The 107,683-nt window shown below is 45.0% G+C and overlaps 1 protein-coding gene and 2 long non-coding RNA genes across 3 annotated transcripts; 2 read left to right on the top strand and 1 right to left on the bottom strand.

Moving 5' to 3' along the window:
- The first annotated feature begins 15,296 nt into the window (after positions 1–15,296).
- On the top strand, positions 15,297–23,694 carry LOC143272182 (uncharacterized). Its single transcript, XR_013049623.1, has 3 exons — positions 15,297–15,576; positions 23,154–23,201; positions 23,648–23,694. It is a non-coding gene; the product is annotated as an uncharacterized LOC143272182 (long non-coding RNA).
- A 17,680-nt stretch (positions 23,695–41,374) lies between these two features.
- On the bottom strand, positions 41,375–106,857 carry Lmcd1 (LIM and cysteine rich domains 1). The gene is made up of 6 exons (XM_006996776.3): positions 106,689–106,857; positions 73,308–73,393; positions 67,847–68,102; positions 59,467–59,802; positions 42,856–43,071; positions 41,375–41,979 (listed from the first exon to the last, which is right to left on the bottom strand). The coding sequence occupies exons 1-6, from the start codon at positions 106,728–106,730 to the stop codon at positions 41,821–41,823; spliced, it is 1,095 nt and encodes a 364-aa protein (XP_006996838.3). The 5' UTR covers positions 106,731–106,857; the 3' UTR covers positions 41,375–41,820.
- Positions 88,082–91,719, top strand: LOC143272463 (uncharacterized). Its single transcript, XR_013050060.1, has 2 exons — positions 88,082–88,262; positions 90,235–91,719. It is a non-coding gene; the product is annotated as an uncharacterized LOC143272463 (long non-coding RNA).
- Positions 106,858–107,683: the final 826 nt, after the last annotated feature.

The following is a 107,683-nucleotide window of genomic DNA, read 5'->3' as shown; positions in this document are numbered from 1 at the left end:
TGTGGAATATTTGTTTAATGATGCAAAGATGTGTTGCATTCTTTTATGTTGCATTTGTTTAACTCTGTGAAGCTGTGTTACTTTGCCTGTCTAAAACACCTGATTGGTTTAGTAAAGAGCTGAACAGCCAATAGCAAGGTAGAAGAGAGAATAGACAGGGCTGGGGGGCAGAGAGAATAAATAGAGGGAGAGAAAGGGAAGAGGGAATAAGGAAAGAGAAGAGGAGAAGGAGAGGAGGACACAAGGGGCCAGCCACCTAGCTACACAGTAAGCCATGAGTAAGAAGTAAAGAAAAGGCCAGGCAGTGGTGGCACATGCTTTTAATCCCAGCACTCGGGAGGCAGAGCCAGGTGAAGCTCTGTGAGTTCAAGGCCAGCCTGGTTTACAAAGTGAGTTCCAGGACAGGCTCCAAAGCTACACAGAGAAACTCTGTCTTGAAAAAACAAACAAACAAACAACAACAAAAATATATAGAATAGAGAAATCTAGAGGCCCAGAGGTAAAAGGTAGATGGGATAACTTAAGAAAAGCTAAGGCTGGGCATTCATAAGAAAGAATAAGACTCCGTGTAGTTTATTTGGGAGTGGGGTGGTGGGCCCCCCAAAGAACAAAGGGTAAAACAACCAACTGCAAACCTGTTCTGCCTCTGCCTCTGAAGCATATCCTAACAGCTTGCAGCACCACAGCTGGCTTTGTTGGATATTAAAACAACAATTCTCAGTTTGTCATGGCTTTGTGTAACTGTAACAAAATACTGGGGGCAACTAAGTTCTGAAAGAGATAAGGTTTATTAATTTTTTTTGTTTGGAGATTCAAGGTTCAAGACTGGGTAGGAGGTCAGTGGTGCATTTGTTTGGTGTATAGGGAGGGTGGTAGATTTAAGGCTTCAAAATGAGCAGAAGGAGGGAGAAAGCAAACTCCCACAATCAACTTCAAGGACATATTTCTAATGACTTGAGAACCTCTCACTAGGGCCTACCTCCTAAAGGTCCTACAGCCTCCTTGTAGTGTCACCTTGTGGGCTAAACTTTTGGGCTGGTTTTGTGCGACAATAGCACAACATTAAGCCTCAGTGCTGGCTCCCATGGCCAGGCCTCTCTAAGCCTCGGTTTTTCCTTTCTCTATCCTTTGTTCCTCTACAGTTTTGTACATGCCTACAATGAATGCTAACTGTTTTCACTCCAACTCCCAGCCCTCCCTCTCCCACAGAAGCCTCTTCCCCTTTCTACTTTCATCTCTGTTTTGTGTGTGACCCAGTGAGTTTAGCTGGAGTTTCTTGCCTGAGCTTGGATGGAACCCTGCCTATTGACTGGCAACTTACAAGTGGCTACACCACGGAGACAAATGAGTCCTCTTTCTCCAGCAATGGTCAACTATTAATAGTCTTTTAGGGTCTCATGAGCTCCCTTCCTAGCCATGATCACATGTCCAGTTGTACGCAGGTCTCGTGTGGATGACCACAGAAATAGTGAGTTCATGGCCGTGTTATGGCCAGAAGACAGCTTTTTGTAGCATGCCTCCCATTTTCCTACTCTTCCATTTTTTTCCTGCTCCATCTTCTGTGATATTCCCTGAGGTGGAGAAGATGATACAGATGTTGCTGTTTAAGGAGGAGCTCGTCACTATCTCTTATCCTTGGTACTTTGACCAGTTCTGAGTTGTGGTCTGAAGCACTGCCCACAGTAAGAAGTTCCTCTGGAGCAGGCTGACAGCAGCATGCCTCTATAGGGTCAAGAGGAATGTTCGGAAGGCAGCTGGGCAACATGCCCATTTAGCAAAAACAATAGTATGAGGCTCTTTTCTATGACTTATGACCTCCCCACCCATGAGCTCTTAACCAGATTTTATGTACCAGGGATGGGTTTCTTCATTTGGAATGGGCCTCAAATCCAGTTAGAAAGTAGTTGGTTACCCCCATCGTAACCATGCCACTCTTCCCCAGTGGGGACAGCTTGCCTGGTGGGTCAGGATTGTTCCCTGCAGGGTTGAGTAGGGCTGCTGTTAGCCTTCCCCCCTTCAGCAGCGTGCAAGGCACCTCCGGCACTGTGAACATTAGCCAGTGGGGAGGGAGCTCCTGGCTTAGGGCTGGCTTGATGTCTCCGTGTTCTGCATTCAAAGCGTGTGGCTAGTGTACTCAGAAAAAGAATCTTATCATCAAGTACTGGTGGGCTACTGAAATCAATTTTAATAGCCTGCATTGTTTTGGGGGAACACTGGGGCCCTCCCGACCAACAGAACTTAGGGAGGTATTTTCATTTAATACCCTGTGGCTTCTTAGAGAAGTATTGTCTTCTCTAAGGGTGCCCATAATCAAATTATTATCTTTATTTTTAAAATTACATTTTAAATAAACATGTAAAATAGTGTGTTTCCAATTGGCCGTGGACCCTTAGTTGTGGTTATCTCGTCTCCCCTCCCTCCCCCATACTTGAACCTCTTCACCTTGAGTCTTCCAACCTTCTTCTTTCATATTATATATGTTCTCCTATGAATCCTCAGTTTATTTGTTTGTGGACTATGAAATGGCTTTACTCTAGATGCCTATCAGGGTTTTTTTTTTTTTTTTTTTTTTTTTTGGGAGGGAGGAAGGTGGCCCATACAAGACCCCAAGATTGGGACTGCAGGAAACATATGCAGACCCAAGCAACGAGGCCACAGCTTTTGCCCACCAGGGGGCAGCAGATGCACACACATGAACCCTGACCAGGGCTTGTCTTGTTTTCTGATCCCAGTGGTTAAACATGGCAAGTTTACTGTACCCACAGTTTCCCCAGCTGCCAAGTGCCACTGGGACCATTTTGTAAAGGTGACACCTCATGCTTTACCATGCCACCTGGCTTCAGGGACTGTGTTATCCTCATTTCACAGAACATCAGGAGGTTGAAGCCTAGAGAGTTTGGAAATCTTAACTCCAGGTCCCAGCTTCAACCCAAGGCTTGATGGATGAAGCTTGGGCAGGAGACCGTTGTGCTTGCTCTGGGGTCATAGGGAGCAGTAGTGATTGTTAGGAGACCTTGGCTGGCAGCTACTGGCTAGAAGTAGACTGGTCTTAATGGAAGGAAGTTTTGGATTTGCCATACCTCCATTGTCAAAGCTGACTTTGCCTCTTGGCAACATAGACTGGGTCCAGTTCACCTCCTGAGCCACTTCCCAGCATAGAATTCTAACTTTGACTTTCTGTTTCTGTCATTGCCTAGACAAAATAAGGGGACTAATGATGTCCTGTATGGAGGTTCTTGCTGTCTGCCATTCACGGAACATACTCACAATACCATATAGAATGTAGAATGCTCACATACAACATGCATGGTCCCCAGCTGGTGAATCTGTTCTGGAAGGCTATGGAAACTTTGAAAAGTATGACCTTGTTAGCAAAAGTCGGTGGCTGGGGGTAGGTCTTCAAATGTTACACTGGGCTCCCTGTTCCCATTTCCCATCACACTGTTTCCTGGTCTGCAGTGATAGGAACAACCTCTGCCACATGCTCCCATCACCATGAACTGAAATGCTTGGCCATGTTTTCCTCAACATGACAGATTGACACCCTCTACAACAGTGAGCTTAAATTTCTTCTTTCAGGTGTCATATGTCACAATAATGCAAAACTAACTAGCATAGTGAGTTCTCCTGGGAAAATATAGGTGCTATGTCATGCACAGGAGAGGGGACACAGCCAGCAAAACAACCAAATGACCAGGCCAGCATTTGTGTACACGCTGGACTTTGGGTATACTTTCTTTCACTGGAAGACAGTAAGTCTGCATTGGTTCAAGGTCACACATGAACTTGGTAAGGCACCACCAGGCTGGGCAAGTTCCTCTGAGGATACATAGAGTGGACCAAAGACTTTCTGTCTACATTGGCTGGAATCCTGTCTAAAGCTGGTCAGGGTCTCAGCTTCTCTTCTGACAGTGATCACCTTGTCCCTAGAGGGAGGATGCTGAGGAAGACAGACATTGATGTTTCTATGGGACTGAGTGTTCTCTTCCTTGGTGCAGAGCATAGTGTGTGTGTGTGTGTGTGTGTGTGTGTGTGTGTGTGTGTGTGTGTGTGTGTGTGTGTGTATGCACATGGATGCCAAAGGTCAATATTGTGTGTCTTCTTTGATCTTATTTTTTGAGACAGAGTCTCTCACTGTGCTCATAATTCACTGGTTGGTTGGACAGGCTGCCTAGGGAGCTTGGGGATCTGCCTGTCCCTGCTGCCCCTAGTGTTGGTTTTATAGATTCTCAGCCATGCTGGACTTCTTATATGGATATTAGAGACGAGACTCAAATCCTCATGCTTGTGTGGCAAGTATTTTAACGACCAAGCCACTTCTCCAGCTCCAGAATGCACTCGAGGCCAGCCAGGCTGCAGAAGCCAGTGTGACCTCCCCTCAGGCGGTTGGTATATAGATATGGGCAGGTGGCTTTGAGTCTGCGGCTGCTTGTGGGCATGAGGAAATCCAAACTCTCACTGGGAAACAGATCCGATCTGATTATAGAAACATGAAAATCCTCCTGGCTCCAAGCATCTGCTTATTTTTCTCATTCCTCCAGCTAGGCTCAGAGAGCATTCTTTCAAAGAAAGATCTGCCCGGTGGCCGCTCCTCACAGTGACAGCAAAGCCACCTTGGCTCTGCCCTGGAGAGCTCGTCTCTATAAACAGTGACCCATGAAGGGATGGGATTTGTGATGACAGACCCATGTTTATCCAGATCAATTAGGGAAAATTATTATTGCAACCTCCCCAAGCAGGGGTTTGCAGAGAATAGGGGTTTTGAGCAGTGCAATGTGAAGGAGCAAACACGTAAAACGAGACGAGAAAGCTGCCTCCCAGACGGCCTCCCGGGAGGGCACTGCACAGTCAGGAGAGATGTTGGGCTGACCCCTTGGAACAAAGGGCAGGATGCTTTCTAAGTGGATCTGTGTAATTAGGGAAGGAGAAGTTCAAAGTGAGAAGGGAGCTGACTCAAGAAAAGGGGAATGCTGTAAGGAAGGAGACTGAGGAATCAGGTGGTGACCTTGAGGGGAACTCAGTGTGCTGGGTGCTGGGAACTTGCATGTTGTCAGCAGAAATTATCCAGGAACTCCCATATGCATGGGAGACTGGATCTTTTCTATCTGTACCCCCATCAGCTCTTTAGCCTGTTTTAAAAACATTTTTTTCTGTGTACTCTGAAGGTACCCTACTTGGACTTCCCTTTTTTCTGACTTCCTTTAGGTTTGGCCAATGAAAAGCTTCCTTTGGGTTTGACCAATGGGAAGTTTCCTTTGTGTTTGATCAATGAGAAACTTCCTTTGCATTTGACCAATGAGATGCTTTCTTTGCCTTTGATTCAAATGCTTCCTTTGAGTTTGGTTGGCAAGCCACTTTGTCTGGCAAGCAGGATGGCTGTACATTGAAATTTTGTATCTCTTTCCCCAAATTCATAGCTGACACCCTAACCCCGAATATGGTGAATTAAGGTATCAGGAGGTGACAGCTTTGGGAAGTAACTAAGGTGGATGAGGCTGGGTACCCTGTGTGGAATTTGTTAGTGGCTCTCTTTAAGGTCTTGGCTCTACTCCAGATCCTGGCTCCACCTCTAGCTCCTGCTCCCACCCCAAAGCCTTTCTTCCATTGATCTCCAAAGCAAGACCAAAGTTTGTTAGTGATCACGTACAGTGTGGGAGAGGTTCTCTGGCTCCAAATGTAGTGTTTGTTTGCTTTCTGCTTTCCAGATGTTTTCCCCCTGTGAGGCCCATTTCACCACTCTTGAGAAAGTGATATGATGACCTTGGACTTGAGGCCCAATGTGTGCAGGAGAGTTTTGGCAGCTTGATGGTGTGTTGGTGCCAAGCACTTAGCAAAGCCACTGTGCCTTGAGTTCACACATCTGTCCCACAGCTTCCTCTGAGTGATGTCTGGGAAGCCAGCTCCCCTTGAAGGAGAATGTACAGAAGATTTAGAGAGGATTTTTGGGATGTGTAGATGGAAGGAGAGGTGGGCACACACGAGATGTGAAGACCAGAAGCCCCGAGGCTGTGCGGGCCATTCATATAAAACTATGGGTAGTCAAAAAACAAGACACTCAACCTTTCTGAGTCTCAGTGGTCTCCTGTGTGTTGGTTAATTTTGGGAAAGTTTCTAGGGCCTTTCCTATTGAGCATACTTTGAGTGAATACTCTGTGTTACAGTGTACACAAATATACCCCAATTTATGTCCACTGCACTGTCTACTTGCTGGATGGTGAATTCTAGTTCTTACCTGCTTTATTTTCAACTTCCTTCTACTTATATAAATGCTCAGAATATAGTTAATAAATTGTCAGTGGTAGCTGCTGAAACCCAGGGCTTCTTGCTCGGGGCATGGCTCAGTGGCAGAGGGCCTGCCTTGCAATGCTCACATTTCTCTCTCTGTCACTGTCCTGTCATCTCATCACTTATTATAGTTAGGTGCGGCTCATTTTGATATTAAACAAAGCATGTGATTATGATATGCAGGAATTTAATGTGGTATTATCCAGTGCTTGTGGAATGTGATTCTTTTTCTTCAATACAGGACAGTTCCGGATGCTGAACGGGACTGTCCTATGGGAACAGCCTGAGGGAAGAGGGCTGCTGTCTCTTGCACTTGGTGATTGTGGAACCAGAAGTAGAAGAGACTTGGGCCCCACGTGGTTTATTCCTGATTTGATATATGGTTTGAAAGCAGTGAAAGCCTTTGGAAAATGAATGACCTTTCTGGGAATCCTCCCCATTCACAAGCAGAGGAAGTAGAGGGGTGGAGTGTGTGTGATCTAGAGCCTCATGCTCTTGGAGCATCTGAAGCAATGGCTGGGATGTGGACAGTGTTGCCTAGAACCACTGATATATTCATTCCCTCGCTCTCCCATTTATTTATCATTATTCTGCCCAGCAAATTAGTCAGGAGTACTTGCTATATGATTGTATCATTGTGCCCCACACTGCAGCCCAAGGGTGATCCACAGGGTCCTTCTGTTGAACTGTCTGTTCTTGGAGCTTGTCCTTTATTAGTTCACTCAGAATTGTCTCTGCTGGTGCCTATAGATGAATCCCAACAGGTGCAAGGAGTTTATATAAATCTTGTGGATGGTGGAGTCCCTTTAACAGACTTCGGTAGACAAGTGCCAGGACATATTCAACCCTGTGCCGGCAATGCTGGTGGTTTAGAGATGATAGCTTAGTTTCCATGGGAGTAAAGGGAGACAAGAGGCAAGCAGATTGGTTAGGGAGCATCAAGGCCCAGGGAAGAAACAGGAAAAAGCTAAGCTGGGTCATTGGCTGAACCAATAACCGGGAGTGCAATGGTGAAGAGCTTGAGATCCAACCATAGACTTGGCTCCACTGCTCATTTCACATGGGCAAATGACTGGGTCTTTCCAAGGCTGTTTTATCATCTGTGGCTGAATGACAGAACTGTGTGGTGTCCACTGACACAACTGGAGAGATGCTAAGCACAGCATCTGACTCATGATATTGGGTAAATATGGTTAACTATTGGTGGTAACAGCCATGAGAATAATAATAGAATGTTGGTGGTGATGGTGCTGATAGTTATGATCATGATAATAGTGAGTATGATAATGATGACAATTATTATGTTAGTGATGGTAAGAATGGTGATAGTGGATTATGATGATGATGAAAAGTTGATGGCAAGAATGATGTAATGATAACTGATAATGTTGTTGGTTATGATGATAGTGATAATGATAAGGCAACAGTGAACATGCTATAGGGAGGGTGGTGATGATGGCTACTGTAGGATGGCGATGGTATTGATGACAGTGAGGATGATGCTACTGATAGTTATGGTGGTAGTGATGGTGAGGATGGTGACGGAGGTGGTGGAAGTATGTTAGTGACGGTGGTATAGTAAGGATGGAGATGATGCTGATAATGATGATGGTGGGTTGAATAGGAATGGCCCCCATAGGCTCATATATTTGAATGCTTGGTCACCACGGAGTGGCACTATTAGGAGGTGTGGCCTTGTTGCAGAAGGTGTGGCCTTTATGGGGAAAGTACGCCACTGGGGTGGGCTTTGAGGTTTTTAGAAGCTCAAGCCAGGCACAGTGGCTTTCTCTCTTCCTTCTGTCTATGGATCAGGTTGTAGAATTTTTTTTTTTTTTTTTTTGGTTTTTCGAGACAGGGTTTCTCTGTGTAGCTTTGTGCCTTTCCTGGAACTCACTTGGTAGCCCAGGCTGGCCTCGAACTCACAGAGATCCGCCTGCCTCTGCCTCCCGAGTGCTGGGATTAAAGGCGTGCGCCACCACCGCCCGGCCTCAGGTTGTAGAATTTTAAAGTTCCCTCTCCAGCACCACCATGTCTTCCTGCATAACAACAGACTAAACTTCTGAAGGTATAAGCAAGCCCCGATGAAATGTTTTCCCTTGTGTCTTCACAGCGATAGAAAGCCTGACTAAGACAGTGGTAACAGTGCTGATCGTGCCGATCATGGGCATGGTGAGGACAGTGGGTGTGGCAGTGATAGTGAGAACACAGATGCTACCAAATTTGGTTACCACCTGTGCTCCAAGTCAGATACAGCTACCAATTTTCTCCTTTTTCCCAACATAATATTTTACTGATTATTTGTTAGTTTCACATACTGTACCCCAATCACCCTTACTTTTCAGTCCTTCCAGGTCTACCCCCACCCTTGTGACATCCCCCCCAAAAAGATGAAGAAGAAAAGAAGAAAAAGGAAAAGGAGGAGGAAGAGGGGGAGGAGGGGGAGGGGAGGAGGGGAGGGGGAGAAGGAGGAGGAGGAGAAGAGGAAGAAGAAGAAGAAGAAGAAGAGGAGGAGGAGGAGGAGGAGGAGGAGGAGGAGGAGGAGGAGGAGGAAGAAGAGTCCAATTTGTGTTGTCCATATATTCACTGGAGCATGATCAAACTCCCAGGTGCCAGCCCCTTAAGGAAAAGTGAGTCCTTCCCCACCCTAACCCCTGCCAGAAGCCAGCAGTTGTGGAGAGCTACATTACAGCATCCTTATCATATTTTAAAGGTTCTCTTTGATGGCTTCCTGTCAAAGCTGTTACTTTTTTTTGGTGGGGGGTAGGGTGGAATAGAGCTTGTCACAGAAGCCTTCTATGTTTCTTTCTCAATTTGTGAGTCTGCTGTCATCAATAGCACTGCAAAAGAAGCTTCCTTGTTCTTTATAGTCAGTGGGAGCATGGGTCATGGACTTCAACATGGTTTCTGGTTGGTGACTGAGGAAGGCCTTTAAACAACTACACATTATGTTCATGTGGTTTTAGCTTCCTAGCAGAGCTGAGGAAGCTGGACAGACTACCCCCCCCCCATGGGTTCTTTCCACCAGGAATGCCCCTGTGTGCTGTCTCTGTGTTGAGTAGTGCTAAGCAGCTTCATGCAGGATTTACAGCAGCATCAATAGCTCTTCCTTCACTTGTCTCTGTTTCTTCAAGATTTGCACAACACAGAAGTTGTTATTAGGTGACATTTCTTTCCATTGTCTTATCATATATGTGAGAAATCCCATCAATAGGAGGTAGCAGCAGAACCAGAAATGTTGATGGTCAAACTAAATTATTTCATATTAGCTGAGCCTGTTGTCTGTAGATTCACTGAGGCCATGACTGCCTCACTTTTTGTTAACTGGTGCTAGATAGGTATTAAAAACAGGCTGTATCAAAGTGAGACCCTGACGCAGCCATCAGGATCTGAAGAGAAGAGAGGGTGCAATGTGGTAGATTTGTCTAATCCTCAAATTTTAGACCTTTCAAACTCATTTCCCAGTGGCCAATGATTCTTACCACATTCACTGGACAGTGTGCCCCAGAGACTGGCTATGGTATCACACGCCATGTCTCTGTACTACTCAAAACACATGGAAACTGACATTGACAGGTGGGCCCAGGTAAAAATTAGCTTGTAACTCATCAGCTTGGACTCTTCTGCCTGACTTCTGCAGGCAACTGAAGGGCAGACACTGTCAGATGAGGCTTCTATTTAGAGAAGGCATGTGAGCGGCTGGGTGTAGGCTGGGCCAGGCTCTCTTCAGGGCTGTTCAAGTCCTCAATGCAGGCTTGCTGTAGCCTGCGCATAGTAACACAGCACGGGGATCATCAAGGGATGAGAAATCTCTTCCATCTCTAGAGGCTTCCAGAGAATCTTCTTCCTACCAAGGAGGCCAATGAGGCACCCGGTCTCCAGGAAGAGATGACAAGGATCAATACTCTGTGGTGTGTGTATGTGCTTTTGTGTGTGTGTGTGTGTGTGTGTGTGTGTGTGTGTGTGTGTGTGCCTGCGCATATGTGTATGTGCATGTGTGCATGCATACCTGCATGTGTGTGTGCATGTACACATACATGTGTGTGTGTGTGTATTCATATATGTATGTATACTTATATAGGGAGGCCAGACAACAACCTTGGGTGTCCTTACTCAGGACACTGTCCACCTTGATTTTGAGCTAGGGTCTCTCTCACGGGACTGGAACTTATTGGTTTGGCTCAGCTGCCTGGCCAGTGAGCCCTAGGGATCTGCCTGTCTTTGCCTCCCCAGTATTGGGATTACAAGCATGCTTCACTTTTTTTTTTTTTGTTTTTAAGGAACAACATTTTTGCCACATCTATTAATGAGCAATTTCCCCACTTCCTGTCCTGCTCAGTAGCAATTTTCCCAGATGCTTTCCAGGAAGACTCATAGGCATGGGTAATTGTGGATGCCAACACTGACCTTTACTTTTTAAAACACTTATTCTGTCCACTTAAAATTCTCCTTTTAGGCTGTGACACTAGTGGTGATGCTCAGAATACCCACAACATGTCCATCTTTTAATACTGAGCTACAGACAGTTCCAGAAACATGCCACTGAGGGGCATTGGCACAATGCACCCCTTAGCCTGTGCCACACTTCCAACAGTCGTTATTAGGTTGTCCCAGCTCTTGCAATACCCCTGTGGGCACCTTGCTTACTTACTTGTGGCACTGTATCATTTAATTGCTAGGACTTCCGAATGGTTGAGGTTGAAGCCTAGTGTTCTGGTCTATTAATCCACCTCAAGTTGGTTTATTTACTTGGGGATCTGGATATAGTCCACTCATCTTATTTCTCCCCCATGTTTCCATCTTTTTGTTCTCATCTCCCCCCTGTGTACATCTTCCCCAGAAGGGGACGTTTGGGAAGGAGGCAAAAGTGTGCTTCCTACTTGCCTCCTTTAAGCACACACATTGTGTGTTTCTTTTCCCACAGGAATTTTTGTTCTCAGCACATTGTAGCCTGTGTAAAAGAGGTCACAGAGATGAGGGAGGCAGACAGCAGAGGGTTCAGGGATGATTTGGTGCTTCTGGGCCCCTAGGGTGACATTTCTGAGAATGTTGACTGTGGAAGGAAACTTGGTTCTCAACTTTAGCTTTGCTGTGACACTTTTCTGTGGTGGGGGGACATAAATAAATGTAAGTTTACCCCAGAGAGGGAACTGAAGACCAAGCAAAGTAATGCTATCACCAAAGTCCAGCTTGGTGAACCAGTCAGCTTACTGAGATTCATTTTAGGAGTATGGATGAGACGTTACCCGCAAGGAGAGCATAGAGCTGAAAGGCAATCACATTACCAAAAACCCATGTCAGCATGGGAGACGCTCATAGAAGCTGGAAGCCTGGAGCACATTGCAGAACTTGCAGACAGTTAGGCAGGGTGAGGAGTCTCTTTTTCATATTATTTATATAACCTTGAAAGAGAGGCCTGGTGAATTTCAGGGACTTCCTGAGATTTGTGAGTTGTTTGCTTTGAGTCTTAAGGAGCTAGCTTTCCTTTAGAACTTTCTTATCAAGCTTCTGTTCAGGATGGAAGGTTTCGATTCAGAGGAAATTGCCATTCAACACTGTTGCCTCGTGACCCCAGTCTGGTCACACAACCTCTGTGGGCTCTGATGTCCTCAGATACCCAGAGAGGACGTTGCTTTGCTATTCTCTTTATTCTGCCTGTCACAATGGAGACCACTGCCTCTCAGGTGTCCGTGACTTGCTAAGTGAGGGGAGCAGGTAGGTACCTTCTGGACACACTTGTGCTCTGAGGCCCTCTCTGCTGTTCAACCTTGTGCAAGACTCAGGCACAGACCTGCCTGCATCTGTGGTGTGTCCCAGTTCTTAATTAGGTTTGGGTTTGGATGTCATCCCCAACTTCACATGGCTTATTGAAAAGACAGTGCCCTACAGCTTTCAGTGGAGAGAAGAGGGACCAGGGATAGTGGAGGCCACTGACATGTGTCTTTGGCTAAGTGTCCACTTTCTAGGTCCTGGTGCTCAGTTCTATTTTGGTCATAATTTGGCATAGATTACCTTGCTGGAGTACAAGCCTGTGGAGTCCATAATCTGCCCTAAGAATGATAATTTGAAGAAGCATGGCCCTGCCTGGAGGTTTCCATGTAGATGGCATGGACTTAATTACCTTGAGGACTGCCTCAAGCTCTTGTTCCTGGGCTCCAGCTGATGTGAGGCCCTGAGGACTGAGTGGAGAAGGAGCCTGTAGACAGCAGGGCTTGAAAGTGTGTGGCCTCCCTTCTTTAGCCAGAGAATTGAGACAAGGATGCTTTCAGTCAGTTGCTCCAGAGGCTCCAAGGAACAGGCTCAATTACTAGAGGTCAAAAGTGCGGTGAGCTCCTCGACCAGTGAGGAAGAACGACCACCACAGGAGGATTCTTCTCAGATCACACTTTATTGGAGCGCCTCTTGGTTAAGGGAGAGCGGGAGGTGAGGGGCCCTGAGGACTAAAATGCAGCTGCTTATATAGGGAATCAGGCAAACATGCCGTACTGTGATTGGGTCCCGCAAGAATGCAAGCACAGGGAGCCACGGGATAGGCTGAGGACATAAGGCCAATTACCATACTTGTGCCACAGGACACGTAGTCCTAGGAGCATAGCCAAATATGGAGTTGTTTACAGCTAGGCTACCAGGAGGCCAGCGCCATCTTTGAATGGCGGCTCCCTACACAAAAGCCCTGGGAAGGTGGTCTTTGCTAGCTCGGGCTTACCTGAGGAGGACTCGTTAGAGGTGGTTACCTGCCTGTCCTTGATTCCCAGAGGTGACGGGGAGCTCAGTCTCTCTGAGGAAAACCTGTGTCATCAGTAAATAGTGACTCCCTGTTGGCATCAGTCTCTCTTCCCCAGAGACCAGATCTGCCTCGATGTCACCGGCACTGCTCTGGCTTCGCCCTATGGCACTGGGCAGAATGGGTTTCAATCCCTCTTCTTTTCTGACAGCGCTTCACATGGCTGAAGGTAGCTCTGCTGCCCTGCTGAGCTGCTTCCCCAGGTTAAACATAACTCTTTCCCCTGTCACTCATGTGGCACGGCTCCAGTTCCCCTTCTCCCACTGTGCTCAGAGTTTTCCAATCCTTAAAGTTCAAAGGTTCCCGCTCCAAACATAGAGCAGGGTGGCCATACCATTCTGACCCTCCCTCCCCAGCCCTGCCTGCCAGGCATCCCATATCCTGCACATGTCCCCGACCCTCCCTCTCCCCATCTTTTCTCACATGTGTTGTTGTCAAGCTGTGTTACCCACCCTCACCGGACAGGCAGCAATGTTTCAGGACCCAGGCACAGAGATTGCCCCATCTGTCCCATTGGTCATCTTGTTTCAGGCTGTCCAGATGTTTGGGGGCAGGGTCCTAATTCTCTCATTCAGTGTTTAGAAGCCCCTCTCAACAGCCATCTTCCATCCACATCCAATGTCACCCTGTGTCATTGATGGCCCGCTGTGTGGTGCTGGGTCTGTGTACCTCTTTCACATGGAGCCATCCTCGAGCATCCATGGGGACAGTTGTCATCCAGCATGTGACAATTTGAAAAGTCACTCAGCTCCCATTTCATCATCCTGTCACTGGTAGCCATTGCAGTCCTCTCCATCTGTACAGGAATCCTGAGTGAGGTACCCTGTGGTGTTGTTACCAAGTCTGTGTGCATCTCTAACTCCTGCCACCTCCTAGTCATCTTGTTCAGGAGACCTCCGGCTCTTTCCAGAGGCAGAAAAAAAATAAGCTCCAGTAATCAATTCTGTCCAGGAGACTCAACGACAGGTGTTAAAGACTCCTGGCTGAGGTCCCCTGAAGGTGGAGTTCTGGGTGGCTGGTGTAGGGAAAGAGAAGGGTCATTCCTCACCTTGTAGAGACTGAGCTCATGGTTTTACAGCTAGAGGGAGGACAGGACCCATTTCGTGCCCTCCTTTCCTCTGCTTTCCTTTCTTTCTCCTGCTCTTCCTGACAGTTATTTCTTCTCTGTCTCTGTGCTCACCATGGCTCTGGTGCTCAGGGTACCAAAATAACTCAGACCTTGTCCCTGTCCTTGGCTCACCAGTTATCAGACGAAGCCAATGTTAATCAGCATCCTCTGTGCCCATGTTAAGAGCTGGGTCCAAAGTGCACTCAGAATCACATGGGAGTGCCATCTTTCTAGTGCTCTGAGCATTAACCCATAATGTCCAAGACCCACTGGCCTGTGCCTAGAATGGATACATGTTGGTAGCCAAATAGCAATTTCTCAGCTTGACGTTCACACTTGAAAAAGAGTGAAATTCCTCTGGGAAGACTCAGTTTCTTTTACTGTTCTGGAAATATAACTCCATGATAGGTGACCTTGGAGTCAGCCAGGTCAGTTTGAGGATCAAGTTGGTGTTGAATTGAAGAACAAAGCCTCCGGGGACTCTACCAAGCATAGCTCGGTAGAACACAGAGGAGCCAGGGCAAGCTGAAGACTGAGTCTAGAAAAACCCACAGGTTGTGGCTCTTACTGACCAGAGTGTAGACTAAGATGTCACATCATGTGGTCTTCCCTGGCTCTGTTTGTCTCCTTCATTTGCCATCTTGTTTTGAGAGAATGTCTGTGCAGAGGGAGACTGTGGCTGTATTTCTCAAGTCAAACTGTCAGACCTTCCCTTTGTGGGAGTGCTGGGCCCTGCAAAGTGAAGGTCTAGAGATGCATTTTGTTGGGTGGGTAGGGGTAGGTAGATGCACCTTGTTCTGTACACTGTGGTAGTGGATATATCAGGAAGCTATGGGAGTTCAGTGGATTTTCCTCAGTGTGGCTTGCACAAGAGGACAGATCAAGACTATAGAGTGACCTTTGGGAGGGACATGTGACCTTGCCACTGACTTCTGTTGGCTACTGGTCAGGGTCCTAGGCAGAGGAACTCCCAAACAGGGAAGAAACAAAGTCCTTCCTACTCCTCTGACCCCACTTTCCTTTCCTTATTTTCAAGGCCAAGTCCTGAGCTCCACCATCTCCACCTGGCCACTGTCCCTGCTGACCTTCTGGTAGGACTCAGGGCAACCTTGCTTGCTTGCTGAAGGTCAACCTGCTCCTCTGCTGATGATCCCTTCTTTCTTGGACAGGTCCCCCTTCCCGTTGCTTGCTCCTGACCCCCAGCATTGTGGTTTCATTGGGATTTCCCAACTCTGGATTCCTGTGACACAGCCAGCCCATGCCATTCCACACCAAGGTGAGCCAGCAGATTCCATCCTATTTATAGTCTCATGTGTCCCTCAGACCTGGTGTCACATCTGCTGGCCTGGCAGCCTCAATAGACTTTGCTTCCTCTTGTCCTTTATTCTCTACATGCTTAAAGGTAATTATTCTCATCAACAGCATGAAGATACAGTGTCATTAGCAAATAACAGAGAAATGCAGAAAGGGTGCATGTATTCTACTTCATTCAATGCTGACTGCTAAGAATTTAGTTTGATTTATTCCATTTTTATTGTAGATTTAATTTTCAAAACTTTTATTATATTTATTTATTATATACTTGTGTATTCACATGTGTGGGTGTGGGTATGGGCATGTTGGCTGAAGGAAACCTTTCAGGAATTGTTTCTACCATATGGGTCCTGGGAATCGAATTCAAGTCATTAGGCTTAGTGGAAAACTCCTTTACCAACTGAGCAATATCACTGACCTCTTATCTGTGAATTTACATACAGTGTATATTACCTGTATGAACACAAATACAGTTAATATATGTGTAAGATGAATTGCTAGATGGTTTTATTAATAAAAAACCTGGAATCAGATATTGGGGCGAAAACTGAAAGACCAGAGGAATAGGAGAAGCCACAGCCAACCTCACCTTACTAACAGCCTCCAGAGAGAGCTACTTCCTGTATACTTACGCCTATTTCCTTTCTGTGCCCTGCCATCTTGCTTCCTCTTTCTGCTCAGCTGCATCACTCTCCTCTTTCTGCACAGCTCTATCACTTCCTATCTGTCTGTATAGACCTCCAGACCTCTATGGTTAACTAGTGCTGGGAATTAAAGGCGTGTGTCACCACACCTGGCTCTGTTCCCAGTGTGGCCTTGAACTCACAGAGATCTGGATGAATCTCTGCCTCCCAAATGCTAGGATTAAAGGTGTGTGCTACCACTGCCTGACCTCTATGTTTAGTATAGCAGCTGCTTTTCTCTCCGATCCTCAGATAAGCTTTATTGGGATGAACAATAAAACATCACCACATATATGTATGCAGTAAAGGGTTTAGCTTTGCTCTAAAGAAGTCTGGCTTTTATCCTTGATTGTTGGAAGATAATTTTTTTTTTTGCTTGGTTCTTTGGTCTATTCAGAGAGTAACAATGCAGTTTTGGTTGATGCTGTGGAACAATTCTTTTCTAACTATGAATATGTATTACTCTCATTGGCCAAAAAAGGCTGTTAGGCCAGTAGCTGGGCAGGAAGTTAGGCAAGAAAGCCAAACTAAGAATGATGGGAAGAAGGAGAGCAGAGTCAGGGAGAAACTAGCCAGCCACCCTGGGAGCAAGACATGCTAAAGGACAGTTAAAGCCACAAGCCATGTGGTAATACATAGATTAATAGAAATGAGTTAATTTAAATGTAAGAGTTAGCTAGTAATAAGTCTGAGCTATTGGCTGAGCATTTGTAATTTATATTTAGCCTCTGAGTATGTTATTTATGACTAGGTGGTCAGGACAGGAAACATCTGTTGTGCAATGAACACACAAGAAGAACCAGTTGTGGGCTTTAGAGTATAGCTTTGGACTTGAGGTCCCAGATGATTTGTAAGCTAGATCATTAACTTAGAATTATACCATCTATCCATCTACCCACCCATCCTCCAACTCATTCATCTATCCATTCATCCATCCATCCATCCACCCACCTATTCACCCATCTGTTCATATACATACATATGTACATTTACTCACTTATCCACCCACTTAAAGACTCATCTATCAACATATATTCATTCATCTTCCACTCATCTACCCATCCCTTACTCATTCACTCATGAACCCATCCACCCTCACATCCATCCATCCATCCATCCATCTACCCACCCACCCATCCATTCATCCATTCATCCTGCTTACCTAATGCCTATGTAAATACTCTGAACTCTGAGGCTCTGGTAAGCTTCACTGTTTGATGATGCTTTATGCAATTTGTCACAAATGGATGTCAAGTGAAGAAAATGCCCATGAGTCTATGGGGGAAAAGATAGTAGGGAATCTTATTTGAGTCTTCCCTGGACTCTATCCTGTCCACTTCTGACTGATTTTCTTCTTTATTCATTCTCCTTAATGAACTGGGTGTTGAATATGAATTTTAGAATGGCATTCATTAATTTTCTTTGTAGCTAAGTAAATGGTGGCTCCTAGAAGGATTTCTTCAATTGTTCCAGACAGGATTCCCCAGGGCAGCCTGATCTCTGTTGAGCATCATACGAGAAGCCAAGTTGAACATCAAGATGACCATATAGCAGTCAGAGAGTGACTTTGAGTGCTCTTCTTTATCCCCTGAATAAAGACACCAACAGAGGGGCTATGCTCTGACCTGGCACCAATGATGATATAGACATGTATTCTCTGTGTGAACTTGAAGTCATGAGACAGTCAATAGATTTGTCCTGGGGAAAGGTTTTTTTTGGGCATTCCAAGGCTCAATGACAACCTCCTTTACAATGATAGCCATCTAGCAACCCAATGACTCCAGTCCCTTCTGGAATCTGGGATCTGTTTTTACTATTGGAGTCAAAGAAAAACAGGGGATTAGTGACAACCACCTTCTCAAGTCCTTGTCCTGAGGATTGCAAGAGTTTGGAGGCTATTTAAGAAACCATTTGCTGTGAGAAACTTCTGCTCAGTAGAAGCAATAATTCACTTGCCTACTCTAAATCCACCTAGAAGCAATGATAATTCACTTGCCTACACTAAATCCAGCTGGAAGCAATGATAATTCACTTGCCTACCCTAAATCCACCTAGAAGCAATGATAATTCACTTGCCTACCTTACATCCACCTCTATTAATTGGGTACTTACTGTGTTCTAGTCAAACAACCAGGACCAAAGAGCACTGTGATGAATAAAACAGACATGCACTAACCAACCCTCAGGACATTGCTGGATTTAAAGACTATAATCATAATCAAGTGTTTCTACAACCAACTTTTATCTGACTCATAGCAAATTGTATACAAGGAAGAGAGTATCTGCATCTTCTGGATGAGGAAAGAGGCAGAGGGAAACACAGAGTAGGTTTGACAGTCATAAGTGGTGCTGGAACTGGATCTCTAAGATCACATCTTCCCCTCAAAGCCTAGACTTCAAAACAATAAACTGGTTATTGGTGCAATTACGGTACTTTGGTGAATTTACTTAATGTTTAGTTCCTCAGCTTCCCCTTTTGTGAATATCTCTCTATAGATAGAGAGATGAAGTAGGTGTTAGTATGCTTAAGCATTTGGTAAAACTCTGAAAGATATGAGGAAAAACCCCACCACTACGAAACATTAGCTTCTATTTATTGAGTGATTCACTGAATGCATACTTTGTTCCTTATCATGTCTGCTATCATCCTCATCCCACAACTGAGAAAAGATAGGCATAAGATGGTGAGATTATTATTGATTAAAGCAATGGAAAAGACATTTCAAACTTGTACCATAGGTGTGGATTATATATAGCCACGTCACAGAATCTCCTCTTTGGCTGGAGAGATTGCTCAGTGGTTAAAAGCACTTGTTGCTATCCAAAGGACCTGAATTTGGTTCCTAGAAGCTACATCAGATGGCTCACAGCCACCAGTAACTCCAGCTCTGAGAGATCTGACACCCTCTTTTAGCCATGGGCACCCATGCACACAAGTGCATATTATACACACAAATACCCACCCACCCACATAAGTAAAAATAAATATAAATCTTAAAATAACTCCTTCTGTCTCACCACTAGGCAGTGAAGGCTGGTTTTGAACTGGCAGAGGAAAGGATAAAGTCCTTTGTCAGATAAGTTACACTAGCACCCGGCCTTCTGGATAATGAACTACATGGCTTCTTGAAGGAAGTTGGGGCCCCTGTGTTCTGGTCTGTTCAGTGTGGACTCTAGGAAGTCTGTCAAACTCAGTGTGAATGCTAAACAAAGATTTATTAAAGTCTTTTCAAATCTCCTTTTCCCCTTTTCTTTTCTTTTTTGTTTTTACATCTTAGCCAAAGTTTCCCCTCCTTCTCCTCTTCCTAGTTTCTTGCTCCTCCCCTCAGCCTCCTCCACTCCTCCTCCACTGTTTCTCTTCAGATACAGGTGGGCCTCCTATGGCTATCAGCCAGTCGTGGTATATCAAGTTGCAGTGAGACTAGGCACCTTCTTTTCTATTAAGGCTGGATGAGGCAATCTTGTAGGAGGAATGGGTCCCAAAAGAAGGCAACAGAGTCAGAGACAGCCCTTGCTCACACTTTTAGGAGTCTCACATGGAGACCAAGTTACACACCTGTAACATATATACCGAATTCTTAGGTCAGTCAGATGCAGGCTCTCATCACAGTTCAGTCTCTGTGAGCCCCCATGAGCCCAGGTTGGTTGGTTCTGTGGGTTTCCATGTGATATCCTTGACACCACTGGGTCATACAATCCTTTATGCCCCTCTTTCCCAGGATTCCTAGAGTTCTGCCTAATGGTTGGCTGTGGGTCTCTGCATCTGTTTCCATCAGTTGTTGGGTGAAGCCTCTCTGATGACAGTTGGGATAAGCACCAATCTATGAGTATAGTAGAATATCATTAGGAATCATTCCATTGACTTTTCCCCTTTTCGTGTTTGGTTCTGTCCTAGGTCTCTGGGGTATCCCGCTTCTGGGTCCTGGCCCTCAGGGGTGAGCGCCCTCTCAGGGTATGGATCTCCAGCTGTGCCAGTCATTAGTTGGTTACTCCAATACTTTCTGTGCCATCTTTTTACCAGCACATCTTGTAGACAAAACAAATTGTAGGTCAGAAGGTTTATGGCTGGGTTGGTGTCCAAGTCCCTCACCTACAAGTCTTGCCCGATTACAGGAGATGGCTGGTTCAGGCTCCATATCCCCTGTTGCTAGGAATCTTAGCTAGGGTCACCATCATAGATTCTTGGGAATTTCCATTGTTTTAGGTTTCTAGCTCATCCCAAATATTCCCCCAGATTCCAGTTTTCTCTCCCAGTACTCTCTCCTTCCATCCTCTCTCCATTTGATCTCTCCTCTTCTCATTCTCATTCCCCCTTCCAGGTCCTTCTCCCCATCCACTGGCAATGTCCATTCTATTTCCCCCTCACAGTGAGATTCATGTATCACCCTCACTCCCCTTGATCCCTCCTTGTTATTTAGCTTCTCTGGGTCTGTGGGTTGTAGCATGGTTCTCCTTTACTTTACAGCTAATATGCATTTATGAGTGAGTACATACCATGTTTGTCTTTCTGGGTCTGTATTACCTCACTCAGGATGATCTTTTCTAGTTCCATCCATTTGCCTGCAAATTTCCTGGTGTCATTGTTTTTAATAGCTGAGTAATACTCCATCATGTAAATGTACCACATTTTCTTTACCCATTCTTTGGTTGGGCATCTAGGTTGTTTCCAGTTCCTGGCTATTATGACCTATGACCAAACTGTGCAAGTGTCCTTGTGGTATGGTGGAATGTCCTTTGGGTATATGCTCAGGAATGGTATAGCTGGGTCTTGAGGTAGATAGCTTTCCAATTTCCTGAGAAACTGTCACATTGATTTTCAAAGTGGCTGTACAAATGTGCACACCCACCAGCAATGGAGGAGTGTTCCCCTTGCTCCACATTTTCTCCAGCATGAGCTGTCACTTACATTTTTGCTTTTAGCCATTCTGACAGGTATCAGATGGAATCTCAGAGTCATTTTGATTTGCATTTCCCTGACATCTAAGGATGTTGAACATTTCTTTAAGTACTTCTTAGCAATTTGAGATTCCTCTGCTGAGAATTCTGTTTAGATCTGTACTCTAATTTTTAATCTTAAAAAAAACCTTATCTTTATTTTATGCTCACTCATGCATGTATGTCTGTTGTGAGGGTGTCAGATCTCCTGGAACTAGAGTTACAGATAGGTGTGAGCTATCATGTGGGTGCTGAGATCTGAACCCAGGTCCTCTGGAAGAGCAGCCAGTGTTCTTAACTGCTGAGCCATCTATCTTAGTCCCTGTATTCCACCTTTTAATTTAATTATTTGGTTTTTTGATGTCTAATTTCTTGAGTTCTTTGTGTATTTAGGAAATTAATCCTCGGTCAGATGTGGGGTTGGTGAAGATCTTTTCCCATTCTGTAGGCTGCCATTTGTCCTATTGACAGTGTTCTTTGCCTTACAGAAACTTTTCAGTTTCATGAGGTCCCATTTATTAAGTTTTGATCTTAGTGTCTGTGCTATAAACGGTTCTGTTCAGGAAATTGTCTCCTGTGCCAATGTGTTCAAGGCTATTCCCCACTTTCTCTTCTATCAGGTTCAGTGTATCTGGTTTTATGTTGAGGTCTATGGTCCACTTGGACTTGAGTTTTGTGCAGGATGATAAATATTAATCTATTTTCATTCTTCTACATACCGACATCCAGTTAGACCATCATGATTTGTTGAAGATGCTTTTCTTTTCCATTGTATGATTTTGGCTTCTTTGTCAAAAATCAGGTATCCATAGGTGTGTGGATTTATGTCTGGGTCTTCAATTCAGTTCTATTGATCCACCTGTTTATTTTTATACTAATACCATGTGGTTTTTATTACTATAGCTTTGTAGTAGGGCTTGAAATTAGGGATTGTGATACCTCTGGAAAATTTTTCATTGTACAGGATAGTTTTTAGCTATCTTGGGTTTTTTATTTTTCAATATGAAGTTGAGTATTGTTCTTTCAAGGTCTGTAAAGAATTGTGACAGTATTTTGATGGGAATTGCATTTAATCTGTAGACTGCTTTTGGTAAGATTACCATTTTTTACTATGTTAATCCTGTCAAACCATGAGCATGGGAGATCTTTCTATCTTCTTATATCATCTCCAATTTCTTTATTCAAAGACTTGAAGTTCTTGACATACAGGTCTTTCACTTGCTTGGTTATGTTCCTTGTATCCCTAATCTTTCCAAGACTTTTTATCATGAAGAGGTGTTGAATTTTGTCAGTCTTTTTCAGCATCTAGTGAGATGATCATGTGTTTTTTTTTTCCAGTTTGTTTATATGGTCGACTACATTAACAGATTTTTGTATGTTTGAATCATCCCTGCATCTGTGTAATGGAGCCCACTTGATCATGGTGGATGATCTTTTTGATGTGTTTTTGGATTCAGTTTCCGAGTATTTTATTGAGTATTTTTACATCTATGTCCATGAGTGAAATTGGCCTGTAATTCTCTTTCTTTGATGAGCCTTTGTGTGGTTTGTGTATCAGGGTGACTGTGGTCTCATAATATGAATTTGGCAATGTTCCTTCTGTTTCTATTTTGTGGAATAATTTGAGGAGCATTGGTATTAGTTCTTCTTTGAAGGTCTGGTAAAATTCTGTGCTAAAACTGTCTGGCCCTGACCTTTTTTTCATTGGGAGACTTTCAATGACTGATTCTATTTCTTTGGGGGTTATGGGTCTATTTAAATTGATTTAACTTTGTTAAGTGGTATCTATCAAGAAAATTGTCCATTTCTTTTAGATTTTCCAGTTTTGTGAAGTACAGGTTTTTAAAGCATGACTTGATGATTCTTTGGATTTCCTCAGTGTCTGCTGTTATATCTCCCTTTTCATTTCTAATTTTGTTAATTTGGATGTTCTCTCTCTGCCTTTTGGTTAGTTTGAATAAAGGTTTGTCTATCTTGTTGATTTTCTCAAAGAACCAACTCTTTGTTTCATTGATTCTTTGTATTGTTCTCTTTGTTTCTATTTTAGTGATTTCAACCCTCAATTTGATTATTTCCTGGTGTCTACTCCTCCTGGGTGAGTTTGCTTCTTTTTCTTCTAGAGCTTTCAGGTGTGCTGTTAAGTCATAGTGTGAGATTTCTCCAGCTTCATTATGTAGGCATTTAGAGCTATGAACTTTCCTGTTAGTACTGCTTTCATAGTGTCTATTTAAATTGTTTGTCTGATCTTAATTTAATTTGGGTATGTGATACCTATCCAGAAAATTGTCCATTTCTTTTAGATTTTCCAATCTTGTGGAGTACAGGTTTTTGAAGTATGACCTGATAATTCTCTGTGTTTCCTCATTGTCAGTTGTTATATTTCCCTTTTGTTTCTGATTTTATTAATTTGGGTATTCTCTGTCTGAATTTTAGTTAGTTTGGATAAGGGTTTGTCTATTTTGTTGATTTTCTCAAAGAACCACCTCTTTGTTTCATTGATTCTTTGTATTGTTCTCTTTGTTTCTAATTTATTGATTTCAGGCCCGAGTTTGATTATTTCCTGCCATCTACTCCTCTTGGGTGAGTTTGCTTCTTTTTGTTCTAGAGCTTTCAGGAGCACTGGTAGGCTCTAGTATGAGAATTCTCTTTAAATTCAATACTGTTTTGTCAAAATTAAATTAAACATTGTCTATTTAAGCTACAAAAGCTAACTTTAATACCATATTTAAAAACAATTTGTTTATCAGTCATCTTATTTTGCTTTTAGTGGACCTGCCTCTTATCTTAAACTAAAGGCTGGTGTCATTGTACAGTGGCACACAATCCAGGGGAACAAATTAAGAGAAAATAGAAATCTCTTGTCTTAGGAAGTGAGAAAAATAGAAATAATTTTTTTTTTTTGCTGTGGCAAGAATTTTCAGATATGAGAGACTAAATTGCAAATAATTTCTTTTTGAGTATTATTTCTTGCTGTGAAGGAACATACACAATGTAGAATTTCCCACTCTGACCACTGTTAAGTGTATGGTTTAATGGCACCACACATCCACAGTACTGTTCTACAGTCACTGGCATCATTTTCTGAATTTTTAATCACCTTAAACTGGAACCTTGTCTCTATTCAGAAATACCTTCCCATTACATCTGCCCCCAAACCATGGTTACATCTGTCCTACATTCTAACTCCATAGATTGATCATTTTAGTGATTTGGAAGTTATCTGTACTTTACTGTCTGACTTGTTCTCCTAGCCCAAGCCTTCAAATATCTGCCATGTTGTAGCAGTGCTGGACTGGATTGTATCCTCACCTCCCAACAATTCATGTTGAATTCCCAAGCCACAGTACCTGTACTGTACTCACATGTGGAGGTGATGTCTCATGGTGGCCTTGGATTAGAATGAGTGGTGTGGGTTGAATGTAAAATATTCTCTGCAGGCTTCTGTGTTTGACACTTGGTCCACAGCTGACAGTGCTGTTCTGGAAGGCTGTGGAACCTTTAGGAAGAAGAGCCTCCCTGGAGGAAGTACATCACTGTAGGCAGGTCTTGGGGTTTTATAGCCTGGCCCCACTTCCTGTCTGTTCTTGCTTTCTACTTTCTGTTCATCTAGATGTGAGAAGTAAGGGGTCTCAGCTGTACACTACCTTCTATGGTGAACTGTATCCCCTCAAACCATGAGCATTAATAAACCATTCCTCCTTAAATTGCTTCTTGTCAGGTGTTTGGTCACAGAAATAAGAAAAATCAAGGATCCATAAGGTCATTAGGGTATGCTCTAATCTAATCTGACCAATGTCTTTCTAAGAAGGGGGGACTTGGCACAGACGTGTACAGAAGGGCATAACATGGAGATGGGGGAGAAGGAAGCCATCTATAAGCCATGGACTGAGGTTTGGGGCAGGTCTTGTTTCCATAGTCATGAGAAAAAACCATCCCCAGTCACATCCTGATGTAAGATTTCTTCTGACCACCTGAGCTTAAGAGAATGCATTTCTATTCCTTATGTCACCCAGTCTCAGGTATTTACTCAGAAGTGGACTTGCTCCACCATGTGCTAATTCTATGCTTAACATTTTTAGGAAGTACATGACTCTTTTCCATGGTGGCTGAACAATTTTCCTTAGGGCAAAGCACAAGGGGCCCAATTTCTACAGGTCTTGCCAACACTTAATCACTTCCTTCTTTTCCTCTTCTTATTTCTCTTTTTGAGATAGATTCTCACTTAGCCCAGACTGGATTGAATGTAGTCAAGGATGACTTTGAATTTGTGATCTTCTTGCCTCTGCCTCTTCCTGAGGGATTATAGGTGTTCACTACAATGCCCAGTTTATGTGTGCTGGGGACTGAACCCAGAGCTTTGTGTATGCTAGTCAAGCTGTCTACCAACTGAGGTGCTTCTCTGATTCTCCTTTTTTTGTGTGTGTTTGATTTTAATAATTGTTTAATCAGAGACATCAAAATCAAACAAGAGAGTTTCATTTTTGGAATGACAGAGTAGGATCCTAAGAGGCTAATGATTTTTCAGAGAACAACTAGTGACAGACTCTAGATATTATAAACAAATAAATAATATTTGAAGTTTCTGAAAATAAATATACTCAAGCTAGAAGGGTTGGTGAAGGTCAGACTTGAAAGAAAGGATTGTGCCATTTAAGAGGCTTCGTTTGGTGTTTTTACTTGAAGGTAGGATGCAGTCATGGTGAGAGGAGGAGCAGATATAAAAACTTCAGCAGAAAACCTGTCTCCCAGGGGCTTCTACAGTCACTAAAGAGTCAGGGTAGAACTCTGAATGACAGTGAGCTAGAGATGATGAGCCCCACACCCAGCCTTAGCAGAACACATGAGAAGTACAGAAAGGCAGCAACCATTTAAGGACCAAAAAACAAAACAAAATAAAACAAAACAACCCCCCCAATAAAAAACCAAAAACCAAACCAAAACAAACAAACAAAAAACCAATTGTATTTGTACATATTGGTTGCAGACAATTAGAAAATGAAATAAAAAAATATCATTAATAAATAAGGAATACATGTAACCAGAGATGTCTAAGACCTTTACAATGAGCTAAGTAAAGCAAAAGAAATTATAAATAAATGGAGCAATATACTACGTTAATGGTTAATGGATTAGAAAATATAATACTTGGGCCGGGCGGCGGCGGCGCACGCCTTTAATCCCAGCACTCGGGAGGCAGAGCCAGGAGGATCTCTGTGAGTTCGAGGCCAGCCTGGGCTACCAAGTGAGTTCCAGGAAAGGCGCAAAGCTACACAGAGAAACCCTGTCTCGAAAAACCAAAAAAAAAAAAAGAAAAGAAAAGAAAATATAATACTGCTGAGATTTCAATTCTTGCCAAATTCGTCTATTGTTTTTGTCTAGTTCCAGTGTGTCCTAGCTTCCCCTTTACTGCTGTAATAAAACACCCAGATGAGAACAACCTAGGAGAGAAAAGGGTTATTTTGGTTTACAATTTCAGGTTGCAGTCCATTGCTGCAGGAAAGCCAAGGCAAGAGCTCAAGGCAGTACGCTATTAGATGTAAGAGATCGGTGAGTAAATGCATTCATGTCTACTTCACAGTTAGCTTTCTCTACTCTTGTTCAGTCCATGGCCCAAACCTTGACACTGCCCACTGTCAGGTTGGGTCTTTCCACATTAGTTAAGACAACCAAGGCAATCTCCTCTAGACATGATTACAGGCCAACTTGCTCTAGATAAGTCAGCAAAGCTGTAGAGCACTGGTCATGGTAAAGGGCGATGTGAGGAACTAAACACATTGTAGAACTTCCCACCACAAGCAACCACAATGCACCCCGAGAAGGGGTCAGTGCTCATCAGATACTTCTTATTCACCAATTTCAGCTCAGAGGCTGCCTCCTCCAAGCAGCCTTACTAGATCCCTGAAGCTCAGGGAGACCTGTGATCACCTCTTGTCATATTGTCTATCACGCTCCTTCTTAGCTCTTCTACATTCTTATTCTTATGTTCTTTCTTTTGCTTATTTTGTCTCTCTCACTAGAATATGGTTGTAGTTAAAGATGGTTTTGCAAGGAGTAAAAAGAATTGGGGCTGAAATAGTAGCCAGAGAGTAGACAGACAAGGGTTGGAATGCCTCAATATGAAGGTTGGACATTATGTTGTAGAAAAATAAAAAAAAATCGGCAGTTTAGAGTCAGAGTCTGACTTGCATGATGACATCAATAGTTAAGAGACCCCAGTGCAAGATCAGGGAGTAGGATTCCTTGGGCTTCTCTGTAGTGAGAGGGAGTATTGTGGTAGAGTAGACTTCTGTATGGGCTGCTGTTACAGCCTGAGAGAGAATGAATGACGTGGCTACAGTGGCAGTAGGATTGGAGAAACAGGTCCCTGAAGATTGGTGTGGCTGGACCTTATGAATTTTCAACACAATAGAGACATTTAGATGCTCTGCCTAGATTTAAATAATTTTTTTTTGCACTGGTGGTGGCTAACAAAAAAGTTGAAGCTGTATTGTGGGGACAGCTGTGGCCTAACCCACTCAGCAGCTTTGTAATGCTAGCCAAGAATAATACCACTAAGATTTCATAGGCATTAATTGTAACTTCACTTGAATGCCTGGAATCCAGGCATCGCTCTGAATGCTTTATGTGTTCAGCAAAAGATACAACACCCCAGAGACAAGACCAGGACGTATGGAGGCCAAGGAGATAGGAGAAATCGTGAGCCCCATGGGGATACAAAGCCCTGTTCTTCTGCCCTTACTTGGGAGAACCTTGGATCCGGATACATGACTAACAATGGTCAAGACATGGCTTTGCCAAACTCCGTGTGTGTGAGCTTGGCCAAACTGCTTCTTGCCTTCTTGGAACCTGTTTCCTCCTCTGCATATCGAGAATAATAGTCCCTACTTTTCAGAGCTCCTAGGTGGAGAACACAATAAAATACAATGGATCATACAGGATGACTGTGGACCATATTCTGTGTGCTTGGCTTGAGGGATTCGATCCATATTTACGGCTGCTCTGTGCGATTGCTGTTGCATTTTCCTTTCTCCTAGGGATAAGGTGATCAGTCATTTGGTGTGGTTGAAAAATGCCTAGGAGATCTGGGTGTGGCTGGGAGAACATCTCTAGAAGTCATTCACTAGGACTCAATGGGTGGTTAATTATTTATTAATATTCTTATATTCATTAATATAGTCAACATTGGAATAGGCTGTTGGAAAACAGTAGCAACTGGAAGGTGTGGCCTTGGAGGAAGTGAGTCACTGTGGATGTGTCATTGGAGGGTGCATCATGTTCTGGCTCCTTCCTGCTTCTGCTTCTCTTCCTAGCTTCCATGGTGTATATTCCTATTTGGCCATGCCCTCTCCCCCGTGATCAACTAAAGTCTCTAAAACCTAAGGTAAAAACCAGCCCTCCCTCTCTAGTTATTCTTCCAGGCTCATGACCCCAAGAAAAGTAACTGATACATGAGGAAACAGAAGCCCAGAGAAATTAAATAACTTATCTGAGTCTACATATCCAGGTAGTGTGAAATCCAGATTTCCAGCCTAGAATTTCCAGTAGTGGTTCACATCCACTGGGCTGCATGGTTGGTATGAAGATTCTAGCATGCAGTAGGTTTTCTGGAATGTCATTTATTTACTCAGCTTATGCTTATTGTGGACCTACTGTGTGCCAGCCTGCTGGGCTCTGGGTGTAGAGCAGTGGGCAATGCAGGTGTCCCCTGCCTTCCTTTCATCTGTAGAATGTGTTAACTGAGTACGGACTTGGTATCAGGGTAGGAGCTGATTTTCAGTGTTGGTTTTATTATTGTTTAGGTTTGGCGAGTCCAACAGATCAGGAGACAACTAACATGGAAATATAATTTGTTATTTACAGTTCCCAAGAAGAAGAGACATGTCATGTGTGTGGGGAGGGTATGGCATTTATGTGTGTGGGGTAAGGCATATGTGTGTGGGATGAGGTGTGTGTGTGTGTGTGTGTGTGTGTGTGTGTGTGTGTGTGTGTGTGTGTGGCAGGGGTCCAGGGTTGGTCAGGAGGCAGAGCAAGTGTGGAGGAAGCACAGACTGGGCCTTTGAGAGGTATGAGCATGGTAGGGTAAGCAGACTGAGCAGGCTCAGAGTTGTACACTTAGAATAATTGATAGGAGAAGACCCTTGTCTCTTGGTACCTGGCCCAAGGGTGATTTAGGGCAGGCTGACTAGCAGGTAGTTGTACCAAGATTTCCTTGGGCCACCAACCAGCTTCCAAATCATGACATGGAAACATTATTAGTTATGAATGCTTGGCCTAGCTTAGGCTCATTTCTGGCTAGCTCTTTTAACTTAAATTAACCTGTTTCTCTTTATCTACCTTTTGTCTTGTGGCTTTTTACCTTTCTTTCTGTATGTCCTACTCTGTGTTTGCTGGCTGGTGGCCTGGCTGCTTGGCCCTGGGGCCATCTCCCTCTCTTTTTCCCTTATTCTCTCTTCCTTCTTCTCTCATTCTCCTATTTGTTCTCTCTCCCTGCCAGCCCCACCTATTCCTCTTCTGCCTAGTTATTGGTCTATGCCTGTTGGGGCTGGCTGGGCCTAGAAGAGGTTGTTTCTTTTTGTCAGCAAAGCCCTGGATACCAGGGTATCAAGAAGACAGAAAACACAAAGGTACAGCCCATTCACAAATGTATTTCCTGACTTTGAGAAGACATGGTCCTTCCCTTGGGAAATTTCAAGGCTAGTTGACATGGCAGCCTTATGGGAAATAAGTAGTAGTAGAATTGATTACGAAGATTCTTCTCTCTCCAACTTCTTAATTAAACATTTATTTGCCCATTCATTAATTTGCTCATCCATCCATCCATTCATTCATTAATTCGATCATTTATCCATTCATTCCTTCACTTGGCACTTATTTGATGATTGCCTCTGTGCCAGGCTTTGCTCACTGCTAGCGGGGAAAGCATAGAAAAGCTTCCCTGTAATAGTCATGGATTGGCATCTGGAAGGAACCCACTGGGATTTCCAGGTTCCTGTGTCCTGGAATAAGAACTGGACCAGGAACACATGGGATATCAGTAGAACAAGAGGCAGCTTATGAGGGAGAAAAGCCTTCCCAAGATCAGATGTGAGCTAGAGGGCAGGAACAGTTAGGAGCTCAGAGGTCCCCAGCCACAAGCCTCACAGCCCTCTGTGGGTCATTTACACAGCATGCACTTTCTCCCAAGTTTGTTCAGCACTCACTTTTCCTGGTCACGTTCTGTCTCTGACTCAGATCTTTAGGTTTTTTTTTTTTCTCCATCAGTATTTTCTTTCCAGTGTTAATATGGATGGCCCCTTTTCTCTAGATCTTACTTGTGTGTCATAGTCTGTTCCTTGAAGCTTGTGTTCTTGTTGGGGAGACAATGAGAAAACAGATGCACAGAGAAGATGGGTTGCTACAGGGAGCTAAGCTACAGCTAAGGCAATGCAGGGAGACACAGTGTAGTTCAGGAAGTGGTCATGAATGGCTTCTCAGAGTGGGTCACATCCAAGTTGATCCTGGGTGGCAACATGGAGCCAATGAGGTAAGGACCTGGAGAAAGAAGGAGCATCTCGACACAGGCGCGGCAAGTGCAGAGGTCCTGAGGTTGGGCCAGGAGTTACCCATCTCAGACACAGTGGAAAGTGCCTTATGCTGGAACAAAGTGAGCCAGGAAGGTAAAATAGATGAAGTTGGAGAGGTGCACACATGACAGATCCTCCAGGCTAGGCTAAGAAGACAGGGTTTTATTCTGTGTGATGTCACTGAGCTGTCAGGGGTAACCTGAGCTGATGGTTGTTAGTCATGTGCTAATATGGGATGGATCCCATATTAGGGCAGGAGGGTAGGGACCAGTTGGAAATTGGATTGGCTAGGGGACAAGGCTAAGTGGCATGCCACTTCTGAATGCATAGTGGGCTGCCAGGTAGTGAAGGTACTGTGGTCCTGGGCCTCATGGAGTTACAGTAGACAGAGATGACTTCAGGGCTTCAGGCCACACAAGTAGCACATCCTCCCCTGTGCCAGCTTGAGAGCCTCTTCTTCCAAATGAGACCCCTGGGTCCTCCAGGAGCGCAGTCAACTTTCCAGAAGAGCACAGCAAATCCTTGTGAAGTGGCTCTTCAGAGCCTCCTGAGTTCTTACAAGATCCTCTCTGTCTTCACATGCCAGGGCCACTCCTCACTTTGGCTGCACACAGGGCAGAAGGTTCTGGGCCTTGTACACTGCTCTTCACTGCCGTCTGTGTTCAGTATGAACAAGAGTCCAGGGCACTCAGCAAGTTACTCTCCACAGGCAAGATGGCTGCCTGCAGAGCCGTTTGTACGTTCTTCTACACAGGGGCCTCCTGGACCACCTGGATCTCACTGCTTCTTGGCAATCTAAGCCACGTAAAAACCAAACCTATAGGCCTAGCCAGAAGGCACTGTGACGTTGACTATATATATATATATAAAAAAAATGACGTCAAAAGAGAAGCAGGCATCCAGAAGGCCACAGGAGCTGCCACTGAGTGTCACACCTCCAAGATTTGACTTCTCATAGTTAATAAGCAGCCTCTCTGGAGTTGTTAACTGAGCGCTGTGGTCATTCCAAAAATAAGGTGTTTTCATTTTAAGGCATGGGCATTCCTTCTGGAATTTTGGTGTTTTCCTCTAGTCCCCCCATTTTAATGGGGTGGTGCGCGCGCGCGCATACACACACACACACACACACACACTCACACACTTTTACAAATGTGAATGTGTAGGTATAATCAATAGCTTCTCCTCTCAGCCTATCCTGTCACTTTGAACTTGACTGTTCAGCCTCTCTGGAGTTGATTGAATAACATAGGCCACAGATACTGCTTAGCTTCTGAAAGGAAACAGCACCTCTCTCCCCAACTTCCCCAAACCCAGGCGGCTCAGCAAAGCATGCTGGGATGCTTCTTCCAAATGGAAAGGTGTTGGTGGATGGGACTTTGAAATTCCACCTGTTACACTGTGAACAACACCCTGTCCCAGCCAGCCCTCTTAGGGGACAATTTCTTTTTCCTTGAAAATTTTTTTTTAAGATTTCAGTTTACTTTTTATTTATGTATAAATAAATGAAATAAAATTTATGTATTATTGTTTGTTTATCTATTATCATGTGTGATTGGTGTGGTGGTGGTGGTATGTAGGTCAGAGGACAGCTTTCAGGTATCAGTTCTTTCTTCCCACTGTAGGTTTTAGGGGTTGAACTTGGGCCATCAGACTTGGGTGGCAAGTGTTTTTTCCAGCTAACCCATCTCACCAGCCTTTGGAAGATGAGTTTTGCACAAAGTGGTTTCCAGGTGGCCAGAGGTCACTTTATTTGCTGATTTCCATCAGCACTGACACACCACTCACTTAAGCAAAGACTGGGCAGGGTGTGGTGAGAAAACTACTTGTCAACATGCAAAGAGGCTCTGAGGGATAGCATTCTTACTTCATCCCCTTTGGAACCAAGGAGACACGATGGTTAACTTCTGTCTTCCCTTTATGACGATGTACAGGAAGCAACATTGAATGATCCCGAAAGATCTGAGTTGTGTACTGGTACACAACCGTGTCCATTGTGTGTGTCGTCTGTGTCTCCTTTCACACTAGAGCGTCAGAATTAGTAGTTGGGACACAGACCTTGTGACCTAAAGTCTAGAGTATTTCACTAGCTGGGTCTCTGTAGAAAGGCCTGTTGACCCTGCTCTGGGGAAGTAGGGGAGGCAAGGACTAGCATCCAGGAATGCCTCGTTGGAATCTGAAAAAGGGGGGTAACAACAGTCATATAGGCATTGTGGCCCCAGATGTTGGCACCAGACCTTCCAGTGTTTACAAAACTGCCCAGCTCCTGGGGCATACAGATCCCATCTCTGGCTTAGTAGATTCAAAATGGCTCTGGATTTTGAAGTGACAACACCCAGGTTGTAGCCTTGGCTTAGTCTTAAGCTTGATGTGTGATGTTGACAGAGTTACTTTGGTTCTCGGGACCCCAATCAACCACCATAAGGACATAAAAACCTGTGTTGCTCACCATGTTAGATCTACATTGCCTGCCACACCATGGCTGTGTTGCCTGTCACATTTGATCTGTGTTGTCTACCATGCTGGATCTGTGCTGCCTACCATGTTGTATATACAGTGCTTAGCATGTTGAATTTGTGCCTGCTGCTGGTCACACTAGACCTGTGCCTCTCCCCATGTTGGATCTGTACTACCCACAGTGTTGGGTCTGTGCTACCTGCCATATTCGATGTATACTGGTGAGTGCAGAAGGCCAGGTCTATGCTCTTCTCCTGGGATACACTGCTCTGCTCAGTTTCCTTTGCATTTACAAGCCCTGGCACCTCCTGTGCATTTATAAGGCTCGGCGGCGGCATCATGTTTAAGTCAAAGGAGGTGTTGAGTAAGTGCTTGGCAAGTGGGTGAATAAAAGAACCACCCAACTAGTGAATGAATTGCCCACTGTTCTGGAGACAAACCACATGAGTAGTGAGTACTGCCCAGTTAATGGCCATATTAATCATGTGGTTGGTTGAGTCTAAAAAACTGACAGAGTATCTAAAAAAAATCACCAAAGCCTTCCTGGAGGAGGCAGTGCCTTCCAGGGCTGAGACTTAAAGGCAGGTGCAATAGCTGAGGTATGTTTCAGGTGGAAGCAAACAAAATGCTCTGTGTTTGCGTGCTGTGGTCCAAGATGTCACAGTCACCTCCTTTGAGGACAGGACCACACTGGAAATACACTGAGACTACATATGTTTTCTTCCCTGGCCTGAGGAGCATGTCTCTCATCCAGCCTTGGTACCCAGAGGTCCCCAGGATGCTTGCCCATCCACTCCTCCCCCCTTCCTGTTATCAGCTGAAGATGAAGTCCACACAGCTCTCTGTCAGCTGCAGCCCAAACCATTCCCTTGTAGGGCAAAGGCTCGCTCTGCTTTTGAGCAATATTTCATAATTTATATATTTGATGAAGCTCTGGAGCCTGTGCCAGCAGCCTGCACAATCTAACATCCTGAGATCATTAGTTATGCATGTCACTTCTCTATTTTAAAACTCTCCATATTTGAACTTAGGGAAGTCTGTCTTTCCTGTCTATTAGAGTTTTCCCACAAAACAGCTTAGTAAGTATCCATCATGTCTCATAGCCGAAAAAGAAGGGCCAGGGACACTGTGAAATCCTTTTAGATATTTACTTCAGGGATTACCATTTTATTTAGGCCTTTAAAAACATTTGTCTTATCTTGCCAGTAATTAAAATATCAAGACAAATGAGATTTTTAGTAGTATTCTAATTACTTCAAGATGAGCACTGGGACTTGGCTTCCAGCCTGGGTGCATGCTGCAGCTTCCCCAGGCCTCCTGTGAGCCTCATTCCTTGATCCTGGGACTCACCCTCTGTCTCTTGGCTCCCTTGAGGTGCTCTTCTCCCAGGGTTGTTTGCTCTGACTTCAATGTGCCGTGTTCCTATTGTTTTATTTATGTGCACTGCCTTCTGGTACTTTGGCAAGTGGAGTCGGCTCTAATTCACCGGGGTGGGGGTTCTTTCTCATCATTGCCTCTAGCAGGGCCCCTGTCTTCAAAAGGAACCCAGTTTCATGTCACTTGGATGGCAGATGGTTTTCTTTCTTTCTCCTCCCTCCTCCCCGCCAGGCCTTTCTTCTTGGAGATATCTGTTCCTCTCTGTCTTTACTGACCAAAGCTCTCAGGATGCTGGACCAGCCTCAGACTACCTTCTGCCACCACCTCTGAATGCTAGGGTTACCGGCATGTGCCATCACATCTGTTTTGGGAGGTGCCGAGAACTGTTTAACAGGCCTTTGTGCATGCTAGGCCTGCTCTCTACCAACTCAGCTTCATCCCAGCTGCTGTAGCTGTCTTTACTGATCTTCCCCTCCCCTTCCCCATTAGAGACTGGCCTCCTGGTGATGATGAGACACTGTTAGTCAGAGTACCATAGGGCTCTGCTCACAGGAATTGGTTGAGGGGTAAACATATAAGCTGCAATAGTGGGTGACCAAAGCCATTCCTAGAAAGCCCTAGAAAGAGACAGACTCCTACACATATAGACTCATTGTGATTATGTTTACCCTCTATTACCTTCCATTTGCACTGGGCATTGGTTCCAAGGAGGACCATGAGTCTGTATGGTACTGGCAGCCATGTTTGCTACACTCTGGGTGAACCTGATGGAGAAGAGCGGAGGCAATGCGGAGGAAAACCATGATAAACAAAAGGGAGAGGTGCAGGAAAGAAGCTGAACTAAGCTTGAAACCTGAGCTCCTGAGTCCAGTTGTTCCTAAAGCTGGACTTTCTCTTGAAGCCTGACTAGAAAATCAATTCTAGAATGTACATCCTTTCTCACCTTCTTTGTCTGTTTGTTATATTGACTTGAACTGGACCATCTTCTCTAATACCAGGAGAGCTATAAATAATATTTCTCTTGTCCATAAATCCAAATCCTCTTTGTCTATGAAGAGCCAACATCATCTAAAACAGAACAAAGAAACATAATGCCAGTGTCTGCAGTTCCTATTTCAGCAAAGCTAAGAGTTTGAGCACAGGATCACTTTCCATCTGGCTAGCAGAATAGGACCCATTGTATACATTGGCTGAAACAAAACAAAACCAACCAACCAGCCAACCCACCTACCAACCAACAAACCAACCAACCTACCTGCCTACCTACCTACCAAACAAACAAACAAACAAACAAACAAACAAACAAACAAACAAAAGCCCCAGGGACTCCCCAGTACCCGGCAGCACCTGCAGTCTTGGCTTGTGAGAAGAAGATGGCTGTGACTGCCCATCCCCATGGCACTAGATGACCTTGATATTCTCAGAACCTTCTCATGCTGGAAGCCAAGGTTTTGGAGAACAAGTGAGATGGCCCAGGGAGTGTCTCTCTCAGTCTCACTCTTGCTTGTGTACCCATGGGGCAGATTTGGTGAGAAATTGGGAGGACCCTCAGGACAGTGGATTTTAGATAACCCTCCTACAAGGAAGGATGTGAGGTCACAGAATGTGAGGTCACAGAGGCACTGACTAACTTTCAGGAGCTATTTACACTGTATGCATGCATACAGTGCCATGAGGTTTCAGGTGACAATAGGCAGCCTAGGGTGCTGTTCTCTTCAGATCATTTCACTCTTACAATTGCTGTTTTAGCCTTTGTGTCTGCCTTATTTATTTGTACAAGGTCTCACTCTGGTGGTCCATTTGTTGTTGCACCTTCCTGTCTTCTTGTTTCAAACCTCCAAGTGTTCAGGTGTCAGGCATGTGCTCCCACTCCCAGCAGCCTTTGCGCTTTGTTCTCTTCATGTTTTGACAGACTCCTACATATATAGATGCACTGTGGTTATGTTCATCCTCTATTACCTTCTCATATCTGCCTTTCCTGCCTGTTCTGTGACCTATGTTTTTTTTTTTTTTACCTGGTCCCTCTGTGGCTATGCCATTAGAAAAAAGGACACCTCCTCTTCCAACCATGATTAATAGTCATTAGATGCTTCAGAAGGTCTTGGGCTTCATGGGTACTTCCTTCATTCATGGCAGGAAGTTGGAGGGCACAATCCATAGCTGCTATCTATAGGTATACATATCTGCTATGTGTTCTTGGCCTCAGGAGTTGGAATAGTCATCTTCCCTAGGGACACCTTAGTAGCACAAAGTATCAAGCATTCCTGGTGAAATTGGTGTCAAAATCATATGTAAACTCATTGTTTCCTACCCTGAAAGATTAATTAAGAAATCTCTACTGGGGACTGGAGAGATAATTCAGTAGTTAAAAGTACTTTCTGGCCTTGTAGAAGGCCAGTATTTGGATCCCAGTACCCACATTGGGCAGCTCACAACTGTCTATAACTAAATCTCCAAGAGTTCTGATGCTCCCTTCTGGCCTCCATGAGTACCTGTACCAATGTGCACATACTCATGCATAGACCCACACATACACACTATCAAGTACCCAATTCTAATACTAGGTAATGATAATAAACCACTGGTCTGTAAGTTTAGTGCACTGGACTTAACGATCATTAGTGTGCATTCCTTATACAAGTTCATCATGAAATGACAGCCACATGCACCTGCAGCAGCCTCAACATCTGCTTTTCTGACTCTTGTTTGCAATGGGAAGCCACACTCAGTGTGTGAAGAGCACCATCTAGGTCTGGTGCATCCTCTCCATGATGTTCCAGGACTGATGCATTTCAGAGAAAGTTTCCTGGTAACCAAATGACTCATGCCTGTATCAAAACCTCATGTTGAGCATCATCAACATTTTAAAATCTATCAATCAAACAATTCAAATGAACTGGAAGAAATAATGGCTTGAGAAATGTACAGTCAGGTAAGTAAATTGATGTGTGACCCTGGACTGCACTTTTGTTTTAGAAGTCATTATTGTGAGCATTGGTGATACTGAGTTAGGTCTGAGGAGTCTAAGGTAGCACTGCTTGTGCATTCCTTTCCTGATTTTGATGGCTGTGCAGTGGCTTGTGGATAAGAACATCCTTGTCAGATGCCATATGCTAACATTTCATGGGAGGCTGGGGATGTAATACAGTGGTACACTTGCTTAACCTGTGGAGGCCCTGGCTCTATCTCTGGAATGGTGAAGAAGGTTCAGGGGTGGTGAGGCCTGATGTCTGAAAAGCTCTTCAGCAATTCTTCATTCTCTTCTTGGCACTTTTCAAGTAAGTTTGAAGTTCTATCATCAGAAAAAGAAAGCAAAAGCTGAATTCCCCCAAAGAGGTTCTCTATTTATCAGGGAAGTCAATAAGCACCTTGGTAGAGACACCACAGCTGGCACCAAGCCCTTTCTCTCCCTGGAACAAGGCTGTGAGAGCCAGTTTTTTTTTTTTTTTTGTCACAGGAAGTCCCCGCCCCCCCCCCCCCAAAGTAGGAAGTGGTGCAGCCTGGGAATGGTACATAGCCAACAATGTCTGCTTCAGTCTGAAATCTGTATCTGTGATCTTGATCAGCAGGAACACGATGCCATTAGCGAAGGGAACCACACCAGACACTGGGCTATTTGTGCTTTCTGTTCCGTGCCAGGCCTTGTACAGAGGGTGAGGGGAACCTTGATGGTGAGATTATTGTAAGGAAGACCATGGCTCATTCCCCACTGCAAACATCTATCAAAATGTCACATTTTGTTCCCCATAAAAATGCACAATGATTATTTGTTCATTAAGAATAAAAGAAGAAAGAAAGAAGTTTGTAAATGGAGCTTTTCACCAACAAATAATTGCAGTGTGATAAGAGTGCTAGAATGCTGTTAGCCTGGGGCTTACTGAGTGCACAGATCAAGGAGCCTAGAGAATGTAGTGATGAAGTTGGCATCCACAGTCTGTGCTGATTCAGGGATAATAGCATGCAACAAATGACATTGAGCATTGCAAGCGTGTGTCCTTCTGATGCTGGTACAGTGCCCCTCAGCTCCAGGTCCTCTTGGAAAACACAGCAGTTAAGCATAACTAAGAAACCTGATCACAAAACAAAGAAATGTCAACTTCTATGTGAGAATCAGAGAGCTCCTGATTGTTCTTGAAGGAGAGAGGGCACAGGGGAAGGGTGTGTGTGTGTGTGTGTGTGTGTGTGTGTGTGTGTGTGTGTGTGTGTAGCTTGTCTGGAAGCAGTGTAGAGATACTAAGGTCCTGCCAGGGAGAACATGGAAAAGCATTGTATGTCTGCTAGAATATGTGCCAGGCAGGATATGACATCAGAGATGATGGGGAAGGATGATGGAGTGATAATGGACTGAGTGGCCCACTGGAAAGAGAGGGCGATCTCCAAGAGAGGACTCAGGCACAGGGTTATTGATGGACAGGGGTATGCTCCAAGAAGGTCTACTTGGTGGTCACCTGGTATGCAGAGGCAATCTGATCACGTTGAGGTTTCAACAGGACAGATCATGCATCTCGTCGTCTCCCTGTCCAGCTGTCACCAACTCCCGCTTGAGTCTGTTTGAATGCGCCCACAGTGCCCGTGCCAGGGTCTCAGCTTTTGTGTTGTCCACAAGGGAGGAGCAGGCTGGCCTTGTCCACTTTTGTGCCTCAAGGCCACCCTCCTCACTCTGTTCTGGGCTCCTGTCACACAATGTATAACAGTCCTGTCTGTCTATGCTTCATATTCATCCCTGTATCTCCAACACTAAAAACTGGGCATTGACTAGATGGACAGGCTTCTTCCACAGGGGCTTTGTAATGGGTATCCACACATATACCTTTAACCCTTGATCCGCTTGTCAGATCAGGGTCCACTCATGCCAGATCAGCTGTCAGTGTCTCAGGGGCACTTTTTTCATTCTTGACTAGTCTCTTTTTGGTGAATCTTCCTTTTATAGCACCAACAGTAATTGTAGTTTCACATTGACCTATAGATGTGTTTTCCTGAAGCTGGTCTCTATAATCTGTAAAATTCATGGAAGAAGTGGTCATTGTTTTGGTGGGGAGAAGTATCCCCTGTACACAGCACAAGGACTGAACACTGTAGTGTATATTGGACATTTCTAGGTTGGGTGGCTGGCTAGCTGGCTGACTGGTTGGCTAGATGGATGGCTGAGTAGATGGCTGGCTGGCTAGGCAGATGGATGGGTGGATTGGTAGATGGATATATGACTACTCCACTGGTACTTCAGGGAAGTACCTGAGAAATGGATAATGTTCCAGGAGCATCTTGTAGGGCATGTGAACTTGCAATTGATAATAGACTTGACCTTCAGGTAACCAAGAAAGAGCAGAAGCATGGGGTAGTGGGTGGAGTTTGTACCTATGTGAGAGAAAGAGGGAAGTACTGAGTTCTGAGACTGGAGACAGATGGACCATGCTTTGGAAGGTTTCAAATGCTAGAGTTGAAGTCTGGTTCCTAAGTTGACAGGCACTGAGGAGCTGTGGGAATTGATTGAGGGCAAAGAGGTGCTTAGAACTTGTCTTTGAGACAGCCCAATAATGGTCAAACCAAGGGGGGTGGGGTGGGAGAGATGCACCAGAGGCTGATACCCACCACTGGAGGAGAAATCACAATGTTTCATCAGGCTTGTAAAGCACATAAATGGAGCTGAGGCAGATAAGAGAGTCAGAGCAACAGATGGGAAATTTTAAGAAGAGCAGTGATGACTGCAATATGCGCTCCTGGGACCAGTGTCTTTTTCATCCTTGTCTATCTGGTAGAGAAGGAAGTGGTACTTAGAAATTGTGGGAAGGAAATAAATTTGAGGACTGAAAATACTCAGACCATAAAAGGGAGATAAAATCATGCCCCCCCCCCTCCACTTTGTATTTGGCTCACCAAATGTTCAGTTGGCAACATATGACAATTGAGAGATTCCTCATAAAAAATGCCATAGTTTTAAAGATTTATGTTGATTGGGCACCACATCCCATCCACTGGGTGAGCCTAGGTACCTTGGGCAGCTCCCAGCACTCTGCCAGGTCTTGCTCCCAGGCAGGCTCACTCGTGACCTGCCTAGATGCTAAGGACAGCTGAGTTGGGCCCTTAGTTCCAAAGAACATCATCAGCTCCAGTAACTTGCATGCCTGAAAGGAATGAGAATGTTCTACAAGCAATTCTTGTCTCTCTCTCTGTATATCAGACTATTAAACAAGGCACCCCAGGAGATTGGAATTTCCTCCCAGGAATCTTATCCTGGGAGAAGGAAAAGGCTGAATGAAGCCTGATGTCAGTTAGGGAGGGATTCTGTCACCTGGAAAGGTTTCCTATAGTTCAGACAAGCTGGCTTGACCTATGGCAGAGTCATTGAAGATGCAACAATGGATGGGGCCATATCTTGGCCAGGGCTGCTTAGTCATGCACACTTCTTGTGTCCTATTTAAGCCCAAGCCTCTTGTAAGTACCCCAAATATGGATTTTTTTTTTGTGTGTGTATGGCGGCGGCGGGTTGCCAGATCTCTTTGTCCCTTTTCCATGTGTGGCCAAGTTAAGCAAATTTCCTTTTTATGTATTTCACTATTAATTTGGCTCTTTTAATTGGCTTATTGAGGATGAATGATTGAACCTGGCTTGTTAGGGCTGCCAAAGGCACAGGCCTCAGTTCTTAATTCTAGTAAAATTTCTACTCTTAGGGTCCTGTGAAATATGGATAGGTGTTGCTATCAGGTATCTGGGAGCATGGGGGAAAGCAATGGAGGAGAGGAATTGGGCCTGATAAGCATGTCTATAGAAGTAACTTATTAGCATTTACTCATCTCCTGGCAGTACCAGCTCAGGGTCTGGGGGATAACCACCTCTTACAGATCAGCGTCATGGTGTAAATAATTAGACAAAGGTGTATGAGTGAGAAATTCATAAACCTTTTATTGATATGTTTATCATGCCAACAATATTGTTTATTGAAGATTCAGATTCCACTTGAAAAAGAGGCAAACAAAGGAGAGTTGAGATTCCATCCTGCCCCCTGGAGGGATCCCATGTCCAAGGAAAAGAAGCACAGCCTACAGCTACTTGGTTGGATCCCTCAGAAATGCATTCTGGGAAATTTCTCCCAGGGCTCCCTTGCAGGATACCAGTGTGTCTTTAGTTGGTTGCAGTTGGGAAACAATAAACTCATTCTAAGACTTCTTAGAATACCCCTGCTGTTCAAACTACTGACGGTCAAGGATCTGCCACCACTCAATCTAGACTATGCACTGTTTGCTGACTGTTGCTTCTGCCCCAGAGGATGCCTTCGGTCTTCTGGGGGGATCCAACAGATCCTGGCTGTGGGTGGGCAGCCCTTCAGGAACGTTTGGACTTGCTACAAGTGGGGCACAGGAGCTGACCCTTGGTGACGATGTACGCACGGCCGCTCAGCAGCTGCTCACAGCCCTCACAGATGAAGTGCTTCCGGTGCCAAGCCAGGTCTTCCACACGCTGGTAGTCTTCTGAGAAGATGATCTGGGAAGAGAGACAGAGGAAGGCATGGCTGAGGTTCTGCCCATCAGCAGAGGCAGCATGTAGAGGATAAATTATGGGACAGTAGCTTATCCCCTCTCATTTGTGTTGTGACCTTTAAATGCCTCCACAAAGCAATCTGACATAATCTGAGGGTCATGGCTGGCTGTGTCTCAACTTTTCAGGCATGAGAAAGAAAATACTCTGTTACAGGCAGGTTTTTAATTTATGTTTGTGAAACTTTTTGGGTGAGTTCAGAGGCCAGTTATTTTCTGAGTTTGGATTACATAACTTGAGTGACCCTGGCCGACAATTAACAATGGAGAAGCAGACAGTGGGCATTTGCTAAGAACAAAAAACCACAGGGTGGTCTCTTGGACCCAGAATAAAGTGACACCCTAGAACGACTCCAGCAGCTGAGAAAAGGCAGAATGGAAACCTGGTTTAATGGGCCTTCTGACTTTGGAGCACAATAGGACACGAGCATGAGTTGTCATTTAAACATTTGCCAGCCTCGTGACTTGGCAAATTATACCACCTCTCTGTTCCTCCACTTACATGTAACCTGGCTTTTTAAAAAATGCTGTTGTCTAAGGATTCAAACTTAACTCTTCATATTTACAGGGCAAGCATTCTTGCTAGGTGAGCTATCAGGACAGTCCTCCTACATCCAACCTCCGAAGTTCTGGGATTGTAAGCATGTGTCATCATTCTTAGCTCAGATTCATTTTGTAGATGAGAAAAGAGAGGCTGGGGGTACCCAGTTTTCTCAAACGAAAGGAAGAATACACCATCAGCAAAGCCACACCTATTGGTCTTAGGGTTGCATTGTCTAACATGGCCACGCCCACCTGCTCCCATCAGCCTACTGACTCTCACCTCGTCGCAGCCTGAGCATCGGGGTCGCAAACTCTCACAGTAGTGGCGGCCACACCAGGGGGCACCATCCTTCCAGAAGTAGATGAGGTCCACCAGCGGCTCTGAGCACTTGATACACACAAAGCATGTGGGGTGCCACTGTTTGCTGTAGCCAGCCCTATCAGCATAGACCACAGGGCTGTCAGCAGGGGCAGCTCCCTTGCAGAGCTCACAGACCTGGAAAGGATATGAGAAAGAGGGGCATGTGATGTAGGTTTGAATCCCAGCTCCACACTTTCTGCTTCCTGTGTGACTGTGAACAAGTTAAAAGACTTCTCTGTTCCTTGGTTTTGCCACTTGCAAAGTGGGTTAAATGCATTGTCAATCTTTGAGGACTAAATAAAGTGACTTATCATCTTTGTGATTCTCAAGTTGATTAACCTCACCACTCTTTGTGTCCCAGTAGCTATGAAGATTTCCACAAAGTTTTTGTTGATGGGGGAAACAGTGATTGATAATCATCTTAAGAGAAATTATAACTGAGAACATTTGAATCACTCCCTCACAATGATAGGAATAAGCTTATATGGCGTGTTAGCACATGTGTTTTATGCCTGAAAACAACTGTATTTTCTAAGACAAACAAACAAAACCCTTAGTGAGAAGAGCAATTAAATATCTTTTTTAAAAACTCACTTAAGATGGCTGGATTCTCTTAACTACTCATCTGTCTGTATTTTGCCTTGTGCCATTTTGGTTGAAATCTGTAGAGGAACTCTGGCCTTACTTTGATAAGTTGGACTAGGAAGGGAGGAGTATTAAAATAGCCGTCCAAGAAAACAGGATATGCGTCTTTGACTCTACATCAAAATTCAACAAGTGGCCATTTCTCAGAAGTTAGTCCCGGGCCTGAGCTGGCGCAGGGAGTAAGGTGCTTGCTGCCAAGCCTGATGACCTGAGTTTGACCCCTGTGACCCACACAGTGGAAGGGAAGAACTGACTCTAGCAAACTGTCATCTGCCCTCTACATGGGTGCTGTGGCACGTGTGTGTCCCCCTCAAAAAATATCAACAAAAAAATGTCACCACATATAATATCAGGTCACAGGAGCCCTTCTTTTTGCTCAGCTTTAAATAGATTTCTTGCCCTGCGTTGCCTTCTGATCACCTTTTAATTCTTGAATAGTTTGAGATTTACAGAAGAAAAAAAAAAGCAGAGAATTCTCACACACCACATTCTGTTTTCTCTGTTCTTAATTGGCTTGTATTAGCCAGGTACCCTTGTCAGCGAGCTAGCAGTAACACATGATTGAGGGACTTCATTCAGGTACCTTTAGATTTCATGTGACCTCCCTCCTCTATTCTGGTACACACCCAGGACCCCACACTTAGTCTTCTGTTTTGTGGGCTCTCCTTTGGGGCAAGGGGTGACAGTTTCTTAACATGTCTCTGTTTGTGGGACCTTGACAGTTTGGGGGAGTCATGGTAAGATATTTGGTAAAATGTATGCCAGTTGGAATCTGTCTGATGTCACTATCACAGGGTAACACTGAGATGAGGCCCCAGAGGCCAACCCTGCTCTCTTCACCTGCTATCAGGGGCATGTGCTGTCACTATGACTCCTAAGGAGGAGTGTGGATCGTGGTTGAACAACGATGTTGACCGTGACCCCATGGCTGAGATTTGATAGTCAAGTTTCTCCACAGAGATTTCCTCTTCTTTCCATATTGTCTTCTTTGCAAGAAACTTACTTCATATTCCTCATGTAAAGAGCTCTCCACTTTCTCATGGTTCAAGTAACTACATGCACTATGTGGAATCATACAAACCCTTGACCTTACAGGTTTCCCTAAAGGTACTTTGAGAACCATTGATTGATATATCTCCTGTTTTTATAAGTGTTGGACAGCATTCTTCTTACATACCTATCCATCTATCCACCCACCTATCCATCCATCCATCCATCCATCCATCCATCCATCCATCCATCCATCCATCCACCCACCCACCCATCCATCCATCCATCCATCCATCCATCCATCCATCCATCCATCCATCCATCCATTCATCCATCCATCCATCCATCCATCAATCCATCCATCCACCCATCCCTCCTTCTCTTCCTTTCATATTTATAAACTTGTCTTTTTCATCCTCTCAGGAATGGGAATTTGACAGTCTTACAACATAAACTCTCTTGAGCCATTTGAAAGCCTCTTCTGCTCCTCAAAGCCCCAGGATGATGATGCCTTTCATGTCCTTAGGGCACACAACCCTACCCTGCAATGTGCTTGGATGTTGTGCCCATTATGAATAACCTCACACACAGCTGGCAGTCATTTCTGTGTGAGGAAAACTGCTGTTTTCCCTTCTAGAGACACCCATGCCTCCAAGAGTCTCGGTGACTTGCTTAGCGATACACAGTTTTCAGAAGGCAAAAGCCCAAGCTACCTCCAAAGCCCAGGTCTCTAGACCACGTGCTGAGGCTTTTACAGCTGGTATCAGCAAACAACTGCCTGAGGCTGCTCCTGTATAACAAATACTTTATCCTCAAAAATAACTCCATTTTCCTTATTGTCAAACCTAGATTTTTTAAAAAGAACTGTGTTTAAGGGCTACATTTTCAATTGCATCAATAAAAATGCCACAGAAATTTCTTTTCTCTCTCGTTATGTAAAACACTCACAGGGTGCCATCAATTTTGGCTATTGGCTCAGGATACGGAAATGTTTACTGTCTGAACCTGCAATGTTTGCTGTCTTTGGTCTTTTCTTTGGATGCTAATTTTAATTGACTAAGTCCTGTATTTTAATTTACTAAGTCCAGGCCTAATTCCAAATATTTACATTTTGCCATATTTGGATGGAGAGGTATATATTAAAAGTCTATTACAGGGACTGAAGTAAAAATGCTTACCGCTCTTTCAGAGGACACACATGTGGTTCCCAGCAGCCAGGTCAGTTGGTTCACAACTGCCAGTAACTCCAGCTCCAGGAGACCTGGTGCCCTTTTCTGGCCTCTGCAGGCACATGCACATATGCATATATGTAAATTTAAAAAACAAAAATTAAAAGTCTACTGTAATTTGGAATCACAATATTCCCTACAGGCCCTATGTTAATGGCTTGGTTCTTAGCCTGTGGGCGTTATTGATGGGGGGTGGAGACTGATAAGAGATCACAAGGATGTGGCCTTGAAGGGGATGGTGGGATGCTCATCTCCTTATCTCTTTGCTTTCTGGACACCATGTGGACACCATGAGCAGTTTTGTTCCACTACACACTGGCCATGGTTTCATCACCTTATCATATGCCCAAGGTGACAAGGGCAACTTACTGTAGGAAAAAACCCTGGCAATTGTGATCTCAATGAATCTTCTTCCCTTATTGATTCTCCCAAGTATTTATTTGCTACAGTAACAGAAAGCTGCATAGTGTGAACACTATACCTATCTTACCTCTTCTTTTTTTGTTGTTTGTTTTTGTTTTTCGAGACAGGGTTTCTCTGTGTAGCTTTGCACCTTTCTTGGAACTCGCTTTGGAGACCAGGCTGGCCTCAAACTCACAGAGATCCGCCTGCCTCTGCCTCCCGAGTGCTGGGATTAAAGGTATGCGCCACCACCACCTGGCATCTATTTTGCCTCTTTTAGTGATCTACTTAATATACTCTTGCACACTGAAGAGTAAGTAAGTACAATGATGACGATTAGGAGAAGGAAGCTAAGTGAGTCTCTACTCCATGTAACCTAGCTTCCTGGAGCACAGGAAGTGCTGAGTTAATGTCTAGGCATGGAAGGCATTTTTATCTGGATGGATCTGACCTGGATGCTCACTGCCTGATAATGGACTTTAGAACATTCTAGTTTTCCAGATTCACCTCTCCCCTTTGAACGAAAAGGGGGAGCCCCTCAGTTAACTGAAAACGCTGTACCTTTTCTCATGAGTGAGTACCACCACCCTGGGACTCATCAGAGGGTCAAAAGCATAAATGAGAGTCAGGTCTCTTCCTGCACACTGCCTGCTGTGCCCACATGGGCATTGTAAGGCACGAGGACAGGGCGGCTGGAGCCTACAGTACGTCTTCTGTCTGGTTTCTAAGTTTTGTAGAATGAAATTTCCAGTCCTTTCCTCCCACACATAAGGGACTGAAGGGACTTACTGTTGACTAACCACACCCCAGATTCCCAGATGTTTTTGATCATGGAAGGAGAGGACAGGGGAAAAGAAATGGCCTGGGGATGCTGGCCGGCCCCTCGGTGACACGTGACAGGGAGTGGGCGATATGAGCTTTTAAAAAAGGCAGTCCGAGTGGGTGCTCAGGGGTGACTCTGAAGTCACATGGTGGATGGAGACTTTATCTGGGAGGCAATAGGGACCACTGCAGGTTCTTGAGGCCAGGAGTGCGGAGGTGTGGTCTGAACTGTAGGGTAATAACCAGGGCAGTGAGGAGGAAAGAAACAATCAGTTTCCCAGAAACTGCCCACCTTTTTAACAGTGCTCTGTCAGGTCTCTGCCTTAGGAATATGCTTTTCCCCACGACTCTTTGGGTGACAGTTACTACCCTTCACCAGCTCTTTGTAGCAAACAATGTCATTGTCAGTTTGTAAAAACACATAGTATAACCAGCCCCTTCAACATGTCTGCTTTCTCTTTCTTCCTTTGGGTGACCTCTTCCTTTCCTCCCTTCTTCTCCTACTTCTTCTGTCTTCCTGGTCATCTCAAAGGCTGAGGACTCTGAGGACCCTGGGCCTGTCAGCCTCATGGGCTCTCAGCCACCAGGAACAGGTTGGCCATGAATGATCAGACCCTACGCCTACTTGGGTGCTGTGATCCTGGCCTCCCCGACCATCACCCTTGGTGAAGCTCCCAGCTTCTTAACTGTACAGAGTGGCAGGGAGTCAAGCTCTGGAGTCAGGTTGCCTGTATGATTGCTGTGTGACCTCAGGCAAGCTGACTTCTTTGTCTGTCATCTGTCAAACAGGGACACTGTTAGCAATAGCAGCATTTTGGGGTTACTGTAAGAGTTCAGTGGATTTACTGGGGAGTGTGAAGGGTTCATTTCACCTCTTCTCTCATAGGATAGAAAGCTGAGGCTCAGAGGGGTTAAATTACCCCTGCACATTGACCATGCTATGCTGAGATCAAGGTTGGAGCTGGCTCTTCATTTCCATGATGCTATACCATGTGGACTCTCCCTGGGTGCTCCCCCCACACTTTGCATTTCCTGTGCCCCTTCTCTCCAGCTGAGCAAGGTCAGAACATCAGTTGACTCCCACAGTCTGAGCAGCTTGTGCCACAGCCGCATGCCCAGGGACTCTGAGCCCCGAGCCTGTGGCCACTGCTCTTTTCTCTAACCCTGCCTCCTTGGAGACCCCTGTTCTCAGGACTATCCTGTCTCGGGTCCCCTAGAGGGCTCGCAGCAACACACTCTTTCACTCCCGTTCCCTTGAGCATTTGATTCAACAGGCCAGGAGTTTGCAAGGTCCAAGGAGATATGGGTACTGCTGGGGGCTGCACTTTGAGAAACCACCATGGAGTGCTAAAACCGGAGTGAGTTTTGTGTGAAGTCTGCCCTGGGGCTTGGGGGCTACAGGCTAATTTAAATTCCTAGAGAGTTTATATTTTAACACTTTCCAAGGAAGCCCACATGGTCACTCTTGGACTTTTTGGTAAAGGAGGTGGTGCAGGCAGGCAGACTTTCCTTGGGACTAGGGTAAAAGGCTTTTAGGAAGTCATTTATCTCGAGCACGTCAGCTGTATTTTGCTCCTGTTCCCAAGTGCCCAAACTCAGCTTGCTCATGAGAGCGTTCCCAATAGCTGCCAGAGAACCTTGTCTGCGTGACACTTTCCCCTGGGACAGGGGATGTGGGACAGAACTTTTCAGAGGTAGAACCAGTAGGAGGCTTTTGTCCATGCCCACGACTTTCTACGACTCACTCGCATACATAGTACAAGGAACTTAGTCAAATAGTCAAAAGTAGTGGTTCATGTTTATAATCCAGCACCCAGGAAACTGAGGCAGGGGGGATCTCCACAACCAGCTAGAGACCAACCAGGGAAACAGAACAAGTAAATGAATAGAAAAAAGAGTCAAAATGAGCAATTTTGAGTATTTTGTGCTTGGATCTAGACAGTGTTTAAACATCTGACTTGAGAAAGACAAGGGTGACCCAACAAAGCTGAGGTAGCTGAGCTTCTGTAGGGCTGTGGGTTCCCTGCTTTGGGATGTGTTCAGATCTAATCGGCAGCGTCTTGGATACTCTTCCAATCAGCATGGCATTGAATTCCCTTTCCCTGAGGAATCATGTCCCAGTTTAGTGGAACAGAATGCGCAGAGTGCCACCATATGACACAAAGCAGGAGGGTGGTCCTCTGCTTATAACAAGGTTGGGTCATCAGAAGTGGAAACTCTAAGTTCCCATACGCCCAGCACTGCGAACTGTCAGCCCCCTGACTTAGCAACACAGTTCAGCCGAGTCTTGGTGTTCACTCTTACAACAGAGTGGCTGACCAGCAGCTGTGCCCTACTGCACTGCCCAGTGCCATGAAAGAGAACAGTACCCATGGTTAATCCAGGAAAACACCAAACTTCAAGACTCAACGTCTCCCAAATTCCTATCCCTATTTTACAACAGTCTACATTTGTACAACCTCAAGCAGAGTTCGTTAAGTTAGGGATCATGTATGCAGCTTTTCCTGGACTCCGTTTCTAAAGACACACCCCTGAGGACTCCTGAGAAGAAGGAAGTTACAGCATCCAGAATCTTCCATACTAAGGTGGTCATCACATGGAGAAGTAGAGGAAGAGTCCCCAAGAGACCCTGCCTGACCAACCCAGCTGTGTGATTTCCCCAGTCTGGTCCAAATGTGAATGTAGACCCCTGCCCAAGCAAAGCTGAGTGGATAGAGACACGATGTCTCTATGGAGCTCTGCTCAATGGCTGATCTGAGAACAAAAGGGACCTCATTGACATAAGCCGCTTGGCTCCACAGCATAATGAATGAACCACACTGAACAGGGATACATGGAGTCATGTGGTTGTAGCATGACACAAAGCATTTCAGGCTGTAGCAGCTTCAGGACAGTGGCCAAGGGCCATGCAGCTATAGAACTGTATCTAAGGACCAAGGTTCAGAGAGACCCATGGGCCCAGAAAGACCTCTGTAGCTACAGTAATCCCTGCCTTGGGCTTGCCAGAAGCGCATCCCAATCACTCTGTTTTTCTCCTGGAAGGCTCTTATCCAAAGGCCTACCCAGTCTAAATCCAGAGTGCCTCGTGAAAATCTCACCACTGCACTCCAGTAAATATTAACACAAGGACTTGAACTCAGGCACTGGCTTCGCTCCCATGCAAACACTCAACAACTTATTTATAAACAGCATCTCCCATGTCCTCTTATGGTGCTTAGTCCTCGGCTGTGCCTCTCAGCCTTGTGGCCCACAGAAGGTTCCCCCCAACTCCCATTTTCTGGCTTGGCATCATTTCTGCAGGCTTAACTGTCTTGAGTTCTGTTTACTTACACACCAGTCTTCCTGAGGCCCCAGAGGGCATAGAAGGAGCACACTGTGTGCACAGTGGTTAGGGTCCCAGGCCTGGAATGTGGTCAGTACAATGGCGTCATCCCTAGGGAAGCACAGGAGAAACTGGGACTTCTTCAAGCCTCAGTAATGGTGGTCCCTGGCTTATAGGAAACTTGTTACTCATGGTGGCCACTACTGCTAACAGCCTTTAAAAAAATTTTTTTTATTAAGACTTTTTTTTTTTTCATTTTACATACCAACTACAAATCTGCCTCTCATCCCTCATTAACAGCCTTTTTTACCAAGGATGTTTTCTTGGAGCAGGTTACAACTATGAGGCCTTTGCCCAGGGAAGCTAAATGTCAGGTACTTTTAATTGGATCCTCCTTGCTTGTTCAGGCCTGAGATGGGCATGAAGCACATAAGCTACTTTCATGAGAGAAAACAGTAGCCTGCATTTATTCTCACCGTGAGCTCAAGGACCAGCTTGGTACAGAAGGTAAGGTGTCTGCTTCACAGCTGAGCAGGGTAAAGTTTTCAGCGTATTCTCTGTCACAGGGGCCATGTACAATGTTAGACCCGGGGACAGGGGATACCTGCAACATTGTATGTGCTATGCAGTCTATGAAGATGCAGAGAAAGAAAGAGGCTGGAGAGACAGATCAGCAGTTAGAAGCACTGGCTGCTTTTGTAGAGTTTAATTCCCAGCACCCACGTGGTGGCTCACAGCCATATGTAACTCTAGTTACAAGTGAACTGATGTCTTCTTCTGGCTTTGACAGGCACGAGACACACACATGGTGCACATATATATGTGTAGGTATGCATAAAAGTTTAAAAATAAAGTGTTTCTAAAATTGGAAAAAATACATGTACATACACAATATGATTTATAGGGTAATTTTTAGGATTGGATGAAATGACATGGAAATTTCCTGGCATGGAACCTGACATAACTTAGGTAAAGGGTGGTACAACATTGTCACCTGTTAATCATCACCAACATCATCATCACCATTTCATCATCACCACTAGGACCATCACTGACACCAGGATCAATATCATCATCACTAGGACCATTCCCATCATCCCTATCACCATTCCTGGCACTATTATCATCACCATTACTATGATAATCACCATTGTTATTATCTGCACCATCATCATCACCGTTACTATGACCATCTCCACCATCATCACCACCACCACCACAATCAACATCATTGATTAACGTACAAAAGCAAAAAGCAAGAGAAAAAAAAGGAAACAAAACCCAAATAATTAGGAAAAAGCTGAAGATGGCTTTTCTTGCTCAGGGGTCAGCAAATTACATTTCTCCATGGATTAACTCCAGACCACCACCTGTTTTTTGTAAGTAAAGTTTTATTGGCTCAGAGCCAGTCACTTGTTTAGATAGAGCCTGTCACAGTATGCTCCAGGGGCTGAGTTGAGTAGAGGTGACAGGGACTGTAGGCCTGCCAACTTTGATATATTCACCCTCTGTCCTTTATTGAAAATAGCTCTCCAATGGCTGTTTCAGTCAATGGAATAGTATGCAGCCCACTCAAAAGAAGGAAGAAAAATGACTGTAAAAGTCACACGGCCACATGGGAAAGTATTTATAGTATAAAAAGTGGAATAAAGGGATTTTTTTCTTCGGAAAAATGATCTTTTTGAATGTCATTAAAATATCCCCACTGAGAAGGAAGAAGGCCGAGGCTGAGGAGCCTGGTACCATGGTGATTTTGAGGGCTGCTCCCAAGTTCCCCGCTATGGGGGTCCCTGGTCCCACACTGGTCTTCACACCTTTACTCCAGCTCAGAAAGAAATGGCCCACAGAGGGGCTGAGGTGGCTTCAAGTCCCCAAGTAGGGCTGGCAGGAAAGGCAGCCAGGCTGTACCGCCCACAAGCCAAACATCTGCTCCGACAAAAACTTGGAAGTCCCTTGCCCACAAATATGTCCCTTCTGGGATGGGCCTGGGCCTAAGCAGCCAGCTGCTGTAAGTTTCCATCTGAGAGGCCGTCCTATGGAGGAGGGTGGGGTCCAAAGCCTTCTGTGCCTCCCTTTGCATTTTTGTGGGAAGGTGGGGGAAAAAGAATTGGCCTACTTCTGGCATCCCACTGGGTATCTTGGGATCTTAGGAATCCATTCTCAGGACTGTGGGGAGCCTGCTCCTCTTCACTGACTCTCTGTTGCTTGCTGTTCAGGGATAATCACCTGACCTGAGGAAGGGGCAAGGTAATGGGAGTGGTGGGGGCATGTGGTAAGAATGATCAGCAACAGAGTGGAGAGTACATTTCATGCTCTGTTCTGGCATTCTGTTCCCTTTCTTGGGTTTCAAGTGTGGGGTGGTGGAAAGGCGGAAATGCCTGGGCACAGTGACCATGCCTGGGAACCCTGTATATTCAATTTCCTAGGGAACATCCACCAGGCTTTCCAAATGCAGCGAAACTGCCTTTGGAACTGTCAGCAGTCAGAGCATGCAGGCTGTGGCCCACATAGCACAGGCATCCATCAATTCTATCCAGGAGGGAGATGTGGGGGGTGGGAGCTTAGAAAGTGGATGAGGGGCTTTGAGCAGACTGGTGGGGTACAGCAAATTGCTAGAGTTCACAGCTCTCTGGTCAGAGCCTCTATATGCCCCTGAGACCCATGAGGAGAGACATGGGCTGGGGTAGTACCGTATCCTGCCCTGGTGTTCCCAGCATACAGAGAAAAGAGTCTCATTCTCCAGCAGGCTTGGCTCTGAGGGATGTCAGGTGCTGTGGCTCACTCCAGACATTAGCACTCAAATATATTCTCCTTTCTAGGGGATCCTCTCAGGACTGCTCACACCACATTGTTATGTTGACAAGACCTGGGTTCGGATTAGCCTACCGCTCCTTAGCAAACAACCATGGCTATGTCCTAGGTTTCTCATCTGGGAAATTTGTCTGACAACCTCAAGCTGTCTCATAGTCATCACAAAGATTTAAAGACATTTAATTGGCCTTGTAGATTTGAACGGCCAGTGTCCCTCCCCTAGCCCCCCCCCCCCCCCCCCCCGCCAGGGTGACAGCCAATGAATTGGTGTCTGGGACTGGGGTGTTTCTACCTTGAGATTTTCTTATGCAGAGGCCTTATGCTCTGTGGCTGACAGTGTTTCCACCGTGCTTTTTGTCTCCCACTGTCAGTGTGAGGATGGTGATTTTTCATTTGCTCTGAGGCTGTCTGTAGACAGCCATGCCTCTTAGTTCATTGCCCAATAGACAGATGTGCTTCTTCTGATTCAAGTCAACATGCCCCGTTTGTGGGTCTACCTGACATACTGGGCTTTGAAAGCTAGGCCTGGGGTCTGGATCTATGAACTGAACTGAGACTCATTAGAGGACAACTGTGGCCATTAGATAGGTGGATTCAGGCAGAGCTGCATCCTGCATCCTGGCTGATGTCCAGTATTGGGATTCCCATGAATCATAGCCTCTTGGTGAGAGTTCCCCACAGGGGGTTTAGAAAGGGCTCTGGCATGACACTCCTCTGTGAGACGCTATAATGAGGTTTTAGAGGAAGGACATGGCCTAGCTTAAGAAGCCTTTGGGGCAGTGAAGGGTGTGTAGCAGCATGCAATATTGCATGGTGGGAGATCTTGGGTGGCAGAGGATCATGATTCAGTGTCAAGGGCAGAAGTAGGTTGTAGAGCGATCAAAAACAATGTTAGTTTCTATGCTTGTGTTTCTAGAACACAATGCAAAGGACCCTAAGAGTACTGGGTAGTAATTTTTAAAGCAGGGCTCCTTTAAGGTCATCCACCCACCCACCCACCCACCCATCCATCCATCCATCCATCCATCCATCCATCCACCCATCCATGTATGCATCCATCCATCCATCCATCCATCCATCCATCCATCCATCCATCCATCCATCCATCCATTCATCCATCCACCCACCCACCCACCCATGCTGTGGGATGTTCTGTAGGTCCTGTGGGAGCCCATTCTCAGGTTCTTTGTGGCGTTACCCAGCAGGTCCGTATAGAGGATGATTAGGACCATGGGCCTGAGTGCAGGTGTTTGAGATGGTCTGCACTTGGCTGTGCTGGGGGATGGTCTGTATGTCAAGTTGCTCTGATTGGTTAATAAATAAAACCTGATCGGCCGTGGCTAGGCAGAAAAGATAGGCGGGACTAACAGAGAGGAGAATTAAAAGGACAGAAAGGCAGAAGGAGACGCTGCAGCTGCTGCCATGACCAGAGACGCTGCAGCCGCACCCATGACCAGAGACGCTGCAGTCGCCGCCATGACCAGCAGCATGTGAAGACGCCAGTAAGCCACCAGCCACATGGCAAGGTATAGATGTATGGAAATGGATCAATTTAAGATAAAAGCACAGTTAGCAAGATAAGGACAGTTAGCAGGAAGCCTGCCACGGCCATGCAGTTTGTAAGCAAAATAAGTCTCTGTGTTTACTTGGTTGGGTCTGATAGGCTGTGGGACTGGCGGGTGACAGAGATTTGTCCTGACTGTGGGCAAGGCGGAAAAATCAAGCTACACACCCACCCACCCACCCACCCATCCATCCATCCATCCATCCATCCATCCATCCATCCATCCATCCACCCATCCATGTATGCATCCATCCATCCATCCATCCATCCATCCATCCATCCATCCATCCATCCATCCATCCACCCACCCACCCACCCACCCACCCACCCACCCATCCACCCACCCATCCATCCACCCACCCATCCATCCATCCATCCATCCATCCATCCATCCATCCATCCATCCATCCACCCACCCACCCACCCACCCACCCATCCACCCATCCATCCATCCAACCCAAGTTGCCTTCTTTGGGACTCTTTCTCCTGCTTTGAGGAGACAGATAGAGAACCCAGCTGTTTTATTCTGGAACAAGTAGCAGTACTATTGAACAAATACTGCATACTATTATGGAAATGGGATCTTGGACAATCTGCTTATTGTTTGTGCACCTGAGAGAGTCTACACCTCACCTGACTCTCATGAAATCACTCTACCAGGCAACTGTGAGAATTTAAAGAGATCCTGAAAGTCTGAGTGAAGCTTTGTGCTTACACAGTTTGAAAAGGGAATGTCTCTAACTTCTTTGGCAAACTGCTATCCAAATTGTTCCCATCTTCCAGAGCCCACTGTAGTTTGAACATTGATTTACTTGTGGATCTACATCAAAGATACCCACTGTAGATGCAGAGACGAACAAGATCTCAGAATCTACAGATAGTGACAGATGTGACCCCACCAATGACACAGTGAGTTACAAGTTAAAATTGTGGTTGGGATAGGATGGAGAACTCCATCTTTCATAGTCATCAGACAAATTCATCCTAACAGTTTCCTCCTCATTCCCTGCTCATTTCTGACTATGGAATATGCCATTTAATGGCCAGTGTTGTTACTTAAATGCTTCCAAAATATCACAAATATTCCCCAGAGTTAAGTACAGGCAAGGCCCCAGAATCTCAGAGCATCTTTGCTCTAGTTTCATGATGAACAAATATGTGGGGTTTAGTCAAGGACAAGATATGCTCTCAGAACAGCATCTCTCCCTCGGGAATGGCAATTCAGAGAAGTCACAATGACATCAAGAGATTCTCTTCCAAGTTGGAATTCTTTAAAACTTACTCTTTAAGTACAGACAACTATTAAAGGGTGGATAGTGGGCAGGATTGGTGTGGTGTGGGGGGAGAACAGTTTATAAAACTAGTAACTACTATGGTAACTAGATTTAGTTTCTTTCAAAAATCTTTCACACATATTTCCATCCTAAGAAATGAGTCTTTTAAGTATTACTGACAGGGCTTGGAGAGATGGCTCAGTGCCTGAGTTTGGTTCCCAGCACCCACATCTGTCAGCTCACAACTACCTGTATTTCTATGTCCAGGGAATCCAACCTTTTTTTTCTTGCTTCACAGGCACCTACATTCCCACATGTACATACCTACACAGAGACATACACATATACACATAACTGAAAAACAAGCTTCACTGTTAAATAATAAAGAAAAAAAAGTCTTAGAAATCTCAGCTAAAAGAATATGAGGCTGTGGCTCCTTGGATGGCAATCCCAAGTTGGGTGAAGGTTGGAGTGGAATTGGGGGGTACTTAAGGAACCTAGAGCCAGGAAGGACAGGGTAACCAGGCTCATGGGTTGCCTGGCTTACTAGAGACTGCCAGCCTCTTCCCTGCAAGACATACTTCAGGGCCTATTAAGAGCTGCTGGTAGCAAAGGACCATGGGAGTATACAGCAGGTGACAACTAGTGCTCAGAAGGTCAATCTATCAGACCCAAGGATTCTATTGGAGGAAACCATCATGCAAGGTGTTATGGAATTACTGCCTTTTGAATGAACTGGCTGTTTTTTTTGTTGTTGTTGTAAACTTCTTGTGCAATAACAGCTATGATATTTCCCATTTACTGTGCATTTCCATGTTATGTGTACATGTAATCTCATGATTGCATCTCAGTCTTATGGGCACACATGATTGTGAATAGTCGAGAAGATAGTTTCTTATTTAGTCATGAAAATGATTTCTTATTTAACTGTACATTTTTTTATGATTAGAAACATACTAAAATAGGCTTCATAATAGGTCTATTGTTCCATGTGGACTGTAGACACTTGGAGGTCTTGTTCTCCATCCTTAGCTACTGACAAGGCAAAATTGGCCAGACAAAGTGTCCTTGTAGGACTCTCACAGAGTAGAATTGCAGAAGCCTGGCCTTGTTGGATCAAAACCCTTCAGGAGAATTACAGTGAACTAGAAGTGATAGTGCAGGTGTCTGGCCTTGGTATATCTTAGTCCTTCAAGTGATCAATATCACCTATGTTGCCCTAAACTTCCTCCACTGGCACCTTTCCACTCTGATTCAAAAACAATTAACAATTTGTATTGATTTCTATACCAGTTTTTAATGCAAGATTTTAGTCTCAGTAGACTAATTACATATAGGTCTTGAGATTCAGGTGATTAACAGAAAAAGGCTGTTAACTGACTAGCCATGTCTGGATATTATTAATCATATAAAATAGTACATATATTCTTTGCCTTTTCATTAAATCTCTCCTTGGTTTAATTTCTTTCCTTGTAACCCTTGTAGCTATCCCTTTAAGAGATAGCCAGAACTTTTCACAACCTACAGCTGTTGTCAATCACCAACTAAGCTGACCAAGTCTTTGCCAAGTGTGACTCTTATCAGAATACTTGTCCCTGAGAGTTTACTTTGTAGTTTTTACTAACAAGTTGTTAACGAATGGATATATATATATATATATCTGGTGGAACAAAGAAGGGAAGGAAGATGGAAAGAACTAGATAGAATAATGAGAGAACAGAGACGAGACAGAGAGGAGCTAAGTATGAGAACAGAAAAGATGTGTAGATAGAATTGACTTGTAAGAATGAAGTGAATGGACTAAAGAGCTTGGTGTGCTTAGATTCATTTGATATCCCTCAGATTAGTATCCTAGCCACTTGTATTTTCTGTTCTGTATCTTGGTAGAAATCTCTTCAGAGCAGGCACCTGTGGAGAATTTGTTAAGGGTCATGATGGCTAATCTTGGTTGTCCATTTGACTGGGTTGAGAATTGTCTAGGGGATTAATAAAGTGGTCCTCTGGGGGTGTTTGCAAGGGCATTTCTAAAGACCATCACCTCATGAAGGCCTTGACCTAATAAATATGATGACATTGTTGGGAGGTGACAGAAGGTAGGAGATAAGGCCTAGCTAGATCTTGTAAGTAAGTCACTGGGGACCTGTCCCTTGCCTTGGCCACTTCTTCGGCTTCCTCTCTCCACTTTCTGTCTACTGGGTGCTTCCCACCCACCTATGTGATCCCTACCCTGTGATGCTCTGCTCAAGCATATGGTGCCAAGAGACCATTGACTAAACCCTCAGAAACCACAAGGCAAAATAGAACCTTCCTTTCTTCAGTTGCTTCTGTCAGGAAATCTGACCACAAAAATGATGACTTGGCAAACAAAGGGATCCCTGTGCTGGGACGTTTTATAGTCAAATGTTAAGTAGGGGCAAAAAAAGGCCACCTGGCTGAAGGGCAGGGATAAGGCCCTCGGGGTAGAAACATAGTGGCCATCAGCCCCATGGTCCCACTCTTGGCCTGTGGAACAGCTTAAAGCAAATCTATCCAGGGGAATTTCACCTCTGAAACATTGGCTTCTCTTTTGTGTTTTTTCAACATGCCCTTCCTCCCACCCAGGGATGTGCATCTTCCATACTGTTGCTAGGGAAAATTGGCATGCACACAGCTGGAACTATGTCCTATATCTGACCCGCAGCTTGCTCCTTTAGATCAAGTCCTCAGCCCAAAGTTCCCATCCATATGGGAGCAGTGACCTCTCCTTGCTTGACTTCCTGGGATCCAACAGATGATGCCATGATGGATGCATGAACAGTATGAAACTCCCCTCTTCTGGCTCCCCTAGCTTGCTGTGTCAGCATGCACATGGAACTGCTATTAATATGTTGATTGTACTTTGCTTTCTTGAACAGGCTCACTCTTTAAGGGGGTGCAAGGCTCCTGCTCAAAGTCTATGGCTTGGGTGTTTCTGAGTTATTTCACACATGTCAAGCTGAACCTTATCACATTCTCAAAGCCTATCCCTACCCCAAGGGAGGCCCCAAGATGCCTTTTCCCTAAGCTGTGGCCATTTATTAATTTGTGGCATTATCCTACAGCAGTGATTCTCAACCTTCCTACTGAGGCAACTCTTTAACACAGTTCCTCATGTTGTGGTGACCCCCAACCATGAAATTATTTTCACTGCTACTTCCCAACTGTAATTTTACTACTGTTATGAATCATAATGTAAATATTTTTGGAGACAGAGGTTTGCCAAGAGGGTTGCGACCGACAAGTGGAGAACCACTGTCCTAGACTGTCCTTTACATGGCAGTAACCTGATGTTATTTTCCATGAGTGATGTCTGACAAAGAGTAACAAGTACCCGCCTCCTTCACTGAACATGAATAAACACACGAATGAGAGGAAAATACGGCAAGATAGGACCCTGACAGCATAGCCCTGGCCCGGGCAGCTTCAGCCAGACCAACGACAAGGGACACTCACGTATTCCACTTCCTTGGATGGGTCTCCCAGGCTGCCATTGGTGGTTGGGGCAGTGGTCTCTGTGCCCTCTGGCTTTTCCTGTGTCTTGCCTTCCTCCTTGGGCAAGCCTCCCTGCCCTGGGAGGGCCACTTCACCCACCCCAAGGGCCTCGCTCTTGTACTGCTTGATGAACTCTTCCATTGCTTTCAGCTCACTCTCCACAAGTCCACGGCAGCGAGAGGGGTCCTGGTCATAGATAGGGAGCTGATGCATGAGCTGGCGTCGGCGGTAGAGGGCGCCCTCGGTACCTGTCACAGGCTGCTTCTCCTTGGGGATGAGTTCCATGTACTGTAGGCCCTAGGGTGATGGAGTGGAAGAGACAGTGTCATACGGCTGTAGTTCATGGTCATGGAAGCTAAGACCCAAGCTACTTAAAACAAAAATCATGATCTTCCACCGCTACCAGTGATTGAAATACAAGTACTCCTTCCCTGTCCGCCTCCCTCCCTTCCTGTGTGTGTTGTGTGTGTGTATGTGTTCACATGTGTGTACATGCATGCAGAGGCCAGAGGCCAACTTTGGCTGCTATTGTTCTTCAAGTGCCATTGTCCTGGTTAGCATTAGCTGTCAACTTGACCCAGCCTAGAAGTACCCCAAAAGACTCAGTTGAGTAACTGTCTTTATTGGTTCGTCTGTGGGCATTGAGGGATTGTCTTGACTGTTAATTGATGTAGGAGGGCCCAGCCCACTGAGGGAAGTACCATTCTTTGGGCAGGTACCTGTGCAAGCTAGCAAGCAATGTTCCTCCACAGGTTCTGCTTTGAAATCCTACTCAAGTTCCTGTCTTAACTTCCCTTAATTATGAACTCTGACCTGGAAGTATGATAATGTAATATAAATAAATGCTTTGCTCCCCTAAGTTGCTTTTGATTAGTGTGGAGCAGCAGAAAGCACACAAGGACATCCATCCACCTTTTGTTTGAGACAAGGTCTCTCATTGGCTGTGGACTCACCACATAGACTAGATTGGCCGGCCATCAAACCCCCGGGATCCACTTGTCTCTGCTTTTCTAGAACTGAGGTTCCACGTGCCATTGTGCCTGCTTTTTTTTTAAAAAAATGGGTGCTGGAGGATTGAACTCAGGTTCTATGCTTGCAATGCATTCATTTTAGTTAGGGAACTGTCACCTCAGCCTCATCATGTTTATATTCTACTTTAGTTCTTCTTTTACAAGTCACAAAGCAATCCCTTATCTCAGACAGGAATCCATAGGTTAAAGAAAGAATGCAAAAGGGAAATGCACACCCTGTAGCTTGCATGTGCTGAGATGCTTCTGTATCTTTCGCTTGGTGCTAGAGGCATGGATGCGTACCTATGTCTGAATTCATCAAGCTGTAGGCCCTGGGGGGATCCCTGCTCTATATGATGCTGTCCACTGACAGACAAAGCATTTTAAATCTCTAGGGAGATTTGACTAGGCCAGCACACATGCTAGGCAGGTGCTCTACCAATGTGCTACCGGTTTGACAGGTGAGAAAGAAGCACTGACTTAATCCGGCAGCTGGCTCTCCATTTGCTCACTGACTAGGCATGGCTGTGCCGGCTGATGACTGCATTGTCTCGTTGTTCATTCCCCAGGCACTACTGGGATTTTCACTTTGGGATGGCATTAGGAAGAGAAAGGGTATCTATCTACTCATTTCAGTTTCTGTCAGAATGGAAACGAAGATCAGTTTGCTTTGTTGTCTGACGTGAAACGATTATGACGACAAGTGAGATGGTTAATGTGCATTTTCAGCTTGACTGACTTTAGAATCACCAAAGAAACACAATTTGGGGTGTGTTTATGAGAATGTTTCTAGGAAGGTTTAACCGAGGAAAGAAGATCCACCCGGAATGTGGGCAGCACCATCCCATGGGCTGTGGGTCTCAGAGAGAATAAAAAGCTAGCGAACACTGGCATCAGCCCCCCCCCCTCTCTGCTGCTCGACTGTAGATGCAATGTGACCAGCCACCTAGCATTCCTGTTGCTATCACTTTCTCGCGGTGATGGGCTGTACCCTAAAACCACAGACATAAGAAACCCTTTCCTCCGCTCAGCTGTGCTTGGTCGGTATTTTGTTTCAACAACAAGAAAAATAAGGCACGTAAGTTTGCTTGTACCACCAAAGCAAAGTCACTACTTTAAACCTTTTCTCTGTTGTTACTTTCTGGGCAGTAACCAGATGAAAAAAACCATTGCAGAATCATGGCAACAGGAATGCAGAGGCTGACCTTACTTGACCTAGGCCTACAAGGTGCTGTCTTCTCTCTGGTCCTATAGTGGATGTGCTTTATGGCTACTTCTGCTGATGGAAATGCTCACAAAGGAAATATCCTGCTCATCTCTTCTGTGCTTAGAAGCTTTGGCCAGCGTGTGTGTGTGTGTGTGTGTGTGTGTGTGTGTGTGTGTGTGTGTGTTTACCTTCTAGTGCAACCATCCACTCCCCAAGGGCAGAAGTCCCTTAGAGTTTAGTAGCGAGAATGAAGGTTCTGGATTTAGCCCATCTTAGATTGAAATTCCGGTCCTAAGCCTGCTGGCTGTGTGACTTCAGCCACCTCCACACCCTCTCTCTGCACATGTTTCCCGGTTGCAAAAGTGAGCACCATGCAAGTCCAGCAGGCTCTGAGATTTGGTGACAGGCCTACACCACCTACAGCATGCTGCTCGCTGCTCTTCCTTTCCTGTCTGTGACTTTCCTCCTTTTGAAGTGCACTTATACTTCACTGCCGTGTTCGCTAACTGACACAGCACGGTGCAAGAAGCCTTTGGAAAACTCGCTAGCGGAGATTCTCAAGCACAGTCCCCAGTTCTCCATGGGGTAACTGTGGCACCCAAGAGTCTGCATGCTGGCTGTGAGTCGTCTCAGTCACCGAGGTGCAAAGTTGCTTCAAGACCTTTCACTACTATCAGAGTTTGAATGTGGAATGTCTCCCATGGCTCATGTGTCCAAAAACCGGGTTCCCTGTGGTGGTGTTATTTTGGGGGAGTTGTGAAACCTTTGGGAGGTGGGTCATTTAGAGGGGATGCCTTGGGATTTTATAGCCTACTTCTAGCTCCAGCGTTCTCTCTCTGCTTCCTCCTCTGCTGTGAATAATCATTGGCTGTAAGCTCCCACTGTCACAGCCAGGAGCCCCTCCAGCCACCAGGCTTTCCCCACCTTGATGGCTACACACTTTCAAAATGTGAGTCATGATAAATCCTCCTTCTCAAGCTGTTTCTGCCCTTTGTTCTGCCACAGCAACAAGGGAAAATAATGAATGTAACGACTTTCAATGAAACACTAGCAAGAAACAAATCTATGAGGCAAATCAACCAGGACCCCAAGCACCTAGCAGGGGAACTGAGGCAAGGCAAGTTCCTCACGCTTTGGGATTTTGAAAACTCACGAATTCCCCAAGAAGAAGTGCTGGGACTATTGGTGACACCTCAGAGGGGCTTGCGTGAGCTTTTACTTGCCCAAGGCTTCACCACAGAGTCTCACTTTTGGTGAAAACAATGCTCATTTTACATTCACTGGCTTTGTAGTGTGGGTTATGTTCCCTTCCAAAATGGACATTTTTATTTCATTTACCTCATGGGCAATACCCCTGATTAAAAGGAAAATCAATCTAGTTTAAAATTGCTTTCCTTGGAAAAGTATAATTAGATCATTATGGGAATATGGTATTTCATGGTTTATTAATTTTAAAATATGTGTCAGCACCTCCAAGAGTGGAATTGACAGGGTCTCACGTCAATAGCACTCCCCCATCTATGTGACTGGTAATCGTCTAAATATTATTGTGTTTAAAATAACTATTGTTTCCTTCACAGCCAGAGATCTTCTGCTGAGTGGGTCTTAGGGATGGGGAGGTCAGAGGGATGATAAAGGTCAAGGCCACAGCATGAGAAACTGAGAGGCCTGGCTCCCACTGTCCATTCTCTGCGGACCCAGCTGGCCTGAGTCTCGCCACTCAGAGCTGAACTCACTGGGAATTATGGGGATTAACATGTAAACTTCCACTGAAAATCGCACTGAGCAGCCAAAGCTACTGTCGGATACTAGTAAGCAGAGGGTCCACAATGTGAATGGTCACTGTTCCCCAAGATTCATGAGTTAATGATTTGGTTTCCCACTTGGTGCTATTGGGATGTGGTGGACACTTAAAAGAGGTGGAGTGTAAAGGGGCTTTTAGGTCACGTTGGGACAAGCCTTTTAAGAGGGTAGCGAGGGACCCTGGTCCCTTCTTTCTTGCTTCCTTGCTGTGAAGTGAGAGGCTTTCCTCATGTTCCTACTGCAGTGTCACATGGACCCACTTGATCACAGACCCAAGCCTCCAGAACCAGGAGCCCAAACAACCTTTTCCTCTTTATAAGTCATTTATCCTATGCATTTGTCATAGCAACAGGAAGCTGAATAATGTGGGAGAAGAACTTGGGGTGGGTATATCCCAGGCCTGGTAGTCACTGGATTTTTTTTAATAACTAAATTCTGGAGAAGATAAGAGTCATGTGGCCAGCTTCTACTGAAGTCAGATTGCCATCTCACTGTGGATACCTTTCTGTTGACTGTGTCCAAGATCCCAGGAACCCTCATCTGAGTCTTTGCTGACACAAAATTCTCATGGTGCACTTGGTCAATGCCAGGTCCATCCACACATGCCCGGTTGCTTTTCAAGTGCTTTCCCAGAAACAGGAGCTGGCTAGAATCCTGGGATGGTGGGCCAGAGGCTCAGCAACTAACTCATCTCCCCAGGTGTCTAACCCTGTGCACTCTAATTTTGTCATCTGCTAAGTTCAGGGCAGGCTTCATGAGTACCAGGAGAGGACTGGGGCAACCCTGCCCAACCCTCCTCACAACACAGTGAGAAGTAGTTTACTCCAGCTTGAAGAGGGACAAAGGGACAAAGGACTCTTCCTGGCCAAGGAGGCTGAGATCCTCTAGCTAATGCAAGGATAAATGGATTCCTTGAGACACCACACAGCTGCTGCCCCATCTGAAGGGATTCTTCTCTACCCTGTATTAAGAGGCAATGGGTGTGTAGTGGCTTTTTCTTAGTTATTGGGAAATAACAGGTGACTGTGTTGCCTAGGTGGCTCTCAAGAATCGAGGCTCCATCCTTTGGGTGTGTAGGAATCATTTAGAAGCAGTGAAGAGATTTCCATGCATTACCAGATTGCAATAAGAGGGCCATTAAGTGTGTGCAGAAGGGAACCCTCAGACAGGTTCTTTTGTGTACATAGTGGAAGCGGACATCTAGGGTCAGTCTCTCTGGGGACATTGAAGGGTGGCAGGGAAGGGGCTGTGGCCATCAAATGACAGTGAGAAATGATAGCTGAATATGCCAATGTCTAGGTCAAGGTATAGGGCCCTGGGGATGGATTAGGACACACTTTGGGTGGCCAAGTCACCCACACGGCCCCTTTTTAGGGGCTGCCCAGGGACTGTCTTTGCCCCATTATCCAAAGAACGAGTTTGGGAAGGTGGAGGCAAGAGCTTTGCTAGTCAGGTAACACCTCACTATTCTAGTTGTTGAAGAAGCCCACTTGCAGGATTCATCTCTTGGGGGGAGTAATTGCTTTTATTGCTAGTGGGCTGGATTCCCCCAAGGTCAGTGGTTTAACAGTGGTGGGAATAGACCACAATACAGTGGGTGGATCTTACCATGTTCCAGGGATTTTTATAATGTAAAGCTCTTAGAGATCTGCTGATCCCTTTAATTCTCATGGAGACCTAAGAGGAAGGTACTGATATAATGTGGGAAACAGACACAGAAGGGTTGAGTAGGCCCTTGACTCACACAGATAATATGCAGTAGCAACAGCTTTGGACCCAGTAGCTGGGGTCTCAAGTTCTTTTCTTCCCTGTCATCTGGTATCAGGATCCCCTGTCCCTGGGCTGTGTCTGTTTCTCTGGCCTTCAGTACCTTCCCTATCCTTTGCCAGGAATCCCATAGCATTGGTACTCATTGTCTTTGCACCTGCAGTGTCCCTTAACAACTCTGCATGGCCCATGGGTATGTGTGGCTGCAAGTGGATTCTTGACTGGGCCTTGGGGAACGGGAGGTTTCTTTCCTCAGGATTCAGCAGTCCTGCTGCAACTATGTGGCTGGCTGCATCTTTGCACTGTCCAGAACCCTGCATGTCCACTTGCCATTAGTGCATGCTGTGAGGCTGTGAGGTCTAGCCTTGCCTGTTTGTCCTCACCTCTCTGTCCATGCTCATGACAGACATTGCTAGTTGATCCCTGATGAAAGGCTTGTGATCCTGTTCAGCCCAGACCTCAAGGCACTCACTATGGATTCTATTCCCAGTGTAGAATAAGATGGCAGAGTTCGAAGTCTGGGCCCCAGTGATGTCTGGCTTTTGTAAGACAATCTTCCAGATGTCTCTCTAGGAAGGTAGTTAAAGTCTCATGACCCAAACCTTTAGGGAGAGGCAGCCCAGCTGGAAAGACTCATCTCGTATTTGTGAATTTCCTGGGGGCCAGAGTAATGTTCTGCTCTGCGTCTGACGGGGACATCTCAGGTGGAGAGCCTTTAGAGTCCACAAGCATCGGGAGAAAAGTCAGCTGTGCTGAGAGTTAAGGCTCAGGCAAAGGGCTGTTTCCTGGGTTTTGCAGGAGAATACACCTGGGCTCTGGAGTCAGGACATGCAGCCCAAGGCGTCTCTTCCTGAGTTTTCTCTGGCTGTTAGCTAAGGACAGTAAATGAGTTACATCTCACATGTCAGCCCCAGGTGACTGCACCCAGAGTCTGTATTAAGTAGGATGCTGAGGTACGATGGGCTCGGAGGGAGGCAGATCACTGCTGATTGTCAGTGGTCACCTTGGATGTGACTGCAGATCATGAGGCATGAGACTCACAAGCCTGGGTTGTGTGCCCGCTTCAAATGGGCTGTGACACACTCACCACGGAGTGGCTGTGACTTAAGGAGTGGCAGACATTCAGAAGACATACATGCAGACTGCTAAGTAGATGCTGGCTCCCTCCACCTTCTTTTTCTTTCCCCTCCTTTCCTGTCTGGCAGCCAAAGACCACTCAAGCTTCTCTCCCTTCTTGGAAGCCTGCTTTCAAATAAGCTGACTCTTCCGCTTGCCTTCTCTCCCGCATGGCCTAGGTTGGGGTTGAAGGAATATAGGCTTTGATGGGGGTGGGCATGGAAGCCTGAAATCAAGGCTTGGCTCCACCAAAATCAGCTGGGCATTTGGCTAGTTGAAGGTTCCCTCTGAGGCTCAGTTTCCCTCTAGGTACCTGATTGCAACAACAGTATATGTGTAATACATTAGGAAATCACATAAAGCTATGGGTGAAATAATCTTTGTTTGATGACCAATACACAGCAGTGCTTGATACAGAGGCACGGGCAGGCTGATGGGCACCAGCTTGGAAGGCTGATAGAGTCCTCTAGCTTTTATTCTGGTAGGGAAGGAGGATGGACAGCCAGATTCTGTCCCACTTCCAACATTCAATCAGGCTCGACCACTTGGTAATGAAAACAGAGACGGGAGGGTGAACGAAAAGAGAGTGTTGGCCAGTGCCAGAACTGAGACCAGCCAGCTGTGAGGCAGACAGGAGGGCTTTGTAGTGTCAGGCGGTTTTACAAGGCAGCATTCACCATGGCCCTCTGATGGCTGCCCCTGATTCAATGGGGAGCATATCTGGGCTTTCACCAGCTGCTTCCTGATACCCTCAGCCAGATCTTTATGACTTGATGGCTTGTGTCCCACTGACTTTGTGAGCACCAACTGATGGTTTGCAAACTCTGGGAGCTGAGAGAGGACCAGATTTCTGGGTCCCTTGGCATGTTCTGGCTCTGCCACTGCTCTGATGCCACCCTCTGTGGCCAGCCTTCAGTCCCTTGCTTTACTTGGACAACTTGCAAAGTCACTCTTTGTTTCTTGTGTGAGGGAATCTCTCTGTCTTTCAGGGTGATGGAGTTCATGAAAGCTTAAGAGCCATTCATGCATTCATTCATTCATTCATTCATTCATTCATTCATCTAAGATCAAGAGGGTTCCATGTCTGAGGAGGGAGGACTGCTCTTCTGTTTTCCCACAGATTTGTTGAGGGTTCCAGATCATTTCATATGGAAATGAACATCTCACAGAGAAAAATGAGCATTCAGAGAACTGTTCAGAAGTGAGGAGCCCCAAAGACATATTGAATGCCCCTGTATAGAACTGGGAAGCCCTCAAGAATTCATATAACCACCTCTCTCCATTTTGTGAATGAGAAAAACTGAGGCCCAGCCTGTCTTTGTGTCATTACCTGAAGCAGGAGCAGAGCTGAAACTATGGCCATTTCTACCTCATCATTGAGTTTCAGCAATCCATGACCCAGCTCATACTTAACAGGGTAGGAAGAGGCCATTCTTACCAGTTTCTGGGTGACTCCTGGAGGAGCCCACTCATAGGTTATGGTGTCAAAGGTGGGGTCTTTGCCAGTGGCGATGGGGTTGGTCATGATCATGCGGTTCCTCTTATAGATGCGGATGCCGTCTCCACCTTTCACCCGGGCAGTGAGGGTGGCATACTTGGAGTCCATCAGCAGGCGCCCGATTTTCCGATCGTCCTCCAGGTCGGAGCTCAGACAGTGCTCCTCCTGGCTGCATTTACAAGACTTGCATATTTTCCTGGGGGACAATGGAAAGAAGTGCGGTCATCCTACAGAGAAGACATGCTTTGGATGTAGCAGCAACATCTACTGTTTTGTACCCAAGCACAGAGTTTCATGTTATTAACCTGGAAAGAGTGGCAACAGACAGACAAGGTCTTTGGGGCAGTACACCTGTCTCTTTTCTATCTGGCTTTGGGGAATTCAGAATGCAAATATCATCTGAGAAGGTTGTGTTCCATGATGGTTGTCAACAAGAGCTGCAGTTTCCTCTTGGTGGTTACCACAACAAAAGCAAATTTATTCAAAATGTGTGTGGACTGTGGTCTGAACCTGGCCCCTGACTTTCTTTCTACAAATAAAGTTTTATTGAAACACGGCATGCTCATCTATTTGTATGCCTACTCTTGGTTGCTTTGGGGCTAGAATGGCACAGTTGAATAGTTACAACAGAGGCCCTCTGACCATCAAAGCCTAAAATATTATTTGGCTCTTTACAAAAAAAAAAGTGTGCTAAGTTCTCTGCTCTTAAAAATCATTAAAATTGTCCACTATGATTCATGAGCTGCATAAGTTCTGGTTGAAATTCTTCAGCATGCCCACTGAAGTGAGATCTGGTGGGAATTTTCTTCAGATTTGTGGACAGAAGCCAGGAAGAAGGGAGTGTACTGAGTAAAACCTTCCAGCTGGGGAGATTGATGTCCCTGGAGGGTGGCTCTGTCAGGGGCCCAGGAGGAGGAAATACATTCTGGGGAAGTTTCAAGTTCACTTGAAAGCTCTGGTGCCTTTCCCTCTGACAATTAATAAAAGAAAGTGTTTGACTGTTTTGTGTCATGCTGTAAAGGTTTAGAGCTCCAGAGAGTTGCATGGTGTGAGAAGGAAAGTGTTCTCCCCTCCCTTCACAGGCCTGTCACCATAGGCTTGCTGTGCAGTGTCCCAGACGCCCCAGTGCATGCAATTTAAGAGATTGTTAAAAAAAAAAAAAGTGAGCGATGTTAAGACCCACCGCAGGGATGGGGGCAAGGCATGGGGGCTCAGCTGCAGATGTGTGGTGGAGTCAAAGCAACCTGAAACAGCCCTGTTTGCATTTACATCCGGCTGTCATGGGTATCACTGGATAGTCTTACAGCCATGGCCATTCAACTCAAATCACGTCCCTCAGTGGTTAGTTAGCAACGTTGGCAGTTGGCAGTTTCATTGTCATGGTTAGGAGGCAGGGTGCCCCTGTCATCTAGTGGCTAAAAGCTTGGGATGTGGACAAAAAACATCCTCTGCTTCAGGCTCCATCATTGAAGCATCAGCAGCCCCAGCACTTCAATCGTGTGGGCTGGGGGTCGGGGGGAGACGTGCATCTCAGTTGAAGAGGAGGTGTAACTGGAACCTCCAAGGAGCTCACGACTGGCATGGCAGAAGGAGAGGGAAGTGTAACATGGAGCAGGAGAAGGCTGAACTACAATGGAATTGGGGGCATGGGGGTACTTCTGCTACCCTTGACTCACTCCCAAATGTGCGTAGGTGGGACACCGATGAGAGTTTGGTGCTCTGTGCTCTGGAGTCTGGAAACAGTTGAGTTAAGGAAGCCTAAAAACAACTAATTTCTGTTTCGTGTCAGGATGCATCTTGTGTGGCTTGATGGACAGAATGTTCACATCTGGTGTATTGTCATGTAGAAGAGTTAAATCTATGACCTGAAGGATTTGTCCCAGCCCCAAAGGAGACCACAGACCTTAAGGGCACTGCAGGTTGCATGTGAGAAGTCTTTTCTTTTTGGTCCCACAGAAAGGAGTTCCCTGTTATGTGTAAGTGGGCATCTCATTCACAGTCCATTGGAGTCTCTTGCCCCTCCTTTTAAGAGGCAGGCTGGAAGACCAGTGATGGACAGTAATAGTCATTTTCACTTGAGAGGTGACAACAGCAGACATGGAAAGAAAAGCACAGTGCCATCGCTTCTCAGCCTTTTGGCTAAGATCAAGTGAAAAGCACAGTGTGTTGGCACACAGGATGGCCCCAACTGTAAATCTTTTGTGTTCCACTTGACCCTATGTGTGGAACCTGACGTGGAGGCTGCTCGGGGCTGTTTTTGTTAATGTGGCATCCCGGGATGCTACCTGAGCCACTGGGAATGCAACTCATTTGAGATGGGGAAAACGTTAGCAAACATGGGGATGTTCTCTGAGGTTGTGTCCATGATAGTCCTGCTCTTTTTAGTGTTGGGCACACTGCTGCACTGTGACAGTTGAGGAAGACACCTTCCAACTCTGCCCTAGCTCTTGTTAGGGACCCATATGTGAGGGAGACATGCACATTCCCCAAAGAACCTAAGTGGCATTAATGTGGCCAATTCTCCTCTTCTTGGGCAGGCAGATAGTCACTGGCTTTCCTTTTAAACCAGGTTGACAATGTTCAGTCATTTAACTATCTCTTGTGATTTGAATATGAAATATCCTCCATAGGCTCACATTTGGATAATTGGCCCCCAACTGATAGTGATGTTTATGAGGTTATAAAACTTTTGGAAGTAGAGCTTTGCTGAAGGCACAGTATCACTGGGGGAGGGCTTTGAAATCTGATGGACTGATACCACTTCCTGTTTTCTCTCTCTTCTGGGCTGCCAATGCAAGGTGATGGGCCAGCCTCATCTTCCTGCTGTCATGCTTTCTCCGCCAAGATGGACTATATAAACCTTCTAGAACTGGGAGCCAAAAGGAATTATTTTCCTTAAAGTTGCTTTACTTGGGGGTATTTATCACTGCCACAGAAATTAAACATCAACTAATACAGCATCTTAATCAACTGACTGTGAAAACTGGGACATGAAGATGTGTGGAAGTGTGTCCCCTCTGAGATGCTGTGACATCTCTGTATCAAAGTGGGTTGAATATAAACTCCTCATATGGTCATTCCAATGCAAGGTGACATGCTTTATGTAGGACCTCCAAATTCAGTCTGTGCTTCTCGAGAAATTCACTTGATACTCAACCCATGGGCAGGATGGCAAGGAAACACAAGGATTAAAACAATGCAAGGGGACGTCTGTTCCTAGGAAGCATGGTGGATAGGACCAGATTGCTTTGCCTCCGTAAACAACTAGACGACCAAACCACATACACTACAGGACCGTTTTAGGATGCTAGGTAGCAGCAGCCCAGGACTGTGCATCGAGTGAGCATTTACTCCCTGTCTCAAGAAGTTTACAGAGATCATCTAGCTGTCCACAAAGAGCTGAAGAAATTCCTCAATATTGTCTGAGACCTGGTGGAAGGAAGATTTAGGACTAATAGGATTCACAATGGATAAGGTAACTTCCCTCCAGGCTACAATCTGGTCAAATGGCTAAAGCAGGAATGAATGGATCCTTGCTGCTGGGGTCAAGTCAGCTGAAGGAGGAAGTTATGTAGGGATAGAGGCCTGGGTTATATGACTTCCAGGGTCCCTTCAATGGAAGACCATGTGAGCTCCTCTGAGACTGAAGCCAGTCAGGAAATGGAGTCAATGAATGGGGCAGTGCTTCCAAAGCTTACAATCTGCCATAGTGCAGACATTTCAGAGCATGAAACTGTGTCTCATTCAGGCCTAAATTCAAATCATGTCAGTTAGTAAATTCTTCCCAATCACCCACCTTCCCTGTACATACTTGCAAAAAGGAGAAACACTATCTAATATATAATGTTGATTAACATTCCAACATAGAAGAGTTTGCTTATTAATAAGTAGGCTGTTTTCTTTTGAGATAGGGTGGTCTCGTGCATGGCAGATACTTTTCAACTGTAATCTCACCGTGGATACCAGCATCTTAGGAAACACCTGGGGAATTTTTGATCCCCATTGAATGCCCAAGCTGTAATAAGACGCTGAGAACAAAAGCCCTTGGTTTGCTATGGTGTTCTATGGAGTGTGGCCCCTTTCTCTGTGGTGGCAGGGACAGTCCCCCAGTTTGTGTCCTGCACAGTCTAGAGCTACCGTCACACAGATGCTGACATGAAGATTGCTGGGCCCTTGTGTTCACTGGCAGCCTCAACATTGTTTCAGAGCCCTCAGAGATAAAAGAAGAAAGACAAACTCCAGAACTCTGGCTGGACCTGACACTCCTCATGTACAGATAGGAATCACAGGATCTGGTTTCCCGGCACAGTGGACAGAATGCCTTTGACTACGTGCGTGTGTGTGCATGCTGTGTGTGTGTGCATGCTGTGCGGTGTGTGTGCATGTGCGTGCCTCTGTGTGTGAAGTCAGAGGACACTTTTGGCGTCATTCCTCAGGTGCTGCCTTTCCTGTTATTTGAGACAAGGTCTCCCATGGCTTTAGAGGTTGCAAGGAAGTTATCCTGGACTTTACCAAGAAAGCTAGCCTGGGTGGTCAGGAAGCACCAAGGATTCTCCTGCGTTTGCCTCCTCACAGACAGTTTTGGAAAGGGAGATCAAGTCCACGTGCTGGCAAGGCAAGCACTTCACTGATGGAGCTATTTCCCCAGCTCGACCTTTGACCTCTGTTTCAGGAGCCACACCTAGGCTAAAATCCACCCCAGGGATACTGCTTCAGTGAGGTGAGAGCAAGCCCATCTTCAGACCCGAGAGGGGACAGTCCTTCCCCAAAGGCATCCCCAGCCCGTTTTCCCATAGTCCTCTGTTGTGGCTTGTATGTAAACTCTCTCCAATAGGCTCATATGGTTGAATACTTGGTCCCCGCTGGTAGCTGTTTTATACGGTTATAGAAACGAGGTGGAGCCTGGCTGGATTGGAGGAAGTGGGTCCAGGGGAGTTGGCCTTGGGGTTTTCATAGCCCAGCTCTACTTCTTGTCTGGCCTTTGCTTCCTGTTCCACTAAGGTGTGCTAACTGCACACTCCTGCCCCCATGCCTTCCTTTCCATGGCAGATGGTGTCCCCTCCAACTGTGAGCCAGAAGAAACCCTTCCTCCCGTAGATTGCTCCTTGTCAGATGTTTGGTCACAGCAAGGAAAAAAAAAATCCTTGCTGGACCAGCTTGATGGCATCTACCTTGAGATGGTTTATGAAATGCAAAGCAATTTTCCCTTAGTTTCGCTCCCCAAGATCTTTACAACATTCACTCATTCTCTGAGTTAGGACAGAAAGGAGGGCCCCCATTCCCCAGCTGCCCTTCCCAGCATGTACCCACCTACCCCGGGCCAGCAGAGAGAACCACCCACATTTTTGGAAAGGACAGTCAGGAAACAAAAGCAGACAGTCCCCTTGACCAAATGCGTTACCTCCACGAATGGGGCTCGAAGCCGGAGCACATTCCCTTGCACCTCAGGCAAGCCACTCTGGCGGACGGCGGCTGGCCCAGGGACATCTGGAAAAGGAGACACAGAGAGGGTGTTTTCCTTCACATTGACCTCTGGGAGACTTGGCATAACAGCAAAGGGACTGCGCGGGGTTCAAAGGGCCCCTGATCAATATGCTGCCACTCACTGTTTACTGGGAACAGGGAAGAACATCCGGGAATGGGGCCATGGACAGCAAGTGTTGAAGGGCGGGGCCCTTCCTGGTAAAAGCTCTGCTGGGGCTTGCTGCCAGGCTCCAGGGCTGTCTCCGAATGCCTGGGCTGTCTGGAAAGACTCCTGTGGGGGCCATCTGCTTCTTTCCCCACCTTTACTCATTCCTGGATTTATCTATCACTGGAACGGAGTCTTCCAGAGTGTCTCCTTCACCGCCTTCTGATTTACTGATAGGATGTGACTGAACCAACACCACAACCACAAAGGAACCTGTTCCTAGCTGTTTATGGCTCGGAGTAGGACTTCAGTATTTTGCTAACGTACCAAAAACAATCTCATGAGCATTTGAAATGGAGGAAGGGCAACCCAAGGCAGGTTTTGTTTTTCATCACATGCCCTAGGAAACAGGAGTGCATTTGGCAGCCATTGCTGCCGTGGTTAGATCCAGTGGCTCTGGTGGGGTCCTGGAACCAGCAGCTGTACCCACAAGCTCACCAGAAATGCACAATTCCCGTGGCCCCCTTTCATCACACTGCCCTTGAACAGAATTCCCAGAAATGTATTACGTTAAAACTGGAGAGGCGATGGGTTAGTGACGAATCTGCAGGCTGAGGAACTTAACCTAGTTTTCCCTTGGGGTGGGGATGAGGGTGGGGGTGGGGAAGACTTTGTAGAGGTGTGTGTGCCATCCTGTTCTTTTCAGAAGCAGGCAGGGCTCCACCCATTAGAAATGTAAAGGAATAAGCTCCTCATTTTAACAGACGCATAGATGGCATAACATTTACTCAGTGGCTACTCTGTGCCCCGCGTGGGGGCTTTAACATTAGGTGCTGTATGCCCTGAAGGCATGCACAAGCCAGGGGCTATAGAGAGGAAAGCTCAAACTTCTCCCTTGCAAACGGCTGCTGAGTAACAGCAAGGGCTAGGCTGTGGTCTAGCTATGGTCATTGCCATGATTTGGACATAAACGTCAGATGTATGGAAGAAGGCAACTGTGAAGAAACCCAGACGGGAGGGCCAGGGAGGCTTCTTCAACCAGGTCACTTGGGGATTTAGACTGCGCAGGCTGAATCGATAGAAAATGGAGAGAAGGGAAGCCTGGTTGTGGGAAGAGACTGTGAAGAGAACAAATGGTAGAATGTGTCTTGTGGTGTGGCAATCGGAGTGTGCTTCTGGGGACATTTCTGGTTCACTGTGTTGTGTTGTGTCGTGTTGTGTGTGTGTGTGTGTGTGAAGGCCAGAGGACCATGATGGGTATTGTTTCTCCTCAGGCACAACCCACACTGCTTATGCAAGAGAGTCTTACTCTGTCCTGAGCTCACAACGCAGGCGCAGGCTAGACTGTCTGTCTAGTGAGCCACCCTATCTACTTGTTTCTGCCTCTCCAGCCCTGGTATTGCCAGCATGTATCACCACACTGGCTTTTGTTTATGTGGGGTCTGGGGGTAAAACTCAGGTCCTCATGCTTGTAAGGTTAGAATTTTAGTGACTTTTCTATAGCCTTCTGTTTGGTTTTAAAAGGTGTGTGTGGAGGTGGGGGTCAGGGGGGGACCTGGTGAAGTTTGTTTGCCAGTGTTAGGATTCAGCACAGTGGTCCTTTACAGTCTTTCTCTCCTGCACCCAGATCTCCCAACAACTAGACCAGCAGTCTAGTCGTAGGTATTCAGAGGACTGTGTGTTTATATTGGTGTCTGATTAGTACTAAAATCATGTTATACTTTTTTCCACCCTGAAATGGGTCCTACTACGTGTTCCTCTCTGGCCTCAAACATGAAATCCTCCTGTCTTAGCCCTTTGGGGCTTAAGATTACAGATCTGTGCTAAGTATGAGCATTGAGATGGCTCAGATCACTATCTCCCTAAGTCGGGGGCCCTGTTATATAGACAGAACTTTGTTAAAGCTATTGGCCTGCATGTGTGCTCACATCCACCTCCTCTCCTCCTCCCCTACACCTTGAACTATACTAGCTGAAATATAGCAATCTTTCCACACTTAATATTTGAATGGTTCCAAGTTGACTTAATTCACGAATAAGGCTTCACTGTTGGAGTGTTTCAGATATGCCCAGAGGCCTGGAAAGAAGACATTCACGGAAGCATTTCCTAAGTGGCACAGCAGGCCTGAGCAGAGCTGATCTTCTAATGAGGGACTATTTAACAGTCCTCCCCCAGGAGAGGATTAGTTTTGACGACTGATCTGGAGTTGAGCCTCAGTGTGGCTGCTAGCTCCTGTTCGGCTGAGAAACAGTGATGTAAGACAGTGCTGTTCCTAAGCGTGACAGCCTGTGATGTGGGGACCAGCCTCCCTGGGTTAGGTCTGGCATTTATCAGCTATGTGTGTGACTGGATGCAAGCCATTGTTCTGCCAGATTAGGTTTCTGCTTTGTAAAACTGGAAAACCACCTGGGTGGGGCTGCCTGGCTCGTGTTCCTGACAGTTGTCACTTGTGAGATGTTACAGAGCGGTTCACAGCAGCAGGGTGGAAGTGAGGATCACGTGATCAAATACAAGTGGTGGCCGCAGGATGTGCAAAGGCTTCTAACCTTTAAGATGCCAGCCTGTGCTAAATGCAACAAGAGAGTCGGGGAGTGAGCCCCTATTTCAGGGAGAAGAGCCCTGGTGAGGGGTCAGGCTGGCTGGGTTTAGTACCACTTTTGTCCCTCCCTCTTACTGTACAGGACCAATGGCTGAGTTTGTTGAGTCTCTCTCTTCCTGACTCACTGGGATAATAGGAAACCCACATGCCTCATGGAGTTGCCCAGAAAGTTAAATGAGAAACTGGAAAGGATTTAGCACACTTATTATGCACCGAATATTTGCTGTTGTCGTTAGATCTTATGAAAGACAGTTTGAAAGACCTTGAATTGGTTGTTCTGAAACTTTCTTTCAAGCCTTTGCTTCCTTGGGGACTTCTGGGGAATTATTTTTGGAAGGGCAGACCCCATATGTTTTTTATTCTCCACTTTCTTCCTTATCTATTTGTTGTCTCTATGATTAGATTTAAGATGTAAAAAAGCAAGCAAGCAAAACAAAACACGAGGCCAACACAAGCTCCATTCTTTGTGATTAAGTCATTAAGCAAGGCTGATTTTAGCTTCAGCCCTTAGGAAACTCTTTTGGTTTTGTTCTGTTTTCTATTAATTAAACTTGTTTGTTGACAATCTCATAAATGTATAATAAACACATTCTCATACACTCACCCCATCCTCTCTTACCTGCCCCCACACCAGGCCAACCCCCCCTCCATCCCTACAAATCTGTTTCTCACATCATGCCATTCTGTTTTGTGATTTCCTGAGTTTTAACCAGGGTTGCGTGTGTATAACCATGGCTTGGAGCTGTCCATTGGAGCCTGGTGGCCACACAACAGGGAAGAGTGACATACCACTTCCTAGACTATCTGTAGTTGTGATTTCAGCAAAATGGTCAGGGCTCTATGAGCCCTTCTCCCATCTGCGACTCGCTGCAGACAGGCCAGGCATATGCAGGCCCAGCTTAGGTACCTGCCGATGGCTGTGTCGTACCTGATTATCTCTTTCAGTGAAGCTATTCCTAACCAAGAAAGGCCACATTTTTAAGCAAGTGATGATGGAAGAGGTCTATCCTTGAGTCAGGTAGCCATAGCTACGTGGGTATAGGAAGCAGAACTCAGTCTCCAGCCTGCCAGTGGCCCAGTTTCCATGACAACAAATGTTCTAGAAAGAAAAATAAATGGCCTTGCCAGGAAGAGTTACATTTGGGCAGTCAGGCCATGCATGCAATGAGTTTTCTGGCTGACTGTTCAACACACTGAATAGTCACTTGTTCGCTGCATGCCGATCACTGGAGCCAGGCAGGCCTAAGTATCTTCAACACAGGGAAAATGATGTTGAGGAACAGGGAGGGGAATCAGCCAGCCACAGAGCTCCAAACAAGATCCTCTGGTTAATAAACAGTGCACTTCTCTGATGTAGACACTGTTGATGGATAGCACTGTGTCTCCCAGCCTCTCCCAGTAGCTGAGAACTGAAGCTTAAGGGAACCATCCCTTTAACAAAGGTTTCTTAGAATGCAGTGTCTAATCCGAGTTTTCTCTTGAGGGGAAGAAAGCGCATTTTGACAATGGTTTTTGGCTCTGGTTTGGTAGGATGTGGTGCATGTAATATAATGTCTTGGAACTGAATCATTCATTTAATTTTTTTTAAAATTTATTTTTTATTTTCTTGTTTTTACTACCAAACCAAAGCTTTCCCTACCTCCCCTTTTCCCAGCCCACTCTACCTCCTTTGAAGACTTTAAAGGACTTAGGTAGCTCCTGGAGGTATAGGGAGCAAGACACACACACACACACACACACACACACACACACACACACACACACACGTGCGCGAGCATGCATGTGGAGGCCAGAGGTTGGCATTGAGTACTCTTCTCTATTGTTCTCCCCCTTACTCTCTGAGACACTGTCTGTCACTGAACCAGTAGTTCACTAATTCAGCTGGAGTGTCTAGCCACTGAGTTCCAGAGATCTGCCTGTCCCCACCCTTTCCCCCACCCCGGGGTTACAGGCAAGCATCACCACTCATCAGTGCCTTGCTTGTATGCAAGTGCTGATGATCCAAACTTGGGCCCTCATGCTTGGCATTTCATAGACGAGACCACCTCCCCCACTCCCCAGGAATTGTCCTGATAACAAAATGTTACCGAGAGCAGTATAGGGTTGAGAGGAAGAAGAATTTAAGAGGGAGACTGCAGTGTGGAGTTCTGCATGGACGTGGGACTTAGAAAAGAAGTATCCTGCTCAGTGTCCTTCTCCTTGTGGGAATCATGTACAATGAAAAAGCTGTTTGTAAAATGAGATACATATGGACCATTGTTTCAGATATTATCAAAATTTTGGTAATATGGCATAAAGATGTCTGACATAATCTTCCAATGCTATATAATGGCAGGAGGACACTGGCTATTGGGCCCCCCTAAGTCATGTATCATTCAGCGACATCTATTTCCCTCAGCTCTAATACTTAGTTAGCCTGCATGCTGAGTCTAGTTGCAGTTCTTGGTCCTGGGAGACACAAATAATCTCTCTGTTTTTGAAACTTTCACCCCAAGATTGTGATTTATTACCCTGGAAAACATTAACTAGTTTTGTAATTGGTCATCCATCTTGTCTTAACATTAAATTACCAGCAAAGACCTGATTCCTTAAAGGGTTTTGAGCTGGTCCCAACATCTTGCAGGTTTTCTCATTTATGAGTAAGAGGTTCTCTTGATTATATAAAGGTCATGGTCTTACCATTTGACAGTGGTCTATTAGTGCTAGCACATGGCCTCTGACTATCCCGAGTGTTTCCTGAGGTAATATCTTTCAAATATATGCTGGATTCTACCCGACAGGGATTGTTACAAGTAAGTCCTATAGATATAGGTCATTGAGGATTACTGACTAACCTATTAGGTCACTTAAATCAAACTCACAAGAATTCCAGTAGCAAACGGAGTGAAAATGGAGATAAATGGAGCAGGTTGAAGTTATGAGAGGGTCGAGAAAGAGCCAGTATTACATTCAGACAAACCAATCCTAAAACTATCCCACTACTATAAATATCCCCATAATAACAGCTTTACAGTCCACCAAGTGATTTCACTTCCTTAATCATTCTTTTTGTTATCAATTAGGGTCAACCTTTGAAGACTGCCATTATTCCTAATCAACAGATGAAGAGTAACTCTCCCATTCAGAATGGTCTGGAATATAGCCCTCTAGGGAAGGGAGGGGCTTCTAAATCTACTCCTGTGTGATGCTCTGTCTTTTCTGATGATCATGGATATAGCTAACATTTATTGAGTACATATTTTGTGCCAGGAAAATGTCTAGCATTTACACACTATAATATTACATGTAATATTCCACCAATCCTACCAAAGTGGTACTTTTTATTATTTTCATTTCTAGATTGCAATACTGAGGTCCAGAAATATCTATGCTCTTCTGGAAGATTGATGAGTATAAGTGACTGAGCCATGCCATTACACCAGTCAGGTTTTATTTTATGTGTTCCCTCAGCCAATGTGCTATAGAGCATTCCACCAAGAATACTGTACTTTACATTTTACAAGTGGGGACACATCCCTATCTTGCTTGGTCTTCATAGTGATCCCATGAGGAAGGTATTTTCCATTTTGCTCCTGAGGAAAACAAGTCCATAGAACTGATGGGATTTACTTCCTTGGACATAATTCACACATGAATTATGAAAATCCAGGTCTGACTCTCTACCACACCAGAAGTCTCCAGGTCCCTGACAGTTTTCACTGAAGGTGTCCTTGATTCTGGAAATCTGGGAACAAAAGGAGGGAATGCATGTCTGTAGGGTCATGAGGTTGTTGTGGAATAATAGTTTAAGATGTGTTACATTTGTTTATACTGTGGAATATTTGTTTAATGATGCAAAGATGTGTTGCATTCTTTTATGTTGCATTTGTTTAACTCTGTAAAGCTGTGTTACTGTGCCTGTCTAAAACACCTGATTGGTCTAATAAAGAGCTGAATGGCCAATAGTTAGGTAAGAGAGAAGTAGGTGGGGCTGCCAGGCAGAGAGAATAAAGAAAAGGGAAGGAGGAGAGAGAAAAGGAGGAGAGGAAGGTACCAGGGGCCAGCCACCCAGCCACACAAATAGCCATGGAGTAAGAAGGGAAGACATATAGAATAAAGAAAGGTAAAAAGCCCAGAAATAAAATGTAGTTAAAGAGAAATGGGATAATTTAAGTTAGAAAAGTTGGCTAGAAACAAGTCAAGCTAAGGATGGACATTTATAAGCAAGAATAAATCTCTGTGTATTTATTTGGGAGCTAGGTGTTGGGCCCCCAAGAGTAAAAAATCCAAGTACATGAGGTCCTAGGAAGGTTTGATTTATGAGAAATAGGGTAGAGTTCATATACAATTTCCTTGACCTCAAGATTCTACCACCTGCTCTTATTTTGATCAATAAACCAAAAGATGTTCAAGGCAACAGATAGACTTCAAGTACAGAGGGGAAGGTAGTAGTCATAGGAAGTGGATTAGAATCACGGGTCACATATGTTCTGCCCTTTCCTGGAAGCCTGGAAAAGACTCAGGTTGTTAAATACTTAGTACAGCATCATGGATCTGGAGCTTGATCTTGGACCCAAATGGCAGAAATAATGGAACAGATGGAGATGTGGGGACTACATGCTAAAAACCTACTGCTCAAAACTGTCAGTGCTTAACAAAGATAAGAGGTAACAAACTTCCTCCTTAACCAAGGAGGAAGTCATTTCTGGGTTCATTCCCAACTCTTATAAGGATTCCTTGAGGTTGATGTCACTGGGCTCCCTGATGAGGTTCATGCCACAAGTTCAAATATATTCATTTCTATTTTCATTTACTGTTGCCACTGAAATTCCTTTTGTGGTCACCTGGGCATCTGGAAGTCTTCAATGTACATTCTAAGCTTCTTTTCATAATTATCCAACCCCCAGAGACCTTCAAGCCCACAAGTGGCTTGAGTCTCCATCTTTCTCATAATATATAAGAATAACAGCAATTGTAGTAAATACAGTTATTCTTCATTACTGGTATATACCATATTCATGGATCCCATCAACCTTGGATAAAAAGTATTGGATAGAGGGTCTGGTGTGATGGCTCAGTGGTTAAGAGCACTTCCTTCTCTTTCAGAGGACCTAGGTTCTGTTCCCAGAGTTCACTTGTGGGCTCACAAACATCTGTAATTTCTATCCCAAGGGATCTGATGCCTTTCCTGGCCTCCAGGGGCACGCACACACATGGTGCACAGGTACACATGCAGGCAAAGCACTGCATACATAAGCAGAAATAAACATTAAAGAATTATGGATAGAGGACAATTCAGATGAACCCAGAAGCATTAGGTTAAGTGAGTTAAGCCTGGCACAGAGATGCAGACCCTGAGTGGTCTCATGTAGGTATCCTAACAGGGTCCCACAGAAACACAGAGTGGATCTTGACTGCCAGGGTGTGGGGAAATGGGGAGATGGTCCTAAATGGGTACTAAGTATGATTTATGAATGAGAACACACCTGGGAGATCTAAAGTATAGCATTTTGATTATAATTTTGTACTTAGAAATTGCCAAGAGAGTGGGTCTTAGCTACTTTCACTACAAGGAAAAAGGTAACTGTAGGGGAGGCTTGTTAGTCAAGGGGTTAAAAAATGTCCACAGATCCAGGAACATGAGCTTACAGACCTCATGTACATACAGTTTCTGTGTGCCAGTTATAACTCAATGGGATATTCTTACATGTTAAGCATGACATGTTGGCTGTGGGAAGGATAACAAGGAGAATGTGATTTAAATTGTACCAAAGCTGAATGTGGACAAACTATACTGAGAAAAAAAATGAGTGGATGAATAAATGGATGGTCAAAAACTAAGAAATTTCAAAGGAATATTTCCTATACAGAGTAAAATATGTTTGTTCAGCATTTGTTTTAATATTACAGTTTAGAGCTAAAGCCAGACACAGCAGTGTACATCTGTAAACCCAGTGCTGAGAGGGAGGGGTTGGATCCCATGAGGCTTTCTGGCCAGCCAGTCAAGCCAAAATGGTACGCTCCAGGACTAGTGAAGAGACCTTGTCTCGAAAAATAAGGAGGTAGAAGCAGGAGGATCAGAAATTCAGTCATTCTTCTCAGCCACATAAGGAGTTTGAGACCAATCAGCTAGGGACCTTGTCTCAAAAATAGTAAAATAACATTTGGGGTACAAGAATTTCTCCCACTCAACTGTAGCTGGTCCAGGGGGTAATTACAGCCCACATGAACCAATTGAAAAAGAAGGAAACCAGTAATGTTTTACCCTGAAGCCCAGGTCAGGCATGGCAGCCATCAGCTTGTCACCCACTAATCGTGATCTAATCTGTTGCTTCAAATAAGTTCTTAACAAACAACACACAAAGTTTTCCACCCCTAGAATTCTAAGCACTGGATCAACAGAGCTAATCTCAGTTTGTTTAGTCTGTGAATTTTCAGCCTCACTACACACTTCAGTGAAAGGATATCGGAATTGAAGGGACTTACTCTCATCCATGATTATCTAGATGAGAACCCAAAATGCCCTATGTGGAGACTGTAGGAGCCCATGCTCACATATAGGGGAGGAGAGAGGAGGAGAGGGAGGGAGGGGGAGAGAGAGAGAGAGAGAGAGAGAGAGAGAGAGAGAGAGAGAGAGAGAGAGAGAGAGAGAGAGAGACTGACTGACTCAGAGAATGCCAAGAATGCCTGTTGTGTGTCCCCTAATAAAGACAAGGCCTTTACCACTGTCTGTGTGGGACTCAGCTTAGTTCTAGAAGAGACTCTGTGCAGTCATGACCATGGTTGTCTTCCCTGTCATGGTGAAAAACTCAGGTCAGATAGTCACTCAGCTAAGGAGAAAGATAGCTACTATTTCTATGCCTCTCCTTACCTGCTGTCATGTCCTGAGTCAGTTACCTCAAAGCCTGCTGAAGGGACTGATGGAACCCTCTAGAATACAGCCTATACTCACTCTTCCCATATTTGGGAAAACAGGATTCTTTTTGGCCCTGCCCTAAGGTATTTACTGGGGGATTTCCTAAAACCTGGGGAGGTGAGTACGGAACGAAGCAGAAGATGAACAGAGAGGACCGGTTTTTGAGAGTGGAAAAGGCAAGTTTGGGAGAACTCATTTTGCAATGCATTGGGGAAAAACATCTGGATACAAAGGTCAGCTTCCACTGGGGCACAGGATCTGCTCCAGGGAGGGGGGACTGGCCAGTGGGCATCCATACAGAAAAGAGCAAGTCCAGACTTAGATTACAAACAGTGTGCTGTGAATAGTTTCATCATCATCATCATCATCATCATCATCATCATCATCATCATCTTTTTTAACTGTTGGAACACTTCACAGAGTAGAAGTCCAGACTTTTGTCAAGACCCCAGAGGTTCTTAAGTAAAAGAATGAGAGAAGCCTTCTGAGCCAGACCACTTCCCCCCAAACACTGTACCTCTTAAGGAAATAATACAAAGCAGTGGTTCTCCATGCAGCCTGCAGACATGGAGCTCCTATGAACCTGGGTTGGATACTTCCTTCTAGACGAGCCTCTCAATCCCCTTCAGCCTAGAGCTGGGGAGGTGCAGGGGCCACCATCAGCCCCAAGAAGGACAGAGGGTCGCAGTCAGTGGCAGCCTGGAGAAGGGGCAGGCAGCCAGCAACATTCCAGGGAAGAGGAAGGGCTGTGGTTTCCCTATGTCCGGTTAGGAGGACAATTACTGCATTTGGTACTTAAACTCCCAAGCTAGATCCATGCCAGGGAAGGTGTGAGCATCATGGAAGGACAGTAAACAAAGCCAGACTTCCTGAAAACACTCCTCTCCAGGAAGGGCAGTCCATGGACTGTGAGTGACGTGGGGAACTTAATTTCATCCTCACTGAGGTAGAAATTGTATATATGTCTATTCGAAATGTCTACCTCCCTACATAAGTTCTGGGAATAACAGAGAAAGTGCTTGCTTAGCCAAAGTAGAAAGTTATCTATATTCCTTTTTTTTCTTTCCACTGTCTTTTAAAAATTAATTTCACTATTTTGTACTCTTAGCTCTTACATTTTAAAAGATAAGGGATATGATAAGACTCTCATCCACGGTTTTACAGTCATTAGAAAGTCCTGAGATGAGAGACATTGAGAAAGGAGAGCTATCAAAATTCTATGGAATGATCTGCACAGACAAGTCCTCTCTTCTAAGACTTGGCAAGAGCCCTTGAAAGTACATGGTCTATATGTGGTCATCAAAAGACACCTGCATCTTCCCAAGGTCAGGAGATCAGGGTCACTTCGACAAAGGCTTTAAGGCAGGGTGCAAAGTTCCAACTCTTGTACTGAGAGATCCGTTGCTGAGCAACCAGCTGTGTGTGACGACAGCACATGGAAAGTCTCGGAGCTCGGTGGTCCAAACCCTGGACACAGACAGCTTTGTTTAACTTTCTTTTGGCAGGGTGTGAACTACGGTGATGGAAGGAGAAAGGAAGCCAGCCTCCTTGGCGGTCAGCAGCTTTCTGATAGCCCATGTTTACACACTGCAGTATCCAAAGCAGGTCCACAAATCTTATTTCTGAGATACCCCACTGGATTGATGGGACCAGGTTTTTAAGACTGAACTCAGATTTTCCTTTGGCATCAGCTGCCTTTGAACCAGCTACCAACGTTGCATGGGCTAATATGAAAAGCGAAATGCACAAAGCAGAGGGTCCTCTCGTCAGTTCCCTCAGCTTACTGGGGGAGCGGGGAGGTGGTGGTTAAAAGTTGAATGGAGCCCAGGTTAGCCTCAAATTCCATGCATAGTAGAAGATGACTTTGAACTAACTTTGCCTCCACCTCCTGAGTGTTGGGGTTATAGGTCTGTACCACCATTCATGGTGTATGATGTGCTGGGGCTTGAACCCAGGACTTTCTGAGTGCTAGCCAAGTACTTTACCAACTGAGCTACATCCCACCCCTCAGAGGACTTTTTTTTAAAAAAAAGACTCTCACACTGTAGCCCAGTTTGGCCTAGTCTGTAAAACCAGGTTAGCCTTGAATTTCTGCTAATCTTCCTTCTTCAGTTGTCTTATGAACTCGGAGATTCCAGGCATGCGCTCTACCATACCCCACTTGGGCATTTGTTGATGTTTTGGAAAGTGCTGGGGAATTGAATCTAGGGCCTCATGCAAGCTAGACAAGCCCTCTACCACCGATCTACACTCCTAATCTACACCCTTGTGTTTTCTCATGGGTCTTGTGAGACACTTCCATTCCCACAGCATGGGCATAGGCTATGAAGGGGAATCCTAGAGGTGGTAGCTGACCTGGGGCTTCTGAGCACTTCCGAGTGCTTCTTCCTTGGACAGCCCTTTCCTAGACACCCTTCCTTCCTTGGCTATGATCTGCGCCTTTCCGGACAATAGAGCACAGCTATATGACCCTCGCTATGAACCAGACATGAAACTCCCTTGAGAATCTTATCCAAGTAGCTTGGGGGAAGCAAAGATAAGAAAAAATAAGGCCCTTTTATGGGATTCCTTCCTCCCCTGTACCCACAATTCCTAAATGAGAACAAGCTGCTGGTGTTCCTGGGTCTGGGGTCTTCAGGTTACACTCGGAATCTAATTCATTTCATGGTTCTTACATTTCAACTCTTCATAAATTTTGTTTCCAGTGTCAGCTTTAATCTTAAGGTTGGCTATACCTGTTTATTATACCTTCCAGTTCGGTGAGACACTTGTGAGTTTATCATTGTGCTAGCTTAAGAATGTAATCCTGTGAGAAAAAAAGTGTGTGTGTGCGCGCGCACGTGTGTGTGAATTCTAATTTTCAGAAGGACATGCTTTTATTGCTTTTATTGGCCTTAGCTTAGGAAAGGGGGAGCTGGAGAAAATCAAGCAGGAAGGCTTTGAATCTCGCCTGTCTCAGTCTTAATACCTTGAAAGGAAACATGCTGTCTAAATGTGTTTTGTGGTCCAGTTATTAAAAATCTGCAGGTTTCACTATGCAAATGCCTCCTGCTAGGAACCTCAAGCTTAAACTGTAGGTTAGCTTATGGACAGTGGAAGCTTTACACACAGACACACAAACACATAGACACACAGACAGACACACAGACATACACACACACACAGAGTTGCTTAAACCAACATCAGTGCCTCCTTGACAAAATAACACTGTGTTTCAGTGTGTTGCCTTTAGTGAGGTGTTTTTCTGCATTCAAAGAGTACCGTTCTTATAACGGACTCCTCTTCCATCCTTTCTGTTGACATTTTAAAAAATGAACATTAAATACAGCTTTTTGAGCCCAAATATTTCATTTTTCCCTTGACTTCTCTGCTGCATAAGGACCTAATTGTATCTAGGTATAGTTAGCTTCTGTATATGAGAAAGCTGTAGATCCTTAGAGGAGAAAGGACCTTAAGGAGTTCATAGGTCAATTTTTTTCTAAGCCAGGTTTTATAAGTAGGCATGGTGGCTTGTGCCTATAATCCTGCACTGAGAAGGCAGAGGCAGGTGGATCCATGTGAGCTTAAGGCCAGCCTGGTCTACAGAGGGGGACTATGTTTCAAATAAACAAACAAAAGCCAAAGAGATGGCGTAGGGGATAAAAGCGCTTGTCACACAAACTTTATGACCTGAGTTAGATTCCTAGAACCCCTAGTGGAAGGAGACACCAACTCTTGGAAGTTTCCCTCCAACTTCCACGTGTATGCTGGAACATGTGCATACCTGTACTCATACACACAGTTACCACACACACCACATATGTATGCACACACCTGCCCACACACCACACACACACTAATAATAATAATAAATAAAAATAAATAAAAACAGAGAAGAAAGCCTGCCAACCAACCAAACACGAAATGGACATTCGAGGTGGCCATTCACTTACAAATAAGTCCCTATTAAGGTCTCACCTTTGAAACTCACTGGACGTGATTCAAATGAAAAAAAAAATCCAAATTAACGAACCCAAGGTAGTTTGCAGAAAATTTCACGTATCCCTGTCATGTGCTCTTGGAGTGCTTGTGCCTTTTACTTCTTTATGGTCCCCATCACTCTGGGCATAACCTCCTGCCCACGGTGACGATCTTTAACAACTCTTCCTGCTAGACTGCAAGTTATAAGAGGGTAGAGTCCCTGGAGTACTAGTCTACTGCATGTCCCTAGAACAATGCCTTGCTCACGGCAGCTCTTCACAGCACACTTTGGTTTAGAAAGCCCCTTTGATAGCACTCTCAGCTTTTGCTCTCTGTCTATGCTTCTTGGCATCAAAAGCTAATACGTTAGATGGTTCTCTTCTGTGATGGAGACAGTCCCCTTCTGAGCCCCACTCAGAAGCCCCCTCTCCTCCCAGGTTCTAGCATCTGCTCTCTCCTGTTGGACTCCACTGAGTGGTTTCATCTCTCCCTCGCTGCTCTTACCTCTAACCCCCTCAGCTACTAGACTGAGTGTCGACAAAGGGAACTGCCTCTCATCTTCTTTGGTACCTGACTCCCTTTATGCTGTCTCCATCTGTCTGGGCATCTGGGTCTAGTGCCAAATCTCAGCCATCCACTCAAGGCCAGTCAACTTGGAAAGAACTGCTCTCCTTATTTCAGAGCTGGACATTTCCTCACAGAGTGGTCCATTTCTACTTCATGCCATAGCTTACATGCCAGTACCCAGAATGTAAGAGACACTGCCTGGCCAGGAAAGCTCATTCCTTCACTGTCTTCTGGAAAGGGACTCCTGAGAGAGGGAAGAGCAAAGCACATCTCTGTAGAGAGATTGTTCCAGGCTTTTCCATGAAATAGAATATATACAAGTTTCAGGAAATTGTGAAAACTCAAGCCAATCTGAGAGCCCTGTTAAGCTGGGTAAATTTTCCATGGCATTTCTGGTCTTGGCATGTTACCTCAGAATTATCTCTTTATCCACTGTTACTGTGGGTTGCTCACAGAGTGTTAGGGAAGTTCTGTGCATGTTGGACCTTGTGCCATTGAATGTAAACTCTGGATACTATTCATGCAACCTATGTAACTCCAGAAAGCACTTTCTGCCCTTTCAATCTCAGACTTTTCCATATTAATTATACTTTTCCTTTTCAGACATAGGATCTCATATATCACAGACTGGCATTGACCTGGCTATATAGCTGCAGATGGCCTTGGACTTTAGACCCTCTTCACTCCCAGGATGGTGGGATTACAGGTTTGCACTACCAAATTCAGCTTTATTATGCTTTTTGTGTAATAGTGTTGAGAATGAAACCTAGGGCCCCATATATGATAGGCACACAACCCTACCATTGAACTAATCCCCAGTCCTTTCTCATCTTTGAACATGAATTATAGTCTTTAGCAGCTCTATGGCATGGTTGTAAGACTCTCACATGATAATACATATAAGATGTTTTGGAAAACACAGTGTTTTGGAGATGGGGAGAAATCAAATATCAGCTGTTTACAGAACCCCGTCTTCCTTCTTCAAGGACTTTGTCCTCAACATGCCATCTGTGTGACTATCTACTTATTTATAGTTACACAAATCACTTTTTGAAAACTTGTTTCTTGAAAAATAACTTTACCCCTGAAATTTATTTAAAATAGAAAGCAATCATAAGCCATGGCAAATGGGGCTGGAGAAAAGGCGCAGTGAGTGGTTAAGAGTGCTGGCAGCTCTTCTAGAGGATCTGGGTTTGGTTCCCAGAACCCACATGGCGGCTCATGACCATCTGTAATTCCAGTTCCAGGGGACCCAACTCTCTCTTCTGGCCTCTGCGGGCATGAAGCATGCAAAGATATTGAGACATGCAGGTAGATAAAACAGCTGTATGCATAAAAATAAAAACAGATAAGTCTTTAAAAAATAAAGTGAATAATGAAACAGCTTCATTAAATTCTAATTATATGAAATTTCCTTCTAAGTACTTGGGTTGGCTCACTGTGACTTTAACATGAATCTGGGTAAGTGTTTGAGAAGTCAGACATGTCAGTACTGGAAGGAGACTTTCTCTCCAATAGAATCCAAGGATTTGAGATCTGAAATGGGGAGGTAGGTTCTGGTAAATGTTCATGTCTGTGTATTGATCAAATTCAACCCATGACCAAATTTATGACCTAGACTTCAAAGCAGTGGAAACATACTAGGAAAGGAGGGAAGAGCTAGGGTTGAATTTGCTATCTCTCACCTTTATCAACAGTTGAGTCTACAACCAAAGCAATTCATTTCATGCCTTGGAGCCTGAGTTCACCCTCTTGTAAAAGCAGATTCTTATAAAGATACGAGAAACTATGACCCGGTGCAATGCATGGCCCATTGCCTATGCTTCAAAAGAGAAGTCAACACACTTTATTTGAGAACAAGGATGCTGTTTTATTCTCTCACATGGAGGGGAGGGCAGGCTTGAGGAGCTTGGGCTCTAAGGAGTTGGGGATGGCTGATAATAAAGTAAGAAGATAGTTTGGGGGACATTTCTTCACTAGTAAAGACAAGAGGACTGTTACCTAGATTAGGGGAGGCTTGAAGTATAGTGGGTAGAAAGAAGAGGATAATGAAAATAATTAGTTGTAGCATTTGGTAGGTGTGTGTAGTGGTTGTTTATGGATGTGCAGGTTTGTGTGTGTGTATGTGTGTGTGTGTGTGTGTATGCGCATGTGCGTGTGCATGCACACATGCATGCATGAGAAAGGGGGAAAGAGTGGAAGAGGGAGAGGGGGACAGAGAGATAGAGGGGCTGTGGGTGCACAGAGGACAGATGATACCCTGGAGTGTCATTTCTCACTTTATTTTTTGAGATGGGGTCTCTCACTGGCCACCAACTTGTCAAGTGGGCCAGGCTAGTTGGCCATCAAGCCCCAGAGATCTACCCGTCTCTGCCTCCCCAGGACTGGGATTATAAGAGCACGGCACCATGCTTGGTCTTCTTTAAAAACAATGGGTACTGGGGCTTGAACTCAGGCCTTCAGGTTTGCATTGCACCAACTTAACTGTCTCCCACCCAAGCACTTTTGAAAGTAACATTTTAAAACACCGACTAACTGAGCAATTTCACCCAGAAAAAAATTTTAATAGCGTTATCCGTGCTTTCAAAATACTTTTCACCATAGTCAGTGTGGTATTGAAGGCTTGGCTAAAATTATAAAGCACTAAGCTGCATTGATACTAAGCATTTTTTTTAAAGGGTGGAATGCCAACTCAGAGTCTTCAAGATAAGAAGAAACACTATGGTCCAGAGCCTTCTCAGCAAGCATCTCCTGTACTTCAAAGACTCCACAGTTGGCAGTGAGTCCACTGTTGCCCTAAGCTTGGTCAAGGTGGCTACAGGAAGACAAACCACTGCAAATCCTCACAGATGGAACTTTTCCACTGGCCTATTTTGGAATAAGTATTCATCAAGGGCTAGAAAATTAAACTAGATATGGGTCTGAGCTAGAAGCAGTTTGGCCTCAATTTCCGCCAGCTTTCGATCACTCTTCAGGAGGGCCAGATCTTCTGAGATGTGGCTGCTGTTGTTTGGAGACTAGGGCCAACTGTCTCCACAGCCTATGGAAATCCCTAGAGTTTGTTTTCAGGGGACCTTTAGCTGGAAAGCAAGAGTTGCTGGATTCACAGGGAGGCCCGAGTTGGTTCTTTGGAAACTAGAAATCTATCAAGGCGTGGTGGCTCCTCTGCATCCTGTGGCCACTACTTTCATAGGAAAGTTTGAGGGAAGATAATCTGACTTTTGACGTATTCGTCAATGATTCTGAGTCTGGCTTGGCATGCCTTTCACTGGTTTCCTTTTGGTCTTAAGATGTCTCCTGGGTACCACCAAGGACAGACATCAAGAGTTCTGCCTTCCTCTACCTCTGCATCCCACTCCTCCTTTGATGGCTCTGGTTTTGGCTGGAGAGACAGCAGCGAAGCCCTCATGGGGCCCCACTGAGGGAGAGGGAAGTGGTTTTCTCTCTCTCTTACACATCTGCATTATACCCGCCATCCTCATGTTTTCTTTCCCTCTTTTATCCTCCTAGAGATGACTGTTTCTGTCAGGAGATGGGGCAACGCTCCTGTTCCCTCAACTCCGTACATCTCCTCACCTTACTTTCTCTGTTTCATCCGCCATACTGCTGAGACTTTCCCATGTGCCAAACTAACAGGGATCACACAGAGGGCACTGAGGCCAGGTGGGGCATTCTGGAACAAACAGGATATTGTGGTACAGGAATTACAACAAACAAGACAACAACTGTGGATGTCCCTGGACCCTCCCTTCTGAGGGTGACATGCGCTCAGTAGGAAAGCAGATGAGGGTCAGGAGTTCAGAACAGAGAGGGCCTCATCTGACTTGCCAGCCTCATTGAAGATGGGTGCATGAAGAATAAGACCTTCTCTCTTACACTTCAAGCAGGTGAGTGTACAAAAAAGTCTCTTCAGGGAATTGGTGGCAGATCATTCAGGGCAGGCTGGCTGTTGTCCGGTCCATGACCGAAGAGGGACCATCACTGAAATGGTAACTCCAGACTAATGGAAGGGACATCTGAAAGCTCCAGCAGCAGGTCCTTGAGACAGACTTCTTCCATGTGGCATCACCAGGCTGCTGCAAGGACTCAGTCCTTAGGATCACAGTGCCCTAATCATCTACTCACAGATCTATCTTCTTGTTATTAAATATCGTCTCTTAAAACCTTTAGTGGTACTTCAAAGCAAAATTCACACAGAGCTTTCCTCCTTTTGTGCATGTATGATGTTGCCTGGGTGTGTGATGTATGTCCATGTGTGTGTATCTGTGTGTGTCATGGTGTGCATGTCAGAGGGCAGCCTTGGGAATCAGTCTTTCCCTTTCACCTTCTTTAAGAGACATTCTCGGGGCTGGAGAGATGGCTCAGAGGTTAAGAGCAGTGCCCGTTCTTCCAGAGGTCCTGAGTTCAAAACCCAGCAACCACATGATGGCTTACAACCATCCATAATGAGATCTGATGCCTTCTTCTGGCATGCAGGCATGCATGCAGATAGAATACTATATACATAATAAAATAAATAAATCTTTAAAAAAAGAGAGAGAGAGAGAGACATTCTCTTCTTCACTGCTGCATATGCCAGACTAGCTGGGTGGCAAGCTTCTGGTTCTCTGGGACCCAACTCCCATCTTCCAGAAGGATCATAGGGATTGCAGATCGGTGTGCTACTATGTCTGGCTTTAGAGTTTAAAAATGTTCAAAAATCTCAAGTATTCACTTGATTACTTTATATGTGTATTCCCTAAGACCTCTAACCAGATAAAATACAGAAAACTTACATTCCAGAAAGTTCCCAAGTGCCCTTTTCTTGGCAATAACCATCTCTTAGAAAGATAGCTACTATTCTGAGTTCTACCATTGCAGATTTCTTTTTCTCCCTGTTTTGAACATTGTGCAAAAGGAATTCTATGATACTTTATTATTTTGTTTCTTACTTCTTGTTTAAGATTACCAAGGTGGTTTCATGCATTGGATTAAAAAAAAACTTAGCAGTTTCTATTATTAAATATCCACTCTCATGTTAATGGGGATTTGGATTGTTTTCAATCAAGGGCTGTTGTAGGTAAAAATCATTCCAGACACTCTTGTCTAAGTGTTTGTGGTGGACACCCCTGATCCTTTCTCTTGACATATACCTAAGAGCGAAACTGTTACAAGGCAGACCCATGTTAAACCCTATAAGAAACTACCAGCAGCTTCTTGTAGTATCATTTTATTTTATATTCTCCCTGGCAACATCATGTGATGTTGTCTAGTTGCTCCACTTCTTTCCCAGACTTGGTAATGTCTGACTTAATTTCAGCCTTCCACTGAGTATCCAACACAGCCTCATTATGCCTTCTTTCATTATTTATACTTGTATTTCTAGGAGAAATAAAGGTGTCAACCCCCTTTGTCTGCACATATAGGCTATTTAGGCCTCTTCTTGATGTACCTCACCCAGTCTTTAATTTTAGGGGCTGGAAAGATGGCTTAGTGATTAAGAGCGCTTGCTGCTCTTGCCATTGACCCACATTCCGTTCTCAGCATCCACATGGCAACTCTCAACTGTCTGGAACTCCAGCCTCAGGGGATATGATGCCCTCTTCTGGCCTCTGTAAGCACCTGCACACACATGGTGCAATACTGATATGCAGGTATCCACACCCATGCTTATCATTTAAATAAAATGGTTTTTAAGTTGAACATTTAGAATCAGTTTGTGGAAGTTATATATATACTCTGGATACAACTCTTTGTCAAATGCATCTATGTGCGTAACACTTGGGATGTTTTCTCTTTGTGTATTACCTTTCACCTTTTGGTGATGCCTTTTAGTGAAAGCAAGGTAATTTTAATGAACAACTCTCTCATTTATTTGTTGCATATTCCCTCCAGATGAGAAGTCACAGAGGTACAATCTTGATCACAGTGTCACTATTCTAGCATTCCATATGGCAACAAATTACGAACACTCTGCAAATAATAAATATCTTGGCCAGAGGTTTGGAGGATGGCTTACTTGGGTGGTATTTACTGTGCAAGCATGAAGTTTTGATTCCCAGCACACATACAGAAGCTGGGCTTGATGATGCATGCTTCTCAGCCCTGGGGAAATGGAGACAGGTGGATCCCTATGGCTCACTGCCCTACATGTACATGCACATGTGCATTCACACACACACACACACACACACACACACACACACACACATGAAAAACTGTGCTATTACTTTGCTTTAACAGTAATTCTACTTTCCTTCTTTAGTCTTCTCAGGTTTTAAGTACACAGCTTCCTCATCTTTTTGTTACAATGGGAACAATAGTGCTGAGTTTTCTTAAGTATTACCCAGGAGCGTGGGAGGTTTTTTGTTGTTGTTGTTTGTTTGTTTTTAGTAACTCATTCATACTTATTATTACCTGTCTGGCTTTTCCATTTTAAAAGTCCTCTCCCAAGAACAGGATTGTTGGAGGCACAGAAGTGCATGAGGATGGGTGGAGAGAATGCCCTTCCCAGACAGAGAAATGACACACTCACAAAAGTGATCTCCAGACCAAACTTAAAGGAAGTCCATGTCCCTCAGCTGAAGGCTTATGCTAGGTCTCCAGGAGCTGGAAAATGAGCCCAGGAATGGAAGCCTCAGCTTTCAACCTGACCAGCGTGAAAGACTTGGCAGAAGACCTGGAAAGAGAATTTCAGGAAACAACTGGCCAAAACACGGTCTTGAGCTGACCGTGGAAGCAAAGAGAGCTGCTGGGGAGAAGCTGCAGAGACAGGGTTTCTAGTTCAAGAGAAGGAAGAGCTCTCTAGAGACTGGAGAAGTTAAAAAGCAAGCAAGCAAGCAAACAAACAAACAAAAAACCCAGGTCTATTCAGGAGGCAGAGATGTTCTCATCTCTCCCCACTTCATCCTGATTGATGGCTCTGACCATGGAGGTTGGGCAAAATAGTGTTTTGTTTTTTGAGGCAGGGCCTCATGTAGCCCAGGTGGACCTCACACTCATTATTTAGTTGAATTTCTGGTACTTCTGTCTCTCCCACCTGAGCCAGCATGCCTGGTCTATGCAGTGCTAAGAATGGAACCCAGGGCTTCGTGCACGCTGGGCAAGCACTTTAGCAACTGAGCCACGTACTTGAATACTATGGTACTTGGATTTCTCCTATTCCTCTTTCTCCTCCTTGTCTCCATGCTGGGGTGGGAACCTAGAGACCTGTCCATGCTAGACAAATACTCTCCCACTGAGCTACATTCCTGACCTTCTACAGACTAGCCTTGGAACCTTGAACAGGTCATTTGGCCTTGCTGGGTCTGTGGCCTCATCCATTCAGAAAGAAAGCTGAGGCTCTCTGAGGTCTTTCCCACCCTTTAAAAATTAATTTTAATTGTTTAAATGCAAAGCACAAGCATTATTCAAGTAAGAATCCAGCGATTTCCCCTGTGACAGTCCTAACCCTGGGCCCCAGGAGAGGTGGAGGCGGTGATGGCAAGCCTAATTAGCTACGAATCTTATTCTGGGGTTGTGTTTTCCTCCTGAGCTGTTGGGGCCTGTCAGCTGTGTAGGAGGACAGACTTCAGTTCCTCCATTAAATCTTACCCTTTCTTCAAGTCCTTGCAAATATAACTCTGACGACTGTGTTTTCATTTTTCAAAAACACTTGGCAGCAAGTTATCTGAGGGTTTTTCCCAGGTCATATACTCACACACTACACATAACTAACAAAAATCAAGAATACTCAACCTAGTGACTTTTTAAAAAATATTCAACCCTTGTACATTTCATTATGTTTTATCACCTGCTCTGTAATGCTTTAAGAAAGAATCCGAATTTTCAGAAAAAATCACTGTGTTGTAAGATTCTGGGTCTTGAGGACCAAGGATCTGCCTTTTAGAAGGCTGACTGTCATCTGCAGGGTACATCAAGACATATTCTCCATTGCCATGGTGGCCAGCCCTAATATCTCACCAGCCCAGAGGGTCTTCATTGAGGAGAAGGAACATGTTTTCAGATAGGAAAATAAAAGACTCACGGCTAGAATGCAGGACTACACTGGAATGCATCTCCACAGTTTGAGACAGCTGGTATCCCTAAGTTAGACAGCAAGTGTGGTGGGGGATATTAGCAGCAGATCTGGGAGGCACAAAGCGGGACTGTGGCCTGGTCTGTGTCCATCCTCATCTTTCAACACACAGTTCAAATTGCCTTCTTGGGGAGGCTTCCCTAACCTCCCTGAGGGAGATTAACTACTTCTCATCCTCCACAGACTCATTTTTATACCTCCAGTCAAGACACTGCTGGGATTCTCGGATGATTCCTCTTTAGAAATCATTAAGGTCATGAGTCCTTTTCTTCCATTTCTCCACTTCTCAGGCTAGCAAGTAATAACTGTGTAATACATGTGTGAACAGACTAAATGCTTGCTCCTTCATTTTCCTACTGTCCTTCCTTCCTTCCTTCCTTCCTTCCTTCCTTCCTTCCTTCCTTCTTCCCTCCCTCCTTCCCTCCCTTCCTCCCTTCAACAAGTTCTGACTATGTAGCCCCAGCTAAACCAGTACTTGTTACATAGCCTAGCCTGGCCTTGAACTTGTGGCAATCCTCTTATTTCAGTTTCCTGAATGCTAGGAGTATAAGTGTGCACAATCATGCTTACCTTTAAAAAAGAGCAAATTCTTAACTTGACCAAGTCAAACGTGGGTTAGAGAGTTTCACTGGCATAATATTTTATTGTCTATTTAAGACCTCACTCTTGTGATGTCTTCTAATGGTGATGATAGCTACATTTAACACAACTGTTGTATGTCAAGTGCTATGCTAAGGTCTCAAAAGATTATTGTAATGAAAGGGGTTTTAGGTCCATTTACTGATGAAGAAACTGAGGCTCCTTTCCAAAATGACTTACTCAAGACAATAGAAAATGAGTGGCAGGGCTCAATTGAGTCTTGTTTGTCTACTCCAGCAGCCTCAGCTCTCTATCACTATACATATATGAATATAAGCTTTTATGTATTTATATCTCTGTGTGGATGTATATAAATATATGTGTGTAATGCTGTTAAAGCTTTATTTGTGATGAGAAGGGACCTCCTGGCTGTCCGATTGGAAGGGATCTCTTCTCAGAGTACTGTTTTGAGTGCATAAGTCAAAATCCCAAAGAAAACCAGTATTATTGAAATTATATAAACACATAAATTCTGAGCTGTGGTTTTTTAACATATGAGCTCTTTAAAATATTATTAGGAAATATTGGTGGCTATCACCACTATCTTTTCAGAGCAAGGGTGAATATAAATGGCATGTCCAAATTCAACCTAGCTGAATAATTACTGATATCCATTGGTATTTAAGGCCTGGGGCGCTAAACTTCCAGGGCCTTTGCCTTTATTCTTAATAGAAGGAAGCCCTAACTTTGAATGAGAGAGTAGAGATGTGAAGATGCAGCAATTCTGTTCACTAGGTTGCCTGGTAACCCCAGTTGTAGCCACAGATCTCTCATTGAAAGACACACCTCTCTAATGATTGAGGAATATAGTTCAGTGGTAGAAGGCTTGTCTAAAAAGCTCAGTGCCCTCAGTATAATCCTTAGTACTGAAAAAAATAAAAGTAAAATGATTTGGCCCAGGATAGTTGCACACACCTGAATCGCAGAACTTGAAAGGCTGAGGCAGGAAAATCTGAGTCAAGACCAGCCTCAGCTACACAATGAGTCCCCATTTCACTAAAGAAAAAGAAAAGTGCTCCTGCCTTTATCGACCAGCATGATTTCAAAAGAATCTCCCTTACATAATTCTCTACCTACTGTCCCTCTCATAAGAGCCAAGTACTCTTAAGTAGGAATCTGGATGGCCCCACAGCCAGCTGAGGTGGAGAACATAGGAGTCCCTTAGGGGGTGGGTGGCTGTCCTCCAGGATGGGGACAAAGCTGGGATCTTCTTTCCTTCTACCTCCTGTAGCCAGCAGATTACTTGAGCCAGTCACCTTGATGGTCAGTCTCATGAATCAGTAGCTAGAAATGCCACTTAGTCATGTGGCCCAAATAGATGCTGTCTCCTTAAGGACAGGTTTCTTATAGGGCATTACTCAGCCAGTAGCCTTTTCCCTGTTCTTTTATTCCTTGGTGTCCCTAAAAATCAACACAATGAAGAAAATACAACCTAGGGTTCAGCAGTCTTTGAGGACATATACTTAGGCAACTGGTCTACCTCTCTATCAGCATGAATGCTAAGCTAGGTACTTATGGGGCCTGGGAGCTACTTTTTAACTCTGTTTCTGATGTTGCTTTCCTAAGAGTCCTACTTAGGATATAAAAAGTGGGCAAATAATCGATACACTCCACTGTCACAGTGAGGTAGTATATCTGGGGTTTCTCTGAAGGTATGCAGTCCTGGGAGATGTGACCATTTTCAGGGAAAGAGGATTAGGGTGCTCACACATGTGTATGCATGTGTGTATGTGTGTGTGAATCAGGTGGGAAGTCAAGGAATACATAGAATCTAGAACACTGACATTGTTGGGCCTTTCTCTTACCATATAAAAAATGAATTCCACCAGATTCAAGTCAACATTGTAGGAATCTCAGAGCTTTTGTATTCATTGTATAGTATGACAAGATAGTGGATGGAACCTAGTAAATGTTAAATAAATATTTGCATAGGAAGAATTGAGAATATTTCACTCTATTTTATAGGCAAGATATCTAAGAGTGAGTGCTTGTGTAAGATCACAGGGCGAGGTTGGACAAGGTGAAGGCTGCTGTTGAAAGGTTGGCGATGAGAGATCTAAGATGAACTGTAGCTATTCCCATGATTTTGCATATGGTGTGGCCTGAACATATTTATGGCTGGATCAAGTTTAGCTACAAAGAGAAGGTCCTGCAATCTGATATCTTAGAAGCTGCCACATGTGATGTAGACAAACTGAACTTGCTCTTTCAACATTCCAGTACTTAATGACCTATGAGATTTTTGCTTTGTGCTGATGGGAAGGAATGCCAATAACAGCAGGGGGGAACATGTTTATTGCTTACTTACCTCACTAAACTATCTTTAAAATGTAGAACTGCTATTAGCCTGTGTTCTAAAATGAGGGATTAGAGGTTCAGCAAGGATAAGTAACTTGGCAAAAATGATGGACCCGGTAAATAACAGAATTAGATCTTTTCTCTACATCACTATGATTGCAATATGTGGATCTCCTCCCACCCCATGTGTACATGTGTATGTATAAGTATGTGCACACACATATATATATATATGTATATATATATATATATATATATATATAGAGAGAGAGAGAGAGAGAGAGAGAGAGAGAGAGAGAGAGAGGCAAGAGGTAAATAACAAGTGTTTTCTTTAATCACTCTCCACCATAATTTTTGAGATAAGACCTCTCATTGGGACCTAAGGGCTCACCAAGTAGTCTAGACTGGCTGATCAGTAAGTTCCAGAGATCCTCTTGTCTATATCTAGGACAGTTCTAGGATTACAGGAGAGAATACCATTCAAGTCTGCTCAGCTCTTTGGCACAAAGACAAATTTGCATTTGTCTCCATAGATAGTTTTTACATAAGATCAAATGTTTTAAAATAATAGAGAAAAAAATCAATCCACCAACAAACCATATGGATTTGCAAAAGTCACCTGGGGCTGGACATCCATTGTCTTTGTCCTTCAGAATAATAGTGGCTAAATAGAGACTTTAATTTCTTCCCCTTTAGCAATATTATGTCCTTTTAAAGCATGTCCTTGTGGGAGTCTGGGCTGTGGTTTTCTTGTCCTGATTCATATATTCCTGGGCAAAGCATGAGTCAAGCTGACCAAGCATGTTGAGATGTACATTCTCTAGAGAAGCTTTTCCTCATACTAATATAGCCTGGAATCTTTGTGTCTAGTATTGGCTAGGATTTATTTTAAGAACCAGAATAATAGGATAATAATGTGATTCCTTGAATGGTTCCTGTACAAGATTCTTGACTATAGGATATCATCAGCCTTCTAGAAAATCAGGAAGAATATAGAAAGTTTGTGTAGTTTCCCTGGGAATGACTTTGACTTGATGAGGATGACAGTATACTCCTGGTGGTGCTCACATACATCCCAGGAGGACAGATGCTTGGTGACATTGGACAAATGCTGGGAAGCTGTCCCCCAGACATTCACTGAGTTTAGTGAGTTGTAAGAACTTAATCTATGTGTGAAACTTACAGCAATAGTCACCCTCTTTCTTTGGATAGATGAGCTTAAGCTTTGTGATCGGAGAGACCCAGTTTTGACTTCTTAGCTTGTCACGTTGGGCAAGCCATTTAAACTTTTAGCTTAAATGTATTCATATGTGGAAAGGATACTGCTGTGTTCACGTGGTGGCTCTGAAGGCTAATTGTGATGATGTCAGAGCACATGTCAGGCATCCTGAGCACCCTGGAGGGGGGTCTACCCTTTCTCTCCTTTGCTTTTCCCCAAGCTTGTCTGTCTTAACAGAGAACAGACAAGCTTGCTGGGATGAAGGAATTGGAATAGTTGACAACAGTAAGAACAAGTACAGTCTTTTTGGAAAAAAAGTGGACAGGTTAATTTCTCATATAAAAGAGCAGACTCCAGCTACAGAGCTGATGTGAGAATTTCATGCTTTGTGATTGCCTTGTCATTTCTGATTTTGTAAAAGCCAGGATCTGGGCTGATAAGGTGGCTCAGGAGGTAAAGGCACTCGTCATCAAGCCAGATACCCAGAACCTACATCATAGAAAGAGAGAAAGAACTCCTGAAAGTTGTCCTCTGACATGTGCACCATAGCATAAAACACACACACACACACACACACACACACACACACACACACACACTAAATAAATGAGTAAATAAATAAGTGTAATAAAAATAACAAATGTCTGCCTCAAGTATCTAAGCTTAGTTACCAAATATGTGTCTACTGTTAAAAAGAATCTCAGTGTCCACAGACCCCTGCTTTACCTTTAACTCCTAGAGAAATTCCACAGATGGCATTTTCTAAAGCTCCAAGAAATTTACCCTGTTGACATACATGACACCAAGAATGTTTAGGACACCAAAAATGTCCCAAGTGCAGTCAAGGAAGCCCCCTGATCTTGAAAGAATCTCATAGAAGTGGCTTTTGGCCCTACACCTGTCAAGGCGGTGGCAGCTGCTGACCAAATCCTCTTCCTGTATTATCATGGAAGAAGAGGAATAGTTTCAGTGGAAAGTAGTGAAGTACAGTTGTCTCTTCCTTTGGGATGTTCTAAAGGCTACTGGACACTTCTGATTTCCTGAGAATGGAGTGCTAGGTCTGCTTTGCCACAATCACTTGTTGTTTAGGGGACAGTTGGACATAAAAGGCAGCAGAATGTAGGTAGAAGGAAACTGGATTTTATCCAACTTCCGCCACTTCTTAGGAAAATGACCTGTGCATAGTCCTACAGCAAGTAAATGCCTGGAATAATAGTAATGATTATTTGTTATTTAGTTCATTGATTTTGTAGTGCTTGAGATAGCCTCCAGGCTCTAGAGTGTGCTAGGCACATATTTTACCTCTGAAGTCCATCTCCTCTCATGCCTATATTAACTGCAGTGACTCAACCACCTGCTAGAAAAATGAATGTTTAAATGGTGTTGGGTAAGTGGTGGTGAGATAAGAGTACTCCAGGCCTGCTATGAATCATGGCAAATCTCTGCTTTATTATACATAGACTATTTTGAATATGTGAGTAGGGAAGATAGGGTGATTCTCCCTCCCCAATCCAGTCCTATGCCTCTTCTGGAACCCAGCTGGCTCACTGTCGTCTCCTCCTGGAAGTGGCACGCAGGGGCCGGGTGGGCTGGCTTTCTGCTCTGCTGAGTTCAGCTTGTTCTCGTCTTGCCTCAGCAACCCTACAGTTCACATGACCAGAAGATCCCCCTCCTACCATTGCAGGTAGCTCCTACTGTGCTGCAGGTGACCTGTGACTGCCTCACTGAGCCTCTTCAGACATACCTGTGTGTCAGAATGAGTGTCTGCCATCTGCAGCGTAATGGTTCTCTACGAAAGACTTAGAGAGGGCTGGTGAAATGAGGCAGCTGGTAAAAGCATTCACCCCACCAGCCTCACCACCTGAGTTCGCTCCTTTGGACTCAGAGTGGAAGGGAAAACTGACTCCTGAAGGCTGTACTCTAACTTCTTATGTGGTGTGGGGTGGGTGCGCACGCACGCACGCACGCACGCACGCACGCACACACACACACACACACACACACACACATAAATAAAATAAAAACAACAATCTCTCCCTTTCAGCTCTTTTTGGGGACAAGTTGCTTTCTTTATACACCTATGGGCAAGTCTCCAATGTGTTGGCTGTTAAGGTCTTTAAGTGACAGCTTAATATGTTTTTAAGACTGAGGGAGCCAATGACGATTCTTGAGGAGGCCTGTTTATGTTGGACTGGCTTGCCCAAGCCATGTGCCAGAAATTTTGCACACAGCAGGAATTAGAGGTGAAAACAGGAAGGGCTTTGGACGTAGCTGTGGACTAACCTGGAGTGTGGGCTAGCCAGGAAGCATATGATGTGGGACACGTGGAGAAAGATGCCTAGTTGAACCTGGACACAAACCTGCATATCCCTTCTCTCACTGCTCCTTGGGTGTTGTATTGCAGAGTGAAAAACAGCCCTTTAGAGCCAGGATACTGGTACATGCACCAGAGTGCGCGTTAAATCCCTTTGTCTTCATCTAGTTCATTTGAAATCCCTACAAGGGTCTCCTGGCCATCAGGGGATCTTTCAGAGCCTACTAGGCTTCTAGGCACCTTTTCAGCAACCTCTGGTCAGTAGTTTGATTCCTCTGAGCCTCACTTTCCACAGCTAAAAGGTAATAAAGAGCTCCAAGTCCCCCCAACCAGGGCCCAACTCTATATCTCTGGGGTGAACTACTCACTGACTGGCCCTCCAAGTTCAGAAGGAGAGACTTGATTCTACATGAACACACGTTCTATGTGTTGGGTGAGAATGAAAGCAAGATCCTTTGTCTTTTCCCCAGTTTATCAAAGGGTATGTGACATATCTGGCTTAGGTATAGCTGAGGAATAGTTGAATGCAAGTTGCTTGCTATTTACTTGGGACAGCAAAAATTAAAGCATGTACTTTTTGTGCCCACATACTATCAAAATGTAAATAAACACTAAACATTATAATGGCTGATTTTGTGTGCCTCTGTGTGTGTATGTATGTACAATATTTATGTATGTTCACCTGTGTGCAGGTGTGTGTGCGCACGTGTGTGTGTGTGTGTGTGTGTGTGTGTGTGTGTGTGTGTGTGTGTGTGTATACAAGTGCCTGTGATGGCCTATGGCCAAGCCTTGTCTATTTTTCCTCTGGAGCCATCCACTTCCTGTTTTTGAGACAGGGTCTCTCACTGGAACCTGGAGCTTGTCAAGCAGGTTAGACTGGGTGTCCAGCAAGTCCTAGGGATCTGTCTGTCTCTACCTCCCCAGTGCTGAGATTACATATGCGAGCCATGGCTCTTTCTGTGGGTGCTAAAGGTTAAACTCAGGTCCTTATGATTGTGTAGCAAACATTTTACCAAATGAACTATCTTCCCAGTCCTACTAATGGGTGGTTTTCACTAAGTGTGTGGATGCTGAGCTTTTAATATACATCACTTCATTAATTATCACAGTAACTGTGAGAAGTCAATACCATTATTACCTCTAGAACACCAACACAGAAGTTAGTTACCTTGCTCTAGTGCAAAACTAGTAAGTGGTGGAGCTGGGATTTGAACTCAGATTTGACGCCAAAGCCTGTGGTACTAAGCAGAATTCTTTTTTTTTTTTTTTTTTTTTTTTTTTTTTTTTACTTAAAAAGGAGTTTTAATGACTTCCCTCACCAGCATTTCTGTCCTGTCTGTTGCTTTCGTCTGATCCCATCCCAGGTGAATTCTATTTGTGTTGATGTCTATTTATTTAATTTAAACTTTTTTTTTTTTTCCTTCGAGACAGTGCTTTTTTGTGTAGCAGCTCTTGCTGTCCTGGAACTAGCTCTGTAGGCCAGGCTGGCCTCCAACTTCCATAGATCAGACTGCCTATTAACATGACCACTGCAGTGTGTGTGTGTGTGTGTGTGTGTGTGTGTGTGTGTGTGTGTGTGTGTCTGGCTGGCTGGCTGGCTGGGTACAGGTTTATGATTTCCAAAGCTGATTTCAGTGATCAATAAAGACAGAGACAGGACACCGAGGTCTTTTTCGGGAAAAACAAAACAACAACAAACAAAACGAACAAACCCAAAACCAAACACCAAACAGAATACTTCCACATTTCTTATCTCTTCGCGCCGCCCCCTGCCCCCCCCCCTCCGGCGAGGAAGGTAAACCTTTGTGAAACTTTTCTTTTCATGTAGACAGTACTGTCTGGATTGGGAGAGGCTCTTCACAATTCTGCACATACAAGTGCACATTCCACATGCAAATTGTTATTGAAAAGTTTTGAACTGGGACCTCACCCAACCCCCACTCCCACAGACACACAGGCACATCCAGAGACACTTAAAATTTGAAGTTAAACTAAATATACAATAAAGTAACAGAATAAGTAAGTAAGTAAACAAACAAATAAATAAATAAACAGACTCAGAGGCAGAATTCTTAATAAGCACCAGAAGAACAAATGTATCCTAGTAATTGATTCCACCTAGAGACGGGCATTTGGCCTTCTAGGGTCTTTTTTTTTTTGCCAAGGAATGTTGGCAGTTTCACCATGCCCAGGGACCTGTCTGTCCTGGGGAATATCCTCTTTCCCAAGAGAAAAGCAAATGATGGTTCAAGAGCCAGTGGCTTGGGACTGTTCCCCAACCTCTACCCCTGTGGATAGGAGGACGCATCCCACAGCTAGAGAGGCCGACAGCCTGTCTGGGTTCAGTCACATGATCTCCAAGGCCACTCCAGTTTGGGATTTTATATTTTCTCTTAAAGACCTTTTTATGACTTCCCAGCTGCTGGGGATTCCCACCCCTCCCAATCCTTGGGGGGCAGGGCAACGGGGACACTGCAATTCATGTTAAGCCCTTTCATATTTTGCAACTAGGTCCTTTGTAACTCCAAGAGTCTGAAATTGGTTCAGAATGTCTAAGTGTGATTATGCTCTCCGAAGCCAAGTGTTATAACCCCCCAACAGTTGCAGATTTTAAAGTAAATATGCAATAAACTCTTTTCAGCAGGCTGTTGATCGGACACAGTATTTAGTCACGCTGCTGCACCATTCAGCAAGGCCTTCTTATCTCAGGTTCCCTTCTTTTCCCTCCACTCTTTAGGTTGAGGACATTGGTTAATCCACCCTGTGGTGATCTTCCCCAATGGTTGAAATTCCAAGAGGTAAAAAAAATACCAGCCCTTTCATCTCTACCCACTTCATTCTTTCTCTAAGCCTGTAATTGGATCTAAAGGGAAAACAGAACCTTTGCAGGCCAAGGAAGTTGGCACTGGACGGTGACATGAAGAGGGACATGTTCCATCTCTAATCCAGAGAATCTCACCCTCCTATGCAAGAGACAATAAAAAACAAGGTTTTCTCCAATCATGGCCCGGGCTTTTGATGAAGGGAGGAAGTGTCTTTATAGACTCCATCTCACATTCTACGATGTCAACCAGCGTATAGTCACACACTCCCAAATCATTTGACCTCTCTGAGGACAGTGAAACGCTGTTACCATCCCTGAAGTCTGGTATTTTGACTGAATTTGGGGCAGCAAACCAAACACACCACCCCACAGTGCCACAAGTGGAAAGATAATCCCACATGTACCCGAAGCAGCCAGCGTGGGCCCAGCGGCCAGATGTTCTGCACTGTAGGTGTTTTCTGAGTCTCACTGTGGGCATGTGACACTAGATTGGAACAGAGGTGAGGAAGAATGAGGCCTGTCTTCAAACCCCTGAGAAAAATACACAGCGCAGTAAGAGGGAAACCTGAATACTCCCTCACTCAGGTCTCCGTGTTCTGGGAATTCTGGAGGAGAGGTGACACCGGATTCTGCAAACAGTCCGGTGATGCCTGGATTAGGTCTGATTGGATGCCATGTGCAGAGGGATTCACTAGGCTCAGGAGTGGGAGGGCAGGAGGTCTGGGGCTTCCTCTCCACCCTCTCTCTTCTTCCTGCCCTCTACTCATGCCTTTCTATTTTTTTTTCTTTTGCCTCTCTACCTCCCACAAAAATGTCAGCAAAGGAGGACTTTGCCCTGCAAGCTGAAATACTCTGAAAGCAGATCTTAATAATTACTACTTGGGGAGATTAAGCTACGCTATCAACAATGCTATTATAACTGCAGGGGTGTTCCTCCTCCCTATGTTATAGATAGGGAAGGTGTGACTTGGTCACTGTTGTACAGCTAAAATATGCCAGACTCAGGGCCAGGGTTTGAACACCTCTGCCTCCCGGGAGCTATCTTTCTGTGACCCTACATGCCCTATTTCTTCATCTGGGAAGCATAGGTTTGTCACTGCTGCCTTCCTGTCCCCCATGTCTTCTCATAGCTCAGCCCGCCTTCAGAGTGCCTCAGGTAAGCAGGCAGCCAGCTTGGAGCTGTAGGCACAGCTGGGGGCCCCTCCTGCAGCAAGTTACCCGTGACCTTCTGGGCTCTGGGCCAGTCCTTCTTGAAAGGGAAACGTGCAGACCCTGGGGGCAGAAATTAGTTCCCCTCTGCTAGAATGGCTACTACTGCCAACAGCACCAAAAGAAACTGTTCTGTGTGCTGGGGAAACCACACAACTCTGGGAGGGTAGCAGAGGGGGAGGACTTGTATCCTTCCTAAACTCCCAACCTTCACTAAAGCCACATCAGGGAGGCAGAGAAGTGGAGGGGGCAGGGAGGGGAAAGCCAGGACATTTCCCGTGATCACAAACAAGTGCCTATTCCTTCCTTTTTACTTTAATTCACCTTTAATCGGCATCAATAAAAACCAAGACTCAGTGTAAATACTTTCCTTAACAATGGCTTTTAAAGAGTGGGTTTGACGGGTGTGCCTGTTAACTCAAATACGCATTACCACCTAATTCTGTTTTCTGTTCTGTTGAGGAAGCTGTGGACTTGATGCATCCCTTAGGGTGTCTCTAGGAACTCGGTGTGTCTGAGAGCAAGGGGAACAGGAGGATACACCAATACAGGGGGATCTCGGCTCAGGCTCACCTTTTGTACTCTGGGGTTGAGGTCCTTAGCCACCTTCGCCATCCTGGGGATGCAGAAACAGCTCCTGGCTTCTCAGGCAGGGGCGCAAGGGCGTGCAGAAGGGACTGTGCGGCTGATGGGTCAAGTTCAGGTTTGCGCGCTCAGCGGGCAGCTCTGGGCTCAGCACCGAGCTGCCGTCCGCTTTAATTGGAGAGCGGGACTCCCTCTAAAACGTCGCCAGCCAATGCGCGTGGGCGCCCACTTGGGGCCAGCCAATCAGAGCAAAAGGGCTGCTCCCCTCCCTTAGGGTGGCCTCTGCAGGGAGGCTGAGAAAGCGGCTAAGCTTTACCCTGACGTCAGTGCAGCCGGCTGCCCTGCCACCTAGGGCTCACATCTGTCCCCTAGGCGGCAGGAATCCCTCTCCACGCCCTTCTCCTTTAAAGGGCAAGGAGCAGAGGGGGGTGTGTTGGGGGGGGGGGAACGACGAGACCCAGGCAGATCCATTCAGGTCAAATGAGAGAGCAAATAGGAGAGCCAAGGTATTTTTAGAGAGCTGGCTCCCAAAAATAAATGCTGAGCAGTCCTCTCTGCCCACCCTCTTCCCCCTTGTCCCAGGGGTGCGCCAGGCAGGTGGTCGGCAGAAGACTGGGCTGACCCTAACCTGGGTAAGGTCTTTAGTCACCAGAGAGAAGAGACTTTAGTAAATTAAAATTTCTTTAAAACAACAATAATAACAAAAAGTTTAAAATAACTTTTTTTTCTTGTTTAAAAGTTTTTTTTTTTAAATTTCATTTTACATACCAACCACGGTTTTCCCTCCCTCCCCTCCTCCCGCTCCCCCCCCCACCTCCCCTCCACACCCTCCCCCCATTCACTCCTCAGAGAGGGTAAGGTCTCCCATGGGGAGTCAACAGCCCCTCCCTGCTGTATCAAGGCTGAGCAAGGTGTCCCTCCATAGGGAATGGGCTCCAAAAAGCCAGTAAAACCTTCATCCAATAACTGATAAAATAACTTTT

This window comes from Peromyscus maniculatus, chromosome 3, assembly GCF_049852395.1.
Source record: "Peromyscus maniculatus bairdii isolate BWxNUB_F1_BW_parent chromosome 3, HU_Pman_BW_mat_3.1, whole genome shotgun sequence".
NCBI lineage: Eukaryota > Metazoa > Chordata > Mammalia > Rodentia > Cricetidae > Peromyscus > Peromyscus maniculatus.
This window is presented reverse-complemented; position numbering and strand designations above follow the sequence as displayed.

Coding starts and splice junctions, on each gene's coding strand:
- Lmcd1 (XM_006996776.3), bottom strand. CDS start 106,730: ATGGCGAAGGTGGCTAAGGACCTCAACCCCAGAGTACAAAAG. Junction 73,394..106,688: donor TCAACCCCAGAGTACAAAAG/GTGAGCCTGAGC, acceptor CTCCTTTTCCAG/ATGTCCCTGGGCCAGCCGCC. Junction 41,980..42,855: donor GATGCTCAGGCTGCGACGAG/GTGAGAGTCAGT, acceptor CTCTCTTCCCAG/ATCATCTTCTCAGAAGACTA.